The sequence below is a fragment of the Callorhinus ursinus genome, unplaced genomic scaffold (assembly GCF_003265705.2).
Source record: "Callorhinus ursinus isolate GAN/ISIS: 27379988/994484 unplaced genomic scaffold, GSC_fseal_2.0 scaffold18, whole genome shotgun sequence".
Lineage (NCBI taxonomy): Eukaryota > Metazoa > Chordata > Mammalia > Carnivora > Otariidae > Callorhinus > Callorhinus ursinus.
Window position 1 is genome coordinate 19141527 of NW_027397080.1, and position 141407 is coordinate 19282933.

The 141407-nt window shown below is 50.3% G+C and overlaps 3 protein-coding genes, 1 long non-coding RNA gene and 1 pseudogene across 6 annotated transcripts; all 5 read left to right on the forward strand.

Annotated features, from left to right (window-relative positions):
- Nucleotides 1-6298, forward strand: part of LOC112811721 (cytochrome c pseudogene) — a 47509-nt pseudogene extending 41211 nt beyond the window's left edge.
- Nucleotides 6299-7629: 1331 nt separating this feature from the next.
- IFNLR1 (interferon lambda receptor 1) lies at nt 7630-23405 on the forward strand. The gene is made up of 6 exons (XM_025855971.2): nt 7630-7775; nt 13208-13400; nt 15873-16007; nt 17449-17608; nt 18143-18276; nt 19376-23405. Exons 1-6 carry the CDS (start codon nt 7630-7632, stop codon nt 20138-20140), a joined length of 1533 nt encoding a protein of 510 aa, XP_025711756.2. The 3' UTR covers nt 20141-23405.
- Nucleotides 23406-30795: 7390 nt separating this feature from the next.
- On the forward strand, nt 30796-49731 carry IL22RA1 (interleukin 22 receptor subunit alpha 1). Of its 2 annotated transcripts, none has more exons than XM_025857160.2 (7): nt 30796-30914; nt 35089-35221; nt 36180-36358; nt 37935-38110; nt 43481-43619; nt 47465-47586; nt 48652-49731. In XM_025857160.2, exons 1-7 carry the CDS (start codon nt 30872-30874, stop codon nt 49600-49602), a joined length of 1743 nt encoding a protein of 580 aa, XP_025712945.1. In that variant the 5' UTR covers nt 30796-30871; the 3' UTR covers nt 49603-49731. The 2 variants fall into 2 exon arrangements, with proteins under 2 accessions (XP_025712945.1, XP_073759710.1); XM_073903609.1 differs by having other exon boundaries at nt 47492-47586.
- Nucleotides 49732-49771: 40 nt separating this feature from the next.
- LOC141374494 (uncharacterized) lies at nt 49772-54844 on the forward strand. Its single transcript, XR_012381426.1, has 3 exons — nt 49772-51724; nt 53493-53572; nt 54624-54844. It is a non-coding gene; the product is annotated as an uncharacterized lncRNA (long non-coding RNA).
- Nucleotides 54845-55538: 694 nt separating this feature from the next.
- On the forward strand, nt 55539-101477 carry MYOM3 (myomesin 3). Of its 2 annotated transcripts, none has more exons than XM_025856485.2 (37): nt 55539-55661; nt 58740-58918; nt 59285-59365; nt 59921-60080; nt 60814-60971; nt 65080-65175; nt 66987-67075; nt 69107-69151; nt 69608-69748; nt 70954-71115; nt 71762-71903; nt 72747-72946; nt 73705-73758; nt 74128-74255; nt 76964-77147; nt 78606-78780; nt 81626-81747; nt 82146-82333; nt 82590-82716; nt 83757-83935; nt 86631-86745; nt 87762-87918; nt 88596-88705; nt 90137-90181; nt 90650-90786; nt 92716-92860; nt 93007-93066; nt 93450-93517; nt 94591-94701; nt 96581-96668; nt 97206-97244; nt 97457-97565; nt 98712-98875; nt 99091-99127; nt 99318-99340; nt 100079-100134; nt 101128-101477. In XM_025856485.2, the coding sequence occupies exons 2-37, from the start codon at nt 58758-58760 to the stop codon at nt 101419-101421; spliced, it is 4350 nt and encodes a 1449-aa protein (XP_025712270.1). In that variant the 5' UTR covers nt 55539-55661; nt 58740-58757; the 3' UTR covers nt 101422-101477. The 2 variants fall into 2 exon arrangements, with proteins under 2 accessions (XP_025712270.1, XP_073759279.1); XM_073903178.1 differs by having other exon boundaries at nt 96581-96662.
- The last annotated feature ends 39930 nt before the right edge of the window (nt 101478-141407 follow it).

Here is a 141407-nt window from a genome sequence, read left to right on the forward strand (position 1 = left end):
TCAGAGATCTTGGAGGATAGGAGGTTTATTTAACTCCGGTGGGCTCAGAGGAGAGTGATCTCCAAAGGTCTGAGCGCCGAGCACAAACAAAGGGGGCAATTTATACACTTCTACTTCCGCGTACTGGCACTTTTAGCGCATGCACGAAGCGGGGCAGGGAGAAGAACCCGGAAGAGCCCTGGGTCGAGGACTGGGACTCTCTCACTGGCTTGGTCGGCCATCTTAGGACACAGATTTTCCTTATCAAAATGAGGTAACTTGCTCGAGGACATAAAGTGAAAAGAACAGAAACTTTGGAATGATGTGGTCCGGGATGCAAATTCCACCTTCCCCATTTCTGCTGTGTGACCTTGGGCATGTCTCTTAACCTCCCTTTACTACAGTATCTGTCTTCGTGGGGGCTGCTGTAGTAGAATACCATAGACTGGGTGGCTTAAACATTTATTTCCCACAGTTCTGGAAGCTGGGAAGGCCAATATCAAGGTGTCAGCCGATTCTGTTCCAGCTGAGAGCACTCTTCCTGGTTTAGAGATGGCAGATGTCTTTTCCTTGTATCCCATGTCAGAGAAAAAAATAATCCCTTATGTCTCTTCTTATAAAGGCACTAATCCCATTCATGTGGGCCCCACCCTCATGACCTTATTGCCTCCCAAAGGCTCCACCCTAGAATACTATCTTTTGGGGGGTTAGGATTTCAACATTTGAATTTGCGGGGCTACAGTAGCCTCATCTGTAAAATGGGAACCGTGTATAATTACTCCCAGGGTGGCCTACTCTGCATTAAAGGCAGAATGAGGGCTGGAGCTCAAGCCTCCTGATTTCCAGGCTGGTCTTTTATCCCCAGGAAACTGGTGGTCACCCCTACACCACCTGGTCAGAAGAATCCAGAAAACTTAACATCTGGAAGGGTCACATGGAGAGGAGGGTTTTGTATTATTCTGTGAGGCCCCAAAATGAAGGGCTGGGTTATTGTGGGATGTTACAAGGGAGTAGGTCAATTGAAGGGAGATGTTCCTGACTAAAATGGTTCAGAAACAGCATTCACAGCTCCAAAGGATAGTGAGAGCTCATCGGTGGAAGATCCCAAGCAGCACCTAGATGCCCATCTTTCCAGCATGTTGGACAGGAGAGACTCTCAGGGTAGGAAGTTGGCAGGGGTGATCTCTAAGGTCTCCTGGTATGTAACCGGCTGTAGTAGACACGAGCTGTTTGTCTCTGCGGCATCCACTTTTGGAGAGCCACCCTCCTGTGGAATTGGTAAGAGGAGCTGTCAATCAGGATGCTCTATTCATCCCTCCCACCCCAGGGGAGGGCATATTACCCAGACTGGCCAACTAGAGCATCTCATCCTCCCTGAACACACTGATTGGTTCAGGGAGGGCATGTGATCCAAACCAGGTCAATCAGAATCTTTTTTTTTTTTTTTTTTTTTTTTTGCTAGAGCCTCCCATAGCCACATCCACCCTTGAATTTCCCAGTCTGGTGAGCTTGTAGAATTGCTTTTCTGCTTAGGTCATTTTGGGGTCTCTGTCCTTGCCACTGATAGAAGTCTTAAATATACCATATAGAAAGGGGCCCTCTGGTGTTGGAGCATGCCTTCCTCCAGCATTGCATTAAAACAATAATAAGAAAAACAACACTCAAGGGCACCTGGGTGGCTCAGTGGGTTAAGCGTCTGCCTTTGGCTCAAGTTTTGATCCTGGGGTCCTGGGATGGAGTTCCACCTGGCTCCCTGTTCCAGGGTGAGCCTGCTTCTCCCTCTGCCTCCGCCACTCTCTCACCATCTCTCATGAATAAATAGATAAAATCTTGGAGGGAGGGAGGGAGGGAAAGAGAGAGAGAGAAAGAGAAGGAGAAGGAAAGAAAAGAACAGAAAAGAAAAGAAATAACACTCAAAACAAGCCAGCCAGGCGACCCCTATTGTTTTGAGGGTTATTTCTTTTCTTTTCACTCTTGATCTCAGGTCCCCAGTTTGAGCCCCACGTTGGGGTTAGAGATTAAGACAAACTAACAAAAAAATCCCAGTAGTTTAAAGACATTTATAATCTTTATTCTTTTGGGGGGGGGGGAAATGCCACAAGGGATTCCAGTCCTAACACAGAGCAAAAAGTTCCAAAATCCATTTTCTCCACCTCTCCCTTCATACCTCTCATATTCTCAGCAGCTGGCCCCGAAACTTGCTCCTTTCTTCTCCAAATGTCCAAGCCCCAGTTGGTTCTTAATGAGAGATTTTTCCTGTCCTGCCTTTTTCAGCATTTATTGATTCAGTCTTGCTGGACCCCTTGCTGGCCCAGACAGGAGAGGGAGAGGTTGTGAATCCTCATCAATGTGGTTTTATACACTTTATTCTCAGAGTCAGTGGAAGAGGTGTGATTATAAAATCTCACCTATGAAGGGAGGCATGACTGTGAAGTCATACTTTCAGAAGAGATACTGAGGTCTTTTAAGTCTGAGTCAATGTCAAGTTCAGCTTAGTAAACATTTAGTGAGTGGCTACCGAGTGCCAGCTAAGAGCCAGGAGTGAGGCTGAGTTGTCTGGGGCATACAGAGTTTGTTTGAGCCCTAGATGCTGAAGGTCTGTTGCTCTTACCTATCACGTGCCCGGCTCTGAGGATGAGGATTCAGGAAGAGAGAGATTAAAGGCGCAAAGATGATTTCTATGAAATGGTGATTAAATACTACAAAGGAGACATATATGGGGATTGAGAACAAATCAAAGTCAGGAAGTAAGGAAAGCTCCCTGAGAAAGTGACATAGGAGCTGAGACTGGAAGCAGGATTAGGAGTTGGCTGGAAGAGTAGGGGGGGAGAAAAACCTGGGAAGGGCAAAGGCTGGGAGATGTGAGAGAGAGGGAGGGAGGGAAGGAGAGAGAGAAAGAGAAAAGGGGGGGGTAGGGAGGGAGGGAGAAAAGGAGAGAGAAAAAGAGAGAGAAAAAAACCAGCAGGACTGTCTGTGAGGCTGGAGTCTAGGGATTTTGGAACTTTTTGCTCTGTGTTAGGACTGGAATCCCTTGTGGAGAACTAGAGGAGAGGTTCAAAGCGGACATGGAGGCCATGTTGTAAACTTAGACTTTGTGTAAGAGATCTTGAGCCCCCAGCTGTGGACCATAAGCCCCACATTGCCACTTAGGGTTTGGGATATGCTTTGTTCTAAACGTGGAGAAGCTCTGTGAGAGTTCTTCCACCCTGAGGAAAAGCCGGCTTACATAGTCCCAGAAGAACCAATTGGGAGCATTTCTTCACAACTCTGTTCAGTGACCTCACACTGAAATGGACTATGGCAGAGGTATTCATGCCTCCACAAAAGCTACCAAGCAGGGCTTCCTCCCACCTGCCAAGCCCCGTTGTGAAACATTTCCCAACCTCCACCTTGCCACCACCCCTTCTACCTGATAATCTAATCCAAGGAGGAAGCCGACATCCCAGCGCTCATGAGAGTTTAATGCTGTGATCTTTGCAAATCAGAAAGTGATCAAGCTTGGGGAATTTTATTTTTGTCTGCCCTTAACCATCTGGAGGAGGAATAGCAGAAGTTCAAACCCACAGGCTTTGAGGACAGCCAGACCAAGGTCCAAATTCCAGCCCTGTGACTAATTAGCTGTGTGACCTTGGGTAAGCAATGGAACCTCCCAGAGTTTCATCCGTTCAAAGGGTTACTAACACCCACCTCATGGGGTTGTTGTGAGGATCAAATACTAAAATATACTTAAACTGTGGTACCTGCTGTGTAACAAGGATTCAAATAAATTTTAATGCTATCAAATGCTGTTTTTTTTTAAAGATTTTATTTATTTATTTGACAGAGAGAGACACAGCGAGAGAGGTAACACAAGCAGAGGCAGAGGGAGAGGGCGAAGCAGGCTTCTTGCCAAGCAGGGAGCCCGATGCGGGGCTTGATCCCAGGACCCTGGGACCATGACCTGAGCCGAAGGCAGACGCTTAATGACTGAGCCACCCAGGCGCCCCTCAAATGCTGTTTTTGATAAAGAGATCTCAATAGAAATATGCTCATTTTATTCCAGAATGGCCTCATTTTCAGTATTTGAGAGAGTGGAAAGAAACTGAAGCAGCACTTTGAGGACCTGTGTAGAGGCTAGGTTGTGGTCACTGGCTGAGATTTTCTGGCCCACAACCAAGATGACTTCTTTGAAGGTCAACGAGCCTGACCTTTGTGGTCTCAAAATGTCCTTTCACGTTGATACAGCAAGGCAACCAGACACACGATTTCCTAACCTGAGATTGGGGTGGGGGGTGTTACAGAACCTGGACTGGCTCCCCCAACGGAAGATCCAAGGGGCACTAGGAGATCTTGGAGGACAGGAGGTTTATTTAACTCTGCTGGGCTCAGAGGAAAGTGGTCTCCAAAGGTCTGAGCACGGAGCACAAACAAAGGGGGCAATTTATACACTTCTACTTCCACATACTTGGCACTTTTGGCACGTGCACGAAGCAGGGCAGGGAGAAGAGCCCGGACTGGTGCGCGCGGGAAGCAGAGCAGGGAGAAGAACCTGGAAGAGCCCCGGAGCAAGGACTGGGACTCTCCCGCTGGCTCGGCTGGCCATCTTAGGACACAGATTTTCCTTATCAGAGGGAACAGCGGAGAACAAGCATGTGGCAGATTTCGTCAAAAAGAACAGGTGCCAGATTCAGACAAGCCAAGTGGGGGGAACAGGTGGCAGATGAAAACATTTCCCCACCACCCTGTCCCCACTGCCAAGGTACTCCCAGTTCAGTGGGATTCTGGGCCTGAAAGAGCTGCAGTGGGTTGGATGAAGACAGAATCTCTGACTCAAAAGGAGATTCAAAGATACGTAGGGATCCTTTCATCTTCCTTGCCTTTGAGGTCCAAATATGGTCCCTGTGAGACCCTGTTAAGACGTGCCAATTGAGCCGAAGTCATGAGGCAAATCTCAGAACCATCCAGAAATTTCTGAATGTTTTCACCCAGGACCAAACTCAAGGCAACTTTTAGATCTACCAAGTTCTGTGAAAACGCATTCTCTCGACCAAGAACTGCTGGGCTACAAGTTGAGAGCCAGCATCTGCCACAGAGATGAGCCCAGGATTCTCTCTGCTCTGGGTCTACTCCTAGTTCGTGGGCATGGTCACAGCTGACCAACGGTTACCCCATCTGTCACTGATACCCAGAGAGTGGACAAAGCAGTTACCCAGAGTTGCTGTGGTCATGGAGTCTGGCCTGGGCCTGAACCCAGAATCCAGCACCTGCATCAGCTTTCTGGGCCTCAGAATGGCAGCATCCTCATCTGTAAAGAGGAGGCCATACCTCCTTGGAGAGTGGTGGAAAGAGAAAAAATAACATTTAATAAAGGAGAGCAATGATTGCTTTTAGAATCTTGTTGGAAAAGCAATACATATAAATTATTGAAAAACTTAGGAATCAAACATGAGCAGAAAGAAGAAATTTAAATATATATATATCTATATCTCATATATATGATATGTATCTCCTCACCACCCAGAAATTAACAACCACAAACATACTGGTATAGATCCTCGATCTGTTATCCATGCCTACGGACATACAGATTTTTTTTAATGGGGCCATATTTTGCTACTTGCTTTTCTCCTACTGAGTATGTTGCAAACATCCCCGAGTCATTACATATCCCTGGGCAACGTCCTTTTTAATGAGAGTAGACTATTCCGCGGTGAGGCTGTTTCCATTGCTTGGAAGTGATTACTCTTCAGGTGCCTGGTAACGCACCAAGGCTTTGGTGTCGGAGGCACCAACTTTCCCCAGAACGAGTCCGTTAGCTCTGGAGGCTGCCACTCCCCGGGTGAAGAATGTACAGAATAACAGGACGGACGCACCAGATTTTCAGAGAGATTAAAGTAGATAATGTGTGGGAAGTGCTTGGCTTAGTGTCTGGTACATAGACCACGCTCAAACACCGCCGATGCTGTCTGAGGCTGTGTTGTTAAACTGGCTCCGAACACTTCCCTTAGTCCTGTTTGAAAGTCCCATATTGGAATTCCAAACTGCGGTTATTGGTAATAAGCAGTTTTCCTTCCCTTCCCTCCCCCCATATACGGATTTACTGATTCCCGGCTCCACCCCCCTCCCACCCCCCCAGCGCCCGGGGTCGGGCCGGACAAAGCGCAGCGCAGGCCCTGAGGAGCCACCAGCGGTCTCGGAGCGGGGGTGGCGCGGGGAGCCGGCGGCCAGGCTCGCTCGCAGCCGGGGGAATGCCCCAGGGATAGCCCCCGCCGGGCCCCGCCCCGGGCCCGCGACTCGGCCTCCCATTGGCTGCCAGCCGCCGCAACCTGCGGGCCGCTGAGCCCGGAGGCTCGCGGAGGTGGCACCTGGCAGCGCGCGGCGGGCCGCGCTGGAGCCGGCCTGGCGGGGGTCGGGCGGTGGGTCTCCCTGCTGCTGTGCCTGCTGCAGTCCACTCGAGGTAAGCGCGGGGCTCGCGGGGCGGCCGGGAGCCGCGGGGGCGCCTACCCCGGGTAGCGGAGCTCCTGGAAGGAGGGCGGTGACCGCAACCTGCGCGCAGCCAGCCAAGCAGGTGCGATCGTCCCTGCCCAGCCACCACCGGTTGTCTTTTAAACTGGGACTTGGGACGAAAGAGACGAGAGTCTTTGAAATTCCTTTCCCGGACGAAACTGATCCAGTTTCCTAGGGCCAATGCAACTCCCGGTGAACAGGGAAAGACAGTGGCAGTTTAAAAAGCCCCTGCGCTGATTTATAAAGTCCTGCTTAAGGTTTCCTAAAGGCACTGTCCCCTGCATTAATATGACACTGGATCCTCGCTGTTAGGGGAAGTCCACTGAGACAGTGACGTCTGAGCAGAGATGTGAAGGAAGCAAAGGCGTGAGTCTGATAGAGATCCAGAGAAGGGGACCAGTCTAGGCAGAGGGAACAGCTCCTGAAAAGGGGTGGAAGTGGAGCGTGCCTGGCATGCTCTAGAAACAGCAGAAGGACCAGTGTGGCTGGAGAGCAGGGACCCCGGGGGAGAGCAGTGAGTGGGATTAGGTAGGTCTTGGTGGGGGGGGGGCAGATTATAAAGATTTTGGATTTAACCTTGAATGAAGTGAAAGCCATTAGAGGGTTTAAAGCAGAAGAGTGACTTGATCTGACTTCATTTTAGCCCTTGCTGCTATGTGGAGGATGGACTGAAGGGACAAGGTTGGAAGCAGGGAGACCAGTTGGGAGGCCTTTGGAATAATCCAAATTATCACAATATTCATTCATTCAACAAGTATTGTGCATCTACTCTGTGCCAGGGACCATGGCAGGCAAGCTCCGGGGACATGGCTAAGAAAAGAACTGAGCACCTGCTCCTGAGACCCTCAGGGCTGTTCCCTCCTGGAGTCCGGCAAATCCAGTAGATGGTAGATGGTTCCTGTTCGGAGGTGTTCCACGGAAACCCTCAGCTGTCAGATGGACCGCAGAGGCCTGGGGAGGGGAAGGGGCTGCGGTGCAGGCTATCGGTGGCCCAGCTGTGACTGGACTCCTGACTCTGGGTGCCCAGCCTACATCATGTCGCCTTTGCTTTAGCTACCCCAGATGACTCCTGGTTCTCAAACTCACCGGGCACCTGACAGCCCACCACACCGCTCTTCAGCTCCAAATGGCCCATGTCAAGACCAGCCAGGAGCTCCAGGCTTCATGACCTCTTTCTCTCCCACAGGGAAGCCCCATCTGGCCCCTCCCCAGAACGTGACGCTGCTCTCCCGGAACTTCAGCGTGTACCTGACGTGGCTCCCAGGGCCTGGCTACTCCCAGAATGTGACCTATTTTGTGGCCTATCAAAGGTAGAGGGGAGCCTCCGGTCTGGTGTTTGGGAGCCTGAGGAGGATGGCAGAGGCTGGAGGGGCTTGTCTGGGAGGGTGTGTGGTCAGCTTCCTGGTTCTCTGTGTCCCATGGGAGACAGCATGTGGCAGGTGTTTGGAGAGAGCGTTGTTAAAGATCCGGAGGTGGGAGTGGTGTTGATTAGGGGACAGTGCACAGGTGTTGGGTCTGCCGGGGCTCGGGAGGATCTTTGAGAAGAGTCAAACAGGGCTCGATTAGAGCTACAAGGGCCCAAGGGTGGAATTCTCCAGGGCCTGGATGAGGTGCTTGGAGTTGTTCCAGCTGACAAGGGAGGGCAGATGTATCTCCTGCAGGGCCTGTGGTAGGCGTCGCTAGAGGATCACCCTTTTCCCTCCGGAGCCTTGAGATCCTTCTCAACCCCGCAGTCCAGTCAGGACAGCCGTGACTAATCCAGAGAAATCTGAAAGTGGAAGCAGATTTGCCGATCTTTGCACCTAAATAGGAAGCACTTGAAGTTCTTTAGCAGGAGAGTAAGATGATAAAAGCAGATAGTCAAGAGGACTCATCTAGGATGGGTGAGGAGGAGGAAGCAGGAAGGGGAGGTAAGTGCCGAGTACGCAGGACCCACCTGTCCCAGGCTGAGTGCTAACGTCTTGCATGAATGTTTCACTTCTTCCTCCCTGTATACCCAGGCTGGCACTGCACTTCCCCCACTTATATTTATTTTTTATTTTTATTTTATTTGTTTATTTATTTGAGGGAGAGAGGGTGTGAGTAGGGGGAGGAGCAGAGGGAGCATGGAGCCCGACCCGGGACTCAACCCCATGACCCTGAGATCAGGACCTGAACCGAAATCAAGACTCGAACACTTAATGGACTGAGCCCTGCACTTCCCCCATTTTAGAGACAAGGAACCTGAGCTCAGAGAGGTGCTATGATTTGCCCAAGGAAACCAGGGATGGAGCCAGAAGAAAAACCCCAGTCTGTCTGACCCTGAAGCTTATGTGCTTCCTGTTCTTTCATGGTCCCTCCTTCTGTAGCATCCAGATGTGAGTGAGGGGGGCCTACCTTGGAAAAGGGCAGATTGCCAGAGAGCTTTCAAAAGAAAGAACTGTACAGAAATGTATCAGGAGGCAGGAAACACCTAACATGTACTGTGTGCTTGCTGTGTGTCAGGCACTGTGTCCACACATTAACTGTCCTTATTCTCACACAGCCCCGGGAGGAGGGGCGTGGTACCTGCCCCCTGCAGGGCAGAAGATGGAGGCACCCAGAGTATATTTTGCTCAAAGTCACATAGCTGGGAATAGTGGGGCGGGCTAGTGATTAGAGTTGAAAGTCCATCCTCCAGACCTTTATGATATTATATGTCTTTCTCTTTTATACTTTTTCAATATCTGTGAGGATTCTAAAATGATGATATTCTAATTGTATTATTTTTTTCACTTATTAGGTGGAATTATTTTACAAAGAGATGCTTCCTCTCTTGTGGTATTTGATATTCAGTGTACTATTCAGATAGGCAAAACAGGACAAATGCTTGATTTTTTTGTGCAAGTTTTCAAGATCATGAATTGGTTCCCTGTCATCTCCCAAAGGCAATTGATTTGATTTTTTTTTATTATCCTTATGAACTCAAGTACTTAAACACATCTGATGGTTTCAATCCATTGCAACTTGTCTACTCATTAAAGCTTGAATTGTCCCATCTTTGGCCAGCGAAAATCCTTTCAAGTTAGCTCCTGAGTCCTTTTAATTTGATGCTAGTAGTTTTGATTATTTTACTGCTGTTATACCAAGATGTTTCAGGCTCATTTGTACAATCCCTGACCTAAAACCTGAATCAGCCATTTCTCCATTTAGTAGAAAATGGTTTTAAAGAACACAGTGTGGCCAGCTGTGCTGATCACTACTTAGCTATTACTTTGATCTTTTCAGTTAAACAGGGTGAGACAGGTAGGTAGGTAGGTAGGTAGGTAGGGTAGGTAGGTAGGTAGGTAGAAAGATAATTCTAATCCCACCTCTGTTCCTGGCTTCTACTGAGATGGCTAATTAAGTCCATGAGTCCCATCCATGATCTCCTTATCAAATGATTTCCCAGCCACACCCTGACCCTTGGTGTTCCTTCTAGAACTTACTTTCTCCCTTTTTTGCCATAGGCATAGGCTGAGAATTTTCCAGTTCTGGTTCCTTTTTGCCTAACAGTGCTTTCTACATGCCTCTCTCCTCTCTCCTTTTACCGTAAGCAGTAAGGAGAAACCAGGTCACATCTTCAACATTTTGCCTAGACATCTCCTCAGCTACATATCCAAGTTCATCACTTTTAACTTCTAGTCCCCACAAAACACCAAAACACAATTCAGCCAAGTTCTTTGCCACTTTATAACAAGGATCACCTTTCCCCCAGTTTCCAGTAAGATATTCTTCCTTTGCATCCAAGCTCTTCCCAGAACCACCTTTGACTCCATATTCCTATCAACAGTCTCTTCAGGGCACTCTGGGTATTTCTAGCATGCACCCAAAAACTCTTCCCGCCTCTAGCCATTCCCCAGTTGCAAAGCCACTTTCACATCTTTAGCTATTTCTTACATTAGCACCCCATTTATGGTACCAAAATCTGTCTTAATCAGCCAGGGCCACCATGACAAAATACCGTAGCCTGGGGGCCTTAAACAACAGACATGTACTTCTCACACTTTCAGAGGCTGGAAGTCCAAGATCAAGGCATCAGCAGGTTTGCTTTCTCCTGAGGCCTCTCTCCTTGGCTTGCAGATGGTCACCTTCTCTCTCTGTCCTCACATGGCCTTTTCTCTGTGTGAGAGCATGCCTGGTATCCCTTTCTCTTCCTTAAAGAATGTAAGTCCCATTGGTTTAGGGCCCCACTCTTATGACCACATTTAATCCTCATTACCTATTGAAAGGCCCTATCTCCAAGGACCTATACAGTCATATGGGGGGTTAGGGCCTCAGCATTTGATTTTGGGGGGGGGGAAATTTAGTCCATAGTACCTAATAAACTGGATTTCATCACATTTAAAACTTTTACTCTTAAAAAAAAAAAAAAGTCTGAAGAAAATGAAAAAGCCAGCTACTGAGAAAAAAAATTCACAATATATACACTAGAAAAGGACTAGTATCCAAAACAGATAAAGAACTCCTGCATCTTAATAATAAGAGAACAGATCACCCGAAAAGACTTGAATAGTCACTTCACAAAGGAAGATATTTGAATGGCCAAAAAACACATAAAAAGATGTTCAATAGCCTTAGTCATCAGGGAAATGCAAATCAAAGCTACAGTGAAACACTACCACACACCAACTGGAATGGTTAAAATTAAAGGGACTGACAATACTAAGTGTTGTCAAACATGTGGAGTAACTAGAACTCTTGTGCATTGTTGGTGGGAATGTACGGTCACTCTGGAAATCAACTTGACAGTTTCTTGTCAAGTTTCACCTTCAGTTACCAAATCTCCCAGATTCTACTCCTAAAGCTTTTTAAGAGAAATGAAAATAAATGTCCATACAAAGACTTGTACATGAACATTCATACCGGTTTAATTCATAATAGCCCTGATACGGACTGAAACATACACCGGCATATTCATATGCTGAAATCCTAACCGCCCCCCCTCCACAAGAGTGTATTTGGAGATGGGGCCTTTCACGAGGTAATTAAGATTAAATATGGTCATAAGGGTGGGGCCCTAAACCAATAGGACTATGTGCTAGTATTTTTGTTAATATTTTGTTGATGGTTCATGTGTGGCTCAACTAGTTCAGTTCTGTTTATGTTCATTAGACCAACTTTGATAATTATGTTTTTCTTTTTTTCTATGTTTTCTATATTTGCTAATTATTTTTCTTTGTTCAATCATCAATTACTAAGTGAGGTGTATTAAAAATTTCTCGTTATGACTGTGGATTTTCTGTTTCTTCCTGTAGTTTTATTGTTAATGTTAACATACCGTACCTCTACCAAAAAACAAAACAGAGGAGTTCTTTCCAAAAATCTGTTCTCTCCCTATGCCCATCTCAGCCTCCTCCATTCACGTATCGCTTGGTCCCAAACCCAGGAGTAACCGTGGATTGTTTCCCTCTCCTCATGTTTCACATCCAGTCCTTGAGCAGGTCCTATCTGCTTTTACCTCCAAAATATATCCCCAGTCCCGCCCCTTCACGTCATCCTCACCTCTGTTCTCCCTTAGACGACTGCTGCAGCCTCCCAGCTGGTTTATCTGAGTGATCCTTTATTTTTTTCTGGAAGATTTATTTATTTATTTGAGAGAGAGAGAGAGAGAGAACACATGTGTGCAAGAGCCAGTGGGGGAGGGGCAGAGGGGGAGGGAGAGGAAGAGAATCTCAGGCAGACTCCCCACTAAGCACAGAGCCCAACATGGGGCTTGATCTCACGACCCTGAGATTGTGACCTGAGCCAAAACCAAGAGCCGGATGTTCAACCAACTGAGCTACCCAGGCACCCCGCGAGTGATCTTTTAAAAACAGAAATTAGGTCACCTCAGTCCCCCTATTCAGAACCTTCCAGGGGCTTCCTAGCACACTTGGAATAAAATCCAAGCTCCTTACCAGGATGCGGAGGCCCCACCTACTGTGCCCACCCACTCCTCTGCCCACCTCTCCAGACTGTCCACACCTCTCCCTCCCTTGTCCACTAGTCTGCCGCCAAGCTGGCCATCTTGCTCTCTTCTGGACAGGTCAAGCTCCTTCCCACTGCAGGCTTCTGCTTTTGCCATCCCTTCCCCCAAGCCTACGTCTGGCTCCCTTGCCATCGAGGCCTCAATACTACCTTCCCGGCCTTTCCGGAGCCACCTTTGGCAAGCAGTCCTCCCACATTCCTCATTACCGCTGCCCTTACCCACTCCCAGGTTTACCTCACTGTTGGGACGATTGGCTTTCTCCCCCTCCCACCAGAACGTAAGTTCCCGAGGGCAGGACCTGTCAGGCGCTGCCAGGTCCCCAGGGATACTGCCCAGTGTGCAAGTCCCTTCTTTGGACCCCGGTGTTGTCCGAAGGTTGGCATCACAGACCTGCGTCTCCCCTCTGACAGCCACACAGCATCCAGCATGATGCCTGGCATTCAGCAGGGGGCCTGAAAGGCCTGAATGAAGAATGTGGGAACTGGTTGCTAGCACTCACAATAGCAGCCACCACGTGGCCCTGGGGAGGCAGGAAGATGAGGAGGCTGACTTCCTGAGGCCCCAGAGCTAGTGAAGGACAGAGCCAGGATCCCACCACCTGCTTCTCTCCAGAGTCTGAGCTCCTAACTAGACTCTCCAGAGTCTGAGCTACGGTAGGACAGACGGATGAGCGGACATTCGGGCAGATGGAGGGACAAGGGAGGATGTGTCTGCTAAGCTCCCTTGCCCCAGAGGCAGAGTCCACAGCCCAGGCTCCCCTGTCTCCTCCCTCAGTGCTGCGACCCCCAGACGGTGGCGAAAAGTGAAGAAGTGTGCAGGAACCAAAGAGCTGGCATGTTCTTTGATGTGCCTGGAGAAACAAGACCTGTACAACAAGTTCAAGGGGCGTGTATGGGCGGTTTCTCCCAGTGCCAGGTCCCCCTCGGTGGAGTCCAAGTACCTGGATTACCTTTTTGAAGGTAAGTCTGTGGCTAAGGGACCTGGTGGGAGACTCCCTGTCCAGGAACTTGGCTAAGTGGCACTGCTGTCCCGGCCACACTGCTGTCTTCCACCTCCCCAAAGCGGAGGACAGCCGCATGTAGCCTGGCTCCGTGGCAGGGGGTTAGGGGACTTCTGCCAGCACCAGCAATTCCGTTTGCACTCCTCCTAATGATGTTCTTTATCTTCTAGCGAACACAACCTTAGTCGTGAACTACACGAGGCATTTTATGTACTTACTCCTATTTTTATGTTCAAATTCTCTTTAAGAAACAATTTTGGGGGGCACCTGGGTGGCTCAGTCAGTTAAGCGTTAGGCTCGGGTCATGATCTCAGGGTCCTGGGATCAAGCCCCACGTCAGGCTTCCTGCTCAGTGGGGAGCCTCCTTCTCCCTCTCCCTCTGCCCCTTGTCACCTCCCCCCAACTTGTGCTCTCTCTCTCAAATGAATAAACAAAATCTTTAAAAAAAAAAAAAGAATTTTTTTAAATTCCAGTTTCAAAAGTAACTTCTGTACACTGTAGAAATTGGGGCAGGGGAGAGAAGGAGAGAAAAATAGAGAGGAAAGCATCCGCCATGTGTCCCACATTCAGAAATCACCAGTGTTAACACTGAGCCAGGAGAGCACTCTTCTTTTCCCACTATAGTTTATTTCTTTTTTTTTTTTAAAGATTTTTTATTTATTTATTTGAGAGAGAGAGAGAATGAGAGATAGAGAGCATGAGAGGGAAGAGGGTCAGAGGGAGAAGCAGACTCCCTGCTGAGCAGGGATCCCGATGCGGGACTCGATCCTGGGACTCCAGGATCATGACCTGAGCCGAAGGCAGTCGCTTAACGACCTGAGCCACCCAGGCGCCCCCCACTATATTTTATTTCTAATCCTAACGACACACCTGTGGGGTTCATTTTCATTAACCCATTTTTTTTTTTAATGAAGTGGGATTCACAAAAGTTAAGGAACTTGCCAGGATACACAGCTAATAAGGGGTGGAAATGGAAGGAGAATCTGGATCTTTCTAACCTTGGTCATGGTACTAGACCAGACCAGGAGTGAGGTGGGGTGGTAAGAAGGAAAAGATAAATACTCCAACAACAGCCTCGCGGAGCTGAGATCTGTAACTTGCTACCCAGTCTTCTCAAAATATGTGAGAGCAGAATAAGGCTTGGAGAGAGAGGTGGAAGGGCCTGAATGAAATTGTCCAGGGAGGATAGTAGGAAGGAAGGAGAGCTGACCTGGGTAGGAGAAGCTGGCTGGGTGGATAAGAAAGGGAGAAAGATGGATGGGTAAAAAGAAAGGCAGTACGGAGGGGGTGCAGGAGGTTACGGTGGAGGAGGGAATGGAAGAAGGCTATGTGGAAAGACACGTGTGTTGCTGGGAAGATGGAGGACAGGAAGCAAAGGCAGATGGGTGGATCCATGGGTAGATAGAAGGCAGGGAGGAGGGAAGAGATGGAAGGACAGGAGGAAAGGGGAGGGAAAGGAGGAAGGAAGAGAGGAAGCGAGGACAAGAAGATACGATGTATGGAGCGTAAAGAAGAATGGATGGGTGAGGAGGAAGGGGGGTAGGGAAGTAGGGGGTTGGCTAGCCTAAAGACAAGAAGACAGTCTAAAGGAACAGGAAGAAAGGAAGGAGTGTTGGTTGGAAAGAAAGGAAGGATGGGCAGGCAGGCAGCCAGGCAGGCAAGCTGGAAGAGCGAAGGATGAACCAATAGTTGGGGGAACAGGGGGAAGAGATTAGGATAGAAGGAAAGTTGCAGCCAGGAGGTTACTTTGTCATTACTATTAATTTTGTGTTTGCCTCCTCCTCCCTGAAGCTCTCCTCGCTCTCCCGCAGCACACCCCAAGCCAGAATGAGCCTTCCTGCCTTTTGCCACCCTCGGCTGGGGCCCTGCTCATTTGCTTTCTTGAGTTTTGGTAGTTTGCATATTTCATTGCCCCTTAATTTCCTCCAGCTCCCGGAGGTCAAGATCCCCGTTCCCTCCAGCTGCCTGCTCAGGGCTTAATATGTTATCAGTGGCCCCTGGACTCTGTCCTACAGAACTGGGAAATAATGCGTGCGTGTTGTTTTAAGCCACCCTGTTTGTGGGGCTACGTCAGCAGCCGTAGGAGGCTGATACAAGTGGGCAGGATTCTGACAGTGGTACGTGAGGGCACCCAGGTGCAAGGGGCAGCAGGAGGAAAGACAGGTGAGCTGTGAGCCTGGCCTGTTCATTTCACCTCTCTAAGCCTCAGTTTGCCCTTCTGGATGATGAGAATAGTGGTATCTCTCCCCCAGGGTCACTGCAGAGCTGAAATAAAATGGCTTTAAGGCTCTTGATGCATAGTAGGTGCTTTACAAACACTAGAGCCACTTTCCCCTTCCAGGAGTGTTCTCTGGGCTGCGGGGGTGGGGGGTGGTGTGTAGCAGGGGGCAGGGGGATGGAGGCTGACAGGTCCTGTTCTGGTTCTGCCAGTGGAGCCAGCCCCCCCCCGTCCTGGTAGTCACTTGGACAGAGGAGATCCTGAGCATCAATGCCACCTACCAGCTGCCTCACTGCATGCCCCCACCGGATCTGAAGTATGAGGTGGATTTCTGGAAGGAAGGAATCGGGAACAAGGTAAGAAGCCCCTTTCCTGCCCCCAGGCTGGACCTCCCTCCCCATTGCCCCACCAAACCCCCCCACCGCCTCCTTCCTGCACACCTCCTCCAGGAAGCCCACCCCACATACCTCTCACTCCTGGCAGTCACCCCCTGACTCTGTACAGTACAATTGGCCTGTGGCCCACGCCTGCCCTTCTCCACCTAAGAAGCCAGTATGGGACGTCCTGCCCCTGCACATTATAAGTGGTAACAGCACACCTGTTTTCTACCCAATATATATTTTTTAAATTATGAAACCCTTTTGGTCCAATGAAATCTGATTGAAGTATGATAGGCTGTAGGAGGCTCGCTTGCCAAGCCACTGGATTCATTACCAAAAAAATCAGAAAGCACAGATACGTTCTAGGAAGGAAACTAAAAGTGCGCAGAGACTACCACAAATATGCAGTTTCGGACTTGTTTCTCGTGTCTGCACGCGTGTGTGTCTGTACACATTGATCGACGGCGGGGCTTGGCAGACGTTTTCTGGAAAGGGTCAGATAGCAGATATTTTCTTACTTCGAGGGTCAGGCGGCCTGTCCAGCTAGCGGACTCTGCCGCTAACCCACAAAAGCGGCTACAGACAATGGGGCGATACACAGGCATGGCCGTGTTCCAGGGAATTTTTTTTGCTGTGTGCAAAAAAAAAAGGCAGCAGGCCAGATTTGACCCATGGGCTGTAGTTTACTGACCCCTGTTCTTATTCCCTCTTTCTTTCACTGAACCCACCAACATCCACACTCCTGACCACCTGCATACGTACTCTGGACCCTAGATCTTCTTCTGACATAGTCCCTGCCTCCCAGAGCATCACAAACATCCTAGACCAGTGCTGTGCCACACGTGTAATTTTAAGTGTTCCTCACCAAATTACGTAAAAGAAACAAGTTCATTTCATTTTAATAATCTATTTTATTTCATCCAATAAAACGTTATCATTTCAACATGTAAATAATATAAAAGTTCCTGGCATGTTTGGCATTCTTTTTTCACGTCGTCTTTGGAAGCCAGTGTGCATTTTGTACTCAGAACCCATCTCAGTTTGGACCAGTGGCTGCTGCACTGGGCGGACCAGCCCTAGAGTTTTCTGGGTCCATAAGGACTGAATGATGCTCTCTACTCCCAGATACATTGGGAGGCCCTGAGGGCAGAAAGCCTGAGGAATCTGCCCTTCAAAATGGGGACCCGCAGGCCCTGGGGGGTGCACACGAGGGTGACCCTGGGTGGCAGGGCTGCTCTTGAGTGTGCACCGTCTCTACTTCAAGACTCAGCGGGGAAGACACCAGCTGATGGTGCTCCCCAATGCTGAAACTGTAACGCGGGCAAAGAAGACGCGGGGGTCACTGGAGTATCCTCCCAGCCCCACCCTGTCCTGTCCCCACAGCGGGTCTGCCCCCCTCTGCTGTCTCTCCAAACAGACGCGATTTCCGGTCACTCCCCGCGGCCAGCCAGTCCACATCCCCCTGCAGCCAGCCACCAGCGGACACCATTGCCTCAGTGCCAGAACCATCTATACCTTTGGTGATCCTAAATACAGCGACTTCTCCAAGCCTACCTGCTTCTTCCTGGAGGCCCCAGGTGAGTGCCAAGTGATACAGAGGTGAGGACATTCCCCCACCCCCACCCGGCACATATTTTCTCCATCCTATGACGGTTAAGGGCATGAGTCTAGAGATAGACTCCCCTCGATTAAAATCACACTCACTGTGTGTCTTTGGGTAGCTTACATCACCTCTCTGAATCTTGGTTTCCATAGTCTGTAGGATGGGTTTACTCTTAGGAGCATTACATGGGATAATGCATGTGAAACCTGCAGCACATATACAGTTATAGGTGGGAGCCATGGTCATTGTTTCTGTTCTTCTTCTTCCTTTTTTTTTTTTTTTTGATTTTTTTTTTTTTTTTTAGAGAGAGAGAGAGTGCACACAAGCTCGGGGGGGGGGAAGGGAGGGAGGACAGACGGAGGGAATCTTTTAAGCAGACTCCCCGCTGAGCACAATCCCATGACCCTGAAATGATCATGACCTGAGCCAAAACCAAGAGTCAGACACTCAACCAACCAAGCCACCCAGGCACCCCATGTTTCTGTAGTTCTTATTTTTCATTACTTAGGAGCCAGCTGGGCATTCCTGGTGCTGCTACCACTTCTGCTTCCCCTGCTGTTGGTCATTACCATAGGCTATGTGATCTGGAAGCGCTTCAGAGAGAACCCCTGGTTTCAGCGAGCAAAGATGCCGTGGGCCCTGGTATGGCAAGTCTGGGTGTGTGCAACAGAGGGGGAAGGTTGTTGAAGAATAAGGAAATGGGGCTGAACTTAAAGACATGAGTCAGATAGAGTGCCAACATAGTCCAGACTGCAAACATCTCCTATCTTCATGTCTAAATTTCCACCATTAGTAATTCATTCCTTTGGCACCAAATTCAAATGGCAAATATACCTGGGAGGGAGAAGTGCTATAAGTCCCCATAGTGAAATAACTTCATCTCTGCTATGGATTTGTCAGGTGCCAAGAGCAGAGACCCCAGCCTTGGGACTCAGGAGGGGTACCCAGAAAGGGGAGGGGGAGAGGGTGGTGCCAAAAGGGGAAATCTTAGAAGGATCCCAACACTTAGTTCACAGTTTAACCGAGGGTGAGTCTTGCCCAGGCTGACCCCAGAATCTCCTCACTTGTCTGCTGGCTCACTCCCTTAGAAGCTGGGACAGGGGGAAGTCTAGAGAGATCAGATGGGTCCGACTTCTTCGAATGAGGGCCTGGCGAGGGTGGCTAGGCCATAGGTGCGGCTCAGTGGGCCCTCGGCTCAGAGGATGGATTCTGAGTGTCTGCCATGCAGGAGTGTTTTTAACGTCTCTCGCTCTGGGACCCGCAAGGAAATCCCAGCTGAACTACAAGCTCTGTGTTAGACATTTCTGTGCTCTGCCGCACCCCTCCACCTGCTCTTTACATGGAGAGTCACCACTCAACTTCCAGCAGCCAACACCTGCTGCGGGGTGGGGGGGGGGCGGTCGGGGGGACTTCCTCTGGCCTCTGGTGTCCACTGCGCCTGTGCATGTGGCCGGCCAGGGAACTGGCCTTGCTCTCACCCTTGCCAGCCCTCACCTGACGGTGCCCTGAGGTGCGTAGTCTGCACTGGCTCCCAGCTGCTCTACGGGTAACTTGCCCGATGACAGCCTCTCTTGGTGGCTCTCCCCAGCCCCACTAAATTTTCCCTTACTGGAGTTTCCTGGGATCACTTCCCCTACAGAACTACTTACACTTGACTCCTTGTCTTGGGGTCTGTTGTCAGGGGAACCCATCCTTCAGGAAAGCCTGAATTTTCTGTTCTTTTCTCCCCTTCCCAAATCAGGACTTTTCTGGGTACAGATACCCCATGGCAACCTTTCAGCCCAGTGGCCCTGAGTCCCTGGATACCTTGACCCTCTGTCCCCAAAAGGAACTGACCAGAAGGGTCAGGCCGAGCCCTGGAGTCAGGACCCCAGCCACCGTCCAGGCAAGATCAGAGAAGAACAGTGCTGAGGAGGAGGAAGACACAGACGACAATGTCAGCTTTCAGCCCTACCTTGAGCCACCCCTCTTCCCAGGGCAGGAGCACCAGATCCCGGGGTGCTCTGAGGCAGGTGGCACCTGGAGTCCTCCTGTCCAGGTCGAAGACTCCTCTGCTGCAGATGCTTCGGACAGAAGCTGGGCCAGCACGGGAGGCTCCTCCTCCTGGGATGAGCCTGGGTCCTCTTGCTATTTGGCCAAGAAGAAGCCAGGCCAAGGGCCAGTGGGGGACAGGTGTCAGGAGCCTCTCCCACTGCTCGAATTCTCCAAGGACTTGAGTTTCCTGGACAATCCCCTGAAAGATGACCTCTCCTCCTGGGCCAGCTGGGGCTCCTCATCACCAAGGCTGAATCTGGTCCCTGGGGAGCCCCCAGTTTCTCTTCACACACTGACCTTTTGCTGGGACAGCAGCCCTGAAGAAGAAGAAGAGGAGGAGGAAGAAGAAAGTGAAGGGGAAGGAGGGAGGGAATCAGAAATTGAGGATGATAGTCCTGGCAATTGGGGGGCTGGGAGCCCATGGAAGACTGAGGTCAGAGGTGGGACACTGGGGCATTACATGGCCAGGTGAGCTGTTCCCCAGCTTCTCTCCAAGTCTGGTGCCACTGAGCTTGCCTAGGACCCGAGATGCCACCGAGACTTGAGAGCCTGGGAGCATCACCACTGAGGCCATGGAGGGTTCTTGCAGCATTTCGGAAACCCCAGGGTTGGTGTCAATTAGCTTGAGCAGTAAGAAGCCACCCCATCCTTTTTGACTCACCGACTTTGGGCTGAGCTCCAAGAGAAGTGGAGACAAGAATGGGCCGAGGTCAGAGGTTGATTGGGTGTCGCATCACCTCACCGGCTTTGGGGTGACAGGCCAGTTAGAAAAATCATCCCTGAACAACCTGAAACAGGTGAAGTCAGGTCACAGTGGACACCAAGGGCTAACACCACAAGGGGCCATCTGGATCTGGAGGGAGGGAATTTGGAGCACATCTTTATCAGTGTCATGCCTTTCTCTGGCACCTCCTGAGCGCCCCCACCCCCAGGTCTCAGCCTCCTGGTTCATGAGTCCTCTACGGTGGGCCCCAGTGAAGAAAAATCTAGTAAGCCAGGGATGTTGGAGAGGAAGGGAAAGGGTAGTCATTATTCAAATTCCAGCCTCTGACTCAGGGAATTATGCAGCTTTTATGATCAGATGACCCGGGTTCAATTCCCAGCTCTGCCACTTACCAGTCATGTGACTTTGGGTAAGCCACCTTCCTTCACTGTACCCAGGCTTTCTTACCTGCAGCTGACAGTCCCAAGAGAGGGACGTGTAGTATGGTGGCTGTCACATCACCGGTACCCTCTGCACGGTGGCTGGTAGGATTCTCCATCCTCCCAGGCTCTGAGAGAACTGCCGGGCGTCTCCCACCTGTGACCCCTAAACTCTGAGCCACTAGCGTTCACCTTTCAGCTGGTCTCACTTCTCATCTACCTCCCGCCTTCTACCTTCACTTCCTCCCTCCTCCTGGTCAGGAAACTGCACTCTCGGAAAGCCAGAGCCCAGCCAAGAGGGACCCTGACCCCTCTCCCCTCTCCCAGAAAAGAAGGAACCAAATGATCCACCTTCTAGGGGTCTGATTTGTTGGGGTTGGGGTCACAACCCGGCAGAGAACTAGACCCGTGCGCCTGTGATCCCTGTTTTAGACAGCACTTTAGACTCTGGTTATAAAGAAGTCCCATTTTCCCTTCTAGTTGTGAGAATCCAGCACCTTCTGGCAGCGGGTTATGTTAAAAGGTGTGGGAGAAGCAGTAAAGTGTCCCCCAAACTGAGAGGGCACTTTGAAGCCGGGAAATGAAGCAGGCCACTGCATACAGTTTTCACAGAGTTTTATTCAGGGTAACTCACCGACGGGGCGCTTGGGCAGAGGGTGTTCTGTGCAGAGGCATAGTTACTCTCTGGGAAATCCAGGCCTCAGTCCACAGCCGTGATAGAGCGAGGGGACGCTCAGAAGGGCATTGTGGAGAGATCAGAGGGTTCGCACACACTTCAGAGGGCTGGAGTGCTCCTCTTTGACCGCTAACCTTTCATCAGACCCTGTGGTACCACCTGTGCATCAGGAAGGGGAAAGACTATGTTGTCTCTAACAGGTTCATGGGAGGCCAAAACAAGCCTCCCCCGCCATCCCAGCCCTGGTGGGCATTTCTAAGGTATGTATATGAATCTCCAAGGGCCTAGAACACATAGCCTCAAGAGAGGTCATGGAGAGATCATGAACAAGATGGAGGGCCAAAGATGGAGTCAAGTATGGTCAGCACTCCTACGAGGTGACGATCCTTACCTGGGGGCTGGTGATGGGTGTTCTCAAACCACTGTCTTATTAACCCGTACCCACTGGCATATGGACGAGCAGAGCTGAGTTTTTACCCACAGGGACCCAGATTTTTGCCATTTTGTGACTGGGATCTGAACCATCGTGGTTCTGTGACCTAGGCCCTGCCATTTAACTGCCAGGACTTAGATGTCTCCATTTGTGAAGAAAGCATCTTTGTAACCACTTTACCCACAGAGCTGTGCTGGTTTAAAGGCAACATGAAGGTTTACCATTAAATGAAAGATCTGGAAAAGGGCATCTGCTCCAGGGGTTCTCAAGCCATGTTGAGACCGTTCTCAAGTGGTCTTGGGTTTCATGGGAGGAGTTTCAATTGCAGGGGGACCCATGGTCCACAGGACCTCCAACTTCCACCAGAGCGGCCTCCCTGCGCCCTGGCGCACCCCCATGGCCTTCCGTGTGAGGCTGTGCTTAGGGAGCTCCACTGCTCAAGAAGTTAGCAAACCACTTTTTTTTTTTTTTTTAGATTTTATTTATTTATTTGAGAGATCGAGAGAGAGAGCACAAGTGAGGTGAAGGGCACAGAGGGAGAAGCAGACTCCCCGCTGAGCAGGGAGCCCGATGTGGGACTCGATGCCGGGATCCTGAGACCATGACCTGAGCTGAAGTCAGATGAATACCTGTCTTCTGTTTCAAACAAAGAAATGTCAATCCACTATGTATGTCCCTACCGGTGAGATATTTGATCTCTGGCCAGCTGGGCCAACCGCTGTGCCCTTGGCCTTGTCAACAAAGTGCCAGGATCTCAGCAAGTATTTCCAGGAGCACAAAGCTGGCAAGACGCCTTCACCACTGCTGGGACTCAAACGTCCATGCACACACACACACACACACGCGCGCGCGTGCGTGTGAATGTGCAGGAGCTGAGGCTTGTCCGCATCCCTAAGCATGCTGAGGTTCTTCCTGGAACCCAGCTGAGCTGCTTCGTGGAAGTAATTTCGAAAAACTAAAAGCTGTCATCACTATTGTCTTAGGCCTCTGTGAAGGAACCACATTATCTCTTTTCTTAAACCTTGTTATTTAAGAAAAAACAAAACAACTTTTTTTAAGCATTTCTTTCAAAGTTTCATTTCTGAGAGAGGCTGAGCTTTTTAGTAATTCTCAGTGCCAGCTCTTTTATCCTTAAGTCATTAACAAAAAGCCATGGGCAGCATTGGGAAAGAACGTGATATTCAGTATCATAATTTGTCAGGTGTGCTCAGCACTCAACTGTTTGCAGAGCCCTCTCCTGCGCACAGTGGCCAGCTGGGAGGTGCATAGCCTGAGCTCGGGGGCCACCTGGAAGGATGGATGGGTGATGCCCTAAGCGAAAGCAACATTATGATTCTTTAGCACACTGAGATTATGCATTGTTCTTAGGTATTTGTATTCGTGTCTAATTTTGTTCTATGTTGACAACCTATTTAAATAATTTCCTAATGGTCTTAGATATTTACCCTAAATTGTTCTAAATAAAAAGCTCTATTTTTAGAGAAAACAGCAGGATTATATGATGTGTGTGCTCTTGTTTCTCAAAAGCTCCTCCCCATTCATCTAGCTCTTAGACCACAAGGGTCTTGGGTTGGGTCCCCAGCAGCAGACCCAAAGACTGGGATTTTTGGGGGTATAAAGCAGCGCTGTGTTTCCAGAAAGCACCAATAGGGGAGTGGGAAGCCAGGCAGGGAGGGAAGGCAAACTGTCCAGGTACAGAATCAAACATATCACTGCTCTGGGCAACTGGGGCTCAGTCCCCCTGGAGGGCTTTGGGGGTTCAGTGTGGGACTCTCCAGATTTGTTCAGCCAGGAGCAGGAGCTAGGGAACGTATCCACAAACCCTGTCAGTCCTGTGCAGAGGGCCCCCACTCCCACCCCCGTGCGAGTCCTCCGTCTGTGCTGTTGGAATCCATCAAGCTGAGTGCATGAGAAAGGTGAGTGCCATGGGGGTGGGGGAAGAACACCCAGGTCACCAGCTGCAGTGAGGCCCAAGCTGTACCCACGACCCTGGCATCTCACCCTATTGCAACAACGGTCCTGGGAAGGATACAGAACATCCTCCATGGCTGGCCTTGCAAACCCGATCTCATTCCAGAAGATCTCTGCTGAGAAGAAGCTCCCAGCTTCCAGTGACTCTCCCAGGACCACCTAGTAACTGACCAGCACGGTGCCTGCTGATCGTCATCATTTACCGGCGCCAGGGCAGGTGCTAGACCCAACCTGAGCTGATCCAACAAGTCCCTCTCTGTGGAATTCAGAAGTCTTGGCTGCCTGGATCTAGAACAGGTAAGTTCCAACCTGCTGTGGCCCCATTTCCCTCTCCAAGGAGCAGGAAAGCAGTGTGCAGAAAAAACAGGAATGTGGCAGCCAGGTGAGCTGCAGAGATGAGAATAGATGAACCTTGGCTCCTGTCCGTTCCTGGGGCCCAGCCGTAGCCCTGTCCCTGGTTTCTCAGCAACATAGTTTTTTTTTTTTTTTTTTTGACAGAGAGAGACCCAGCGAGAGAGGGAACACAAGCAGGGAGAGTGGGAGAGGGAGAAGCAGGCTTTCCGCTGAGCAGGGAGCCCGATGCGGGGCTCGATCCCAGGACCCCGGGATCACGACCTAAGCCAAAGGCAGACGCTTAATGACTGAGCCACCCAGGCGCCCCCAGCAACGTAGTTTTAAATCAGCTCCCTGGGCTGCCTGTTTCTTGTAACCAAATATCCTTGCCAACTCACAAAGAGACCATCCATATTGTAGCTTGTGGTCAGGTTGGAGCATCTGACTCTTGAATGGATGTGCAGTAGGTCCTTCCCAGAAAACAGGGTGGAAGTTCCTCTCCAAGTGACCTCAATCACCTCCCACCCCGCCCTCCAATGCGAGGTCACCTTTGGAGGGTCTCTTGGGCTGTTTGCTACCCACCTTCCGGCCAGTGGTGGGTTTACAGGGCTGCTGGATCGCACGGGTTCCTGGAGCTGGGAGAGGGGAGGGTTAGGGTAGTGGGCATTACATCCTGAGAACTCCTTTTAGGGAAGGGACAGTTTTCCTCCTGGCACCAGCACCTGGCATAGGGTGGAAGCTTGGTATTGAATAAATTAATGAAGGAATGAACGAGTGAATTGATCTATGAACTGGAGTCAGTAAGGGGCTGGCTATGGCTGAGTTATATATGAGACAGCCCAAGATCTTGCATATTAGATGACACCATCCCAAATTCCTGTCGCATGTGAATCAGTGCCACTCAGTGAGTGAAATGGTGAGGAAGGGAGCAGATGTGGAAGACAAAACAGTACCTTCACGCCCTAACTGTAACTTCTTATTTCCCATTGTTTAGGACTTGATCGATGGCTATTTGCTTACAGCTTCCTTGAACTCATTCACTGTGTGCACCAAATGGGGCTAACGTGATGAGAGTTTGGGGGGTTAAAAAAAAGAAAAGACCAGAAATTATATCTAAATGAGTGAGTCAGTTCCATGAGTCCATTACTCAAGAGATACTGGTTGGCCCCAAGACCCATTCTAGCCCAGGCAGCCCCACCCCTTGGCACATGATGATACAGAATGCAGAGGTTTGACAGCTTTTTATAAATTATCAAGAGGTTTTTTTTTTTTCCCCCTTCCCTGCCTCTCTAAGTAGGTAAGGAGGAGGAGGCAGGGACCTCAAGGTAAGAACATCTCGGAGTACCATGCCTTGGAGGGAAAAACCATGAGCAGGTGGTGGGAGGCCCCTCTCCAGGTGTCGATGCCTCCAGGGAGAGTCCCATCCATTCTGGCAAAGCATAGTCCACCCCACCGTAAGCCTTGGCTTCTCTGGGCACTACGTAGACATCTCAGCAGCCAGATCCCAATAGGGGCTCAGACTCCCCGCACCCCAGCTCCTATCTCTGAGCTCCAGGCCCTGTCATGGAATGTCCTCCCCCACTCCAGCCACAAAGCTTAATCTCTAGGATGCAATGCCCTTGCTTCTCTCAGCCTTTGGAATTTGGCCTCAGAAACTACAGGCAACTCAGGGCGCCTGGGTGGCTCAGTCGTTAAGCATCTACCTTTGGCTCAGATCATGATCCCAGGGTCCTGGGATCAAGCCCCGCATCAGGCTCCCTGCTTGGTGGGAAGCCTGCTCCCTCTCCCACCTACCCCTGCTTGTGTTCCTGCTCTTGCTCTCTCTCTCTTTGTCAAATAAATAAATAAAATCTTTTTAAGAAAGAAAGAAAGGAAGGAAGGAAGGAAGGAAGGAAGGAAGGAAGGAAGGAAGAAAGAAAGAAAGAAAGAAAGAAAGAAAGAAAGAAAGAAAGAAAGAAAGAAAGAAAGAAAGAAGGAAAGAAGGAAAGAAGGAAAGAAGGAAAGAAGGAAAGAAAAAGAAAGAAAGAAAGAAAGAAGAAACTACAGGCAACTCAGATTTCTAAGAGAAATATCACTCCCGCCATCCCCACACCCAGACACCCAGGAGTCCGGGTTTTTGCAAAGGTTTTTAAAGGCCCTCCCTTGGTCTTTGGTTCCTCATTTTGCAACAGGAGGTTCCTGTGAGAGCTTGTCCTCAGAAACCGTCTAGAGACATAGGCATGTTTAATCCTCCCAACAACACTGAGGAATAGAGATTCTCACTTCCCTTTTGCAGATGAGAAAGCTAGGGGTCAGAGATTAAGCCACCTGCACACCTCAGATTCAGTGGCAAAGCTGGGATTTGAACCCGGGTCTGTCTGCCCAAAGCCCACATTCTTTTCACTTCCTGGTTCCCGGGGCACATATGAAACTGGACCGCCAGTTCTAGCATGAGACACAGATCTCCTTAATGTTTTGATAAAGAAGCATGGTCTTCTAAGCATGTAATAAGCTTCAGGAATTCCTTACCCTGAGAGAGAGCTGAAATTATAAGCAGAATCAATAAACGCTGAGCTAAATTTGTGTTTGTGTCACTGACAGTAGCCATGAAGGGAATTCTGGAATGTCAGGGGAGCTTTCCAACCCCAAAATGACTGCTCGAACTCCAAGGACCCTTAGAGGACTTCTAGACCAAGCCTCCTTTACAAACAAAGAAATTGAGGCCCAGAGAGGACACAAGACCCCTCAACGTCACCTGGAGTCAGGTGCAGGTTTGGGAGCAGAACCAGGCTCCCGACCTGGAACACTAAGTCAATGTCCCTGATTGACACAACCCCAGCTTAGAACCAGGGACTCCAGGGTGAGTCTGATTCTCAGGCTCTTCTCTAAGAAGAGGCTTAAGGGTGGGCTGCCGGGGCTTAGTTCCTTGCTCTCACCACCCGTGAGCGATCAGGGACCCCTTTCAGGCTCTCTCACTGCTGAGTTATCAACCAGGGGTGCTCTCCCCTCCCCCGGCGCACACCCCACCGCCCTCTGGTGTTCTTGCTTCTGCAAAACAGGTTCTGACATCCCTGGGTATTGAAAGAAGGGACAGAAGCAGGTCACATTCTTGAGTATTTGTTATTTTAGGATGTGCTTTTTCTTTTCTTTTCTTTTTTTTAAAGATTTTATTTATTTATTTGACAGAGAGACACAGCAAGAGAGGGAACACAAGCAGGGGGAGTGGGAGAGGGAGAAGCAGGCTTCCTGCTGAGCAAGGAGCCCGATGCGGGGCTCGATCCCAGGACCCTGGGATCATGACCTGAGCCGAAGGCAGACGCTTAATGACTGAGCCACCCAGGCATCCTAGGATATACTTTTTCTACAGCTTAGGGTGGCCACCGCCAGCACTGGCCAGCTCCCCCCAGCATAGTCATCCATCCAGCAAGCATGACCGGGCACTTGCTTTCTGCCAGCTCTTGGTAGATGCTGCGACATCAAGGAGAACAAGTTACACCTTTTGTCCCCATAGTCGGCAACGGGGAGAACAAACCCAGTGTGTGACACCCATGAGGTTGGGTGAGATTCAGGAGGCCAGGGGAGCACAGAGCTGGGGCTCCTAACCCAACCTAGTGAGAGGCCCACACCAGGAAGGCTTCCTGGGGGAAGTGAGTTTGAGAAGAGGTCTGGAGAATGAACAGGAATTAGATAGGAAAAGGGGGGTGGAAAAGGGATTCCAGGCAGCGATACAGCTTGGACAAGGCTCACAGTCAAAGTGATGCAAGGTGCGTTGGAGAAATTTATCAGAAAGAAAACAAATGAATTTTTCTGGCAATCTGAGCCAGAGCGAATCAGCAGGGTGAATCTGCTGCTATACACGTCAATTCAGTATTGGATAGTTGCTTTATATTCAGCCATGTGCAGGGTACAGAGAAATACAAGGGGTGCTCTTTGCACTCAAAATATTTTCTCCCTCCCTGGGGAGACAAGAACCATTGCATTTTAAAGACCGGAGAATGGGGGGCGCCTGGGTGGCTCCGTCAGTTAAGCCTCTGCCTTTGGCTCAGGTCATGATCCCAGGGTCCTGGGATGGAGCCCCGCATCGGGCTCCCTGCTCCACGGGAAGACTGCTTCTCCCTCTGACTCTCCCTCTCTCTATCTCTGTCTCTCATGAATAAATAAATAAAATCTTAAAAAAAAAAAAAAGACCAGAGAACGGAGTTATTATGGAACTTCTCAGAGTGATCACAACCATTCACTGAATACCCCCAGCAACCAAGAGCAGCTCATCCTAAAGTCAACTACACTATCATACTGAGAGCTATTTCCTTAAATCAAAAGAATTTGCCTCCTTAATATGTGCTTCCACTGCCCCCCTTGGTTTTCTTGTTTGGAGGTAGTTACATAAAAGGGGGCTAGACTCTTCTTCATGCAACCGGTTGGGGTTAGGGTTAAGGGTTAGGATTAGGGGTTAGGGTTAGAGGTTGGGGTAAGGGCTAAGGGTTAGGGTTTTTCAAAGATGGTGCTGATGTCTCACCTTGCCCTGACTTGAGTCTGTCCTTTCCTGTCCTAAACAGGGCAATAATACCGGATATTGCCAATGTGCAGTACCAGAGCCCTTTAAGTTGAAACTGTGGTGAGCTGAAATCGTCTTAAACAGCTCCCAGGAGAGGATACCCTCCCACCGGTGTTTGAAGAAGAGGAAGTCTTTCAAAGGGAGAGCAAATGAAACTGCAGGAGGTGGGTACAGTCTAGACAAAGGCAGTTCATTATGCCTTTTTGTTTTGCTCAGTAACCTTGCTTTTTTTAAATATAAAGTAATATATTGCTTATAAGTACTTTAGAAAATGCAGCTGAGCAAAAGAAAATAAAAACCAGCTATAATTCTACTATCCTCCAGAGATAATTCCACTGATATTCATGTTATAATCATATCATTTAAGACTTTTTCTCTATGTGTATATGTGGGTATTTTTTTAAGATTTTATTTATTTATTTATTTATTTATTTATTTATTTATTTATTTATGAGAGAGACAGTGAGCGAGAGAGAGAACATGTGGGGTTGGGGGAGGAGCAGAGGGAGAGGGAGAAGCAGACTCCCCGCTGAGCAGGGAGTCCCATGCTGGTCTCGATCCCAGGACCCTGGGATCATGGCCTGACACCTAAACGGACTGAGCCACCCAGGCGCCCGTATATGTATGTGTGTTTTAACCAGGCTTGTACCCTACATAGTATATGCCATACTTCCTCTCATTTGACAAAATCTAGGGAATCTTTGGCCACCAAACATTTTCTCCAGCACTATTCAATTGCAAGGTTGTGCTCATCTTGCATTGGGTGGCCAAACCATTATTCATTTAGCCAACCCTCTATTGTTAGACATAGAGGCTCTTCCTTTTTTTTTTTTCTATTTACTATTAAAAATGAAGTCTGAATGTTCCCCATTCTTATCGTTTTCTGAAATTACAGGAAATGACTGGCACAAGCCATACCTTCATTCCCCCAAAGCACAGCTCAAATTTGGCTCTTTGGTCAAACAAACTTTACCAAAGACTCAAAGCTGATAGAAAGAAAATATTTACAACACAGAAAATAAAAACTTAAATGCAGATTGCAGGATATTACATCCTACTACATCCAAAAACCATAGGCTTCTGGATGCCTTCCAGAGGCTGTTTAGGATCCAGTTCTCCTGCATGGTCCTCAGCCTCCTGCTGTGTGGCCGGGGCCAGACAAACCCTTCCCAGGGACACAGATCTCTGATTATGTCCACCTTAACCAGAGCCCAGGCCCCTTCAACCTCCCTGAGGCCCAGCAAGGAGAAAATCATTTCCTAAATACCCATCCCAATGAATTTCACGTTAATCCCTACAGATACAGCTCTAGATGGCAGACTAGCCACTCGGGTGAGCAGTGTGAATTATCATTGTCCCAAACCAAAAACCCATTCGTGAATTTTGCCCCCCATTGCTAGCACAGCAGAATCACTGAAGTTTGAGATCTGTTTTCTTTTCCGAGCCTTTTGGAGGACCCGGGCCCCAGAGGCTCAAGTTCCAGCAGCCTCTCTAGAAGGAAAGCTATCCCCAAGGTTGTCATCCCACATGGGGAACCTGCTTTGCTATGAGGCAGAAGGAGGAGCAGCAAACATCCTATATATTCTGCCAGAACAAAGCCAGGGAGTCACAGCTTTTCCTTTGCTAACAAGGAACATTCTGGAACGTATTTTCTGTGCCCCTGTCTGTTCCAGATGTGTTCTCAGGATAAATTCCTGACAATAAAATCACAGGGACAAAAGTCACAGGCATCTTGCAGGTTTTTGAAACACAATGTCAAATTTTTGCACCCCCCCCTCTTTTTTTTTGCCTCTCAGCTTCCTGATAAAGCACTGAAGAAGCCTTCGGTTGAATCAGCCACCAGACCAGATAAACAAGCTGGCCTGTCACTGTTACTGTTTTCAGCAACTGGGGAGGGAACTCCCTTGGATCCTGCCCAGGGCTTGGAATTCCCAAGCACACATAGACCAGACACCTTTGCACCTGGCTCCCCCTGCTCAGGCCCCACCCTCCCCTCCTTTCCCCGCCCCTGTGGCCTGGCGGAGCCAGTGCTGCGGAGGCGGCAAAGCTGCCCCTGGCTCCATCTGTGCTCAGCCCAGAGCCGAAGCCAGAAGAGGGCTCTGAGCCCGGCCCCATGAGGACGCTACTGACCATCCTGGCCGCGGGATCTCTGGCAGGTGAGTGCCCATTGCCCTGTGGTCACGCTCCCCGCCCCCCCCCCCCCCCCCCCCCGGCCCAGGAGGGTTGATCAGGGTTCCACAGGCATGCGCACAGGCATACATACACACACATGGCCCCAGGACGGCCAGTTTCCGTTTCTCCTCCACCAGGGCTGCCCTGGGTGACAAGTTTCCCTGGAGAATTGGGGAATACTTCAGGGTATTGGGGAGGATGAAAGGGTCCCTCAGACCTGGCTTCGTCCGGAGACTCAGCTAACCTCAAGACTCGGGGATGCAGCCAGCTGTCTGAACTGGGGTACCAGATGCCCTCACCTCAGTGGGTGGAGAATTGGCTTGAGGGAGGCAGACATCCTTGGACCCCTCGAATAATTCTGATAGTTGTACCATCCCTTCCTCTGCTTCTGGCTGGCACTGGCCCAACAAGGGGAGGGGGGAGAAGGACAGTCGGACAAACCTTGAGTGCGGCCATTGTTTCTCTCCACCACCTGAGGGGGGCCTCTTCTGACCCCTCACACTAGATCTAAAAGAGCATTAATTGGGGTGCCTGGGTGGCTCTGTCGGTTAAGTGTCTGCCTTCGGCTCAGGTCATGATCCCAGGGTCCTGGGATGGAGCCCCGCGTCGGGCACACTGCTCGGCGGGAAGCCTGCTTCTCCCATTCCTTCTGCCGCTCCCCCTGCTTGTGTCGCTCTCACTCTCTCTCTCTCAAATACATAAATAAAATCTTTAAAAATAATTAAATAAATGAGCATTAACTCTAGGAAACAAACTGAGGGTTGCTGGCGGGTAAGTGGGTGGGGGATGGGGTGATGGGCATTAAGGAGAGCACTTGAAGTAATGAGCACTGGGTGTTATATGCAACGACTGAATCACTAAATTCTGCCTCTGAAATTAATAATATAGTGTATGTTAATTAAATCTAATTGAAATAAAAAATTTAAAAAAATGAAAGAGCGTTTTCTCCCAGAAGGGCCAGGTCTGCTGCATTAAAAGATCTTAAAACATCAGGGCCCTTTTGAAAACAGGACTAAAGGGCATAGCTTCCAAATCCAATAAAGTGGATTTCTTGATTTATCATTATAGAGAACTTTCAGGCAGATATGTGAGATCCCAGATTGGTTCTCTGCTCCCGAGATGTTTCATAAAATTCAGGGAACTTTCTCAGGAACTGAAAGCATAGTCCAGACTGAAGAGAGGGGAGGGATGGCCTCTGCAAGGCCCCTTCTAGCTCAAGTGCAGGATGAAGCCAATAAAGGGCCGAGGCTTCCCAGCCCCCTCTGCTGCTGTCCCCTGTGTCAGCAGGTGGGATCCACAGTGTTTCCAGCTGCCTCCTGGGCCCTTCCGGTCTGTTCAACTCTGGTATCAAGCTGGGCATTCCCAACGCACTGGGCCCTTGTTGAGTGAGGAGGACTTGCTGCATCCCCCAAAGACTCCATTCTGGTTGGAAGTCTTAGAGGCTCTTGACCCTCGCAGATGGGGACAAAGGGGAAACAACCTTAGGAGTTGTTAAGAGCCAAGAAGGTTTTCTGGGCCCCAGGTCTCCTCTGCCCCAGCATTCTTAGGCTGATTCTAGAATATTTTGGATTATTTTTGTTTGTTTCCCAACTTGTTGACATAAAATTGTTTTTTTCAAGTAAATATGAAAACTTCCTTTCATAGAGGCTACCAGTCGGTCAGTTTCTAGACAACACATGTGTCCCCAGGATTTCACAATGTAGACTTTCACCCAGGAAGTGCAGAAACGAAGCAGGCTGAGGAATACATGATAGCTTTAAGGAGGGGAAGGAATGATCAGGGCAGGAGAGGGAGAGATTTTTTTTATTATAGAGAGAGAGCTCAAGCGCGGGGGGTGAGGGGCAGAGGGAGAAAGAGAATCCCAAGCGGATTCTGTACTGAGCACAGAGCCCGATGCAGGGCTTGATCCCAGGACCCTGAGATCATGAACTGAGCCAAAATCAAGAGTCAGATGCTTAACCGACAGAGCTACCCAGGAGTCCTAAGGGAGAGATCTTGTTAGCCCTCAGTGCCCCCTAAAAGAAGAGCCCAGCCAAGGTCCACCCACTTCATTTCTGGAAGCCAACTGCAGTTCCCTCCTGGAAAATGGTGCCAACCTCCTCCCAGCCTGGGCTCCTTACCTCCCGAGCATGTCTCAGCCCCAGCCACCAGGCTATCCCACCACAACAAGCCCACCAGGATACTGACTCCAACCAGCAACCTTCCCAATGCCGCCCCTAACCCACCACTTAGCGGTAGTTAAGCCCAGCCCCAGATAGACCCTGGCCTTCTCTCAAATCCCACCCGCCCTCTCTCCTGCCCTAAATTTATCAACCCACCAGAAGCTACCGTTCGGTTCTGACCTCAGGTGTCCTCCCTCCCTCATCTTAAGACCCAGCCCTGAATCCAGGACCACTCCCTCCAGATCAGACCCCAATTCTGCCCAGACTCAAATCAAGATGCGGGCCACACCTCAGGGCTCAGTAGCATAGCCATCACATTGTAGAGGCAGTAAGCCATGTCCTCCCCAACCCCCAAGTCCCCTAGGTCCTGTTCTGGGAGCTCCAGGAAGCCCAGAACACCAACATTTCTATAGCTGTTGGGACTGACCAACTCAGATTCAAAGAGGAACGTGGCCTTAGGATGGATGGTGGATGCACAGCAGGGTTGGGCTACCCAGATACTCTTCCCCATCCCCACAGGTGCCTCCTAAGCCCATGGACCCCTCTTGCAGAAATATTGTATGTGGACTTGGAGTGGGGAATAAATAACTGTCCACTTCCTTACACCATGGGCCTGTTGGTGGTCATGGCCATGTCCGGGGTGGAGCGAGGCACACACACGTCAAAGACATATGCACACAAGGCCCCAAGGCCTTGATGCAAATGGGTCCACACCTGCTTATTTCCAACCCCAGCAAACCAGGCCCTTCTGAGCATGCTCAGAACCAGCTGCCAGCTCTGGCCGCCATTTTCCTGCAACCCGTCTTCCTTTCCACAGACCAAGTCGGAGGGCTGAGAGAAGAGTTTTGTAACTAAAGGCTCCATTTGTAGTTCAAGATTGCTTCGGAGGGAGTGGCCCCTCCCCGGTGCTCTTCTTGGGGCTTTGGTCTTCGCTGCCCCCTCCCTGCCCTATGATATTCCCCCACGACCAGTCTGGCACCGCGATGAGTACTGCAGGCTCTGTCCCATACTAACCGAGACACTGGGCAGGTAAACCTCTCTGAGCCTCTGCTTCTCTTATCCCTAAAACGGGGGTAATGATAGTAACTGCCTCCTCAGGTTGTCAGAAGGGTTTAGTGAAGAGACTTAGCCTAGTGCCTGGCACTTGAAACACATATCACAGGTGTCAGCAGCCGCTCTTGTCATTAGTCTTTGCCTTTAGGTAAGTCAAATCATCCCCACCTTAGAGATGAAAACAGGTTTCCCAGGGTCGCCCTACCCGTAGGTGGCATCCGTCAGCCCCCACCCCCTGCCCTGGGCAAGTCTGTGCTCTGCCTTCCTCCCCGTGCCAGGCGGGCAGGGACTGGTTCAGCCAACAAAGAGGCGGGAGCTCACAAACATCCTCTCCAGCCCTGTCTGGAATTATTGACTCCGGGAAAGTTATTCTTTGATGTTTTAGTTGAACAGCCAACGTGTAGTTGAGCATCTTTCCAATATCCCGTGGGTGAGGACGCCCACTTCAGGTATGTCCAGAAGTGAAGGAGAGACAGTCACAAGTGTCGTCAGGGGCGTGGAATAAAGGCAGCACTAACACGCTGCCGTGGGGACGCAGGATGTATTTACATGAAAAGTCCAGAATAGGAAGATCCATAGAGCCAGAAAGCAGTTTAGTGGTTGCTTTCAGGCTGGGGGAAGGAAGGAAGGGAGAGGGACTCTTAACAGGCACAGGGTTCCTTTTTGGTGTGATGACAATGCTCTGGAATTAGAGAGTGGTAATGGTTTCACAACTTTGTGAATATACTCAGAAACCCCTGATTTGCATGCTTTAAAATGGTGAATTTTACAGGCTGCAAATTATAGCTCAATAACAAATTTAAAAAGAAGCGAAGGAGGACAGTGATAGTTGCAGTGTCTGGTGAGTGGGTGCTGGTACTGCCCTCTTCATCGGACGGCTCGTTGGTGGGCTGGGGGCAGGATCCTCGTGCCCATCTGCTCACCCTGCTCCCACTTCCCACAGCTCACATTGCTGAGGACACCTCGGATCTTCTTCAGCACGTAAAATTCCAGTCCAGCAACTTCGAAAACATCCTGACGTGGGACAGCGGGCCGGACAGCGCCTCAGACGTGGTCTACAGCGTCGAGTATAAAAGGTAGGCTTCCCCCTCCACATGACCTTTTCAGACTCTGCTCTGAAACCAGCCCTTCCAAGAAAACCCCCCGTCTATCATATGTCCCCACGTCCCACCCCACACCCCGCCCCCCGTCTGATGTGCCACAGCCTACACCACCCCCTGCCAGGCAGAGCTTTGTTCCTTTGTGGTTTCTTTTGCAAAGGGAGGATAAAATAATGGTTAAAAGTGCAGGCTCTGGAGTCAGACTGCCCAGGCTTACCTGCCATCTCTGGCCTTTATAACCTGGGGCAATGGGGTAATCTCGCCAAGCCTCAGTGCCCCCACCCATAAAGTAAGGACAGCAAGAGTACCTCCATCATAGGATTGTTAGGTAGATTAAACAAGATAGTCATGAGTGCTTGTGCCTGGCAGATAATAAAATCATTTTATTATTATTGGGGAGACTAGGTCAACAAAGAGTCGTGCCCACCCCCTCAAGCCCGTGCCCCTGTTCCTGCCCGTCTCTCTTCCTGCACAGAGGAAGAAGTTGGCATGGGCTCAGGGGTCTGCAAACCTGGGTTCCATTGCTGGTCCTGCCACTTCATCCCGTGGCAAGTCACTTTCCCTCTCTGAGCCTCAGTTCCCTCATCTGTAAAATGGGTATAACAGTGCCTGCCTCAAAGCCTTATGGTAACGATGGGCCCAGAATGTGAACTCAGACTGGCTGGGTTCAAATCCTGGCTCCCCAAATGCATGCTCCAAACACCTGCCCAAATTTTACCTCTTTAAGCCTCAGCTTCCTTATTCGAAAAGGAAGGAGAACCATGTCTGAACCTCACGGGATCATTGTGAGGACTAACAGATCAGCCACATAAGGGGCTTGGGACACAGAATGTGCTAAGTAAATATTAGATATCATTATCACTATTAATAAACCACAGGCCCGGTGCCAGGCCCAACCATTCAAGGTGTGCTCTGGCCCCTCCCATGCCTACAGGTACGGAGAGAGAGAATGGCTGGCGAAGGAGGGCTGCCAGCGGATCACCTGGAAATCCTGCAACCTGACCACGGAGACGGGCAACCTCACGGAGCTCTATTACGCCCGTGTAACTGCCCTCAGTGCGGGAGGCCAGTCAGCCACCAAGATGACCGACCGGTTCAGCTCACTGCAACACAGTGAGTGGGCGCCCCTCGCTGCAGGGGAGGGGCGGGGGGAGGCCCGGAAGGGCAGGGGGCAGTTCGAGATGAGGCTTTCAGGGAAGGTCGCCCCAACTAGAGAGCATCCCGTGCGCAGCTGGTCGTCTTTCTCCAGCTCCAGCCCAGCCTCCCGAGGTCAGTTCACCTTCCTCTGGCCTCTCGACTCCAGCCAAGGGCTCCTAACTCAGTGCCCTACTCCAGCCCTGACTCTTTCCCAATCCCCAGTCTTGGTCTGGGCTTCCACATCACCTCCTAAGGGGGCGTCCCCACTCTCGGCCCTAACGACCTCATTTCATGATGTCACCATCTGCTACTCTCTGTCACAGTCAACTGTTCATTGTCTTTGTGGACTCCCGCGTTCTCGGTCCCTCACGTAGGGTCTGGCATGGAGGAGATGCCCACTGCGTAATTGTTGAGTGAATGAATATGAGTTGCCAGACTCCCCACACAAGCTGAGCAGGTGGTGACGTTCACTAATGGACTTCACAGCCACGTGGTTTTCCAAGAAAAGAAAAAATAAAATTAAATGAGTTATTTTTTTCTTGGCTTATTCAATTAATACATATTTATCCTAGAAAACTTGGAAAATATAGAAATGCACAAAGAAAAATAAAAGAAGTCCAAAATAACCTGAACACTTAAACATAACCATGGTTACTAGCAACTGTCTCTACTCTTTTGTGACCTGGTTGGCTGGTTGCTTTTCATATAATGCCCTCAGGAACATTTGCCCACACCATTAAGTACTTTTGCACAGCATGACATTTCATGGCTGCAAAATGATCTGTTCTATGGAGGTAGTCTTAATTTACTTCCCCAATTCCCTTTTTGAGGACTTTTAACTCAGTTTTTCAATTTTATAAACAAAACCGAAGTGAACATTCTTCTAGCTCCAGTGTTTTCAATCTCGGAGGTCAATGGACCCTTGAGGGATTTTTATAAATTTGCTTCAGGGGGAGTAGGGCTCATGAATCCCCGAAATTGAGTGCAGAATTTTTGTATATGTACATTTTGGGGGAGAGAAGATCCGTAGCATTCCTCAAATTCCTAAAAGGGTCCTTAAACCAGTAAAGGTTATTTGGTTATTCGGAAAGTCACATCTGGAGACAGACTGAAGTCTCAGACCTGGCCTTTGAGGCCAAATCAATAATTTGGGGCACTGCGAACATTACTTAGTTTATATAGCTGAACCCTCAGTCCCCAAAGCTGTCATTGCCAATAGACCAGGAAAAAGGGAGCTCTGGGTGGACTCAAGGTGGGGATTGTGGAGGCAGGGACAAGGGCACCGTTTATCTAGGAGGCCAGTGCCCCTCTCCCTGGGTTCTGCCCACTCTCCCTTGGGCACCCCTTTGCCGGCCTTAAACCCAAACACCAGTTGCTTGAAGCACTTTTCTCTTTTCACCTGTTTGTTTAGCTACTGTTTTCAGAAGCATAGTTGGGGTTGGGGTGGGACGAGAGGGGAGGCAGTCAGTCATATCCCCTGGTCTGGGGCAACCTCAGACACTGCTGGCTGATTCCGGTCTCTTCTTTTTGCTTTTCTCTCTCCCTTTTCCAGCTACCATCAAACCACCCGATGTGACCTGTATCCCCAAGGTGAGATCCATCCAGATGATCGTCCATCCCACCTCCACGCCTGTCCGTGCAGGGGATGGCCACCGGCTTACCCTGGAGGATGTCTTCCCTGACCTATTCTACCGCTTAGAGCTCCAGGTCAACCACACCTACCAAATGGTAAATATATGTGCCTCTCTGGTCCTTCCCTGCCTGGGAAACTCATTTCCCCATCGATTATATCTGCATTGCTTCAAGCAGAAAGGAGATGTTTTATGTAAATTAGCATTTTCCAAAACACAGCCCTCCCTCTTGTAGATCACACAGACAAGAGCCTGTTTGCCTAATACCTTATAATATCCTGGAGAGCAACCTCTACTAACATCTTCAGATGTCCACTTGGGAAAAGGCTGAAATCTATTTCTGCTGCTACAGTTCTTTTTGCTGGTTCTTCACCATTTGCAGGAACTGGATACAGGCACTGTCTTAAGGTCACTAACCATGAAAGGTAGAAGGCAAGGGCATAAATGGTCAAATGTTATACAAGGTATTTCTTTTGTATCCAGGAAATATGTGTTTTCTCCCCAGCATATGCCTCGGGTCCGTAATTACATTGAATGACTATTCCCACACCCAAGATGTTTATAATCTAGTGGATGGGGAAGGAGCTAAAACAAGAATTCAAATAGCTATAGATAGAGGAAAATAAGGGTATTGTGTGGGGTGGAGTAGGGGCAGGGAGGTGGGAGGGGAGATGGCAGCTCAAAGAGTTCTGGAAAAACTTCCAGATCAGAAAACGGTCTGGTGTCAATACCAACTTCTAAGGCATGTCAAGTAATACACGCCTATTATATCATTTATGCCTTACCATAACCCTGTGAGGTGGGGGCTACCATCTCCGTCTTCTGAATGAGAAAACAGAGGCTCAGAGAGGTTAAGGCACTAACTCAAGATTGTTCAGCAAATGACAGCATAGTCAAGATTCAGATCCAGCTCTGTTCACAGCCCACATTTTTCCCTCCCTGGCCTAGACTGCCCCACCATGATCAGAGAGAAAAGCAGGAAAACTTAAAACCTTCCTGGAAAGCACAAAATCGCCCAGTTTGGCTGGAGCATGGAGACATGCAGACCAGTTTCTCATGCAGAGCAGTTTCTCAAAACATGGCCCCAAACCAATGGCATCAAAATCTCCTGCAGTATTTATTTAAAATGCAGGTGCCTGGGCCTTCTTCTGATCTACTCAATGCAATTCTGCAGTGGCACCTCTAGGGTCTGAGTGTTTAGTCAGCAACTGGAGTGCCTCTTACCCACCCTGACGTTTGAGACCCGCTGATGTAGGGGAGGCAAGGGAGGAAGCCTGGGCAGACAGGCTGGGAGGTAGAGGTCTGGGGTGGTGGACAGAGGAAGGTCTATTTATCTCTGTAGTCAGGGGAGCAATTAGAAATTACTGAGCAGGGCAAGTCCTTTTCACACTATCTATTAGTAAATATTTGGGCTTTAGTGAATATCTTATTTACAAGTTATATCAGTTTGTGGTCAGAGAACACACTCTGCACGATTGCAGTTCTTCTACATTTATGGCGCAGCATATGGCCGGTCTTGGTGAGTGTTCCACGTGCACTGAAAAGAATGTGTGTCTTACAGTTGTTTGGCAGAGCGCTCTATAAATACCCATTCGATAAAGGTGGCTAATCATGTGACTCAGATCTTCAGTGTCTTTCCTGATTTGGGGAAGAATTATCATTCTTTTCATTGCTGAGAGTATTAAAATCTCCAACTAGGACTGTGGATTTGTCTCTTTTCCCCTCTAATTCTGTGCAGATTTGCTTCTGTTCTCAAACACATACACATTTCTGACTGTTACAGCCTCCTGATAAATTGACCCTTTCATCGTTATGAAATGATTTTTTTTCCTCTAGTATTATTCTTTGTATTGAAGTCTACTTCACCTGTTATTCATAGAGCCACTCCAGCCTTCTCACACTTACAGTCTGCCTGGTATGTCTTTTTTTTTTTTTTTAAGACTATATTTATTTATTTATTTATTTATTTATTTGCGAGAGAGTGCACGCACATGAGAGGGAGAGAGAGCACAAGCGGGGGTGCGGGGCAGAGGGAGAGGGAGAAGCAGACTTCCCGCTGAGCAGGGCACCGACGGACATGGGACTTGATCCCAGGACCCTGGGATCATGACCTGAGCCGAAGGCAGACGCTTAACCACCTGAGCCACCCAGGCGTCCCTTCCTGGCATATCGTCTTACCTGCATTTATTGTCACTCTAATTGTGTCTTATATTTAAAGGGCATCTCTTGAAGACAGCCTTCTGACATCTCTGCCCTTTTTCTGAGATATAATTCACATACCATAAAATCCTCCCTTTTAAAGTGTAGAGCTCCACGGTTTTTAGTACGTGCAAAAAGTTGTGTGGCCATCACCACTATTCTCCTTATGCTATTAATCTGTTTTCAAGTTCTCTGACTCTTCCCTCAACTCCAATCTGCTACTAAGCCCATTCAAGTAGGATTTTTATTTCAGATAATATATTTTTCAGTTCTAAAGTTTCCAGTTTTCATGGTTTCTACATCCCAGTGAGATCTCCTAGTCATTCGTTATGAGCACATTTTCTTTTGCTTCCTTGAGCATATTTATACTAGCTGCTTGAAAATCGTTGTCTGGGGGTGCCCGAGTGGCTCAGTCAGTTAAGCAGTTAAGCCTCTGCCTTTAGGCAGGTCATGATCTCAGGGTCCCGGGATCAAGCGCCTCATCGGGCTCCCTGCTGAGCTCCCTGCTTCTCCCTCCCCCTCTGCCACTCCCCCTGCTTGTGCTCTCTCAATTTCACTCTCTCTCAAATAAATAAATAAATAAAACCTTAAAAAAGAGGGAGAGCGAGAGAAATCATTGTCTGCTAATTCCAGTACTTTGGTCATCTTAGAGTAGGCCGCCATTGATTGTCTTCTCTCCTGAATCTGGATCACGCTTCCTCTTACTTTGCACGTCTAACAATTTTGGAATGTATCCTAGATGTTGCGAATGGTATCGTGGAGGGAATCTGGATTCTGTTCTATTCCTCCAAAGAGTTTTGTTTTGTTTTGTTTTAGCAGACAGGTAATTTGGCTGAACTTCAAACTCCAAAATCTTAGTCCCATTCTTTCACCTTTACCTGGGCTGCTTGGAGTTTGCCCTACTCACTTTAGGGGCCAGGCAGGGATTTGTGCCAAGTTTATACTCAGAACTCGGGCCTCCCTCTCTGTGGCTCTCTCCTATCGGCCGTCTCTCCCCCTCACTTTCTAGCTGTTAGGATTGCCCGGAGCTCTGTCTTCTTATTATTCAAACCAGTAAGATGACAAGGTTTCTATTTAGGTTTAAACCATCCCACAAGGTGAAAGCCTGCTTTTAAGCTAACAACATTTTAAAAGATGAGAAATTCACCCAGTGACTTTCCCTGTTTCCTTTCTCCAGTATCTGCCTGTTTTTGCTTGCTCTCCAATGCCAACAGGTGGTTTGGCCAGAATTTATAGTTGTTGCTTCAGGGAGGATTGGTCCAAAGAAGCTATAAATTACTGGGAGCAAAAAGAAGAGAGACCAAATGTGAAAATGAAAGAGAGATCAGGGTAGAACGTTAGGGCCTACTGCAATGGTAGGGGCTGGAAATCACTGGGCCTGAAACAGGCCGGAGGCAGTAAAACATCTGGGGAAAGAGGAATCTTGGGACATGGCAACTCTGCTAGGCTTGTGTCACACGATCTTTAATGTGTGCACCTTCAACCGTATGAGTTACACAAAACAATAAGTTGCAAAATCTGTTTATGTACTTCTTCACCCACTTACACCCCCCCTCGAAAAATAAAAATAACCCTAAACTCTGGCTTCCATGTACCTGGAAAGGGAAGACGTAGCTGAAATGCAAAGAACTAAAGAAGAAAATTCTTAGTTTTTGAACACCCAAGAACACAGCTTCTGGCCCTTTAAAGGAAGGTTTATGGGTCCTTAAGGCCAATTAGAAACAAGGGATATGAGAGGGGCTTTGTCAAAAATGGCTTCAAGCTCTGGGTCTTGAATCCTAGAACAAGAAAGACACTATGAGGGGCACCTGGGTGGCTCAGTCGTTAAGCGTCTGCCTTCGGCTCAGGTCATGATCCCAGGGTCCTGAGATCAGGCCCCGCACTGGGCTCCCCGCTCAGCGGGAAGCCTGCTTGTCCCTCTCCCACTCCCCCTGCTTGTGTTCCCTCTCTCGCTGTGTCTCTGTCAAATAAATAAATAAAATCTTAAAAAAAAGAAAGAAAGAAAGACACTATGAACAGAGCTAGGGAATCACACACATGTGCAGGTTTGGGGCTTGGGAGGGGGCGGGACCCAGACTTGTAGAAGAGATCAGCACGTTTGGACATGCTGAGTCAGACATGCCCACGAGGTGCCGTCCAACAGCGAGCTGGAAGTGCACATCCAACTTGACAGCTCTTGCTAAGGTTTTTTTTTTTTTTTTAAAGGTTTTATTTATTTATCTGACAGAGACACAGCGAGAGAGGGAACACAAGCAGGGGGAGTGGGAGAGGGAGAAGCAGGCTTCCCGCCGAGCAGGGCGCCCGATGCGGGGCTCGATCCCAGGACCCCGGGACCATGACCCGAGCCGAAGGCAGACGCTTAACGACTGAGCCACCCAGGCGCCCCAGACAGCTCTTGCTAAGTTTGGGAGTTTCCTACACATTGGTGATCTCAGGAGCCGTGGGTCCAGATAAGATCACTTAGTGAGAGAGTAAGGAGGTTAGAGACACACCAGAAGCAAGAGTTTAAAAAGGAGCTCCAGCAGAAGGATCAGCAACTGCAAAGGAACAAGGTCTTGCTGTGGTAGGAGGAGCCCGTGTTCGGCACTGGGGGAGCCCAAAGCGCCAGGTGGTCTGTAGAGAGAGGTAAGTGGACAGGGAGGCAGGGACCGGGGTTTTATCCCGTGATATGGGCCGAGCCAGCAAAAGATTTAAATAGGGGAGCATTGGAATTATACTGATCTTTTAGAAATATCACTTGGGCACCAGGATGAATATGGAGGTGGACAGGGACAAAACCAGAGACAAGTGACCAATAAGGAAGCCACTTCAAGGGTCCATGCTCAAGGTGTTGAGGCCTAGTTAAGGCAGAAGTGATGAGGAAGGCCAGAGAGCGATGGATAGTCAAGGGTTTTTGATGTTGGATAAAGAAGGAGGAGGAGAAAAACCAGAAGGAGGGCTAATGATGATGGTGGTGGTGATGATGGTGGTGCTGGTGGTGCCGGGGGGAAGGTGTTGGAGGTGGGAGTGATATGGCGGTGATGGTGGGGAAGGTGCTAGTGTGGTAGTGATGGTGATGGTGCTGGAGGTGATGGTGGTGAGGGCGCAGAGGGTAGGGGAACAGGAACAGAGCATTATGGACTGACCCACCAATTTTTTGATTTGGGTAGCTGGGGGTACCATTGTACTGAGTGTTGCCACCCAGGCAGAGGCGTGCCCAGGCTTGCTTGGGCTCCATGTGGCGACTGGTGCCTAAGAGGAGTCACTCTGGGTTCTCTGTCAAATTCAGCACCTTGGAGGGAAGCAGAGAGACTACGAGTTCATTGGCCTGACCCCTGACACAGAGTTCCTTGGGACCATCATGATTTTTGTTCCAACCTGGTCCAAAGAGAGCGCCCCCTACGTGTGCCGAGTGAAGACGCTGCCAGGTAAGTTCAGCGGAAACCCGAGGGAGGCGGGACTCCTGAATTCAAATTTCGGCTCTGTGCTCTCTTCCCTGTAACCGAGGTGAGGTTTGGTGTTGCTCACACAACTGCAGGATTCTTAGTGTGTTACCAAAGTCGCCTTAGTTAATCCATCATTGAGTTAGCTGATGGGTTATCATTAAACACGTTTAATACCCCCACTCCAGCCTGCTGGGTTTCCTCTCCCTGGCCAGCTTCCTGCCTACCCTAGCAAAGCAAATTCGCTTTATTAACCCAGGGGAGATATCCTGGGAAATAATCTGCAGAAGGGAAAGCAGAGAAGATAAAAGTTTCCCTCAGTATCTTCCAAAGTCAAAGAATAGTAGCAGTGATGAGAACTAGCATTTCTTTTTGGTGGTTTTTTTTTTTTTTAAGATTTTATTTATTTATTTGAGAGAGAGACAGAGAGAGCACAGAGGGAGAGGGAGAAGCAGACTTGCCACCTAACAGAGAGCCCGATGTGGGGCTCGATCCCAGGAACCTGAGATCATGACCCAAGCCTAAGGCAGGCGCTTAACTGACAGAGCCCCCCCAGGTGCCCCGAGAACTAGCATTTCTGCAGTCCTAACCAGCGACCAGGCACCACTAAGCACAATCCTCATGAGCCATCTACAAGACAGGTGCGATTATCGCTTTGTTTTACTGAGGGAACCGAGATTCAGGGTGGTTAAGTAACTTGCACAAGGGCACGCAGGTGGCGAAGGATAGAACTAGGCTGAATTCAGGAGCCCGTGTTCTCAACGTGGCGCTATTATAGAAATCGTTTTGAGTCAGCGGCCCAGGGAGATGGTGCCTCATGCTCCCTTCCTCTAGCACACTGAAACTCGACTCTCATGTTAAGCATCATATTTTTATTAGTGTTCATGTTCACAGAGATAGAAATGTTGTAATGCTCAGAGCTGCAAGTTTAGAAGATGAAAGTGATAGTAGTGGGTCGGAAAAAAGAGTCTCCTCCTTAGTCATCAGCTTCAGGGTAATGATGTCAGTGGGTGATTTCTGTTTTGATGAACAGAGGCGAGGTGGCCCCTAGAGGCTGGGCCTGAGGGTAAACTGCACCTTGGTAGAATCATCATCGCATAGGTTCTGGTCCTCGGTGTTGTTCAGAAACTCAACTCACCAGTCGCCCCAAGAACCCACAAGAGACTGATTTCTCCAGCCGAGTCCCAGTGCATTCATTTTCAGGGGAAGAGGTGCCTGGTAGAGCAGCATGCCCTTCCTGGGGACAGCGCCCCTAGGGAGACCAGAATAGAACCTGGCGAGAGCAGAACTGGAAAAGGAATCCGCCTTAATGGCACCACACTGGGAGCGTGTATATGATTTGTGACCCTCTCCCCTGGACGGGCTGGACAGATCTCGCCCATTGCCGGCCCCCCTGCCCCCCATCCCCGCTTTCTGACAACATGCAGACCACTCTAGCCTTATCCTTTTGTTGGCTTGTCCTTACGTGATCTAGCTCACGATGTGATACCTTTCTTTTCCCCGAAGACTGTAGCTGCTTTTACATAATCACACTTCTTATTGGCTAGTTCTTGCTGACATATAGAAGGCACCTCATCCTTAAAAATAAAGTATATGAATAACAATTCCTACCGTTTATTAAGTACTCCATTGCCACGCACTGTGTTAAATGCTCTACGTATATTATCCCACTGAATTTTTATAACAACCTTGCAGGTTGGGTAGTTTCATCCACATCTGACAGAGGAAGAACTCTGAACTCTGGCTCAGAGAGGCTAAAGAGCTCGCCAGTAACCACACAGCTGGTCCGTGAACCTAGTTCGTTCATCTGGTCTTGAAGCCAGCACCTTGCAATTTTGTTTACAGCTAGGCCTCTCTATTGCACATTTATTCCTCTTATTTCCATTTCAGAGTGATAGATCCTGCCCTTGACCGCATATCCTGTGGTCTCTTCTTATCCCTGGAGTCCAGAATTCCCACTTTACCTCTCGGGATGTCTGGGAGGGTCACAGAGCAACATCCCAGTATCTTGATATTGGAAAGGACTCTCACCCCATTTCCAATTTTTACAGATAAGGAAGCAAAGGCATCTTTGTGCAGTGCCTGTGAGGAGAGCTTTGTAGGTGTCCATGACAAGCCTGTTTCCCACTGAGTAGCTGTGTGACCTTGGTCAAGGCACTTAGCCTCTCTGACACCCAGCTTCATTATTCCTGAGAAGGAAGCATCTCTGGCCCTCTCTGTTTGGTGCAATATCAGAGGTAAATCACGCCACACAGGGCAAACAGTAGGAGCTTAATAACTGCTGGCCACTGTTCTCAGTACGGAGTAGCCCAGAGACAGTCGTGCAGCAGAGAGAAGGCTTCTCAGCGTGCTGGCGGCCGAGCCAGACCCCTAACAGCCCACATTCCGGGGTGCTTTCCATTACTTCCTCCTGCCTTCCCATGCGTGAAATGGCACATGGGAATGTTCCAAGTCCCCGTCCTACCCTGCCAGAGGAGCGGTGGTGTTCCCCCACCAGTAGGCCTTCTGGTCCTGTCTTCTCCCTGAAGCAGCAACGGGACTATCACGTGATGGGGGACAGGGCATCACTGAAGTGGGAAGCTGACCCAGGGAGGCCCAAGACTCACGGACCGGAAGTGGAGGCTCTAGAGATTCCCGGGGTTCACAGCGATTGCCAAGGTCCCTGGCAGCCGGTGATCAGCACCCCACGCTGAAGGCACCTGGGGGAACGGAAGGAGGGTGGCCTGGAGAGTCAAAACCCCTGGAGAACACAAATCGCCCGTTTTAGCAAAAAATTCCAACTACGGCTTCCTTAACCTGCCCCCCTGCCCCCAGTCCCTCTGGGGCTGGTGACAGGAAGTATGTCATGCCAAGAACTGGCTGCGCCCATCCCGAGGGTGCGGGACCACAGGGAGAGGGCTCCACACTAAAGCCTTTAGTCGTCCTTCTGCTTCCCCTTTAGCAAGGGTGGTGCCGCACAGGCTCCATCCCAAGCAAGGTCTTCCTAACACCCAGCTTGTTACCTTTGTAGGGGGGCAGGCCCCTCCCATTGCCACCTCCCTCCCTCTGCCTCCAGCCAGAGCCCCCTGCCAGGGAGGGCAAGAGAGGCCTGTTTAGAAGGCTCTGCTCTGGCCTTGCTCTGGCCACGGCCTTCCCCACAAGATGAAGAAGAGTCTGTAGGTCCAAATGTACAGGTCCCCCTAGAGCCTGTGACCTCCCTTCTAGCCCACACTCTGTGTACCTGGGACCCTGAAATGCCCTGTACAAATGCCCTGAGCCTGTGTCCAGTCTAACGGATCTGTCCCTTGCATCCTTTCTCCAGAGAGGAGATCCTCTGTTGATGTGCAGAGCCTCAGCCCAAAGGGTGGCCAGTAGGAAGCTATGTGTTGAGGGGCATGGATGAGCTTGGCCATGTGGGCTGGGGAGTCCACATCCATGTGCATGGTGGGCAGAGAGGGATGGAGCTGCGGTGGGCCAGGGCACCGTGGCAGGCTCTCCCTGCCCCTCCACATGTCAGCATGGGACCCCAAGGAGTCCCAAGAATTCAAAACTCAAACCTGGCCTTCCAGGTTGTGATGAAAAGTATATTTGTCAGGGCAGGAACATACAACGTATGTTACTGAGTGTAGGAATATGATTTGTAAATTCTGGAAATTTAGCCATCTAGTATGCGACCCTCTACTTGTGCTCCTGACCCAGTCCCTCACATGCTGGGGGCAGGAGAGGCCTTCCCAAGCCCGGCCCGAGAGGGCCAGGAGGAAAAGCACCCAGCCCACAGCATCCACATGGGATCGGGCCCAGACCAGATCCCAGCCTCAGAGATCCCTGCTCTGGCCCCTGTGCTCCCCTAGATCGGACGTGGACATACTCCTTCTCAGGTGCCTTCCTGTTCTCCATGGGCTTCCTCGTCGCCGGGCTCTGCTACCTCAGCTACAGATACGTCACCAAGCCGCCGCCGCCTCCCAACTCCCTGGTGAGCAGTTGCACGTGGGGCAGGAGAGAGAGGTCCAGGGGTGATGGGGGAAGAACCCCAAAGCAGCAGGGGATATGGGCCCAGGGATCCCTGGCTCTCCCTGAAGGGCAGGGATAAGCACACAGTGCAGAAAATTAGGCCTCGTTTCTGCTCTCCAACCTGAAGTCTTACAAAGACAGGGCCCAGCAGGGTGTATCGGAGAAGGGTAGGTGACTGGGAATAGTGGGCTTGGAATAGAAACCCACGCAACTTGAAAGCATCCATGTCCAGGCAGGTAACATAGGACCTGAGAGCACAGGCCTTTGCGAGGGGCCGAGGAGGGGTGGGCACTGTGGGGAGCCCTGGGGCTCACACCCTGTCAATATGGGCAGCCAAGTACTGCCGCCTGGGAACGCGGGCCAGTGTTGCCAGGTCCTCTAAGCCCCGTATAAACCTCCCAAGTCCCACTGGCAGCCCTAATATGGCGGCCAGCCCTGGCTCTGTGCTAAAGTAGCAGGGTCTGCTGCTGCAGGGGCCTGATCTGACCAGTCTGGGGCTCTAGGAGCTGGCTCTTGTTTACTATGTGAGGGACAGGGGGGGTCTGAGGGCATTTCGCTCAACGTCAAAGCCCGCATGAACCATTTCCTATAAAACTCTCCCGGCTTCCCCTTATCCCCTCTCCTTTCACACCTGGCTCCCTCCGTCAGGCTCTTAAGTGAGTGAGGAGCAGTGTGGGCCACCACCTCGAGAATGTACCCCAAGGCAACCTCCAATCTGAGTTATCTACTTCCTGGATTATCTACCTTCTAGAGAAGCCACAGGCTACATCTCTCTCCTGGGGATAACCCAGATTTTAGAAGTGGCTCTCACCTAAAGGGCTGGGAGCCCTGTCCCTTCAGGGAGGCCCAGCACTTAGAGGAATCTCTGGGAAAGCCAAGGGGATGTGCGGCATGTGCATTTTGAAAAGTCCCCTAAGTGGTCTACCCCATCCCGTGCACCTCCCCATGGAGGACCCCAACCATCCACGGCCCCCTCAGGGGGCTTAGAACATGCTCTAACGGGTGGACTGTTGCTGTCCCTGCACAGAATGTCCAGCGAGTACTGACCTTCCAGCCTCTGAGGTTCATCCAGGAGCACGTGCTGATCCCCGTCTTTGACCTGAGCAGCCCCAGCAGTCTGGCCCAGCCCGTCCAGTACTCCCAAGTCAAGGTCTCCGGGCCCAGGGAGCCCCCGGAAGCCCCACCACTGCACAGCCTATCTGAGATCGCCTATCTCGGGCAGCCAGACATCTCCATCCTCCGGCCCTCTGGAGTGCCACCTCACCAGACACTCTCTCCACTGTCCTACACACCCCAGGCTGCCCCCGAAGTCAGGCCCCCCTCCTATCCACCTCAGGTAACCCCCGAAGCTAAACCTCCATTCTACACTGCACAGGCCATGTCTGAGGTCCAGCCTTCCTCCTATGCCCCTCAGACCACTCCAGACTGCTGGCCTTCCTATGGGACCTGTGGGGAAGGCTCTGGCAAAGACTCCCCACCTGTGACACTCTCCAGTCCCAAACACCTCAGGACTAAAGGTCAGCTCCAGAAAAAGGCACCAGCTGGAACCTGTATCCCAGATGGCCTTTCTCTGCAAGGGGTGACATCCTTGAATATGGAGGACCCCCAAGAAGCACATTTCTTCCAGCAGCATCTGGGAGTTCACACGGACAGAGTACCTGACCCCAGTGTGCTACACAGAGGGGAAGCAGGGACACCATCGTACCTAAAGGGTCAGCTCCCCCTCCTCTCTTCTGTCCAGATCAAGGGCCACCCGGTATCCCTCCCTTTGCACACTCCTTCCCTCTCATGTTCCCCCACAGACCAAGAACCAAATCCCTGGGGCCTCTTGGAGTCCCTCGTGTGTCCCAGGGATGAGGGTTCCATGTCTGAGATGGAGGCCCTGAGCCCAGCCTCTCAGGCCTCAGACCTGGAGCAGCCCACAGAACTTGACTCTCTGTTCAGAGGCCTGGCCCTGATCGTGCAGTGGGAGGCCTGAGCAGAGAACAGGGCAAGCCTGGGGCTTCCTCCTCGTCCCCACCCAAGCTCACATCATTGGCCATCGCTCCCACACCCAACCTTGCTGCATGCTCTGCAGCCCCGCCTCAGGGAAGTTCCCTTGAAAGAACCAAAGGAAAGAGGGACTGGGGCGGGGTGGGGGGGGGCCTGCCACGGCTGAGCTGTGGTTGGAGCAAAACAGCATGATGAGGACTCCAGCCAGAGGAGTTCCAGGTATGCATCATGTGCAAATGAGCTCTGCGGGGCGGGAGGGGACAGCCAAAGTCCCCTCCCTTTAAAGCCGGGCATTAATGCAAGGAGACTTCACAGAGATCCAGCTCCCCCAGCTCCTGAGATGCTGGACACAAAGTTCTCCACCCCACTCCTGGCCAGTTTCATGATCTAGTTCGACAGAGAGTGAGGTCTCTACCTCCTCTGTGGTTCCCGTATCCTGAAAAATGGAGCCTGGAAAGGATGCCTCACAGCAGCCTGGGCCAAACCGGAACAACCTGCACTTCTGCCAAGGTCAGAGGTAGCACGAAGGCAAGACTCCAGAGAGGGATGCGGCCTGGGGCTCAGGTCCACCCAAGCCACTGTCGGAAATCACACCATCTCAACGTCTCTCCTCTGCTAGAGGCTTGGCCGCAGGTGAAACGCAGGTCCTCCCATGAGGGAGAACACACAAGCCTTTTCTGCCCGCAGAAGCTGCAGACCCTCTCCTGAGAGCGGGGTTCCTAAGGAATGGGGATCCATGCGGCCCACAAGAAAGAGCACGCACTTCACAACTTTGAAAACTCAGCCTTGGGCTCAGCTCATCTGGGTTCAAATTTCTGCCTTACTGCTTACCAGCTGTATGACTTCAAGCAAATGAATCACCGCTCAGAACCTCAGTTTCTTCATCTGTAAAATGGGGATCGTAACACGGACTCCACAGGGTTGTGGTGAGGATGACATTAATAATGTCCATAAAGTACTTAATAGTGCCTGGCATATGGGCAGTGCCCAATCAATGGTAGCTACGTCCTGTTGTGATTTTTTTGTAATCGGGCTGCACAGTGAGTGACCCACTCCCCCAGTTCAGGGTGGCTTCACGCGGGGCATTTTCTCATGGGCTCGAATTATCCTGATTTTCTCAGAACTGCTCTGGGCCAGGCCAGAGGGGCTGGAACTACCTGGGGGAGGTGGAGGGATGGCAGGGCCTTCTGGAAACAGGGTCCAAAGACAAATGGAGCCTTGTCCCTGAGGTTGCAGAGGGAAGTTGTTTGGGAGTGCAGTTGCATTCCCAGAAGATCTCCTCCCCCACGCCTCAGCAGAACCAGTGCGGAGCTCGGTGCTCGGTGCTCACGGTGCTGGTGCTTGGTGCTCGCTCGCTTGCCCTTCTGCCCCTGGGGCCGCTCCTCCGTAAGGAAATGGCTCCTTGCTCGTGCTTGTAGCTTGCTGGCCCATCCTTTGTATCATTCGCCTCTCAGGTGACCCTAGGATGAGATAACCAAGGTCCAGAGAGGAGAAGGCACCCAGCTTGGGGCCCCCCACTGAAGCCGGGACACAGCTGGAGCTCAAACCCAGCATCTCTGTCCTCATCACGAGGAGGAGATTCCCACACTGGTGTGGATTCTCAGAGATGAGACAGAGGGGGCTTAAGGAAGGGGGCCCCCTATGGGGTCCTTAAGGTGCCAGGTCCTGTTATCACCCTGCTGTCCCCAAAGCCTGTTCTGAACATTTCTGAGAAACAGGATCAAAGTCTTGCCTCAGCATGACCTTCCCGAGTATACAATGTCCTCCGTTCCCTGCACCCAGATGTGTCTCCCTCCCCTTCCTCACTGCCCCCTCCCCCCACAACACAGCACCAGCTGGTGGTGTTCTTATCTGTCATTAATATTTAACATGTCTTCAGGGTCACTGGTCTAGACCCAATCTCTCCATAAGAGAGGGATGGGCCACCCTCCTGACCTCCTCGGCCCACTCTCAGCAGCCGCAAAGGTGGCCTCCAGGATTACTCCCCTCCCCCCCACACTGAAAACAAGTCTGCTTCCTGTCACTTGGGGTGAACTTGGCCAAAGGTTGACTATCTTCACCTTGTTCAATAATGAGAAACAACTTAACAGCCGGACTGTTCTCACCAGGTAAGTGGGACAGGGAGTCACAGACATATGTTTTTTTAAGGCCATAAAAGGGCTGTGAAGCTCCCTAAGCTCCTCGGGTGACAGACAGATGTCCCAACTACTCCATGACCCTCCGAGGGTGGAGTCTGAGTGCCTGAGGAGAGAGAGGAATGGCTCTGAGCCCTGTGAGCCTCCACAGGTGGCCCGGGCCCCACTGAGGGGCAGGCTCCGGGTCTCCGGCCTCCCAAGCAGGCAGCCCAGGCCTGCAGATAGGGCTGGAAGCAGCTGGAAGGCAAAGGGTCTGAGGCCCCCTGGAGCTGGGCTGAGGCACTGGCATCCCTGAGTGTCCTAGGCCCTGACCCCGTTACCAGGAATCTGCATAGCCTGCCCCACCTTGCACAGCCCAGGGAGTCTTCACAGCAGAGCCCAGCCCTGGAGTAAACAAACAGGTGTGTGTGTGGGGGGGGGGAGTGGGGCGCCTGGGTGGCTCAGTTGTTAAGCGTCTGCCTTCGGCTCAGGTCATGATCCCGGGGTCCTGGGATCGAGCCCCGCATCGGGCTCCCTGCTCTGGAGCCCTGCTCTGCGGGAGGCCTGCTTCTCCCTCTGCCACTCCCCCTGCTTGTGTTCCCTCTCTCGCTGTGTCTCTCTCTGTCAAATAAATAAATAAAATCTTAAAAAAAAAACAAACAGGTGTGGGGGCAGGGAGCCTTACGAGGAGCAATAAGGAGGAACTCAGCCATGTTGCTTGGCGGTTTACTTACTTGACCACTCAACCTCCTGGTAAACTGCCATGATATTTCGTATTATTGATATTTTGCAAGGGAGGAAAATGTGGCTCAGAGAGGTTACTTGCCCAAGTTGGTTTCCTAAACTTGCATCATCGTGAGAATCCCCTGGGAACGTATTAAAAATGCAGCTTCCCCAGCCCTACCAAGGCCTGCTAAATCCACGGCTCCTGGGGAATCTGTGTATCTAATAAACACCTTTGGGGTTGCCTCTCAGGCAGGGGAGGGAAAAAGGTCCTCATACCAACAGTTTCCCTGCACATAGCTTCAAATCAACCTCCCAGGAGTCACCCTTATTCCAGCCCCTGGATTGGGGTGTGGGGCAAGGATACTCAGGTGGTATTTCCACCTGCGAAGTCCGCAGACCTCTGGCCTCCCACCTCCCCAGTCCCAGGAACATACAGGGGTTGCCTGAGTTCCCACCCAGAGGATAGGGCCCATGGGACTGGAGCTCCTGCGGGGTCCCTCCCAGAGGCTGGATCCTTCTGTGCCCCTCCCAGGTCTGAGCGTCAACCTGAACAAGGAGGCTAGGACCACGTGTCACTGCCAAGGCTGGTGCCCCATTGCTGTCCCCACCCTCCATTCCAGAAAGTGAGACAGAAACTATCAGTGGGAGCAGGAATGGCCTCGGGTGCTGTGGCTGGAGGGTCATATAGCCCTGAGACCCTAGCCTCCACACTCAGCCCCTGGGCTGCTCAAGCCCATTGTCCTTTCCCACTCTCAGGAGGAAGCGGCATAGAGAAGACACATTTTGGCCTGTAAGTCTGAGAAGAACAGTCAGCGGAATTAACTGAGCGGGGAGAGGGAAAGAGGGAGGGAGGAGAGAGAAGCAGGGAGGAAGGAGGTGTTGGGAGAAAGCACCGGGCCAGACAGCGCTCCCCTTGGCCACCAGGTGAAGCCCATCAGCCAAACACAATTCAGCTGCTGCCTGAAAAAGTGGCGTGGAAGTTCAGGGTATTGGGTACGTGAATTTAAACAACTGTCCTTAATGTTCATGCATCCAGGGAAGGCAATAAAAGGGAGAAGAAGAGAAAGAAAGGAGAAAAAGAAGGAAATATGGAGGGTATTTGCCATGATGAGCCAGGTACTGTACCAGGCATTTTATACATTTTAACCTCATTTGAATCTCGCAACCACTCTGCAGGATAGGTATTCATTCATTCATTCATTCATTCATTCTTCAACAAGCATATATCAAGGGGCTGGTCGTATGCTGGGCACAGCTCTCGGGGCTAGGGGTACAGTGGACAAGACAGGCAGGCGAGCTTCCTGTTGTTTCAGAACTTACCTCCAACTCACCAGTAAAGAAACTAAATTAGCCCAGAGAGGAGGCCAGGGTCCTTCCATTAGTGAGCGCCCGGGGCCAGAGGTTGAGATTTAAGCCGAGGTTTGTGTAATTCCAAGTCTCACCTCTGCTCAGCCTCACGACCTGCAGGGTCGGCTGTGTGCACTTTAAGGCACATCCAGATCTCCCCGAGGCGATGCCCCAGTGAGGAGAGAGGGCATCACTGGGGTGAATGGGAATCCCACACACAGAGGGAGGGTAGGCTCTCAGCATTTCTAGTGCTGCCGAGTTATCACTGGAGTTCCCGTCTAGCAGGTGTCTGCGGGGAGCCAGGCACTTTGCTCAGGCTTCACATTCCCTAATCGAATCTTCTCAATCTCACTGCAAGGCCAGCATCGTTGAGCCCACTGTACAGATAACAGAGGCGGAATGGTGACATGACTTACCCCAGGTCCTACAGCTAGTAAGTGGTGGCCCCTCCACCAGGCCGCCTTGAATGGGGTTACAGGACCAGTTTTAAGTGTCTCTCTCCTGCTGGTTTGGAAGCCCACACCACCCTGCTGTATGTACAAATTCACACTCACATCTCACAGAGAATGTATACATGTGGGTCTTGGAAAGCCCTTCTGAGGTTGGCTCCATACGAGATGGAAGAGGGACACCAAATGTTCTCCCCCAAAAGATGCTTTTAACACTGCCACCAGGGAGGAAGGGGGAGAAGCAGGAAAGTTTAGAAAGGGGGTTTCAAATATGGCAAGAGACTAAGATTTTAGCCGAAGAGCTCACTTATGTTCTCCCTCTCCCCTTCCCCCTCCCTCCCTCCCTCTCTCTTTCTCTTTCTTGAGAATAGGCCCTGAGCTGCTAGGAAGAGTGACAGGCCTGGTGTTGCTGGCCCCCCTGAGGCCCCAGGAGGAGGCGAGGGAGGGGAGCTGTGCTCTCTGGACCAGAGCTTGCACCCCCTTTCCTCACCTGCTCAACCCCTGAGACCTGACTCAGGTGTACCTTCCTGATCACTGCCCCACCCCACCCCCCACGGTAACTGCCCGTCTCCCCACCTAAATTAAAACTTCCTCCACACCATGGGTGTTATTCCCTTCTGCCTGCAAAGGGTGCATGTGAATGAACGTGGGGGAAGAACTGAGGTACAGGAGGGGCTGTGGCAAAGGCTGGGAAGACGGAGCGGCCACCCAGGAACCCCGAGAAATGCCGCCAGTGAAGGAAGAGGTAGCCCCCCCTCTCCTGCCCGGGCCACGCCCCATACATATACAGGGCCTGGCAGGAGAAGCAAGCTGCTTCCATTTTCGCCAGTGATATGGGACAAGCACCAAACACTTGTTTTAGGTCACATTCCTTCCGCTGTCCTCACAAAGAGTGTCCAGCCTCACAGTTCCACGGTTCACAGGGGGATCGGATCAGAGACGCTGGGTGTCTGCCCCAAGGTGCCAGTCAGAACCCCAGCAGCAGGGAGAGCCACCCCGTATCTGCTTTCCCTCCAACCAGGCCTGAGCTGTCACCTTTCTACTTCAGTTGGCGGTGGGGGCGTGGGGTCTAGAATTGGGCAGAAGGGCTCACGCTGAGGGAAGGAGCAGAGGGAAGGAGCCGGGTGCGGAGGCTGGGGTGGGGGTGGGGACGGCTCCACCTGTTGCTGCCGCCTGAGCCTGAGCGAGGCTGGCCTGACGGACAGCCCCTCCTCTCTGCCCCCGCTGCCCCATAGTTCCCATCCATTGTCATCAACTGTCTCAGTGCTGCTATATTTAAGGCCCATGCAAGCTCCAGGATCACATTCTTCTCCCAGTGCCTGCTGAGCCCAGGGCAAGAAGCAGCCAAGGTCCCTCTCATCCTCTAGGATCTTCTCCCCAGAGACGCCTAAGTGGGTACAGCTGCTTCTGTGAGTCACCTACAGGGATCAGGGGTGGGGAGGGACACCTTCAGAAAGCGAGACCCTCAGCTTTCCATTAGGAAGTGGGGTGTGTGTGTGTGTGTGTGTGTGTGTGTGTGTGTGTGTGTGTTGGGAAAGGAGCCTGGGGCATTTGGAAACAGAAAGTACACACGTGCTTAGGTAGCACCCCGAGTGACAATGGGAGGGCACTCTGGCAACCCTTGCCCCCCTCACTGTTCTGTGTGGCCCTCGGTCATCTGTGCCGAGCCCTCTGGGATATGAAAGCTGCTTGAGAGACGGTCAGGGACACCCGCAAAGTGGAAGGGCCCGGAGTGAACTGGCAGGCCCGGCAGAGCGAGAGCAGTGCTGGCTGAGCCTACTTGGCCCACCGGGCAGCCAGGGAAACGGAGAAAGCCCTCAAGGCCTGAAGCTCAGGGCCAGGAGGGCATGCATCCAGCCCGGGCTCACTGGCAGGAAACCGAGCCCCGGAGAGGGAAGGGGAGGCCTCAGCCGCTCCGCGGCAGGGTCAGAATTCTGGACTCAGAAGCTGGTGGAGCACGGCCGGCCCCTGGGACCCAGCTTGCTGCCATCAGGCTCTGCCAGTCACCCAGCCGCTGTGCCCTTCTCTTTCCCTCCTGAGGAAGGGGCGAGGCCTCCTGGCCCCTGGTCTCTGGGGGTGCCCGTCAGAGGGCCTGGTGGGAAAGCAGACCGGGACTTGGGAGAAAAGGGGAGGCCATGCCATGGGACCCATGGCCCAGGCCTTGTACCCCCCGGGAGAGGGCAGGGGGGCAGGTCCCCCTGCGGCCCACACCCCGCTGACCCCTCCCCACCGGGCACACGTGGCGCTGTGTTCCCATGGCTGCTTAATCCTGAGCCTCAGTCAGTGCTTTAAAAAGACCTGATGGCTCATCTGCTAAAGCTGGGGGGGTCTGGTTGCGGGAGGCCCAAGAGGTCAGGGATGGGTGCCAGTCACCGCCCGCCCCCCCCCCGCCCCGCCACGGTGCTAATCAGGAACAGAGCATCCGGGGAAGGAAGCCAGCAGCTGACGCCAGGAACGTTCCTCAGCTGCTGGGGCCAGGGCCACAGTGTCCCAGGAGAGATGGGGGGAGGGGGCTTCCCCACCTAGGTTGGTACCCAGAGCTCTCTTCTAGGGCTCTGAGGAAGGAGGCACAGAATGAGCATGGGCCAGTCATTCTCTGGGTGCAAGCAGACCCTGTTCCTTAGGAGGAGCCTGATGGGAAGCCCAAAGGGTAACTTTCCCGTTACATTCGGCTCAGGTCATCTGGAGGAGGCCAAGGAGGTTTGGGGGCAGCCTTTGGTCCTAACACTGCAGTAATCCAGATCACTGAAAGGGAACACACTTTCAGGAACTAGAAGGGGTAAATGCCCACTGAGATTGCCCCTCAGTAGCCTGAGCCCCCTGACACCCCAGAACAGGCCCACCAGGCCAGGGTGCTCTGATGAGGTCAGCGGGCCCATCTGCCATGGTATGGACTTAGAGAAGCGGTCCTTCAGGTGCCCTGTGCACACCCAGCTCAGAAGACGACACACATACATTCCACCATTGCCAGGAGGACCTTCAGGGAGGCTGGGGCCAGGGACGACCTCAGGTCTAAGCCCGGCAAGGACCCTTCCGGGTCAGAGACCTGCCCCCCCAGAACACCCACCTGAAGGAAGTGTGGAAGCCACTCGAGGGATTCCGCCAAGCATCCTGAAGCCTCAGCATCAGAGGGGCCCTCAGAGACCAGTGGTGACACACCAAGGCCCAGATCAGGGAAAGAACTTCATGCGAGAATCCAAACCAGCTGGATCCTGGGCCTCCCACTCTCCCCGCCTCTCCATATCCAGGGATTCACTCCCCAAACCCTGAGGCTCCTCCACACCAACTGAATCCAACCCTGACTGGGCACCACCTGTGGCCCAGACCTGAGCCTCGGGAATACAAAGGGGGATCACTCCGTTGTGATCCCCTTATGAGAAGAAAGGCCCACTGTGTGCCCAGCCATAGCCAAGGCCTGGCCTTGAGTAGACATGTGTCATAGACATCAAGAGAGCTCAGAGTCGGGGACCACTCATGGTCCCACCCCCCCAACCAGCTGGGTGACCTCGGGCAAGCACGTTCCCTCCTCATCTGTAAAATAGGATGATAATGGGCTGGCACACAGTAAACACTCACTGTTGTTACTTTTAATTCACTTATAGTCTTGTTGGAGAGGGAAGATGTCCAAATATGAAATAATTACATAGGAGGAGGTGTTTTCTGAATCAGAGCTAGACTTCGGAGTGCAGACAGAAAAGCATAAAAAGGATTAAAGGAGGGAAAATTCTAGGTGGCTGGTAGTTTTTCGGCCGGGTTACTTAGAAAAATCATGCTGATGTCTAACACTTCCATGGCACTTCCTATGCTCCAAGCACTCTTCCAACCTTGACAACCACCCCAGAAAGCCAGTTGGACCCATTTTACAGATGAAGAAACTAAGTCACAGAGTCTCGCCCAAGGGCACACCCTTATAAGCTGGAATGAGAAGCGGGACCATGCCCAGAGTCTCTGCGCCCGACCATTGCGCTGACTGAGGCAGTCTCGGCTTGGGCTGTGGAGCCTGAGTGGGGCTAAGCAGGCCGGAAGGAGGGAAAGGTTTCCCCCAGAGTAGCAACCAGTGCAGGCAAAGGCTCAGAGGTAGGGCTGGGTGGGCATGCACAGGAGGAGTGAGGACATCTGCCCATTTGAGTCATAAAGCTGCCCTCGGACACCACAGTGTTGGATCGCTCATCACCTGAGAAGCAAAGGCCCAGAGAAGGGAGGGCTTCGCCCAGGTCACGGGCAAGGTGAGGGCAGAGCTGCTCCCGATGCGGGGCTGCGCTCACGCAGCTGCAGGGTGCAAGGAGTGGTGCGTTAGCCAGGCTCAGAGTGCGAAGCCTGCCTCTGTCCCGTCGGCCGGGTCCCTGCCATCCCTGGCCTCCATGCTCCTGTCTGCCCCCTGGAGAGAGAACCCGCACCCCACAAACCTCCCAGGGATGCCGGGAGGACCACATGGGGAAGGGATGGCCAGATGCCTGGTAGAATGACCATGCACCTCGGCTTGGCAGGTTGTTGCTCTCGCAGCCATGACTCTGCCCCACAGCCCTGGAAATGTGGGGGAGCCCCGGCCCCCCCAGGCCGTGGAGGTCCACCGGTTGGAACACCGCCAGGAGGAGGAGCACAAGGAGGAGCGGCAGCACAGCCTGCACATGGGGTCCTCAGTGCGGAGGCGGACCTTCCGCAGCAGGTGGGATCATCAGGGACCCCACCCCGGCCACTGCCCTACCCCCTAGGGGTCCCCAATCTGAGGGGGGGAGGCATAGCCTGCTTTCTGGACAAGCCAGTCTGAGGTAAGAAGTACAGCACTGTCCTCTGGAGACCCTTCTTTCTGGAGAACCCGGCCTGAGGGGGGAGGCACAGCCCTGCTTTGTGGAGATCCCAGTCTGAGGGGGGAGGCACAACCCTGCTTTGTGGAGATCCCAGTCTGAGGGGGGAGGCACAGCCCTGCCCCTAGTGTCCTAAGGTAGGTAGTTGCTGCCTTAAGCTCAGGGACACTGGGGCCAGATCCCCAGGCAATCCTGCACGAGCCATTAACTCCCTTTTCCCGGGACAGCGAGGAAGAGTATCAGTTCAGCGCCGCAGACTATGCCCTCGCAGCAGCCCTGGCCCTGACGGCCTCCTCCGAGAAGTCTTGGTAAGTCAGGTGACCTTTCCAGAGAACAATGGGCTGAGAAAGGGCCATCCTGTCCAGTCCCTTGCCTCTACTAGGCTCCCACACTGGACTTACAGAATCTGCCCAAAGTTACACATCTAGCACAAGGGCCCAGACCACTCTCTGGATGGGTCGCCAGGCAGTAGTGAGGGGCCATCCCCAAGGGAGAGGGTGGGGGTCCACCCTTCACTGAGGGGCTTCGCGGGACAGCAGGGGGAACCCGCTTCCCGGGTTAGAAGGCCTGGGTCCTGGCCAGTTTGAAGCAAGTCCCTACCCTGTAAAATAGGGGGACTGTTCCTGCCCACTTGGTCGTCATGAAGACAAGACGGACAAAGACTTTGTGAAAGGGCCTTGGGAACTATATCCGTAGTACTTATTATGCACCTACTGTAAGCAGGCCCCATTCAGGTATTTCGGAGGCAAGAGAGGATTAAAAGCTGCTCTGGCCCTCAAGAACCTTAAAGTGCAGCCAGCAATGCACGTGGTGGGGGCAGGCGGCCCTGGCCGGGGCGCCCCCCAACCCCCTCTGCCGCGCAGGGAGTCCCAGCTGAGGCGCCGGACCTCCGCCGTGGAGCTGGAGGAGCGGGGGCAGAAGCGAGTGGGCTTCGGCAACGACTTCGAGAGGACCGAGATCGCCTTCCTGCGGACCCAGTGGCTACTGCGCCAGAGACGCGACCGGAAGGCGCTGAGGCGGCGGGTGAGGGCATTTGGGGACCTGCCACCCGTCACGGGCCGCCCACCTCAGCTGCCATCTCCTCAAGAGGCAGCCGGACATCCGGGCCAGAGTCCAGGCCCTGGGCTGGGACGGGGTCCGCCTGCTGGCGTCCCCGCGCTCCTGCTGTGTGACCTTGGGCAAGCAGCTTACCCTTCCTGAGCCTCGGTTTTCTCACCTGTAAAACAGATGTGTGTGGCGTACCGACTCTCGGGGCTGAGGTGGGGATTAGACCAGATGGGGCTTGTGAAGTGACCTTCCCAGAAGAGCCTCAGGAAACCCTATTCCTGACAAACGTCAGGGGTCTGAAGCCGCCCTCTGGGCCCCCCCTCCCCGGGGCAGGAGGGCATAGCTAACACTCACGTGGGCTTTCTCAGTGCCCATGATTCTTCACGTACTAACTCATTTAATCCTCACCGCAGGAAGGTGGGGGAATAGAATTATCATCCCCATTTTACAGATAAGGAAACTGAGGGCTTGCCAATGGTCTCACAGGTAGGAAGTGGCAGAATCTGGCCTTGACCCCCGAGCCAGTTGCTCCAAAGCCCATGTGCTGCCCTCTGTGCCACCTTGCCCCTCACTTAGGGGAAGCGGGAGGGGGCTCCAGCCCATGGGGGTCTGACTCCAGAGCCTGAGGGTTGGGGGGACGCTGACAGCAAAGATGGGGAGATGTGATTCCCCTGGCTCATGGGAGTCACAGATCCCCTCCCACCTCCAGATGGAGGAGAAGGTTCGGGAGGCCAAGGAGCTGAGGGAGCTGTGTTCCGGCCGGGGGCCCTGGTTCTGGATCCCACTGCGCTCCCACGCCGTGTGGGAGCACACCACAGTCCTGCTGACGTGTACTGTCCAGGCCTCACCTCCACCCCAGGTCACCTGGTAAGCCGCTGGGGCAGGAGAGGAGGGGTCCCCACCCTGCCTCCAGGCTCTGAGCCTCCAGGGTTAAATGAGTGTGAGTTCTTTATGGCCCAGCCCCTCCCTTCTAGGAGCCTGCTTCCTCCCCCAGAAGTTCTTGCTGCCTTAGAAAAGCTGCAACCACACAGACTCTGAGCTCTGCCCACCCCCAGAGAGCAGCAGCTGCTGCGAGGCTCGAGGCGGAGTTATTCTTAGCCTCCTCCCTGCCAGCCTGGGGCAGGAAGACGGGGCCACTGGGGAGCCAGCACTTGTAAAAATCCGATTCTGGGGGCAGAAGGCAGCTGCTGTGAGCTGGGCGTTGGAAGATGATGGTGCGAGGCAGGGCAGAGGGCTGAGGAGCAGGACCGGAGGCGGGGAGGGCGGGAGGCCCCCAGTGAGGAACTCAGACCTGGAGTGGGAGCCCTGGGTCCAGACCTAGCTCTCTCTACTAACGCACACCTCAGCCTCTGGTCCTGCTTCCAATTTCCCGTTCCGTAAAACGGGTTGAAGGCCTCCTGCCCAGCCTGCATGTGGTGAGGATTTAATGCCCCAACTGCGTGGAAGCCTCAGAGCTTGAAAGGTGCCGGGAAAGTAGAAGACACCATTCCTGGGAGCATAACCATAGCAGAAGTCTAGGCCTTGCTGGCCGAGGGGAAAGGAAGGGAGGGGAGGGGAGGTGGCAGGGGTCTCCTGTATGGGCTGGAGGTGGGGGCGGGCATGGCAGCCACCGGGCTCTGAGTCCTACCAGAGGGAGGCCTGTCGTTCATGCAGCTGAGCCGCTGTTCACGGAGCTCCCTCTGGGTCTTAGACCCGGGGTCAGACAGGATGGGGGACAAGGAAAGGATTTCAACAAATAGTTACCAGGAGTGTAGTCTGCCCCAGGCCCAGACTCAGGCACTGAGGCAGACACAATCTCCCCTCAGAGAACCCTCAGCCCAGAAGAGAAATGTCAACATACAGAGAAGTATATTCATGGGTGCAATTTGAAATACAAGAGTAAAGAGGAAGACAGTGAGGTGGCTGCCTTCCCCCAGGAGGATCCAGGAAGGTTCTCAGAGCAGGCGACACATAAGCCAGATCTTGAGGGTGAACAAGGCCATGGTCTAGTAGGGGAGACAGGATAAGCACACAAGTGACCGAGATCACAAAGGAAAAAGCAACATCTTATCCTTGAACTCACTTTTCCTGACCCCAGTTTCTTCTCATTTGAGCCGTGGGGCCACCCATGGCTCAGAGAGGTAGTGTGACTTGTCTAAGGTCACACAGCCAGTTTGAATCGGAATGCAAACTTGGGTCTCTTGCCTCCCAGCCATAGGTGTTCCTACCGGGCTAGAAAGTGGGAAAGTGATCATTGGGGTTGTCGTTCTTCCTTGAGGCACAAGGAACGCCTCAGAAGTCAGAGACAGAGAAAGCACTTAGGCCAGGAGCAATCAGGAGAGGCATGGAGGGAGCTGGCAACAGGGCTGGTCATTGCCAGATGACATTCATTCACAAAAGTGTGCCAGGACCTGGAATTCATGCTGGGCGCTGGATTCCTGTGGGCACCGAGGCAGTCCCTGCCTGCAAGCGGCTGCTCAGGTAGGAGGACTGCTCCTGCCTGCTGCCCTGGTCTGAGGGGGGGGTCAGTACCTCAGCTGTCCTGCCTGGCGGCCAAGCCCTGCCCCGCCCTGCCCCGCCCTGGCACGGAGGCCAACAGCTAGGGCATTCCGGGGAGCCTCTCAGGGAAGACGCTCCTATCCACCCTGCCAGCAATATTATCAAAACAGGGAGCTGAGCATGGCAAGTGGTAGAACAAGGCCAGGCCCACCTCCAGCAGGTGTGACACAGGTGGCCCCCCCGTGCTCCTGGTTTTGGGGATCCGGTTTTCCGCCATCAGTCGCTTTGGGCAGGGCCATGCACTGTCCTGGGGTTGGCCTCCAGGGCTCTGTCCAGGTCCTGGCAGGCACCCTCCCCCAGGTCAAGAGGAAGATCCCGGCGCACCCAGGCTTGTCAGGTGAGTACGTTCATTCAGCAATTATTGAGCACTTCCTGAATGCAGGGGGCAACAACAGGACAAGCTCGGCAAGGCCCAATCTGGCCACTTTTATGCTGCAGAAGTGGGCCCTGGCCATGATTCTATCTGATACCGGAATCAGTCTCCCAGGCACAGCAGTCTTCAAAAGTAAAATCCCGTATGGAAACAGTGAAGGAAAAACATTTAGATAAATCATAAAAATCTCACTCTTTTATGAGGGCCTCTCTGAGCCAGGCTCTGGGCTGGGCGCCTCGCTTCTGTTGCCTGACTTAATGTTGTTTTATGACTGGCTGTCACGTAGGGTCACCTGCACAGCCTGTGTTTTCGAGGGGCTGCCGTTGAGGCAGGGGACCAGGCCCAGAGAGGGGGCAAGATGAACTCTGAGGTCTCTGCCTGTCCAGGGCCTTGCCCAGAGCTGCTGCTTTCTTCTTGGAAAGTTGGAAGCTGGCCAGGCTGAGGTGTCTGGAATGTTCCTGATAGGTGGGGGTGGGGGGACCTGACTTTGGCCCCGAGGCCCAGGAGAGGTAGAAAGATTGGGTGCCAAGATTAGGCACCGCCCTCCCCGAAGGAGACTTAGTTGGGCTTCTTTCAGAAGAGGGTGCAGCCTGGGCGGGATGGGGGGGTGGTGCCTGGGGTGTGGGTGTGGCACTGTTTGGTTGCCATGGACATAAACAGGGTGTGGGGGGAGCCGAGTCCCAGGAAGGAGATGCACTGAGCCTGGGGCGCCCTCTCTCGGCTGTGGCCTCCTCTTCGACCTCAAACACCTGGGGCTGACTGTCCATGCCAACAGCCTCATGGACACAAGAGATCCAGAGAGGGGGACTGACTTGCCCAAGGTCACACAGCAAGGTGCATCAAGAACCCAGGCCTCCCAGGCTTCACAGACTTTCCCTCGCCAGCCGTAACTCCTTAGGCCTCCAAACCCCGGCAAGGGGCTGTAGACAGAGCCCCACCCCCAGAAATTCTGACTCCAAAATGATCTGGGACGCAGCCCGTGTATGGAGATTTTCTTAATGGCTTTAATAAGACAGAAGCTTATTTTTCTTCCGTCTGCATGCCTGAGGTAGACAGGGTGGGGCAGCTTCGGTGACTCTGCTCACAGACTCCTCACGGACTCAGGCCTGCTCCCCTCACTGCTGGAGGGCACAGCCCCGGGGTTCCTGGTGCGAGACGGCAGCTGTCTGGGCCACGTTCTTGCCATAGCATGGAGGGAACCATGACATAAAAGGGGGCAAAGGATCATCAACAGCAGCCACATGGCACTTGTACTTACACTCTGTTGACAAGTCTTAGTCACATGGCCACACCTAGTAGAAAGAGAGGGCAGGAAACCGGTTACACACGGGGTGGCTCAGTAATGAGTCCTGCTCCTTTAGAATAAGAGGGAGGGGCACCTGGGCTTAGGCGGTTAAGCGTCAGACTCTTGATCTCCGCTCAGGTCTTGATCTCAGGGTCGTGAGTTCAAGCCCTGCGTTGGACTCCACACCCAACGTGGAGCCAACTTAAAAAAAAAAAAAAAGAAAAGAAAAAGAATAAGAGCGAATGGCTATTGGAGACCAATGAACAGCTTCTGATACAAATTTCCAGTCTTCTGTTCAAAATCCCGGCATGGAGACTTTGAAAGCTTTCTCCAGGGACTCTAGTGAGAGCCAAGATAAGGAACTGCCCTCCTGAGAGGTTGACAAGGGAGTAAGAATGGGGTACCTTCCGTGGCAACCCCCTCAGAGAGGAGGGCCCTGGGGGCAGCTACCCCTCATTACAGTCTCCATCTTCCCTGCCCCCACCAACAGCCGGGAAGGAGAATGAACCTTTGAGCACCGACAGTGTTTGGGCCACCAGAGGAAAGCTTTGCATATCTTATCCCGTTTGACTGTCAAAGCAACCTTATGAGGTCAGCGCTCTCACTACTCCCATTTCACAGATGAGGACAACTGAGGTTCAGAACAGTGAAAGTGCTGCCTTGTGTCACATAGGCAAGTGAACAGCACGAAGCTGAGGTTGGAATCCAGGTCTCAGCGCCTCCGGGGCCTTCCCCCTCAGAGCCACACTGCCTGCCACAGATACACTGTGTCCCCACAGGTACAAAAACGACATGCGAATCGATCCCCGCCTCTTTCCCGCCGGAAAGTACCGAATCACCAACAACTATGGGCTGCTGACGCTGGAGATTAGGAGGTGAGACTGTGGCCCCTAGGGAGACCCATGACCCCCGGGCTCCAACACCCCCGAAGCCAGAGCAGGATTTCAAATCCTTATTAACTGAGTCGGCCTTATCTTCAGAAGAACCTGGGGTGCTTATTAAAACACTGATTCATGAGATGGGCCCTCCGCGTGCCTCCAGAGAGTCAGATTAAGTGGATCTTATTCTAAAATGGGGCCTGGAAATCGGTATTTAACAGACACTCCCATGTCATTCCAATGCCTTGGAATACACGAGAGGAAATTTGGAGTCAGAGGCCAGATGGATGGACTAGAAATGCTGGGAGTGCTCCTTGCAGGGGAGAGAAAAACACATGTACACGTGCGCGCGTGCACGCGCACACACACACACACACACACACACACACACACACACGGGCATGAGTGCAAGGGGAGGTGGTTGGAGGGGAGAGAGTTAGATGGGCCCGTCAGGAGATGGTGGGTCTTAAGCATGGTTTGAAGGGAGAAGCAGTGGGGCTCCTGGGTGGCTCAAGCAGCTGAGCATCTGACTCTCGATATGGGCTCAGGTCTTGATCTCAGGGTCGTGAGTTCAAGCCCCACATTGGGTGTGGAGCCTGCTTAAGAAAAAAAAAATGAAGGGAGAAGCAGCATGCGTGGAGGGCGGGCACCAGGGGATCTGAGCACAATCCCCCCCAGAACACACCTTACAGCTCACATGAGCCGCCACGTGCTGAATTCCTGCCAGTGCCAAGCCCTGTGTGAGGAGCGACACACACATGATTGATGATGCCCACCACCGTTCTTGCAGGGAAGCCTTGTCCATGGTACAGAAGAGGAAACCCAGGCTCCAAAAGATGAAGGGTCTTGCACGGCTTGCGCAGGGCAGGGCCTGGGTTTGAGGCTGTGCTCTCCACCTGGGTTCTTTCCAGTATGGCAATCCCTCCATCTCAACCAACTTGGGCTTCAGAGACACAAACATGGGCAGGACGTTGATCCTACCCTCCAGAAGCAAAGTGGGGAGACATGGACATAAACATCTGACCACACAATGCCACAAAGGGCGGTGCGCGTGGGCTGGACAGTCAGGGAAGGCATGCAGGGTCAAGGTTGCTTGGAAGGGCCGGTGGGACTGGTGCTTGAAGCAAGAGGGATTCCTACCCTGAGCAGCCAGGGTAAGAGCAGGGATACCAAGGAGCCTCTCTGCTTGCTGATGGGGCCAGATGTGCCACATCCCTCCAACAACTCTCGTGGTCCCCAGCATGGCCCTGGAATGGAGCCACTCCAGGCCCTGGGAATGAGACAGGGTTGTCCTGACTAGTGATGAGACCCAGCACTGAGATTGAGAACACCTGGGCATCTGGCCCAGTTCGGGCACAGACTGGCAGTGGTGCTCCCCTCCTGCTCCAGGATTCTGATTTGGAGGTGTTGACAGGGCAGGAGGCTATGCCTGTGAGAGAGCTTGTCACCTTGAAGCTGGGCTGAATTCTGGGTGCTGTGTGACTCTGGGCAAATCGCTTCACCTGTCTGATCCTACCGAGTCGTACTAACGATCATATTTTCACAGTACTTTCACCTGAGTTGGGTCAGGCTGGTGTTGTGTCCCTAGTTCAGAGAAGGACATCGAGGCGCAGCAAAGGGCAGTGGCCGGCCCAAAGGCACACAGCTTTTTCAGAGGTGGGGCCTGAACTAAAGCCTAAAGTCTCCCCACCCACCGAAGCCTTCATGGGAACGCCTGCCTCTGCGTGCCCCCCCACCCGACACGTGGGGACTGGAGTTTCCCATGGAGCCCAGCAGTCTTGGGGGGGCACTTCCTCTCTCCTTTTCAGATGCACCATTGAGGACGCAGCCACCTACACGGTGATGGTGAAGAATGCCTATGGCCAGGCCTCCTCCTTCGCCAAAGTCCTTGTCCGAAGTAAGTGCTCCCATTCCCACCAGCCAGCCCGCAGCACGCCCAGGGTGAGCCGATGAGGACATGCGTCTGGCTCAGACGTGAGGGAGGCCCCTTGATGCAGGGGTCTTTGGCCTGGGATCGGGTGACCAAGACAGCCAGAGAGACGCACTTCCCTGGGGCCTGCGGAGCAAAGGAGAGTGGCCTCCCTCAGACGGCACAACCTATACAACTATCTCCAAAGAGCGTGCTCATCTCGTTGGGTTGGGCTTGGGGTCTGGATCCAGCTCAGGGCCCCCGGGACAGTGGCCTGGCCCTGCCAGCCCTGCTGAGGGGTCCTCAGGGGGAAAGGCTGAGCCCTACCAACTCCCCTCTGGGCCTCACTGCCCCATTTGGGTTCTGGTGTTTATTTGCCGTTGGTGCAATTCCCAACTGGTGTGATTCCCAACCCTGGAGTTTCCCCCAGGGGCATCTGAGATGACAGCATAAGGCAGGGAAGACACTCGGGAGTCAGCCAGACCCGTGTCCACATGCTAGCTCTGCCTCTGACCGGCTGTGGGTGCCTGGGCCACCTCACTTCACTTCTCTGAGCCTCCTCATCTGTAAAGGGGGACTCCTCCCACCTCGCTCAGGTGCTCCGGTTGATTAAATGAGACGGTAGAGGTAAAGCTTGGCGTGTAGTAGACTTAGGGAAGCCATAGCTCTCTGTCCCCCCGCACCATGACCAGGGTGGAGCCTAGCCAGGAGGCCATACCTCTGGGCCCAGGAGAATGCTGCCTCGTCCTCAGGGCCCCTGAGAGAGTGGTTGCATATGCGCGCGCGCACACACACACACACGCGCGCACACACACACACACACACACGCACATACACGCACACACACGCACTCACACACACTCCCTGGTCAACAGACAGGCTGGCATCCAGCCCGCTCCCTGCCTCTCATCAGACCTTGTTAAACTGTCCTTCACACTCCTCTCCACCCCCCTGCCCTGTTCCCCAAATAGCTCTTGGGAGGCAGCTGTCCCCTCTGCCAGTCCGGCTCCCTGTGTGGAATTTGAGCTGTCCTTATAGGCTGTGCCTAGATTCAAGCCCAAGGTCAAGCATCAGGGACCTGCCTCCCTCTGTCCACCCACCCTTACCATCCCTTCTTCCAGACCCCCATCCCTCTTTCCACCAAGGCCAGCAACTCTGGGATCCGCTCGGCTTCTTGGCCCCCAGACTCCAGCCAGACTCCCACTGAGAGCATCCACTCACGGTCATTACCATCCCTCCCCTGCTCTCACCTCCATAGCAGCTGATAGAAGGCCCTGGGTTGGGAGGCAGGGGGTCTGGGTTCTAATCCTGAGTCTTTCACTGACTTTGTGTGACTCTGGGCAGCCTCCCAGCCCCCTCCGGGCCTCACTCAGGAAGGGCCTTACCAGGGACCAGTCACATCATGGCTTCAGGCTGCTGGGGTATTAGCTGGGTGATTATACCTCAGTTTCTTCGTCTGTATGAGAGGATGATAACGGCACCAACAGACAGGGTACTGTGAGGATTATATGTGAGTTAATATGCGGCACGTGGTATGTCCCATGTGAACGAGAGCTGTTGTTATGCTCTGGTGGTCTGTGTCAACATCACCCTGGATGTCACCCTTAAGCCCCCATCTTAATCTCAGTGCTGCCCTTCTCCTGCTGGCTTTCCCTGACCCCACCAGAAGTCCCATTCCAACCAGACTTGGCATCTATGAAGACTATGTGATCCTGGCAGTGCGTCTGGGCAGAGGATAGAAACCACCATTTATTGAGCACCAGCTGTGTGCCAGGCTCTGTCCAAGGGCTTAGTTCATGTGAACTCAATTATTCAGAACCCCATCATCAGGAGCAAGGAGCCACTGTCCCCATGTTACCGAGAAAGGAAGAGAGGCCCAGGGGGTGAAGGAAATTCCAGCAGCCGGAGGGGGACCGACCAACAGACCAGGACTCAAACCCACAGCCAAGCCGCCACCTCTAATCTATTAGGGATGTGAGATCTGAACCTTCTCAAACTCCATTTGCCTTGGGCTTTCAGCTTACGTGGGGAAGGATGCTGGCTTCGATTCGGAGATCTTTAAAAGTAAGGAGGCTCAGGGAGGGACAGTCTTCGGGGAGGAGGGTGTCTGGGTCCCTCGTTCTACCTTCCATAGCCCCCTTTAGAATATCATCCATCCATTGCCCACAAAGGCATGTCATTGCCTGTGAGCTGTTCATACTTGCAGACTGACTTGTGGGGGTCCCCTGGCACCCCAGAGCTGCCCCCAGCTGCCAAGCTAGCCAGGGGCCAAAACTGAGTGAGAAAGGCAAAACCAACAGACAAAGGACATGGCCTTTGGTAGCTGCTATTCTGGCTCATCTGATCCCACTTAGATAAATCTTGGCCCCGCCTCCACCGCCCCCCCAGGACCGGGCCCCTACTTCCTGGTTAAGACCACCCCCGGGGAACTATGAATCCTGGCTCAGAGGAGTGGGGATGTCCCAGGCTAGGCTGGTGGCCTCCAAAGACTGCTGCCCTAACTTCTCCTCCCTCCCCGAGGACTGATGTTTGGCCCCAGCGTGGAATTCACATCGGTGCTGAAGCCAGTCTTTGCCCGAGAGAAGGAGCCCTTCTCTCTGTCCTGCTTATTCTCAGAAGACGTGTTAGATGCTGAGCAGAACATCCAGTGGCGCCGAGATGGTGAGGCCCCCCTGTCCTGGTCCCCAGTCTTCAGGGGCAGAGATGGAAGCCAGAGAGGGACCAGAGCACTGGCTCCACCCCAGCCCTGGGTCCCTGGGTCAATGGAGAAAGAAACTCGGCTATGCCCCTCCCCAGGTATAAGCTGAGTAATGAGTGCCGAAGAAAACAGGAGCCCAGCCAGGTTCATTCAGACCAGGTCACCCTACAAAGGTCACCGAGCACCTGTGGGGGCCAGGCCCTGTGCTGGGTGCCAGGGCAGGGGTAGGCAGATGTGCATGAACACAAGGGGCTCTTCATCTGGGGTGCGGGAGGAAGCCAAGGCACAGTCGCAGCCACTGCCCATTGACAGTCAGGGAGGAGACGGATGCCTGAACCTCCTTCCGCACCTGTGACCAGGCCTGCGGCCGAAGGACAAGGAGCACGGCGGCCAGCAAGCACCCCTAGGGAGGCCACACCTGCTGGGGGCGGGGGGCAGGGCAGAAGAGTGGGGGAAGCCACAAGGAGAGACAGTTGCCATAAGGCTGAGGTGTCTTCCCAAACCTGTAGATCTTCCAGAATGGCGGTCCGGGCAGGAGGGAGGGACACAGAGCGGGTTGGCCCCGCAGTGTGGCCTCAGGGCAGGAGCCACTCCCTGAGCCCCAGAGCCCGTTCACTGAGTCCCCATCCCTCTCACTAAGGTCACACTGCTGAGTCCCCACTCTCCTCACCGGCCCCCCCCCCCCTCAATGAGCCCTTTACCCTCCTCACGGACACCCCAACTCCCTCAGCGAGCCCCCAGCCCCTTTCCTGAGCCTCCATGCCTTCAGCAAGCCCCCACTCCCTTCATTGGCTCACAATCCCCATCCATGGAGCCCCCAACACCCACAGCGAGCCCCCAGCCCCCACGCAGAGACACTGACCCTCACAAAGGGGCCCACCTCTCTTTTTCCCACTTTCTCACAGCACCTCCAACTCCTCACTGGGCCACTGACCACTTGCTTAGATGCTCATTCCCATGTTGAGCCACCAACCCCTTCCCTGGACCTTGCCCCACTCCCCAAGCCTTCAGCAGAGGAGAGTTCAGGGCCACCGCCCCCCAACTCCCCAGCTGAGCCCCAGGCTATAGCCACACCACCCACACCAGCCACGCCTCTGCCTAAACCCCCAGACCATCTAAAGGTTCCCAGGTGAGGCCAGAGCTCACACTGGACCCCACCGCTCCTCAGGGAGACTCCTGAGACCCTCAGGACGCCGGCAGATCCTCTACGCAGACCGCCAGGCATCCCTGAAGGTGTCCTGCGCCTACAAGGAGGATGAGGGGCTCTACACTATCCAGGTGCCTTCCCCCTTTGGGCTCCAGGAGCAGAGCACCTATGTGTTCGTGAGAGGTGAGTAGGGGGTTGGAGGGTAGGAGGTGTAGCTGGAGCCCAGCAACCAGATTGGCTGTCGGACCTTTTGCAAGTTTCCCCGCCCTCTTGGGGGCCTCAGTTTCCCTGTTATACATAAGGGTGTTGAGTGAAGAGTCTCTAAGAATCCCTGTGGCATCCTATGACCCTCCAGCAGGACACCGCTTGAGTTTCAGACTTAGTAGGAGCTGGGGAGGGAGGCTGAGAGTGGGCTGGGATGATTCTAGTACCTGGTGAGTTCTGCCTCTTGGTCTCTGAACTGATCTGGGTTCAAATCCTAGCTTTGCCACTTTACTAGCTGGTGACTTTGGGCAAGTCACTTTTCCTCTGAGACTCAGTTTTCCCATCCACTAAATGGAGGCGTGCTACAGGGCTCAGAGATTAATTACACTGATCATTCAGGGGCGTAGAGTAGAATGGGCCCCTAATGATTGATACTCTCAAACCCCCCCCCCCAGATGCTATGGTTAAAAGGGATGAGGCTATTGTTCAGGTCCTGGCCCTCAAGATCACGACTGAGCCCTGGAGGGTTGGGAGGGAGTGCGAGGGGTCAGTGGCCAAATGGACCCCAACTGGAAGAAACTTCCCCTCCCCCCCTCCCTTCCTCAAACACCACCCTGGGTCTCAGATGCAGCAGCCGAGAAGCCAGGGGCCCCAGGCTCCCCTCTGAATGTCCAATGCCTGAATGTGAACAGAGACTGCCTCATCCTGACCTGGACCCCACCCAGCGACACCCGGGGCAACCCCATCACTGGCTACTCCATCGAGCGGTGAGTCAGCCTCTCGAGTGGCAGAGCCCCCAGGGGAGAGCTCTACCTGGTTGTGAGAATGAGAGTGGGGGGCCACAGGAAAGAGGGGGCCCCATGCCTAGCCTCAGACTGGGCATGAGGTAGACCAGGTCATATAATTTAGGGGCAAGAGAAAGGAATGCATGCCTCCAAATCTGTCACCTCCGATACCTGGAATTCCACCCCTGGAGTCAGCCCTCTGGACCCTGGGAGGGGCAAACATTAAGTGCTTGAAAGTGAGCACTAGTGGATATGTCCCTGAGTGACAGACAGAGACAGGACAGCACTGACCGGAGGTACGGGGTGGGTGGGGGCCGGGACATCCCACCTCTTGCACAAGCTGCCAGCTCTCAGGCCCTAGCATGAGGTGACACCTGATCCTGCCCCTGAAGGGGCTCACAGCAGGTCCTGGAGCTGCACGCCTAACCTCACCGAGTCCAGGGCAGCAGGGGACTCTTTAGTAACCCATTCTACAGATGAGGGAACTGAGGTACATGGGGTGATGACTTTGCCCAGAGTCACATTGCTCTTCAGTGGTATGGCCAGGAGTCAGACCCCATGTGCCCACTGCCCCATCGAGCGGGCAGCGCGGGCCGGCGTACCGCCTGAGGACAGTGGTACCCGGATGGCCCAGAGAGCCCCAACTCCGAGGGAGTGGACAGCCCTGGGGCGAAATCCGAACTCTACCATTCACGAGCTTTTGAGTGGAGAACAGGACCCGACCCTAACTGGCAGCCTGGGGTGGAGGACTGGACTTGGTAGGGGCTCAGACCCAGAAGGTGTGCGTCGGGGGCAGGGGCCGAAGCTGGGGCCTCTCTCCCGCAGGTGCCAGGGCGAGTCTGGGCAGTGGGTGCCCTGCCATGAGGCCCCCAGCGGGATCTGTCGGTGCCCTATCCAAGGCCTCCTCGAAGGCCAGAGCTATCGGTTCCGGGTGCGAGCCGTCAGCAGGGCAGGCAGGAGCCTCCCCTCCAAGGCGTCAGAACTGGTTGTCATGGGCGACCCTGATGAAGCCCGGAAAAAGACAGGTGGGTACAGAGGCCCTGAGGAACATTCTAGAGCATCAATCAAGGCCCACTGAGGACCGCCTCATGCAGGACACAGGTGGCACAGCCCCCATTCCAAGCCCTTTCCCAAGGGGGATGGGGGGAGACGCGGCACAGCCCTCGGGAACTGCTAGTCGGATGAGGGAGACACAGTCTCAGGAGCCCCTAGACTGTTGCAGGAAGCACAGTGCTATCCTTAGGAGCCCCTAGCCTGAGGGGGAAGGTACAACTAGTCTGACAGAAGAAACAAATCTGTCCACAGGAGATGCTAATCCGAGGGAGAACCTCAACACCTTCTTCAGATGCCCTTAATCTGAAGGAGGAAAACAGCCCTGCCTCAGGAGCCCCGAGCCTGGGGGCACATGGGGGGCACCGCCCTTTCAGCCTTGAGGGGTCAGCCTGACGTGGGTTTGCCTCCCAGCTCCACCTTGCCCTAGGTGTCCGACCCCAGGCACATCACTTCTCCTCCGTCCCCATTTGTCCCAAGAAGACAGAGCCTCTCCCGGGGTCTAGAACAGCAGTGTTCCTTCCACTTTGGACCCCAGAGAATATGGGGGCTCAGAGAACACCTGCCTGAGGCCACACAGTGCGGGGCCCAAAGGCCAGGGCTGGGAAGAGGGTGAGGAACCAGTACCCAGAGTGGGCAGGTCCTGCCCTGCCCCCTCCTGACCCAGCCGCCCCCCACACACACATCCTGCACCCCCTACTTCTCCCCCAACATGCTCCATTCTCCACCCTAGAGATCTCCTTTGATCTGGGAAACAAGATCACAGTCAGCACAGATGATTTTGAAGGTACGTGTGAACCTCCTGACACTTTGCCTCCAGATTCCAGCCTCCTTTATGTCTCTGGAAACTTGGGGACACAAAGTGGCAGAGAGGCAGAAGGTGTCTGTGTGCGGGGTATGGGGAGATGAGGGCGGGTGAGGTCCATTTGGAGGCCAGGGTTCTCAGGTGACTGCCGCCTGTCTTACCGCGCCCCTTGTGGAGGAGGGAGCATGCTGGGGAAAGTTCTGGAGAAGACCTGGCTTCTGGCCTTGACTCTGCCTGGCTTTGCTGGGTGACTGGAGCAAGTCCCTGCCCCTCTCTGGGCCCATTTCCCCTTTATGAAATGAGGGGTCTCTGAGGGCTCACCCATCTCTGCTCCTCAATGACTGATTCCAGACTTTGTGACCATCCCCTCGCCCCCCACCAACGTCCACGCCAGCGAGATCCGTGATGCCTATGTGGTTCTGAGCTGGGAGGAGCCAAGGCCTCGGGGCAAAGCCCCCCTGACATACACCCTGGAGAAGGTACAGAGACCCCGAGGGCCCCAGCCCCAGGCTAGGCTGAAAAGCAGACATGCGGGCACACAGGACGCGTGGGGGGCACGGGGGCAGGGGGCAGCACCAAGAGAGACAGAGACGAGAGAGAGAGAGAGAGAGAGAGAGAAAGAGAGAAAGGGAGAGAGACACATGGCAGGCAGCGTCCCTGGGGAGGCCTTCAGAGACTAGAAGAGAATCCGTGCCTGGAAGGGCTGAGAATAGCCCTCCACAGGGGGCAGACCTTTTGAGGTGACCTCAGCCCCGTGAGGCCAGTGCCTGGTGGCAGCTCCTGGGCTATTCATGAAAATGCACAAAATTAAGACACACAGACAACAGTGACAACAGTGTGATCCACCATTTCCTGGGTGGCATGGGGTCACGCATCGGGTCCAGCACCTCTTCCTGGCCACGGCCACGTTGGGAGGGTACCCACGAGCCAGGGTCACGGGCAGCAGCCGTCACCAGGCATGGGGGGCGGGAGCGGGCAGCCCTGGAGGCAGTTCCCACCCCGATGCGGGGCGGGGGGGTGGGCAGGTGTCTGGAGATGCGGGCAGCTCATGCATTCGGGGTGGATTTCACAGCAGGGGGGAGGCAGCTGGCTGGGTGAAAAACAGCATGGTGTTAAGATCAACTCAAATCCTGATTTCTGCTGTGTGAGCCAGTTTCCCAAGCTCCCTGAGCCTCAGTTTCCTCCTTCAAATGGAGGATGAAATAAGATGCAGCACAGAGCCGGGCCAGCAGCTCTGGGCCTGTAAACGCGTCCCAAGGACACATTCTCGACTCCAACCCCCCTAAAGGAAGAGGCCAGGTTTGCCTTCTCATTACTCGCTGCACCCAGCACGGGGCCTGGCACATAGTAGGCGGACGGTACAGGGCTAGTGAAAGTTCCAGGGAGGAGTCTCTGCCTCTGGTTGTTCAAACGGGCCTCTCTTTGCGCACTCACAGGTGATCCTATTTTCCCCACATAGGAAAGCCATAGATCGTGGAGGATTTGTTTTACGAGGCTGTAGCATGTCGTGGTTAAAATGTTGGAGTCCGACTGCCTGGGTTCCAATCGTGTCTCTGTTACATATTAGCTGTGTGACCTTGGGCAAGTTATTGAGCCTCTCTGTGCCTCGGTTTCTTCTTCTGGAAATAGAGATAATAACCGTACACACCTCATAGAGTCACTATGAGGATCAACTAAAGCACCTAGGGACTTAGAATAGACCCTGGCACACAGTAGGTGCTCAGCAATGTTCACTGGTTTTTATTGCAAATTTTTTGGCCTAGCTGGGTTCTGGGCTCCTAACAGGCGGGTGCCTTGGGAGGGGAAAGCACGGGGAGGGCAGGGTCAGCGAGTTCCCCCAGTGCTTCTGGATCTTACCTGGCATACCCAAACTCAGCAGAGGTGGCCTCTGGCTGCATCACTCACCTGCATCACCCTCAGCTCTTCACCCTCTATCTGCCCAGGGATGCAGGATTCATGGCTGCCTTTTGGGTCCCTTATGCTGTGGAGAGTGAGTAGGTTTGGGGGCACCCACACCTGAGCTTAAATACCAAACACACCAGTTATTCGATACGTGACTTTCAGCCAAGTGACCCAAACTCCCTGAACACAAGTTTTCTCATTGGTGGGGAAATTTAACACCCACCTTCAGGGTTATTGTGAGAATTCATTCATTTTCTCATTTATTGGCCCCCCCCAAACATAGACTGAGCACCTCTCACATTGCCAGTGCTGTTCCTGGCCCTAGGGACGTGGCAGCAGATAAAACAGACAAACCCCTGCCTCATGGAGCTGAGCTTTGAGTCAGGGGTGCGGGGACTGACGGTAAAGAAGATAAATCAGGGAAATACTTAGCACGTTAGCTAGTGGTAGGCATTAAGGAGAAAGACTAAAAGCAGGGAAGCGGTTTGAAGTGTTGGGGGAAGAGGCGGCTGACATTTTAGATGGGGGGCTGGGAGTCCTCCCCGGGAAGGTGAGTTTTGAATAAAAGCATAAAGGAAACGAGGAGCCCACCAGAGATTTCTGCGGGGAAGAACATCCCAGGCAAAGGGATGAGCAAGTGCAAAGGCCCAGAGGCAGGAGTTGGGCCTGGTGCCATCAGGAACAGCAGGGAGGCACAGGGCAAAGGGGAAGTGGATGTGGCCAGACAGGTAACAGGGGTCAGGCCGTGGAGAAGCTTTGGCTCTGAGGGAGATGTGGTTGTGGGCAGCCGGGGACGTGATCTGACTTGTGTTGTGAAGGGATCCTTCCAACCATCGTTTGGAGAAAAGAGTGATATAGCTCTGGTAAAAGATGATGGTGGCTTGGATCAAGGCTATAGCAGGGGCATTAGGGTGGGAGGCCAGGGTTGGATTCTGGATAAATTCTCAAGGTGGAGCCAACTGGATTTGTTGTTGGAGCCTATTTGGGATGATGTGAGGGACAGAGGGAAGGAGTCCAAGATGGTTTCAAGGCTTTTGGCCTGAGCCACCGGAAGGATAGGTCCCATCAACCGAATGTGGGTGGGTTTGGGGGAAGATCCAGAGTGGAGTTCCGGACATGGCGAATGTGAGATGCTCAGCAGGCGTCCAGGTAGAGATGTGGAGGAGGCAGGTGGGTGCAGAGCTCCATGTTCAGGGGCAGCCTGGGCCAGGGGTCAGAGCGCCTGGCCCAGAGCCCCGGCCCAGGCAACCGCTTCATCAATGCGTCTTTCTCTCCTTTGTCACAGTCAATCATAGGTAGCGGCACCTGGGAGGCCATCAGCTCGGAAACTCCTGTGAAATCCCCAAGATTCGCCCTTTTGGATCTGGAGAAAGGGAAGTCATATGTCTTCAAAGTGAGAGCAATAAACCAGTATGGCATGAGCGATCCCTCAGAGCCCAGCGAGCCCATCGCCTTGAGGGGGAAGCCAGGTACCGGTGTGATGCAGGAGGTGGGGGCAGGCCAGGCTGTCGGCATCCAGGGCCGGGGCCCCATCGCTGTGGGGACAAAGCCATGCTCACTTCCCTGTCCCTGACCCCTTCTTCCCACCATGAAGCTGAAAAGCAACATGATCTCAGGCCTGTCAGGTTTCAGAACACCAGGAACTGTCTCTCTCTGAGTAAGGAGCTCGTATGAGTATGGGAATTTTTTTCCAGCTCAACAATTCACAGGTTCCAGAATCCAGCTGGTCCAGCGCAGGAGCCGAGTGTGAGCAAGTGGTCCCCCAGTCCTAAAGCTGTCCCACCCCAAGCCCTGGCTCACCAGGCAGGACACCTCTTGGCAGCAGCACAGCGTGGGCCTGGGCAAATCATGTCCTAGCTGCAAACCTTGGTGTCCTCAGCTGCCAGATGTGTCGTTCTGAAGGCCTGGTTGTTGTTCCCTCCTCCACCCCTTCCTGAGTCTCCTAGGTGCAGATCCATCCTGGCCCCAACCTCCCGGGGCCCCTCCTTCTTCCGAGGCCTCCGGATTCTGGGGTTCTTGGAGTTTTAATAAGATCAGATCAGAAGGTTCCCTGTAGCTGTCTTGACTGACTGGCCCTTTAGGGAGCCCAGCTGCAGCACTACTGAACCCAGAGGAGCCTGATGTGCTGCAGGGCCCATTTGGGGGAGAGAGCAAAGTCCTAGATTTGCTCTGTTCCAATAATATAGGAAATACATACATGCATATACACACACACACACACACACACACACACCTATATGCATATGTATTATATGTGTGCATATATTATATAATATGTGTATATATGCACACATATATCTGTATATATAATATTTGTGCGTGTGTATATATATTCATAGCAAATATGAATGGGTTGGAGGGGCCCTGATGGATCACACTGTCCCGTTTCTTCGTCTTACAGGTGGGGAGGGCCTCCCCCAGGAGGAAAGAGGCAAGCCAAGAACCCACAGATTTAGACATGATTCAGGGTCTGGCCACTGAGCTGTTTATGATCAGATGTGGGGGCAGTCTCTGAACCACAAGGAAGTTTTAGGGAAAAGTTCTAGTACAGTTCAATAAAAGAAAGGAAAGAAAAAGGGGCGAGAGGAAGGGAGGGAAGGGAGGAAAAAAGAAAAGCATTCACTTGTATGAGAAATGTAAAATTATTGTACAAAAGAGAGCAGTGGGGGAGGGGATGGAGACTAAGGATGAATGAATGGAGGCCGCTGTGAGGAAGCAGAGATGTTTGGAGGTGAGAGGGGAGAGGACTTGAGACTCATAGGGCCTGGGAAGGGGACACCTGAAGCCCCAGGGCAGGTCTGACACCCCCCCTGCCACCCTGGATTGCAGCGGGGGCTCCTCCCAGCCTCTCCCCACACCCCTCCCCTCCCCAGTCTGTAAGGCAGGTCGCTCAGCATCCTCACACAGCCCACATTTCTGTTTTGTAGCTACTCTCCCTCCTCCAGCTCAAGTTCAAGCGTTCCGAGACACGCAGACCTCTGTGTCCCTGACCTGGGAGCCCGTGAAAGACGCCCCAGAACTCCTGGGTTATTACATCTACTCCCGGGAGGCAGGATCATCTGAGTGGCAAACAGTTAACAACAAACCCATCCAAGGCCACAAGTGAGTCGCCCCCCCCTCCCGCCCCTTCCTGCTAGGACGGGCCCTAAGGATCCTGGCGCCTGCCATTTCACAATGTGCCGCTCGGCACTGTTCTGAGCTCTTCTCCTGTATTAGGTCAGTTACTTCTAACTGAATCCTCTGAGTTTAGAACTGTGATTATTATCACCATACAGATGAAGAAACAGAGGCATAGAGCACTGAAGTAACTTGCCCAAACTCCCTTAGCTAGTCGTGGAGAAACTGGGACTTGGCCCGGATGACCTTGTCTTCAGCGCACACTGCCCGAGGGCACGCTGTCGGCAGAGGTGACGGACCGAGTGTCGTCCATCCAGGAGCTTAGAGACAGAGGCAGAGGATGCAGCCGCGGAGGCGTGGGTTCAGGCGCTGCATGCACCCCCTCACTCGCCTGGTGCTCCTGCACTGACACTCGCCCTCCCCAAGCCGGCGGGAGCCCAGAGCCTCCACCGTCCGCTGGGCTGGTAGAACCAGACTCTCCTCCCTGCTGAGGCTCCCTCCTCACTCACAAGGCCCGGATCCTTGCAGGCACAGTGAACCTCGAGGCTCCTGGGCTCATGACTTCTGTCAGTTTTGAGGCTCTGTGGGGTCAGGATGGTGACACCCCTCCCCTCATTTCCATCAGATGGCTGGCTGGGCCCTGAGAACAGCTGGCTGGGCTCACCTTGACCATGATCCCCTGGATCATCTGACCCAGAAAAAGGGACAGGACCTTGTACCCCACAAGTCACTGGTGTCTCATGGTCAGCTGTGAGGGGTCACTCACAACTTGTTATTGCTAAAGTTCCCAAGTTGGAGAATCATCCGATTTTTTACAAATTCTGACAGATTTGACCAGTTGTCTCTAGAAGAACACCTCTCCCCCAGCTTGCATTCAGTGTGCTTCCCTGAAGGAGTCACCAGGAGGGAGTGGCACATCTGGGACACATATCACACACGCAGTGGGGCGGGGGGCGGGGGGCGCGCGGCAGGCTCCTCTGGAATGTCCAGAGAACTCGCCACGTGCGTGCATGCGGTCAGTGATACGTGTCATGGCTGGAAAGAACAACCACCACTGCCCAGGAGTGCTGCCTATGTGAAGGCATCAAAGGAGCCCAGAGGGGCTGTGGGGGTCTGGTTCCCTGCAGTATCACCAGCCTCACAGCACCTGGCTCTCACTGGAGGTGCTCCAACAGCATCTGAATGTCTGAACAGATGACTAACACAAGGGCAGGCTCTGCGCTGGGGTTCAGGAGGCCTGGGCGGCAGTCCAGACTCTGCTCCTAGCGGACTGTGGGCTCTTGGCTTGCCTGTTTCCTTCTGGGGGAGGCCCTCCCCATCTGTAAGACGAAGAAACGGGACAGTGTGATCCATCAGGGCCCCTCCAACCTTCCAACATTCAACTTCATCCTCATCTCCAAAACAGGGGTGAGTAACCGTACCTTCCTCAGAGGGTGTGGTGACGAGGGCCCGAGTTGACGCAGACGGTAGGGAAAGCCACGCTAGACGTGTGCGCATGGCTACTATCCCTGCTGGCCTCACCGTCGTCTGTTGTCGGCAGGGGCTGGTCCAGGGAGCTGCCCCCGGCCTCACCCATTCAGGTCCTCCCTGAGCTTCGTCCCCTCGGGGCTTCATCCCTCGGACTGAGGCACGTTCCCCATTCGAGTGCGCGTCCCTGAGCCGGGAACTAGCCAGGAATGTCAGCCATCAACACTTGATTTCAGTCCTCGAGTCTCGTTGGGATCACCTGGCCGAGAGAGGCTCCCTGTAGAGCAAGATTTGCTGCAGGACACTGTTGATAAGGGAAAAGAGAGAAAGGGATCTGCAATTTGGGTTTCATCAAGAAGGGACAGGACATTTTTCTCTAAACCAGAGCGTCTCTGGATGTATGTCTCTGGACGACAGTGCTCTTTGGGGGTCTTAAAAAGGACTCCATGCTTTAAAATCACAGCACTCATAATAAGAGCTGCTGTTGTGTTTGAAGGATGAGGCTCAAAGTCCCAGAGATGCACCAGGTGGCACAGGTCTGGGGTTGGCTACCTGGGCCTTCAACGGGTAGCTTTCCCAGCAAAGTTGCAATTTAATGGTGGGCTCGAAAAGAGCCACGTCTTTTAACATCTTTTTTTTCCCCAATTACACCGAGAAATAATCGATATACATGACTGTGAGTTCAAGGTGGACAGTATGATAGTCTGATTTACATATATTATGACATAATGACCACCATAGGCCTAGTTAACATCTTTCATCTCATATAGATATGATAAAAAGAAATAGGGGTCCCTGGGTGGCTCAGTCAGTTAGGCATCTTTCTTCGGTTCAGGTCATGACCTTGGGGTCCTGAGATCGAGCCCACCACATTGGGCTCCTTGCTTGGCAGGAAGTCTGCTTCTCCCTCTTCCTCTGTCCCTCCTCACCCCCGATTTGTGCTCTCTGTCTCTCTCTCTCTCTCTCTCAAATAAATAAAATCTTTTTTAAAAAGAGAGAGAGATGATTTCTCTTTGTGATGAGGACTTTTTGGATCTACTCTCAACAGCTTTCTTGTATATCACACAGTGGTGTTAAGTATGATCACCATGGTGTATATTACATCCTCAGTATTGATTTGTCTTAGAACTGAAAGTTTATGCCTTTTGACCACCTTCTTCCAACCTTTCAAATCTTAATAACGTCACCCTCCAGGGTGAGGGCATCACTTTGGGGGCAGGAGCAATATCTTTACGTAAGAACCGGCCCCAAACCCTCAAATCCTATTGCTGGTGGCTACTTACCCACAAGGTTGTTCTAAAAAGTTCAGTGATGTCTGCAAGCTGTTTGGCCCTCCCTGAAAGCTTGCACATTTCTCTTCCAGGTTCACAGTTCCTGGGCTAAGGACGGGGAAGGAGTATGAGTTTTGTGTCAGATCAGTCAGCGAGGCTGGGGTAGGCGAGAGCTCAACTGTCACCGAACCCATCAGGGTCAAGCAGGCTCTGGGTAAGTCCAAAGGGCAGTTGCAGCCTGCACGTCTCTCCGGGGCAGCTCTGGGCTGAGAGAAAGCAGGGGCTTATAGACCACATCTTGGAGGGTCCAACCCCAGAGGCCAAGGGAGCGTAAGTCTTCTGAGGGGATCTAGAGCAGATCCCATCCCCCACCCCTTTCCTTTGGGGAGGAAATGACAATGGCCTGAGGCCATAGGGTGATGTCTGACCAGCTCTGAGGCCCAGGTGCCCTGCAGGTAGCAGAGTCAGGGTTACCAGCAAATGCTGCTGGGTTGAGTACCCCCAGAGCAGGGTGGGCATCCACTGGGGGAGGCTTGTTGGCTCCCTTGGGCCCCCCGGCCCAATCTGGCCACCCCCAGGAAGCAGCAGTCCTCACCTCCTTCCTCCCCACAGCCACGCCATCTGCCCCGTATGATTTCGTGCTCCTGAACTGTGGGAAGAATGATATGGTCATTGGGTGGAAGCCCCCCAAGCGTCATGGAGGTGGCAAGATCCTGGGCTACTTCCTGGACCAGCACGACTCAGAGGAGCTGGACTGGCACCCGGTCAACCAGCAGCCCATCCCCACCCGGGTCTGCAAGGTAAGCCTGGAATGGGGCCACTGGCCTGGTGTCCTGGCCAGGGCAGGTGGAGACCCGAGGTCACTATTGGAGGTCCTAAAGCCAAGCGAGGCCTCAGGTTCCCTGGACTTGATAATCTGGCTAATTTTCAAGTGCAGATTCACTCGGGCGATCTCATTTAAGGCCCCCTGGACTTCCTGCTCTGACCCCCCTGCCGCCGTACCTCTTTCCCTTTGGCCCCAGCCCTGGCTTTCACCATCTGTCTCTGCTCTTCAAGGTCAGTAACCTTTGTGAAGGCCACTTCTATGAGTTCCGTGCCCGGGCAGCAAACTGGGCAGGGGTTGGCGAGCTGTCAGCACCCAGCAGCCTGTTTGAGTGCAAAAAGTGGACGATGCCCCAACCAGGTGAGAGGTCTGAGGACACTGAAGTCCAGCACCTGCCCCCACCCCACCCCCTCCCCAAATCCAACCAGTGAGCTGAGCACCACCAAGCTGTCTGTGCATCCAAGCTTGCTCTGTTGGTCCCAGACCTCAGACCACTGGCCCTTTCCACCAAGAGACCCTATAATCTCTGACACAGATAGTCTTAACCTTGCTTTAGAGGACCCCTGACCTTGGCCATCAACTGGCTCTGTAGCCTCAGCATAAATTATCCCTTAGCTCAGCACACCATCTGAGCCCTGATTCTGGCCACAGACCAATGTCAAACCCCAAGGACACACTGCTAGGGTGACCAACACCCTGCACACCACTCCCACAACCCCGTTAGCTTTCCCCCATATGAGCCCTCACCTCCTCCCTAGGAAGCAAGGATCACAACCTTCCATCATTCTGTTCAGCTCAGTGCTGGTTTTTTCAAGCGAATGGCAGATAATGAGTATGTGTGATGCTTGAGACAATAATTATAAATAACTGGTATTTATTGGGTACTTACCATGTACCGACAGATTCCACAGATTATGCCATTAATGCTCATAACAGCACTAGATTATAAGAACTATTATTATCCCTACTTTGCAGATGAGGAGACAGGAACGTAGGGGCTGAATAACTTACCCAGAGTCCCCATAGCCCGAGAAGGTGAAGCTGGGGCATGAACCCCGGTGAGCTGGCTCTGAAGGTCACGCCTTAGCCCCTACACTGATCACTGAAAGAACAAAGAGGTTAGAAGGGTTACTGCTGCCTGGGATAGGGAAGGAGAAGATCACGGATGCTTCTGGAAAAAGTAATGTTGAGCACATTTTGAAGAGTTAACCCTATTTCAGGCCCAGGCCAAAACCAAGCTTTGTCACGAAGCCAAGGCCTGCCAGGTCCCCACTGTGCCCAGAGCAGGCGCTCCCAGGTCCGGTTGTAACTGGCAGACTGACAAGGGTTGATGCCTGGCCCCCCGGCTCGCTGCCCACCTCTCTGGCCGGCCAACTCCTCCTCTCCCCCACCTCCCACAGGCCCCCCGTATGATGTGCAGGCGTTCGAGGTGCAGGCCACCTCCTTGGTGCTGAAGTGGGAGCCCCCACTGTACACAGGAGCTGGGCCCGTCACGGGCTACCGCATCAGTGTCCAAGAGGAAGGCTCTGAACAATGGAAGCCTGTCACCCCAGACCTCATCACTGGCACCCACCTGAGGGTGAGTCCCTGCCCCTTCACCTCCTGTCCCACCCTGAGCCTTCCCTGCCACTGGACATGGCAGGATTACAGAACATCAGGGCTGGAATGACCCTCAGAGATCGCTGCCCTCACTTAATGTCAGTAGAGGACCAGAGAGGGGAAGGGGCACACCCAGGGTCACACAGTAAAGCTGATTGTCGGGCTGGCTGTCTTAACCTGCTCCAAGCTGGGCAGACTCCTCCCTAAACCTTCACTTACCATCAGCATGCGTCTCCCTTGAGCACCGAGTTCTGCTTCTGGGATCGGATGGTGGGGAAATGATTAAGCCAGTGTTCAAAGATCTGAGGGCAAAGGTGCTCACTGCAGTATGGTTTATCAAGGCAAAAGTTGGAAACAATTTAAATTTCCATCCATAGGGGCTTTGCTTAAATAAATCAGTGTATCCTTCAAGCGGAATCCTGTGCCAGGTAGGTATAAGGACTATGGTAGTTTAAGGACAATGGGGTGGGCCTACATGTATGTACTGACATGAAAATATATCCATCATACGTGGCTAAGAAAAAAATCAGAATACAAAGTAGGCTATTTATGTTAGATAACATACTACATATATATATATATATATATGTAGTATGTTATGTAGGTATATATATCTACATATAGATATAGATATAGATCTCCTACATTAACAAACATCTACGCAGATAGATATTTCTTAATTTAAATGAGAAACAAACTCTAAACTCTTTCGATAAATAAGAAATCTAACAGAATCATTGGTTTTATTCACCTGGGGTGGTGGTTTTAACTTCCACCACCTCACAGAAATTGTCCGTGCCGGAAAACAAAGTGTCTCTTGCAGCGTTCTCAGTGGACACAAATCGTTACCTTAGCCCATCAGTCAGAGTCCCAGACCTCCAGGTGCTGGGGCTGCCTCTGCACACCCAGCGCCCAGCTCTGCAGCCAGCCTGGCTCACGGGCCGCCCATGTTTGAGGAACAGGGTGAGGACAGTTCCATGATATGGATTAGATTTTGTTTTCTGGAGCTCTAGGGAAAGGGGGAATGTCTTCTCCAGCTCACTTTGCTGAGGTGTCTTTCACCGGCGGGCAGGAGAGTGAACAGTTCTCAGGACCACACGTGGGCACCCCATCAGTTAGCACCAAGAGAAAAGAAGGCAAGTTCGAGACGCCCAAAACAATGTGGAAAGAGTAAGATGCTAACAAACATGATGCCCGCCACGTTTCTCATGGCTTATGTGCATTTCAAAGTCTAAACAGATTTTTACAAAATTGTTATTTCTGGCCATCTCTGGTGGGGGAGCAGCTGCCAGGGGGACTGTAACCCTTCCTTTATATTCTTTACTATTACTTTAATATTTTTCCAACAAGTGTGTATGTCTTTTATACTCGGGGAAAAAAAAAACTTTAATTTCGAGAAAATAACAGCAAAGCCACCTAAAACAGAAGCAGGGAGGACAAGCCTTGGCCAGGGGCATGCTCCGAGACTCTGTGGTTTCTGCTCCATGGGGCCAGGCTCCCTGTGGTCAAATCAGCCAGCGATGGGCAGCCGGCCTGAGAGAGCCCCGAGAGATGGACGGTCCCTCTGCCTCCCCACATAGGTTGGCCCAGGCCAAGACTGGGCGGGCCTCGGTGACTTGGCACCATTTCTGCATTGTGGGTCATTGGCTGGCACTCAGTCATTTATTAAATGCCTTTTGACACCAACTTAGTACCAGGTCTGGAACCAGGTCCTAGACATGAAGAGTTAAATAAGTCTTGGTCTTTAGGGTAACAGGCAATTACCAGACTGTGCACTGTACCATTGAGGGGGGGGTCCAAAGGGAGTCTGGGAGTTCTAAGGAGGAAGGTAAGAGACCCTTCCTGGAATCCTTGGATCTGCCCAAGCTGAGCGGTCCAGGACGAGTTGGTATTGGCTAGGCCAAGAAAGAAGAGAGGGCATTCCAGGTAGAGGGCTCAGCAAAGACAAAGGCGTGGAGCCATGAAAGGGGAAACAGATGAGGTGAACGTGGGCACGTGGAGGGGGCCCCCAGAGGGGTATGAGCGCAGAAGGCAAAAGCCAGATTAGGAAGACTTCAGGAACTAAACCTCAAAATCTGCACTTTACCCTGAAGGCCACTGAAAGATTTAAACACAATCAGACTGGCATCTTGAAGAAATTGGCGGACGGAAAGGTAGACTGGGAAGGGCCTAGAGTCAGGGACACCATTTAGGAAACTGTTGTACTAATCCAGGTGAGGGGAAATGAAACCTCGATCGGGGCTGTGGCTGGGACCCAGAGAGGAGAAGCCATGTTCGAGAAATCTTAGGGAAATAAAATACGAACTCGGTGATTAGATGGGTAGGGCCCCAGAAAACGATGTCAGAGATGGTCCCCAGGCTTCTCTCTGGGGTGGTGGTTGGAGAGATGGGACACAGGAAAGGAGAGTGTCTTCTTGTTGAGAGGCAGGTGATGAGTTGAGCGGGCGGAATTCCAGGGGCCATGGGGGTGGGAGGTAATCCCTGTGCAGGGACCAACTACAAACTGGGACTGGGGAGAGCAGTGCGCTCCTAGCTTGGCCCCCACCCCGAGGCAGCCTGCGCCCCATGGAGCTCCACGAGAGAGGGGCTCCCTGCCGTCCATGGCCGGGACCATAGGGAGGGCCGGTCTTCGCCGTCCTCATGCTCACTCCTGCCTACCCCTCCACGTCCCCCAGATCTCTGACTTGCAGCCGGGGAAGAGTTATGTGTTCCAGGTTCAGGCCGTGAATGCGGCAGGTCCGGGACAACCGTCCATGCCCACCGACCCCATACTCCTGGAAGACAAGCCAGGTAGGGGCGGGCCGAGGTGCCAGCACCACATGGCGGGGCTGCGCCACCAAGGACAGGCGGGGGCCAGAGGACGGTCGGGAGGAGCATGTGGACCTGTAGCAGGAAGGGACCCCTTCCCGCTGCCCCCTCCACGTCATCCAGCTCTGCCTTTCCTTCTTGCCTGTTTCTCCCCCACACCCCACTCCCGTTTCTTTCTGTGAGACCCCAAGATATGAGCGTTTCTTTCTATTTGATGGGGTCTTCCCTTCTTTCATATGCCGTATTCATAAATTCGCACAACTCTTCATGGATGTTTAAAGTAATACGCGACAGCATTCCAGCTGCCACGTGAGGCTTTGTCTGTCTTGCAGTCACAACTCCTGAGGTCCCCTCCTACCACACACGCCAGGTGCTGAGCTAGATCCTCACACGGCCCTGGCGCTCCCCACAAGCCCCTGAGCGAGGAATCATTGCCCCCACCTTAGAACTGATTTTGTTGTAGCTCCGAGGTTAAGCGATCTGGTCGCACAGCTAGTCCATGATGGAATCACTCAGCTCTGCGAACTATAAAGCACGTTCTCGTTGCATTCTTTTACTTATTCATTCATTACTTATTATTCTTTTACCAACACATCTTTGGTGATGCCCACATTGCACTGGGGACACAGCAGTGACGAGAAAGCAAGGCCCCTGCTCAAACATGGGGGAGGGGCAGGATGGACAGGAAACAAGGAAATGATGATAAGGTGCTGATTTAGGAGGGTAGTAAGTGCTATAAAGGAAATGAGCAGGGTGGTATGGTGAGGTGGGGCTTACTTTAGCCAGAGCAGTCAGGGAGGGCCTCCCTGAGGAGGTTATGACATTTGAGTTGAGAAGGAGCTGATCACAAGTCCTTGGAGGCCACAGCAAGGAGACAGGGGGTTATTATTTTATTCAAGCACAATGGGCAGCCATGGGAAAGTTTAGCAGGGAGGTATACGCTCTGGTTTATTACTTCTAAACGTTCCACGCCCCCTGCCCTTGGATCCTGCCCTCAGATGCCCGAGAGATCGAGGTTGGTGTGGATGAAGAAGGCTTTATCTACTTGGCTTTCGAAGCTCCTGAGGCCCCTGACTCGGCGGAGTTTCAATGGTCCAAGGACTACAAGGGCCCGCCAGACCCCCAGAGGGTCGAGATCGAGGAGAAAGCTAACAAGTAAGTGAGGGGAGAGGGGGCGGCCTAACCATCCACAGGTCCCAAATGTTGGCAGGTGAGCTCATGGGTGAGACCACCTGGCGGGACTCACAGATAACCGACCTGACAGGGGCTGCCTGATCCCTCTCCGAGGACGCTGCCACCACCTCAGGGAGCAATGAGGGGCCAGTGCATTTAAGGGCAGAAAGGGCAACATTCATTAGCAGTTCTTCTTCTGAAAGGAATGGCATGTGCCTTTGCACGTGTGCTTCCAGGGAGACGCGAAGCCCTTGGTCTCTAGCCTGGGCGCTTGCAAACGGTGACTTGCTCTTGAAAGTTGTCTGGGCTCAACATCCTCATCTGTAAAAAGAGGGGTTGGGACCAGATGTCAAATGTCCCCACGTCTCCCTCCCCCAGCCCCAGCAGCTCTGGCTTCAGCCCGGTCCAGACGATGACTTAAGCCCTGGGGGGAGAGACTGGGCAGTACGGCCAATGAGAAGAGAGCCTGGCTGACGGGGGCCGTTGAAGGGGCCCGGCCAGAGCTGCGCTGGGTAGGGCTCCCCATGGCGGGGCGAGGAGGCAACCACCCCTGCTGCCTCGCGGGGGCCGAGGCTGTGGCGCGGGTGCGGGGCCTCCAGCTCCCAGGCCTCCAGTGCACAAGGCACCTCCCTGAGTCCCTGCTCTCCTCTGTCCGCCAGGTCCAAGGTCATCCTGAAAGAGCCTGGCCTTGAAGACTTGGGCACCTACTCCGTGGTGGTCACCGACGCTGATGAAGACATCTCGGCCAGCCACACGCTGACGGAGGAAGGTAAAGCCCCCACCCCACTGCCGCCTCCCCAGAGAGACGGGCCCAGAGGGAGTCCCAAACACAAATGTCCCCAGAGGCCGGCGAGAAGAAACAAAAATTAATAAAGCAACAATTTCCAGAGAGGGAGGCCCATTCAGCCAGCCAGGCAATTTTAATCAGGATTTATTGAGCACCTGCTCCGTGGGCGCAACAGTCAAAAATCCCTGCTTGGTGGAGTTCACATGCTTCTTGTCTCTCTTTCCTTTTTCTACTTTCGATAAAAGCAGAGGTGCCAGAATCCTTTCACCTTCTTCTGTAGCCCCAGAAATACAGCAGTGCAGTGTGAGGATAAATTGCAAATGGCAGCTGGTCTGAGGAATGAAGGTGACAATAGGGAGCAGCGGGGACTGGGGCAAACCAGAGAGTAGATGCCGCGTCTCAAGGGGCATCCATGTTTGATGATTTAAGCAGAAGTGGAGCTGGTGCGGATGATGACAAGATTCACTCTCTGCTGTCTCCAGAGTAACTGAGGGACAGCGCATTGCCTCCCCTGCCGGTTGCTCAGAAGACCCTCTGATTTTTTTAAGAAGCAGAAGCCAGACGGGCTCAGGTTCCAATTCCAGCTTCACAGTTTCCTGGCTGTTTGATGTTGAGCAAGTCATGTCACCCCTCTGGACATCAGCTTGCTCATCTGTAAAGGGAGATTATAATCCCCCCTGGCTGCCCCAACTGAAACAATATTACACACACACAATTCTAGGCACACTCAAGCCATCCACAAACAGGATATGTTTGGATTTTGTTTTATTTTGCTTTTACTTGCCATGAGTCCAGACTCATCATACTAAGGACTCTGGGGCTTATACGGGAAAATGAAGTATGGGCTCTACCCCTGCCAATTCTTCCATCCACACATATTTATTGAGCACCTACTGTGTGCCAGACCCTCATGTAGGTCCAGAGCTCAGCTTAGCAGAAAAGACAAATCTACAAACCTAACACACAGAAGCAGTAAGCAAAGAGACAGCGCCCCACCAAGCTGCCCTAGCGACTCGTAGACTGAAGTGCTCAGGAGAGGGGCCAGACCCTCCAAGGTGGGACAGCATATGACAGTGGGGGAACACTGGGGCTCAGGGACCAGTGAGCCTGGGGTGGTGGGAGGTGGGCAACAATGCTCGCCCCACAGCGTTGTGTGGGACTAGTGACGTAACGTGGAGCCTGGCACCTGGTGGGCACTTCTTGGAGGAGGTGACACTTGATCTCAGGGTGGTCCGCAGCAGCCCCCCTCCCCCCTCGGTGCCCCAGGGCCAAGGCCCACAGTGCTCATCATCACCTCCTGTGTAGCACGTGACTCCGGGTTGAGGGGGAGTCTCTTGGGATGGCTGCCGTGGCCCCCACTGCCCAGGCATTTCATTCTCTTTGGTTTTTTCCCCTTGTTCCTTCCTGTCCCAGAGTTGGACAAGCTGAAGAAGTTGAGCCATGAGATCAGGAACCCAAGTAAGCTGGGCCCACTGGGGTGTCCTGAGCAGAGCTGAATGGGGCAGAGGGGCAGAGGACGGGAGCATCATGGGGCTGGAGAGTCAGGGGCCCACGGAGTCAGCGGTCCATGAGAAGGAAAGGGGCGGCCAGCAGGGAGGAGAGGGGTTACAAAGGAAAGCAGAGCAGATGATTTCGTCTCCTTATAATCATTATCATTGGCTCTTTAGTAGTTTGGATTTTGGATCATCCAAACCTCTACTTCCCTGTTCTCTTATAAAATAGCTCTTGATCTTCTTGCTTTACTTCTCTTAAATTCAAACCAGTTCATTACAAATCAGTGCAACATGAGTGAGGGGCATGGCCTTCAGACGCTTCGAGCACTTTGCCCGTTAAATGCCCAGGGTGTGCTCAAGGTGGGGCTGGTCGGGAGGGAGAAGGGGAGAAGGGCGCCCCGCCCACCCCCCTTCCGTGTCCTCTGGCTCGCAGCCATCAAGCGGATCTCCGGCTGGAACGTTGACATCCTCGAGCAAGGAGAGGTGCGCCTGTGGCTGGAAGTAGAAAAGTTATCTCCAGCCGCTGAGCTGCATCTAATCTTCAACGAGAAGGAGATCTTCAGCTCACCGGTAACTGGGGTCTCAGACTGCTTAGGGGAGGTACCCCTGCCCGGGATGTGGCCTCTCAAGGCAGGGGCTCTCCGCAGCCCAGCACCGCCCCCTAGTGGACATTTTAGAAATAGCCACATACTTTGGCTGTCCCGGGGATAGGGTGAGGGTGGGACACCTGGCTTTTAGTGGCGGTGGAGGGCTCAGGGCTAGCTGCCCGCCAATGCAAGGATTCTCCCACAGATAAAGAATACCCATGCCCCCCCCCACTACTTTTGAATGTCTTACCAGACATTCTTAAGATTAAAAACCTACATTCATGCTCATAATTATCCAAGCCTAGACCCTAATTCTGTAATATAAATACAACGGATTTTTGCACAGTTTGGGGGTTCTTTTAAAGATTTTATTTTTATTCACTTGAGAGAGAGAGAGAGAGCACAACCAGTGGGAAGGGGCAGAAGGAGAGGGAGAAGAAGACTCCCCGCTGAGCAGGGGGCCTGATGTGGGGCTTGATTTCAGGACCCTGAGATCGTGACCTGAGCCCAAGGCAGACGCTCAACTGACCGAGCCACCCAGGTGCCCCTGCACAGTTTTAATGTACACCAAATAGAGACTTATTCTACAAGCCACTTTACCTACGCTCTTCCATTCATTTTCCTGTTCTCGTACGAAATAGCTTTTGATCTTCTTGCTTTACTTAATTTCCCTTAAATTCAAACCAGTTCATTATAAATCAGGGCAACATGAGTGAGATTATGTCTGAGCATCTACTATTGAAACACATATGGCTTTTATTTCTTCTTCATATTACAGTGGTGGTATTACATTGCTTTTCTGGGGAAAAAAATCATGTGTGTAGGTTGTATTAGATGGAGCCACGAGTCGCCCATAATCAACTGTTTTTACAAACATGGCAATTTTGATCTCAGGAGAGATCCAATCATGACATCATGTTATTTACACGTTCCATCTCTGGGTGGCAAAGTGGCCATCAGTAGATATGTGTTACAGAAAGGGGCACCAGTTCCAACAGAGGAGAAAGAGCTCAGGGCTGGATGTCAGAAGACTCGTACCCACCTCCTGAGGGCTGTGTGCCCTCGGGCAGTTCTCTTCACCTCTCTGTGCCACAGTTTTTGTACCTGTACAATGACAGTTGGTTGTCCCAGAATCAGAAGAAGCAAATGAGAAAACTGATGTGAAAGTTCTGGATAAAGATTAATCATGACCTTGGTACATGGTAGAGGATGTGTGACCAAGTCTGCACTCTGCCGCGCACAGCATTGGGACTATTGGTTTTCCCTACAGAAAAATAAAACTAGATGGCTCCCTCAAACCACACATACAAATAAATCCAGAGGGAATACAATCCTAAATGTGGAAAATAAAACTTTTAAAAACTGTTAGAACACGACAAAATGTAAATGAGTGTTAATTCTGGGTAGCAGGGCACCTGGGTGGCTCAGTCGTTAAGCAGCTGCCTTTGGCTCAGGTCATGATCCCAGGGTCCTGGGATGGAGCCCCGCATCGGGAGACCTGCTTCTCCCTCTCCCACTCCCCCTGCTTGTGTTCCCTCTCTCACTGTATCTCTGTCAAATAAATAAATAAAATCTTTAAAAAAAGAAAAATTCTGGGTCGCAAGTACACAGGCATTCTTTATATTATTCTTTATACTTTTATGGGGATTTGTAGAAAGAAGTAGAAAATGTGGCACCATAGGGGTTGGGGGCTTATTATCAATTGCAATTAATTCAAGCACCCAAGACTCTCCTGTGCCTGCTGGGCCCCATGGGTGTTCCCAGGACCCCCGCCCCGGTCTCCAAAGGCTTCTCACTCCGCACATATCACCCACCACCCAAGTCCAAGTACGCCCTGATTTGTGCCCCACAGCACAAATCCCCTGGGCTAGGCAAAGGGCAAAAAAAGATTCTCCGGGTTTATTCTCCCCAGAACCGCAAAATCAATTTTGTCCGAGAGAAGGGCCTGGTGGAAGTGATCATCCAGAACCTGTCGGAGGATGACAAAGGGTCCTACACCGCTCAGCTCCAGGATGGAAAAGCCAAAAACCAGATCACCCTGGCACTGGTGGATGACGGTCAGCCACGCCCAACCCCCCACCCCTGCCCCAAGCCCGACCTCAGCTCTCCGCTCTCCGCTCTGGGGCTTTCTGTGCATCCTGCTGCCCCTCTCCGGACCTGCGCTCCTCCCGGCTCAGGCCAGTTCCTCCCTCTGTGTTCACAGATTTTGACAAACTTTTGAGGAAAGCAGAAGCTAAGAGAAGAGACTGGAAGAGAAAACAGGGTAAGAACGGCTGGGTGAAGTTCAAAAGCGGCCAGTGGTCAGTGCTGAGGACCTGCTGGGGACCTGCTGGATCCCTCAGCCCCGCTGGGTCCCAGAGGGAGGGCCACTGCAATGCAATCCAGTTCTGTCCCCGTGCAAGAGCGACACTGAGAGTCAATCCAGCCCTGAGAGTGACACCTCCTTACATTTCTCTCCCTAGCACCCAGCTTGCCTCGCCGCAGTCCCTGCCTTGGAGGGGGCCACTCTGGCGGGCCTGCGGTCACTAGGTGCCCCCCTTCCCCGCTGACTGCCCGCCCCCCGTTGGTTGCCCCCTCTCGCCACCAGGTGGCGCCCTGGCGGAGCCTGGCGCCCTGACGGTGGACGTGTTTGTTTTACGCTCTCAGGTCCGTATTTCGAGGAGCCCTTGCAGTGGAAGATCACGGAAGACTGCCAAGTGCTGCTGACCTGCAAGGCAAATCCCTGCCCCTGCCTCCAGCCCTGCCCCCTGGCCCAGTGCGGGGAGTGTGTGGCTCGTCCCCAAGCCTGGTGGCTGTCCTTGCCCTCTTCCCCGAATTCCTGTGCTTGGCTGACCCCAAGGAGCAGTAGCCCCAGGGAGACTACATTTAACTGGAAAACAAAACTATCCCCCCCACCCCCACCCCGCAAGAGCCCACAGAGCCGAATTAGTGTGGTTTGGATCAGCCTTCAGCCAGATCTCCCTGCTGTTCTGGCAAGGGGTTCTGCGGGGCCTGGGCATCTGGGAGCAGCAAGTGAGGGGTCTATATTATTGAGGGGGATTCCCTGGTGTTCATTAGTAGTCTTGCCAGACTCTGTGCTGTGTTGTGAGATAAGCATGGATCAGAAAACAAGTAGAGAAAGAGCTCTAGACCACACCTAAGAGGTAGAGTCTAGAGCACGGTTTTAACCGAGTCTGTCTGACTCCAAAGCTGGGGCTCCTTCTCAGCACCCGGCAGCCTCTTTAGTTGACTGGGGAAGGGCAGGAAGGGCAGGGGAGAGTGCCCTCCCAGAATCATATCCATTCAGCGAACTCAAAGTACCTACTATGCACCAGATACTCTGCATGGCACTGGACATACAAAGATGAAAAAGTGGGGTCTCCTTAGACGTCTAGGAGCCCAGGGGTCTGAGGCAGGATCCTTGGAAAACAGCATGCCTCCTGCTGTGATCCAGACACGTGCCAGAAATTGGTTAATCATGACTGGGGCACTCTGGGGTGCTTCAAGGAAGGCCTCATGGAGGAGGTGACATCTAACTTGCATCTGTAAGAGGCATAGGCACTTACAAGGAAAAATGGAGGAGGGAAGAGATCAAAAGGCAGAGGGAACACCATTAGTGAAAATCCAGAATGCATAACCAGCGGAGGAGATATGGTGTGAGGAATAGCTGAGACCCAGGAAGGAATTAGCTAAGAGTGGGGATGGGGATGGGGGAGAGTCAGGTTTGTGGGGGGAAAAAAAAGATCTGATGAGTTGAGTTTTTACTTAGAAAGTGTGAGGGAGTCTCTTCATTCCCCACCTCCCTCAGGCGACCAACACCAGGAAGGAAACCCACTTCCAGTGGTTCTTCCAGAAGAGAGAGACACCGGACGGTCAGTACGACCCAGAGACTGGAGTAGGAACTCTGTGCATCGAAGAGGTAAGCGCAGCTCCAGCTTCAGGTCTCAAACCCCCCAGGCAGCACCCAGAGCACTGGGCATGGAGTCCGGAGCAGGGCCAGGACCAGGGTGAAGCAAGTGAGGCACTCGCTTCTAGCACAAAATGTAAGGGGGCACTGAAAACTCAGTAATCAAGATAAATAACATTTCATGCAGTATTTTTTAATCAAAATTAATGCAAAAAAATAAAAGCCCATGGAGGGGGAAATAGCAAGATTTGAAATAAAGACAGAAACAGTAATACTGATTTTTTTATTATTTTTTAAGATTTTTATTTATTTGACAGAGAGAGACACCGTGAGAGAAGGAACACAAGCAGGGGGAGTGGGGGAGTGCGAGAGGGAGAAGCAGGCTTCCCGCAGAGCAGGGAGCCCGATGCGGGACTCGATCCCAGGACCCTGGGATCATGACCTGCGCCGGAGGCAGACGCTTAACGACTGAGCCACCCAGGCGCCCCAGTAATACTGATTTTTCCTTTTGTTTGGATTCCATTTCTGGCCCTGCCACCGTGTGGCCTGGGGCTAGTCACTGTCCTTCTGTAACCTTGGTTTTCATCTGTAGCATGAACGGGTCAGAAGGGAGGCTGTCTCTCAAAGGTTCTTTCCCGCCTCAGCCAACAGTCTGGGATTCGGGACAGGAAGGCTCTCTCTGTGTGGGGCAGGGCTGGGCAGAGCAAAGCAGGGCTGGAGCTCCCTGCTCCAGCCCACGACCCCCTCCTGGCCTCCAGAGGAGGGTGGCCTGGTTACAATCGAAACACAAGGCTTGTTCTCAAACATTCAGTGCTTTTCTGCCCTGCTGCTGGTTTCTGTGGCCTCATGAGGCGCCCAGGAGGACTGGAGAAATGCCAGTTTGCTGACTAGGAAGGAAATAATGATTTCAGGGTCTTCCCCCAGATCCTGGCCAGGAGTTGGCCTTTGTCACCAGAGTGCAAGCTCCTCCTCACACAGAGCGTAGCATCAAGTAGGTGCTTACTAGCTACGGAGGCTTCTTACAACAGTCCGTCTAACTGGCACAGAATTTTCTGGCTTCTAAAGCGTTACCTCCCTTGATCCTCACAGCAACTACAGCACATAGCCAGGCAAGGATGATGCCACCATTTTCCAGATGAGTAAATGGAGGCTCAGAGGGTTTACATACCAAGACACAAGGCTAGAGAGTGGACTTTGGAGCCTTCACTAGGGAGGGGGGGGACATAAGAGAGGACTATTGGGGTTCAGCCCTTCGATCCCCAGGTTACAAGCTGTCTCTGCCTTGGATTCTGCCTCAAAACACACTCTGTAGAGATGGCCAGGGTGGGAGGGCCCCTTGGAGGGGACAGGGAAGCAGAGAGTACTTCCCAGGGCCTGAAGGAGATGCTTCAAAAGCACAATCCAAGTTCTTGCATTGCTGAGTGTTAGTTCAGACTTCATTTGGGGTTGATGAGCATGTGCCAGAAAGGAGCCCCTTGTCCTGGGCCAAAGATAACACACTTCCTTCTGGAGAAGTGCAGAGGGGTCCCTGGGTCCCATCCGGGGACCTCCAGGGAGAATGAAAGCTCAGATGATTCTGCAAGGAGAGTTCCTCATGCTCTGCTTGGCGCAGCTGCCTGTGAATCCAAATGTGGGGTGTCTGCTTCTGCCCTCAACTCCCCCTCACCCCCACCCCTAGGCCCAGACAAGCCCTGAACTTGGAATCAAAGAGCTCTGGAGCTAGAAGGAGCCTTAGCAATCACCCATTCCAGATGGGTAAACTGAGGCCCAGAGAGGAGCAGAGTTTTGCCTGAGATCATGCAGAGAGTTAGGGACAGGTCTGGAGTCCAGGCTGATTTGCACTCCTTCCAGAACCCGTTCTGACACCGTCATCTCTCATTTTTCTTTCCAGCTGTCCAAAGAGGACAAGGGAATTTATAGAGCAACGGTTTCTGACAATCGAGGGGAGGATGACACCATACTGGACCTCACAGGTGAAGGTAGGAACTGGCGATGTTAGAGATGGGCCAGGAGGACCCAGGGGATCACACAGAATCAAAAGATGTGGTATGACCTGTGGGGTAAAATTTATGGGATCCCCATATCACTTGGGGGCAACCGAGAGGCTAAGGGACCTGCCCAGGGCGGCACAGCTGGTCAGTAGCAGGGGCCTGGTCTGTGACACCAACACCCATGTTCTCTTCAACATACCAGTGAGCCTAGGCTTCAAGACCCAAAGCCAGAGTTCACTCCTCCAGCCTACACTGGGCCCCAGACTCCTTATCAGGCTGGTTGGCCCAGCCTCAAGAAAATTGTCAGGCTGGCCCATTTGCCCTCCATCCATGGTGCTCCCCTGCCCCATCAATCAGCGAGTGCCCCAGACCCACTCACCCCAAGCCATGGGAGTCATCCTGCAGAGTTCCCTGTGCCCTGAGCTGCTCATGAGTTCCACCAGCCTTTTCCAGGGACGTGCTCACCTCTGGCATGTCCCTGGGAGGGCCCTACATCAGCTGACCATTCTCTCTGTCTTCCTCTAGCCCTGGATGCCATCTTCACTGAGCTGGGCAGGATTGGTGGTAAGCACGCCCCCCTCCCCACTTTGCTCAGCTCTGTCCTGATGCAAACAGCCTCCAGGGCACCTCCAACCATTTCCAACTTCAAAGATGGAGGGAGAAGTTCCTGACTCCTCGCAATGTCACGTTCCCCCCCACCACACCGCCAGAGCAGGGTGAGCTGGCTGGCCCCAAAATGTGCCGCCCAAAGACCTTGGCCTTCTTTGCCTCCCCAGCCCTCTCGGCAACCCCACTGAAAATCCAGGGGACTGAGGAGGGGATCCGGATCTTCAGCAAGGTCAAGTACTTTGACATCCAGTACATGAAAACCACCTGGTTCCACAAGTAAGTTGGCCTTCCCCTGGAGCCCTAGCCAGGCTGGGGGGGTAGAGGGTGGGGGAGGACAGGCAGCATCCGCCCCAGAGCCCAGTCCCAAGGGGTTGGCAGAGAAAGATCTCCCACCAGTTGCACTGTCCACAGAGGGAGTCAGGGATAGGGAACAGCAATTAAAGGCACAGAAGGGCGGTTCCCCAAGGAAGGTCAGAACCCTGGTGATAAAACCATTTGTCCAGAATATCCGTGGCCACAGAAGGATCATTGTCTTAGAGCAGCATCTGGGAACTGGGGGAGGGAAGGAAAACCAGATGGTCAGGTAGGTCAAGGTTGCCCTTTTGGGTCTTTGCAGACCTAGCAAACTCAGGCAGCCAGGCTGAGGGAAGAGGTGCAGGCAGAGGGACCAGTGGGGCTGACAACTGACTGACTGCCAGGGCTTAAAGGCAGGATGGATAGGTTACCCACAGAGACTGGCTGACAGCCAGGAGCTAAGTGACCACAGACAGTTTGAGAGCATTCTTTTCCCAGGACTGCTTATCATTTGCATGCCTCAGCCTCACAGAGCAGACATTACTGCACCTGCCCTATGGAGAAGGCTAGACTGACTTGGTCAAGTTTGTCAAATGTGTGAGAGCCCAAACCAAGGACTCCTTTCCCAGCTAGAGTTACTGAGCCCAAGGATCCAGTCCAGAGGTGTCACCTCTGTGACCCAACACTGAAGACATGGACCAGGTGTCTCCAGGAATGACGTTTAAGTAAAGAAAGGAAGGAGTTTCTATGGTTTTTAAGGGCTAGGAAAGGGTGATTATTCGAAGAAACACTAGAAGGGTTTGAGCTGAGGAGAGTGACAAGGTGAGGAAGTGACCCTGAGGGTGGAGGAGGTGGTGGGCACTGACCTGGGAGCGCCATTTCCTTGGGTCCCTAGCCTACAGGACGCGTCACAAGTACAGACTCAGCATTGGAACACAGCTGATGTGCCACAGATTTGCTGAACGAACGAACGAATGAATGAATGAATGATACATGGATGGATGGCCAATCCAACCCTGGAAACAAAACGCCAGGAGAGGAGTTTGGCGTAGGGGGTGTCTGTAACCCCACAGCCAGCCAGCACGATGAGCTGAGCCAAATCAAATGCTTCTTTGTCCTCGTATCCAGAGAAAAGCGCCTGGAGAGTGGTGACCGCATAAGGGCTGGCACCACCCTGGATGAGATCTGGCTCCACATCCTGGACCCCAAAGACTCAGACAAGGGCAAATACACCCTGGAGGTAGCCGCGGGGAAGGAAACCCGGCAGCTCTCAACTGATCTCTCGGGACAAGGTGAGCTGGCCACAGAGAAACCTGTTTAGAAAATCCCATGGTCTTTGCGGGGGAAGGGGACTCCTCTATCTCCCCACCCAAACCGGGCACTGCCCCGAGAGAACACAGGGTGGGGAGGACGGTGGAGGAACAGTGGGCGCAAAGCCCTGTACCTGCAGGTCACAGGGGCTGAGGGGCTGACGCTCCCCTTCCCTCCCCCTCTTTCCTTCCGGCAGCTTTTGACGATGCTTTGGCTGAGCACCAGAGACTGAAGTAAGTGCCCTTTGCCTTTCTTGTGTGAATCAGAGGCCCCTGGGGGTATGGCACGAGCTGGGTACAGGACCCCTTCCCGGGAGGCTTGGCCAGCTCCCCCTTTCCCTCGTCACCCCCCTCACCCCTAACCAGGGCAGGCTCGATCTTTAACAAATGAAACTCAAGCCTTTTTCCCATTTCTGTTTTTCAGAGCCTTGGCCATCATTGAGAAGAGTAAGTTCCCTCGTATTTCTGTTGTTCTTGCGTCTGGGTTTGGGGCAGCTTCCCATGAGTTTATGCCTCCCAGCAGGGATCTGAAGTCCCGGTTCCCCCGTGGGCTCTGTGTGGCTGTGGGCGGCGGCAGCACAAAGGCAGATGGATGGATAAGGGGTCCAAGGATAGCGGAGATGGTGGGTGTGGACCGAGCAGGCTCACAGACAAGGTCAGGGGCAGCATCCAGGCCCTGAAAGGTCGGGACTGACAGGAATGAGGCTGGGCGGGCTCTCTCATGAGGCCTGGGGAAGGGACGACCTCCGGAGCTGAAGCCAGTCTGGCTGGTGGGGCACTGGGGCCTCACCTGGTCCGGAACACAGGCCCAACCCCAGAGGGATGTGGTTTGGCTGCTGAGCAGCAGGGATGCCACCGCCAAGTCCACATACTTTAGCTTCATCACCTGTCCCCAGTCAGTTCCTCCTTCTCTGCTCTTGAGGGCAGGGGCACCTCACTGTCCCCTCCAGGTACCACCCATTATAAGGATCACTTCAAGGCAATAACAGAAGCACAGTATGTCCCCCATCTTCTGTTTGGGAAGGCAAGGAAACATGTAACACACATTTAGAGATTTCCACCCAAAATGTTGAAAAGAGAGAAAAGAAAACATGACTTAAAAAGAACCCCAACTCTGTGGGACCTGATTCTGGGAAGCAATGGCAGGAATTCATTCATCACTGGAGTCTCTCTATTCCCTTCCAGATCGTGCCAAAGTGGTGAGGGGCCTGCCAGATGTAGCCACCATCATGGAAGATAAGGTAGCAAGCAACCCCAGCCTGTGGCGAGCAGTCCCCCCTCTGCACTCCCTCTGTACCCATCAGAGATCATGATACAGAGTAGCACCGTGGATTCAAGAGCCAAAGGAGCTGGCTCCATCAGAGCCTGGCCGAGTGGCCACAACTCGTTTGTTGCGTGTCGTATAAAGGAAACGCTGAGCCTGGTGTCAGGCCCCTGGGGCTGCTCACCCCACCTCTCGAGGTGGCCCTGGGCGTCACAGACTTCTGCCTATGAACTTCCATTTCCATTTCCATAGGAGTTCTACTAGATGATCCCTAAAAGCCCCTCCAGACCTGAAAGTATGCAAGCCTAGTGTTCTAGAAAATGATCATTCATGTTTGTATTGTGCTTACTTTGTGCCAAGCACTGTTCCATATATGTGTACATACTTTCATTTGTTTAACCATCAAGGCAACCACGGGAAATAGAGTATTATTACCACTCTTAGTCACTCTTTATAGCTGAGCAAACTGAGACCCAGAGAGGTCAAGAGACTTTCCTAGGGTCACACAGCTTGAAGGGACAGAGCTGAGATTCAGAGTCTGCATGTGCTCAGCTCCGGACAGTGTTTGATCATTACACTATAGTGCTCTGTGTTAGAGCTTGTTCACGAGTTTTCATACCCGATTCATAAACCTTCGTATTAAAGCAATATAGTCTTATTTGCATGGTAAAATCATAATGGCAACAAAAAGCAATAAAGCAAAATTCAGGCCAATGTGGGGCAGATGATTGCTAGGGTAATGATGGTCTGAAATTCTAACTGGTAAGTATTTCTGTCGAAACTTGAGGATGGAGGATGTGGGATTAAAATAAAATGTCTCTCCCTTTAATGTTGTCCTTTTATGGGTTACAATAGAAGACAGGTAATAAATTTATCACCAGGAACAACCTCTCTGGGGGAGTGAAGGTGAACGCCAAGTGTGATTATAAGGGGGCAAGACTGAGCATTCCCTTCCTGTCCTTTCCTACAGACCCTGTGCCTGACCTGTGTCATCTCGGGAGACCCCAGCCCTGAAATCTCTTGGCTGAAGAATGACCAGCCTGTCACCTTCCTTGACCGCTACCGCATGGAAGTGAGGGGTTCGGAGGTCACCATCACCATCGAAAGGGTCAACAGTGAGGACAGTGGGCGCTACGGCGTCTTCGTCAAGAATAAGTATGGCTCTGAGACGGGCCAGGTCACCATCAGCGTGTTTAAGCACGGGGAGGAGGCCAAGGTGCTAGAGAAGACGAGAGGGCATGCGGAGGCACGACCTGTGGTCTAGTCTGCATGGACCAGTGGGGTCAAGCAGTACGTCACAGCCTGGCACAGGCCATGGGGGCAGGCGGGGGGCGGGGAGGGGAAGGGGACAGGGTGGGACCGCGGATGGGGGGGAAGTGGGGAGGAGAGTGGAGCGAGCACACCAAAGCACAGAAGCAAAGGCCTCGCTGGGGTCCTGAACGGTCTCGGGGCGCTGGGATCGGCAAGACTCCGCTCCCAGTCCAAACTCTGCGTGGCAGAGTTTCTCATCTGCTAAATGGCAATTCCTACTCCAAGGGATTGTTTCTGAAAAACCCTTTATCAACCATATTCCAGGGGTTCTCAACAAGAGGCACTTTGCCTTCCGGGGGCACATTTGGCCATGTCCAGACTTCTGGTTGTCACAATCAGAGGCGTCTTCTGGCATCTGGTAGGTAGAGGCCAAGGACGTTACTAAACCATAGCTCCCCACCACATAGAATTATCGGCCCCCAAAGGGCAGTGGTGCCGAGGTTGAGGCGCCCTGCCGTAAACGGTTGGATGGCCATATCCCTCCTTTAGGGGTCTGTATTTTCAGTTCCCTTCAGTTCAACAGACATTCATCCGAGCTCCAGCTGTGCCAGGCTGAGGAGATCACTGGAAGCTCAAAGATAAACGATATGCAGGCCCCACCCTCGAGGCTTCAGCCCAGAAGGAGAGACAGACCTGGATACAAAAGACTCCAGGCCAGGCAGATAAGGATGACAAAACGGATCCAAAGAAAGTGCCACTAGTGGTCAGAGGAGGGAGACAGATGTTCGTCCCAGTGGGGGAAGGTGGGCTTTAAAACACCTTCACGGACCTAGCGGAATTGGTGTTGGACCCTGAAAAACGAGTCCGATTTGGCAACGGTATTGGGAGGACATTTCCGGAGGTGGGGAGATGCTGCTTAGCTGGCCTTGGGTGCCAGGCTGGAGAGGACGACGACCTCAGGACCCCTCCCAGCTCGGGGCCTCTGCCTGGTGCGAGAGATACTGGTTGGCCCTGCCCAATGGACCTCAATCCAGAGCGGGGCATGTCTCAGCCCTCCTGTTTCCGTCTTTTTTTTTTTTTTTAAATAAGATTTGGAGGGAGTGGGGTTTATAAAATTACAGATGTTTGTTGTAATAGTTTGGAAAACCACAAAAATTATAAAGGATAAAATAAAAATTATCAGTACTCCCACCACCAGGAGATAACCCCTGCCTCTGATTTCTGAAATGGCTCCCAAACTTGGGGATGAAATGAATCCCTCCTCCATTTGCCACCTATACACACAGGCAGACGTGGTGGGTTAAGGTACACCCCCTGAGGCTCCCGCTCCAGGCTATCTGGCACAGCCAGACCTGGTATCAGCGAGGGGGGGTGGGGGGAATGTGACTGTCTCTGGCTGGGAGCAAGCATGAGAATTGTGTAGATCTTGGAGACACCCATACCTAGGGTTGAAGCCACACGCTCGCTGTGTGCTCTTGCGCAATTCTTTCCCTTTCTCTGGGCCTCGCTCCGTTTCCCATCTATAAAACCAGAAGCCTGAAAGATCATTTCTGAGGGCCCTTCCAGCTGACTCTAAGAGTTTTATTACCTCTCTGAACCTCTGTTTTGCTTTGCTCTTCTCATACCTGGTGAAAAAGAAGGCTCTATCCTAGCCCCTGCTCCCACTCCTGTACTTGGGATCTCAGAGGAGACTTGGCTTCTTTCCTGAGTCACTGCAAAATGTCACACATTTCAAAGAGATCAGAAAGCATGGTATCCATGCCCTTCCTGCTTAGAATCATACCAGCCTCACATTTGCTCATGTATGTACTTCGTCTTAACGCAAGGCACTTTAGCATCTCCTCCACAAGATCATCCCCACATAGGGAGGAGGCAGGCGGAGGTCACGGTGGTCACAGGCATACACCTCAAAGGTTATGCAGCGTTCTCCTATCTCATTGCTCATCAGATCAAATGCAACAGCATCATTGGCTCCATTTCCCCAGATAGGGCAGCTGAGAGCCCAAATGGTAAGTGGCAGAGTCAGGACAAGAACAAGAATCCCTGGGTCCTGGTTCAGAGGATGCTTGGCTCCACCTGCCACCCCTGAGCAATGTCCAAACCACTGGTCTTCATCTTCTCCCCTCCCCAGCCCTGTTCCCCATGGCCTCCACTCCTACCCCCGGCCTAGGCTGCTGGACCCCTGTGGTTCCTCCTTAGCTACAATTCCCACTCGCTCTTTATATTAATCTTGTAATGGTTCATCCTGGGAAACATCTCAGACTAGCCTAATCCCTGGTACCCTGCGTGCGACTCAGAGAGTTGGAACTTTGCGTCTCTTACCTGGTGGAGCCCATCAGTGAACACATGATCCCAGTGTTCCCCAGGACTCGTCTGTGGGTCTCCCAACATGCTGGACTTACAGGGAGCTAGGCAGGGTTAGAGGAAGGATGGCCAGTGGTTTCCCCCGTTATCCCACCCCCAGCCTCTCATCACCTACAGGTACCTGTTCTGCCACCTTCCAAGTACCAGCCTTGGGTGCAATCCTCGACCTAAAGCATTAAGACCTAAAAGTAAACAGGAAGAGCACAGGGAGCAAGAATCCTAATGGGAAATGACTGGCCGGTGTAATAACTAACCTCTACCCACTCGGCCTCAGCCACCATGCTCGTCAGATGCTTTCAATACCTTAAAATTTCCAAATCACTTCCAGCAACTTGGGTGACGTTTTCATGCCAAAAATACTTTCAGAAGTAACACTCCCCAGATTTCTCTAGCTAGAGGAAGCCAGATATTTTATTTTCAGCATTTGGGAAAAAAAAAAAAAAAGTATAACTCTTAAGGCCAGAGGAGCTTCAGCAAAGGAGGGCCCTGGGTTGAGAGCAAAACAAATTGCACAGCGTGGAAGGAATGTGCCCCTCCGCTCTTGGGCTTCTTGCATGCCATGGAGCTGGCCCGACTTGCATGTCATTTCTTCCTATGTAAGCAGATCTAAAGAAAGAAACACAAGGCCACTCAAAAGCCTTTTTGTTCCAATTATAGAAATGTTCATGGCGAAATGAGTCTTTGGGTTTGCTTTAAAATACTCCAGTTGTGTTTTTTTTTTTTTTTTTAGGTAGAAGGAGGGAGATAAATGAAAGAGTTAGCAAAATCTTGATGATTCATTAAGCTGGGTGGGTACAAGCCGTTCTACTACCATTCTCTCTACTTTTGTATATGTTTGAAATTTTTCATAATTAAAGATTTTAAAGACTCCATGAGAAACAAATCCTCAGCTGTCTTTTCATCTGGAGTCATATTAAGTTTTTTTTTTAATCCGGGTATTAGTCAAGGATATTAGACACAGGCCAGAGAGAAGAGTTCTTCTCTTGCAGGCAATCTAGAACAGTCTGCTATTTTTCGATTGCACTAATTAAAATTAGTGGTAACGCAATACACGACAAGAAATCATTACCAAGTAATAGCTGTAGTTAAAAAAATCAATGTATTTTGCAGTGTGTGGCTTGGATATTCATTTATTTAGTGGTATCTTTTGAGGAGCATAATTTTTAGAGATTTTTATGAAATCCATTACATAAAAAAAAATTTGCACATCCAAATGATTCATCTACTCTGCACTCATTCAACACAATCTTTACTGAGCTTGCTATGTGGCAGGAATATACAAAATTAAAGCTTGGTGCCATCACCTGGGACTTGGCTTTACTTTATTCTGTGTGTGACTTAATTATGTAAACTTCCTGCATCTCTTCTGGAAAAGGTGGCTGTTGTGAGAACTGGGTGAAGGGATGTTGGCCGAGTAACTAGCACAGTGCCTAACTGGGGGCAGGAGCAGGGGGGACGGCAGATGGGTCAGTCCAGCTCCCACTGAATTCAGCAGTTGCTTCTGCACACTTGTGACTGATGACAATACAGGTGCTTCCAGAGACGGAAGCCCACAACTTCACAAGGAATTTCTAAAGTAGCATCTGTTGTAGTATTTTTTTCAATTATAGAAATTATGAAGGTGGGTTGCAGATAAATTAGACAAAACAGAAAAGAACCAAGAAGAAAAGTAAAAATGTCCATAAGCCCACCAACCAGAAATAAGCAGAGTAAAAGACACTGTTTATTAATTAACATAGCAGATATTCCTACCTCTTCCCCACTGTAGCCTCCACTCTGGAGACTAGGAAGCTAAATAGTCACTTCTCCAGGCTCCCTTGTAGATGGAGACAGCCACAGGACCCAATTCTGGTCAAAGAGACCTAAGCAAAAATCTGCTGGGGCACCTTGGTAGGCTCTAGATGTACCTGATAAAAGGGACAGACGCTTCAGGCACTGTGCTACTCCCCTTCCTCCTTCCTGCCTCGAATGTGGACACGATGCCTGGAGTTGGGGCAGGCATTTTGTGACCATAAAGAAAACAGAATTGTGAGATGCCATACCTAACATCCCCAAGTTGCCACTCTGAGCACTCCCTCAAACCTCTAGACAACTTATGAGAGAAAAATAAACCCCTCTGTATTTATGGCACCATAAGTCAGATTTTCAGTTCCTTAGAGCCGAGAGCATTCCCAATTCACACACCACTTATTAATATTTTTTGTTATATTTGCTGCTAATCTTAACAGAGTTGGGGAATCTTATAATTTTACATTCTGGACTTTTCATATGCCATTAAATCATAAGAATTTTTTCACATTACCAAAAAGCATTCTAAAAACCCATATTTGTGTTTGTCTATTATGTAATTATGTATCATTTCCATATTCCTAGAAATAGTTTCCAACTTTTCCCTATTATAAATAAAACTCGGATGGACATCGTTATATATAGACCTTTGCCTACATCTCTGAAAAAGTTCAGATAGATTCAAGAAGAGGAATTGCTTGGTAAAAGAGCATGAATTATTAAATCAAAAACAGACCAGCTACATGGCAAGAATGGAAACCAGCAAACGGTGATGGTACCTTGGGCCTTCCCCTCAGGGGCACAGGTTGGAAGTTAGTTGATCAGCCAACACATATTTTTATTGAGTAGCTATTTCACTCCAGGCAATATGCTAGGTGCTGGCAATATGAAGATGAACAAACCAGACATGGACCCTGCCCACGTGGGAAATGCCATTTAATAGATGGCTACCCAGAGAGATGGTAGCTGATTTTTTTAAAGATTTATTTATTTATGGGCACCTGGGTGGCTCAGCTGGTTAAGCGACTGCCTTCGGCTCAGGTCATGATCCTGGAGTCCCGGGATCGAGTCCCACATCGGGCTCCCTGCTCAGCAGGGAGTCTGCTTCTCCCTCTGACCCTCTTCCCTCTCGTGCTCTCTATCTCTCATTCTCTCTCTCCTCAAATAAATAAATAAAATCTTTCAAAAATATATATTTATGTATTTATTATTTGAGAGAGAGAGAGCACAAGTGAGAGGGGCAGCAAGAATCTCAAGCAGACTCTACACTGAGCACAGAGCCCAACTTGGGGCTCGATCTCACAACCCTGAAAACACTGCCTGAGCCGAAACCAAGAGTCCAATGCTTAACCAACTGTGTCACCCAGTAGCTTATTTTTATTGGACTATTGCCAACTGAGGAAAGCACAGGCACATCATAACTTGCATAAAAATTTGATTTTTTTTGACTAAAAAAATTTTAATCAAATCAAAAATTTTGATTTTTTTTTATTTTTATTGGACTATTGCCAACTGAGGAAAGCATAGGCACACCATAACTTGTATAAAAAGCAAAACCAACTGAGAAAATTATTTGTAACCAATATGGAAAATGTAACACTAATATACTTAACATGTAATTACAATCCAGTCATATCATCAAAAATGATGTTGCAAAAAAAATTTAGAGGCATGGAAAGATATTCAGGATATTCAGGATAAGTTTTAACATCAAAAGGCAGATTTCAAATAATATATAGAATGTGAAATTATTTGATTAAAATAAAGGTGATGTATCTTAGAATACTAGAAGAATAAACATCAAAATGTTAACGGTGAATTATCTGAGTGGTGGATTATAATAGATACTTGTTTTCTTCTCTTATCTGTATTTTCAAAATCTCTACAATGAATTTGCATTATATTTTAAACAGAAAAAGAAATAAGACTTTTGAATGTTTTAAAAGCTACCACAGACATCTATCTGCCGCATCTCTGCCAAACTAGCCTCTCCTTATTCTCTATGTTCCTTGACCCGGGACCATTTATTTTGCTTATTTACTTCATTCATCAGTGGTAACTGGCACCCTCACTTCATGATCTTTTGAAATTTAGGTGACTTTTTACATTTCAGATATTGTGCTTTATACTTTTGGAATTTCCATTTGGTTCTTTCTTCTAGTTCTATTTCTTTATTAAGGTTTCTTATCTTTTCCTTCACTATGAACATATTTCACTTTATAGCAAAGAGAATAACTATAATAGCTCCTTTAAAATCATTATCTGGGGGTGCCTGGGTGGCTCAGTAGTTAAGCGTCTGCCTTCGGCTCAGGTCATGGTCCCGGGGCCCTGGGATCGAGCCCTGCATCAGGCTCCCTGCTTGGCGGGAAGCCTGCTTCTCCCTCTCCCACTCCCCCTGCTTGTGTTCCCTCTCTCTCTGTCTCTCTCTCTGTGTCAAATAAATAAATAGAATCTTTTAAAAAAATCATTATCTGTTCAGTTCAGGGTCGATCTTGGTTGATTATCTTTTCTCTTGAAAATGGATCACATTTCCTCTTCTTTGCATGTCAAATAATTTTGGATTGCCCTGTGAATGTTATGCAACGGACACTCTGGATTCTGTTATATTCCTCTAAAGAGAGCTGATTTTTGTGATTGTTGTTTTGCCAGGTAGTTAACTTGGTTGGGTTCAAAGCACATTGTCTTTGGAAAAGCAGATCAAATATCAGTTTCCTTCTTGTATCCTTAGCTGATCTGCTTGTAGTCTCTCCTATATATGTGCGATTTACTGGTCAGCCAGAGATTTGGAAAGAGTTTATAAAGAACTTGTGGCTCCTCTTCTCTCTGACTCTTACCTTTCCAGGATTTCTCCCTCACTTTCCAGTGGCTGTGGATGCCCTCAACTCTGCCGTCTGGGTTTCAGGCTGGAAATACTGTGGATTTTCTATTGGGATGTTAGACACCCTCAAATGGTACTGACTGCAGTGTGCTAAAAGCCATAAAATATTAGAAACTCATCCTGTGCCATTCTTTTCTTCCAAGTATTAACTTCTTTCCAGGATCTGCCTGTTTTTTGTTTATTCTCCAGTGCTTCAGGTACAATTCTGGGGGTGGGGGGTGCAGAGCAGAGGTTAATAGCTGCAGTCTGCAAGAGGATCAGTCTAGTTAGAGCCTACTTGGGCATACCATAGGTGCAACTCCTCATTGTGATTTAGTGTCCTTGCTTCAATCTTCAATAGCCCCTCCTAGGTAAGGAGCCCACATGGCCAAGAGGACATGCCTTTCAGAGCAGCCCTTCCTTCTGGGAAATGCCCCAGGGATTTCTGGCACCTGCCTTTAGCTCTATAACACGGATTTTGGATAGGGTTGGGCACCCTTTGCCTTGGCACTGCAGAGATTGCCTAGCAGGTCTGACCCTTAAGTGGCTACCCACAACTGTACAGTCAGAACTCAAGGTACATTCTTCTGAATCATTTCAGTGGAGTGGCAGCAAATCACTGAGCTTTGAGGATGGGTTTATTTTCAAAAACTGTTTAGAACCTCTTGGAGAAAACACAGCATTGGCCTTAGACCCAGGGAAGAGGGTCTTCCTCCCTGGCCCCCAAGCTTTTAGTGGATACTCTGACCATCTGCTGACCACACCCGCCTCGATGGGTCAAAGAGTCCATGGAGCCAAGGGAACATGGCCACACAGAGTCTACGACATCCCCCCTTTATAAACTACGCACCCAGTACCCAGAAATCAAAATTCCCTGACCAAAATCTCCAAACTCACTTCCAGGATCTATCTGAACTTCTCCCATGGGTGCAGAAAGCAGAATAATGGACTCCCAAAGATGTCCATTTTAAAATAAATTATAGGGGCGCCTGGGTGCCTCAGTCGTTAGGCATCTGCCTTTGGCTCAGGTCATGGTCCCAGGGTCCTGGGATGGAGCCCGGCACTGGGCTCCCTGCTCAGCGAGAGGCCTGCTTCTCCCTCTCCCACTCCCCCCTGCTTGTGTTCCTTCTCTCGCTGTGTCTCTCTCTGTCAAATAAGTAAATAAAATCTTTAAAAAAAATAAATAAATTAAATTAAATTATAATCGTTGGACAAGTAAGACATGGTCTAAATGCAAAGAAACCAATCTAAATTAGAACAAGGAAGCAAAACACAGAATGAGTAGGGATAAGAATGAATTGGGGATATGGTGACAATGGCACATGTCCCCTGGGAAGAGCACAGTGGTTAGGCAAATAAAGCCAAGCCATCTGCCTTAAATCGCAGCTCCACCACTTAACCTCTTTGTGGTTCAATTTCCTCATCTGTAAAATGGGGATACTCTTGTACCTTCCTCTTTAGGTACCTGCAAGGATTAAATTATTATGTGTAGAGCACTTAGTAACGTACCCAGCATGTGGCAGTTGCTCAGAAAAGATTAGCAATTTTTATTAGCTACTCCCAACAAGAAAACAGAGACTCAGAAATGCCAGGGGGAAGGGATTGTATGGGATAGACATAATCCAAAAATAAAACATGTCATGATTTTAAACAATTGGTGATGGGTATGAAAGAAGAATCCAACCGAAATTGACTCTGGGGGCATTCTCCTCTAGTGGCATTAAATGAGTAGAGAAGGAAATGCCACGTCAGCCCATTACTTGGTTCTACTTACATGAAGCTCATATGTAAATTATGTTCATTGGAAGCCAAAGATAACTGCAGAAAGCTGAGGGGAAAGGGAAGAGATTTATGCAGCTTGAATGCATGTAACATCAAAACAAGAAGAAAGGAAAGGAGGTTGTATAACCCATGACAAGAAGTCACGGCAACATCTAAAAGTAATACATTGAGAAATAACCACACAAACCTATCTTTAGAGATGTAGAGGTAGCCCCTAGAAGAACTAAAAACAGAACCATTTAAAGTGCTGCCTCCAGACTGCCTTCTAAGGAAGGGAAGCAACTCACTGCATTCAGTTTATTGAGTATGTCTCTAATACTCAGTCTCTGGGTACTCAATGCTCAATTCTCTAATCTCTGGTCCCTAAAGCAGCCTGAGGGTCAGGCTACCTGGGTTCAACTCTCAGCTCATTTATTTTGGCCTAATCACTGAACCTTTCCAGAACTCAGTATTTTCATTGGCCAGGTGGTGATAAAAACATGCCTACGTACCTGGATAACTAGTGCTCTCCATTATCAGAGGATTGCTTGCAGCTGGGCTTTGAGGCAGCTCAGCTCCCAGCAGAGCTTTCCCCATCTAACTCTGAATCCTAAATTTAAGGGAGTGTGTTCACATAGCAGATTACAAAAGCATGCAGCTTGCTGGCCCTGGAGCTCAGATCTCCCTGACAGTGGTAATTCCGCAGGCTGTTAGCTGGGGTTGGGCCCAGTAGGCAAACAGACTGGGGGACTCAGAGAGATTTGTACCTCCCAACTTTGACCAGATGAACTGGTCAGAGCTGACCAGATGAGCTCAACATCCTGGGACATCCTTAGTTGCTCCCCACTTGCTTTTGTACTGATCTCGCAGGATACTAAAGATGCTTGATAAAGTTGTTCATTATCCATCTGGTGCTCACCACAGGACAACCTTCCAAAATCGTTTGTATTGTAGGGAAAGGAAAATAACACTCTGAGCACCAGATGCTCTACTAGCAAATCATGTTCCTGCAGACACATGGACTTACATATACGTGCATACACACATGTATATTTCATATAAGCTGCTCAACAGATCTTTACAGTTGCCCTTTGATGCATATAAACCAATTAGGGAAAGGGAGATCAAGGAGGGTCAGTGATCTGCCAGTCTACACAGCTACTAAACGGTTGAATCAAGATCCAAACCCCAGGTTGCCAGCTTTAAGACTCTTTGTCAATGTACCATGATGTCTATATAACACCTTTCACATTCTTCAGTATTTCCCCAGAAAATTTGATACATCAATCATTAAATTCAAATAGCTAGGTGGGGCTGGCCAGTACAACAGCCACTAATATGTGGCTATAGTTCACTGGACATGTGGCCCGTCCAAATGAAGATGTGCTGAAGGATAAAGCATACACCAACCTCTCAGACTTAGTACAATGAAAAGATTATAAAATAGCTCATTTAATAATTTTACATTGATTACATGAGGAAATGAAAAGATTTTAAATACATTGGGTTAAATAAAATGTTATTAAAATCAATTTCACCTGTTTCTTTGTATTTTTTTTAACATGGCTCCTAGAAATTTTTGAATTCTTCATATGACTCATGTTACAGAACCTGGACAGAGCCATGCTAGACTGTTCAATTAACAGAGATACCTGTGGTTTAACAGAAAAAACTGTGGTAGAGAAGTTGGGGGACCGAGTTCTGAGGCTTATCTTTGACCGCATCTGGCTGTGTGGCCTGAAGCAAACCACTTATCCTCTCTGAGCCTCAGGCTCTCCCCCCGCCCCGGCTCTGAAATGAGGGACTAGCTCCTATTTCAATGAGCCCTTCCATCTTGGCAGTGTAAGTTTGTACCAGCGACCCCCTGATCTCTCAGCACTTACTTACATCTCTGTCTTGTGGGGGTTTCTCAGCCAGGAGTTCCGTCTGCCCCTTCCTGATCATAAACTCTGTGAGGATAAAACGACAGTACATTCACTCCCCTCTGCCCCCACCCCTATTCTCACTGAGCCATAAGAAGCACACAGTTGGCACTTAATAAGAACTCGCTGGTGGTTTAATGATAACTGGTTTGGAGTCTATTACTAAAAGCTCCTGCTTCTTTTTCGTCCATCTTTCCCCAGGATTTCCCCCAAAGATTCACGTATTACAGTTCCAAGAAGCATGAAAGGAGAATATAGGTTGGCAAAAGTTGAGGCATCTTCTTGCCACCTGATATGCAACAGGTGAAGCAAAAAGCTGAAAGGTGGGCGCCACCTTCTAGCCCAGGACTTGGTGTACTCCTTGGATCATCGGAAGTGGCAGAAGCATACAAACTAGGGGGAGACTTTTCATGATCCTTAAGGTACATGTAGCTGCTGATGTTATCCAACTTATATCTCCCCATTTGTAAATCAAATTTGCATGCACCATAGATCATACTCAGGACCAAACACTACTATTTCAAATGGTGATTCTCTTCACCCACTTTGAATAGGACTCCCAAGCCACACTGTCAATTATGAAATGAATTTGACTCAAATTAAAACATAAGCTAACTCCCTCCATGAACTGTTCTTCTAGTCTCTGCTTTTAGGACAATGTTCTGAATTTAATTTGATTATGAGCTGCTTGAGGACAGGTGCGGGGTCTTGATCATTTTGATGTCTGGTGCCTTCATGGCGTTGGGCAAACTGGAGAACGTCAAAAAATCTATGCTGGCAACAGAAAGGTAAACAGAAGCCAAGATAGCAGTTATGAAGTTCAGGAACCTGGGCTGTGAAGTGTTCATCGAGAGCCACCATAAACAGAACTGTGATGAAAAGCCGGGGCCCCATGCTAGGACGTGAGCGGCTGCATTTCATCCTCTTAACAGCCCTACAAGGTAGGTGATGAGTATGACGCCCTGTTCAGTTTACCTGAGAAATGTGTTCCCTTTGAAAATATGTATTGCGCTCCTACCGTGGATCAGGCACTGTTGTAGCCACTGGAGTCTGTATTCTAGTGGAAGGGAGATAATAACCATATGAATAAATAAACAATTATACCCTCAGTTCCATTCCTAAGTATGTACCCAAGACAGCAGAAACCAAGGACTCAAAGAGATCCTTTTTAAAAAAAATTTTATTAATCTGAGAGAGCGTGAGCAAGAGAGAGAGAGAGTGTGCACGAGCACAGAGGGAGAGGGAAAAGCAGACTCCCTGCTGAGTCCCCCTCCCCCGCCCCACCCCTCCCACCCCCCGCCGCCGCGACACAGGGCTTGATCCCAGGACCCTGAGAACATGACCTGAGCTGAAGGCAGACGTTTAACCAACTGAGCCACCCAGGCGCCCTCAGACAGATCCTGGTACACCTCATGGCAGCATTCTTCACAATAGCCAAAAGGTAGAATCAACCTGAGTGCCCATCAACAGGTGAATGGTTAAGCAAAACGTGGTATATCCATACAATGGAATATTATCCAGCCTTTGGAAGGAATGAAAGTCTGACACCTGCTATAACACAGATGAATCTTGCAAGCCAGACTCAGAAGGACAAGTATTGTATGATTCCACTTACAGCAGGAACCCAGAATAGGCAAATTCATAAAGCCAAAAAGTAGGATAGAGAATGGGAGGAGAAAGGAATGGGAAGCTATTGTTTATGGGGGTAGAGTTTCTGTTTGGGATGATGAAAAAGTTCCAGAAATAGTGGCAATGGTTATATATAACATCGTGAATGTACAATGCTACTGAACTACACACTTCAAAGTGGTGGAAGTGGTAAATTTTATGTTGTGTAGATTTCACCACAATAAAAAAAATCAATTAAAAACCCAGCCATTTCAGATAGCAGCATGTGAACAGGGTGAGGCCATAAGAGACCAGGACAGAGAAGGGAGCTATTTTAGGTTGCATATCAAGGCAAGTCTCCAGAGGGTGACATTTGAACTGAGACTTGAAACATGAGAGGGGCCAGCCGTGTAGAGAATGTCCCAGGGGAAGGATCCTGCAGGCAGAGGCAACAGCAGAGACAGGTGCTCTGGCAATTGAACAAGCCAAGGGTAGCAGGGACACTGGCAAACAAGGGGTGAGTACTAGGAGCTGTGGAGAGGTCAAGGGCCCTGAGGCCAGGAGACCAGGTAGGAGGCTACTCCACTGTCCAAAATCTCCTCTTTCCTATCCATGCCCTCAGCCCAGATTATTCTCCCAAGTTCCATGGCCTTAAGGTACATTTAGCTGCTGATGTTATCCAACTTATATCTCCCCATTTGTAAATCAAATTTGCATGCATCATAGATCATACTCAGGACCAAACACTACTATTTCAAAGGATACAGCAACTGAAAGACATAGGCAAAACATTCCTTCCTTAGAGAAGTCTGAGACCATCAGTGTAGCTCCCCATAAACACTTCCTTTCCCACATAGGCTACATGGTGATTTGGATTTAGCATGTAAGTCTTAAGCAATTATATGTGCCGTCCCTTACATGAGGTAGTCATATTAATTAGGGAGCAGCTCCTTTTTATGCCCCATTAAGCACACAGTATGTGTCACGTTTTCCAACAAGCAATGCCCCATAAATCCATAAACTCTGAGTTTATTTATAATAAACAATCTAGGCAGATCAAATATATACTGATAAATGCATTTTACAGGTAAAGCCTATTATCTTTCTACTAGTAAATACCATATATTTGCTTACGAGAAGCTCTGGTTACTAGAATATTTGCAAGGGGATCTGAATGGAGATCCTTTTTTGTCTCCCCAAATGTCCTTGGTAAAAAGGAATAGGTTACAGTCCTGCTGCTATAACTGTAAATGGAAAGTAACTATGTTCTCACTGTAAAAAAAAAAAAATGTGAACAGAACAAAAATACCTAAAGTAAAAAGCAGAAGTCTCCCCTTCCATCCCCCTCTCCAGTATCACACACTCAAGACCTCCCCTCCCAGAGGTAACTACTGTTAGCAGTTTGGAGTGTATCCTTCCAGTCCTTTTTCATACATTTGTATACATATATGTATATATAAAAATATACCCACCTGTACACTTCCATTTATATAAATAGAATCATACTATGCATATTCTTCTACTTGCTTTTTGAACATAAGCGTTGAAGATTTTTAATGACCATTCCTCATCTTTTTTAACTGATGTATATAGTATTTTATTTTATGCCCTGAACTAAACAGTGTTTAGCCCTTCTTCTATCAATAGACATTTAGGCAGTTTCCTATTTTTTCATCGTTATAAACAATGACAGTAGACATTGTATGTGACCCTTACTCACACACCATTGGACTTATGTGCCATATTTCTAAGGAATAGAGTATGTCTGCAGGATGAAGTATTTCTGTGGGATAAGTAACTAGAAGTGGAACTACTATGTTGAATGGTAGGCATATTTAAATTTTTGATAGACATTGCCACATCGCCTCCAAGAAAGACTATGCTAATTTATGTCCCCGCCACAGGGCAAACCGTACCTATATCCCAACACCAATAAACAATCCTTGTTATTACCAAACTCTATTAATAGTTTAGTAGTCTAATGCATTTAAAATGACATCTCAATCATTAATGCATTTGTCCTACAAATATTTTTCATATCTACTATGTGCTAGTCTCTGGGGAGCTGTGTCCAGCAGGACAGAGAAGAGAGCCATTGGCAGGTGATTAAAAGGCATCCCTAAGGGGATAAGAGAAAGCTCTGGCACAGAGATGGCATATGCACAGCATGGGTAGGGATCAGTGGCTGAACTAAAGAAAGGGGTGGGGGAGAGTCGGGAGCAACATTAGGTGGCCAAGTACAAATGGTATCCAACACCAAGGAGCAGAGTTTGGACTCCACTCAGTAGATAGCAAGGAGCCAATGCAGCTTCTTGAGTGGCAGAATGAAAAGACCAAAACGGTGTTTGTCTTAGTTTGAGTTCCCCCAAAGGCAGTCCCCAAGACTAGGATTTGAGGATGAGTGGTTTATTTGAGAGGTGATCACAGGAAGCACCAGTAGGGGAGTGGACAAGCGAGACAGGGAAGGGAGGAAGACAAGAAAGGGCGTGTTAATGAGCAGGCTAGAGCTGTGACTAGGTGGGCCCCAATCCCACTGGGGATCCTCTGAGAGACTGGGTGGGACAGAGAGTTGTTCACCCAAAGGGTGAGGAAGCTTGGGTATTTATCCCCAACTCCATCCCTTATTAACTGGGGCATCCATCATCTCGGGCACTAACTCCCCAACATTTCTAGTATTCCTGTGTACAAGCCAAGCAAATTCCTGCGGCCTGAGGACACCTTCAGGCAGGGAGAAACAGGACGCCATTGGTCATACAGTGACGGTCTACAAGTCATCTCCAGGGTGGGCCTAGGGAATATAAGCTGGGCACCCGTGGTATCTACGACCGAGTTCTAGGACAACTGATTGGCCCTAGTACCATGAGCACAGAAGAGCCTTGAGTGAGAGCATGTCTTGTGCTAAAGGAAATATGCTGAGAATGTGTTGTAACTTAACCTACCAGCACCTTTACATCCAAAGTCTAACCTAATAATCATAAACTGCAGTAGTGAAGACACAAATGGAAAAGTAACTCAGATGATCTTTCCAAAAAACACAATGAACTACAAATAATTAGCCATTTCCAAAAATTCACTTACCAATTGTCCCTTAATTAATAATTTTCCATGTGCCTCATGAGATCCCACACTATGTAAATAACTTCAGATTCTCTATGAAGACAAAGTTTCTTCCTGACTTCACCAACTGCCATCTACCAACCACCAACTACCTTCTAGTTCCAAAGTGGATTTCAATGAAATATAGAAAGCATATAGGCAAGAAAACCTTGACAATCATCCACAGGTTCATGATAAGCTTAGTATCATTGTTCCTAAGGCTAGACTGGTTTTTGAGTAGAGTATTAAGACCATGTTAGAAAGTCATCTGGCCGGGGTGCCTGGGTGACTCAGTCAGTTAAGGGTGGGCCTTTGGCTCAGGTCAGGATCTCAGCAAGGAGTCTACCTCTCCCTCTCCCTCTGCCCCCCCCCGCCCCCAAGGCTTGTGCTCCCGTACTCAGAGCTCGCTCTCTCTCTTCCTCTCTCTCTCCCTCTCAAATAAATAAAATCTTTAAAAAGAAAAGAAAAAGAAAGTCACCCGGCCTTTGCAGTTTCCTGGAAAATTTTCCCCAGCTAGGAGGTTGATATGAGGGCCTCAGGACAAATCATGGCGACAGGGGTAAGGGCTGTAAAAACTATATTGGGATTAAAAGTCCGAAGCCCTAGATCTTAAGGCTCCATTACTTACTTGTTGCAAGTCCCCCAATTTATTTAGCTATATTTAATTACTTCATTCAAAAATCATTTTTCTGAGCATCCATTCTGTGCCAGGCCCTCTACTAGGCACTAAAAATACAAAAAGTAACAAGTTTGGGGGGGAATCATATGATCATTGCAACAGATGCAGGAAATGCATTTGGTAAAAGTCAATACCCTTTCACAGTAAAAATTCTTAGCACACTATGATAGAAGACAAATTATTTAATCTGATCATGGATATCTATTTTAATATAAAACCCACAGCATACATCATATGCAATGGTGAAATGTTTGAGATCAGGAGTAAGACCAAGATGCCCAGGATCACCGTTTCCTCTCAACATTGAACTGAAGGTCCTCGTTAATGGAAAATGCCAATTGGGCAAAACAGAGAAATAAGAGTTATAAGGACTGGAAATTGTCAACTCTGTCATATATTCAAGGGCCATAGAAGTTTAGGTCTGTTTCTGGGATCTCTCATCTGTTCCGTTGGTCTATTCGTCTACATATTGTATACATAGAAAATTCAAAATGACTTCTAAAAAACCATTAAAGTTAATCAGAAAGTTTAGCAAGGCTTCTGGATATAAAATACATATACAAAAATCCATTTCATTCCTTTGTACAGTTACAAATAGAAAATGAAAATTTGGGGCACCTGGCAGGCTCAGTCAGTAGAGCATGGGACTCTCAATCTTGGGGTTGTGAGTTCAAGCCCCATGTAGGGGGTAGAGCATACTTTAAAAACAAAAAAAGATAAGAAAATGAAAATTTTAAAAAGATGCCACGTGAATAAACAAACAGACCACCAGAACAGATTATAGAGCCTGGAAACATACTTGAACTTCTATATAGCGTTAATAGATGACAGAGTGACAATTACCCATCAGTCAGAGGACAGTATTTCAGTAAATGGTGCTAGACACTTGGCTATCCATTCAACATTCATCAAAAACCTAAATATGAAAAACAAAAAGTATAAAGATTTTAGAAAGAGGGTGCCTGACTGGCTCAGTCAGTACAGCACAGGGCTCTTGATCTCAGGGTCGTGAGTTCAAGCCCCACATTGGGTGTAGAGGTTGCTTTAAAAAAAAAAAAAAGATTTTAGAAAGAACATCTTCATGACCTCAGGGTAGGGAAGGATTTTTTCAAACAACACACAAAGAACAATAATCAGAAAGAAAAAGATTGATAAATTGATAACACTAAAATTTAAAGCTTCTGTTTGTCAAATGGTATAATACAGAGAGTGAAAAAATAAGGCACAGAGTGAAAAAGGTATTTGAAATACAAAAAACCCACCAAAGACAACTAGGACATAGAATAGATGAAGGCCTCCTATAAATCAATGTGAAAATGACAGACAACCTCAGTAGAAAAGTAGGTAAGAGATTTTAATATAATGTCACCAAAAAAAGGCAATACCAATGGTCAATAAACATATTAATATGTTTATTTTAAATGCCAGTTAAAATCATGAGATACCATCTTCCAAATTGGCCAAGAATATAATAATAATAATAGTAATAAATTTTAATCTGATAATAACAAGTATTGGTGTGATTGTAGAGCAAGAGGAATGCCATCACTTTTTGGGTAGAAATGTAAATTGGTGCAAACTACTGTGGAAAACAGTTAGGAATTATCTTGTGAGGTTGAAGATATATAAATCCTTTGACCTAGCAATTCCACTTCTAAGTATGCACTGTAGATAATCTTTCCCAATCATACCTGGAGACCTGTTCAAAACTATTCATAGCTGCATGGTTCCTAATAGCCAAAAATTGTGGACAACCCTATTGTCCACCACCAGTAAAATGGAAACACTCTGTGTTATGTATGAAATGAAATACTATACAACAATCTAACAAATCAGATAGAGCTATACACAATGACGTGGATGACTCTCACAAACGTGTTATAAAAGAAAACATCCAGTAAGATTGTGTTCATATGGAATTAAAAATAGACATAATTACATTGTTTGAGGGTGTAAGCATATGTACTAAAATTATTTAAAAAAAGAAAGAAAGAAAGAAAAGCAAGGGTAGTATCATTATAAAAGCCAGGCTAGGGACGCCTGGGTGGCTCAGTCGGTTAAGCATCTGCCTTCGGTTCAGGTCATGATCCCAGGGGTCTGGGATCGAGTCCCACATCGGGCTCCTTGCTTGGCAGAGAGCCTGCTTCTCCCTCTACCTGCTCTGCCTGCCGCTCCCCCTGCTTGTGCTCTCTCTCTCTGACAAAAAAATAAATAAAATCTTAAAAAAAAAAAAAAAGCCAGGCTAGTAGTTATCTGGAGTGGGAAGAAGGGAACTCAAGATAGAATTGTCAATGGAGTGGGGGTATGCTGAGGAATTTCAGGATGCTTGAAATACTGTACTTCTTGACTTAGGGTGGAAAGATATGTAAATGTTGTCTTTATCATTAAAAATTAGGGGCATCTAGGTGGCTCAGTTGGTTAAACATCTGCCTTTGGCTAAAGTCATGATCTCAGGGTCTTGGGATAGAGCCCCACATCCTGGCTCCCTGCTCAGAGGGGAGCCTGCTTCTCCCTCTCCCTCTGCCCCTCCCCCTGCTTGTTCTCTATCTGTCTCTCTCTCTCTCTCTGTCAAATAAATAAATAAAATCTTTTTAAAAAATTACACGTGTGTACTTTTTATATAAGTGAGAGTCTGGGGAAAGATATGTGACAAATACATAACGTATTTGTATTAAGATTTTAGTACATTAGTATTAAGTATTAAGATTCAGAATTAAATATTAAGATTCAGTATTAAGTATTAAGATTCAGAACATATGAAAAATTACTAAAAATCAATAGGAAAAAGACAAATGTATTAGTCAGGGTCTAGTCAGGAGACAAAAACCGCACGGTAATTTGAACAGGGAAAGCTCATGAACTACGAACAGGTGGCTAACTAGTGAGTGGTGAAGAAAACGTGAAACAATGGAGCAATAGATGGCCTTGGGCCCCGGCGTTTCCCAGAGCATGGAGGGAGAGCACCCGTGGAAAGAACAAATTTGAGAGCGTCAGACCTCATTGCAGAAGGTGTGTCTTGGCCCACTAGATGGCAGAGAAGTTCGCTGAGATGACACAGCCCAGGGCTGGCAAGCAGAAAACTGCCCCCTTGAGCACCAACCAAACTCACTAGGAGACTACTTGTCAGAGAGGAGCAGCTGGGAAGCCACCCACTAGGTGCCAGGAGAACTCATTTAAGAAGATGCGCACAGGATGCCCCTAAAACTCACCGGGAAGCCCATGGGGGTGACTCTAAAACTCACTAGGCATAAGCAGCACTGGTTGTCCCACATGCTAGTGGCCACTAGGCATCACAGGAGCAAGAAAAGAAGAACACGGGAATCAGGCAGAGAAGTGCCCCCCTTCTTCCAGCCAGTGTCCCTCCAGTGTGCTCTACACACAAGGCTTAACATCATGGCCGCCGCACAGGAGAAGTATTTGCAGGGTTCCGGCTTTGATAGCACAAAGCAGGGCATTAAAGGGTGGCTTTAGTGCTGAGATGCAAGGAATTGTTAACTGGCATGACAAATAGTAACACAGACTGTCCTTAGAGGGATAGAAAAGAAGCTGGTAAAGTATTTATCTCCAGGGAGAGAAATTTAACCTACAACAGGGCAAAGGCGTGTGCTTTCCATGGGCAGACCCCAAGGGAACTGCCCAGTGTGAGAGGCCCAAGAGGCAATCTGACAGAGAATGTTTTCCTGCCAGAAGCCAGGTGCCATCAGCAGAAAGAGCCTGGATACTGGACCATCAAACCCAGAAGCTAAGCTGGGGCGACCAGCTGGAAGAGGCATGCTCCTCTCCATGGAACTGTAAGTGGAGGTCCTCAAAAAAAATGTGAAAGAACCTCAAAAAGAATCGACAAAATCACTTCACAACACAGTCATCCTTGGACTTCCACCCAGAGGCACCAACACCAGGTTACTACTGAAACCACTGAGAAAAACCTTTCCCTCCCCCTATTCCCAACCTCAAGGGACCCAAATCAGCAGCTGGTGAGTGGGGAGGAAGTGGAAGAAGAAAAGAGAAGATGCCTACCAGACATTCTGACCACTCTGCAACATTCCAAGCCTGGGGAAAGAGAAACTTTCTTTTTCCCCCAGAGAGAAAGAGAGAGCAAGCGTGCTCACATGTGCACACGAGCGAGAAGGTGCATGAGCAGGCTGGGGGGTGAGGGGCAGAGGGAGAGGGAAAGAGAATCTCAAGCAGGCTCCACACCCAGCACAAAGCCTGACTCAGGGGTTGATCTCACAACCTTGAGACCATGACCTGAGCTGAAATCAAGAGTCGGACACTTAACCGACTGAGCCACCCAGGTGCCCTGGGATGAGAAACTTTAAACTGGACAAGAGTCTGCAGTTTTTACACCAGATTGGACTGGACTTTTTATTACCCCATCTGCCAAACCCACAATGAGGGTAAGCCCATAGAGATGGTGCCTCTTAGTCCCTTCCTGCACTTCCAAATGACATTTATTCAGTTTCCTAAGGTTGATTCCTATCAATCTCTTTCATAATTAAATGAGGTAGGTCTTCCCCCCCCCATACACAAATATTGTCTCTTTCTTTGTTGCTAAGAAACTTTTTTATGATATTAATCCCCACTGGAGACCCAACCCTCTCCATTTCAAGCAATAGAGGTGCTCATTTCACTTGAGAGATCATTTTTAAAAATCTGAAAATTCTTTCTGATTCAACATAGTATATATTGTCCCTGTGCTCCTCAGAGTTCAGAAGAAATTGAAAACTTTTTCCCAAAACACCAGTTGAGCTAAAACATGTGCCATGACAAATATTAAGTGGCCTAAGTCATTCCGCTTTGGCTAATAAACATTGCAGAAACTCCAACATGTAAATTAATCTGAGTTCGTGCCATCTTGTCAGAAGACATGTAAAAAAGAATCCTGGTTTACCCCTATTATTCTGAGAGAAAGAAAGAACACAAACAAAAAAAGAGCTTCAAAAGCACTCCTAAAGTTGTAAGCTCCTGCCAAGCTCTTATGGGTTTTGTGAAATATTATTCACAGCACCACAAAACATTTCCACATACCCTTCCCTACTTCTGCCATCAGTTTATACCCTGGTTGATAGATCCATTTTCAAGACTACCAAAGGAAAACTTCAGGTTCATGCCAGAAAAGACCATACCTTGTTCTCCTGAGCCCATAAACTGCAGTCAGGTACCAGGGCTTTGTGGCATGGCTATATGAGTCACTCTATAAAAAGATACCTACCCCATGCAAAAACCCAGCAGACCAGACTCTTTTCTTAAAGCATTTAATGGACATACTAACACTAATAATAACAGACAGTGCACCCAACATGTATCTATGCGATCTCCCTATAAGTCAAAACTTCACCCCCCCCAAAAAAAACCCTGACCCAAATTTACTTAATCCCAATTTTCCCTGGGAAGCCAAAACTTAAGGAAATAACTCTGTGATCTGTGCTGCTAAGTAATGTATTTTCAGACTAAACTGTCCCTGAGGCCTGTGACAGTGTTTACCACGCTGTAAAAGTAGACAATAAAATCATATAAAGAATTTTTGGAGGTCCAAACCAAGGCTCAGACTCTGTCTGAGACTAGCGAAAAGACGAGTGAAAAAAGTATTTCGATAAACAGTGACTTTCTAAGTGTCCCTTCAGGATACTGTTGGATCCCAACCACTCACTTGTTCTCTGATCCCAAGGAAGACCACAGCAATCATTCTGTTGAGTGGACTAAGTGCCACCATGACTTCATGCGGTCTTGGTTATTTCTCGCTGGAGAGATTCTTCTCTATTCCTGTGCCCTGTCCCTGAGGCTTTCAACAGTGCTCTTGCCCTGACTGTAAAACGCTAGTTTACCCAAAGTTTGCCTCAAATATATTTTGTTAAATGTACTGATGTCCTGAGCGGACCACTGACCGGAGTAATAGTCTGGGTCCCTGTTGTTAGCAGGCTTATCCTTTTCTTTCTCCCAATCCAGGGGGGCTCCGCAAAACTTCATTAGATGAAATGTAGGTCGAAATACCCGGGTTCTGGGGGCTGCTTCTATCTCCAAAAAGAACATTCCACTCTGTCCCATTTAAACCTCATTTGACAGTTAATATTGGCTCAGCCCTAACAAAAACCTAAAGAGAAAACCCCGTCGAACAAATGATTCAAATAAAATTGTAAACCAACAACCATTCATGCAGCCCATGAACAGTGATTGAGCTCTTACAAAGTATCAGACAGTTTATTAGGGGCTTAGAATAGCTCAGTGAACACAAAGGCAAAATCCCTGCCCTTATGAAGCCACCCTTACAGTGGAGGGGGAGGAGGAGGAGGGACAGACTAAACAATATACTGAATTGTTTCACAGAAACCACACCAGAGATGTGAAGAGAGAACTTAATATAAAGAATTGTTAACTAGGTACAAAGCTGTTTGCCAGATAAGTAAAGGGTTAAAATGCTAAGATAATCTCAAGATATCCCTGAGGTTACCCCTGCAAGAAGTAGCTCCCACCGCTAGGGCAGGGGGGTGGGGGTGCAGGGGGAGGAGGTTGGGACCATCACACTTGAGAGGCTCACAGGAGGCCCCGCAGAACTAAAACTCAGACCTCTAAGGAGGAGGTGCTGCCTGGCTGGGGCTGGGGTCTCAGAGGGGGTGCAGTGAAGCTGCTTCTGGAAGGGTTACAAACACTACAAAGCCTGCCCCATGAAGGACCTGCCACGCTGGGGTGATGATCTGTTGCTGGGGAGAAGCTCAGGGGAGCAGGAAGCAAACCAGAGGCAGCAAGTCCCTCCTCCTTGGCTGCCCCCTCCCTCCAGCTTCCGCAGAGTCTAACTGAGACCAGCTGGCAAAGCTGAAAGGTCCTAATTCAGGGTCCCAGCACCAGCTGTGGAAAGAATACGGGAAGGTGGGTTAGGCACAATAATATATAGATAAATTATGTTACAAGATGATAAGGGCTATGGGGGAAAATAGAGTAAAGTAAAAAGGTTCAGGAATGGCAGGGAGGGGGAGGAGGTCACATTTTAAACAGGGTAATCAGGGTGGGCCTCATTGAGAAGGTGATGTTTGAAGTATAATTTAGAGTAATGAGATTTACGACTAACAATGATGCCCTCAAGGTGGCTGCTGCACTGTCAGTAACTGTCCAGGCCCAGTGAAATTCACTCCTTCAGGTTTTTCTTACCTAGATTTATATTTGAATCAGAGCTGCTCCAATTTCTCACTTGTCCCTTCTCCATCCTATCTAACAGGCTCTGGACTGAGTGTGGGATGTGAGCTTACAAAGTCCTTTCCTGAAACTGAAAAGATACTGATCTGAGGAGTTTATTACAGGTGAAATCACCTGGCATGACTCCAGCTGCCAAGAACATTCTAGAGAAAGCTTGTCCTCAGAAACAGAGACCTATGAGGTATAAACACACACACACACACACACACACACACACACACATTCTTCAGGCTATGAGAATACTGATGTCAAGGCTGGGAATAATCAAATTGGTGAAAGGAGTCTAATCATCTCAGAAACCATCTTAAACAACTGGCATATTCCACTATACAAAATGTAAGGGCTTTTCGGATAAAAAGTAAAACCCTGAGTAGAGTGACCCACAGAATCAAATAGCCTTGAACAACAGATGAAAACCACAAGGATATACCACAACATACCCATCAGAATGGATACATTAAAAAGACTGACAATGACAAGTGTCAGCAAGGACCTAGAGCAACCAGAATGCTCATATCTTACTGATAGGAATATAAAATGCTACAACCTCTTTGGGAACCTGTTTAGCAGATTTTTCTAAAGCTAAATACGTGCCTACCTTCACATTCCACAATTATAACCCTAAGTGTACACCCAAGGGATGTGACTGCACAGAAAGACACACAAAAGCATATTCCTAGCAGCCTGAATGGTAATAGCCAATGGCCAGAAACAATTCAAATGCGTCAAGAGATAAATGGATAACAAACTGGTGTAGCCACATGGTGGATACTACTCAACAGCAACAAACAGCCATGTGCACACTCAACAACATGGATGAATCTCAAAAACATAGACTTATAAGCAAAAAGGAGCCACACACAAGAGCACGTACTGATATATGCAAGAACAGGCAAAACAGGACAGAAGTCAGAATTGTAGTTACCTCCAGGAGGGGGCTGGCATAGACGGGGAGAGAACACAGGAAGCTGAATGGGTTGCTGGAAACCTTCTCCATCTTCATGTGGGTGGTGGTCACATGGATGTGTCCACATGTCAAAATCCACTAAGCACTTAGGGTTGGGACAGGCTATGAACTTTGTCATCTGTATGCTATTCCTCAACAGCAAACAGAGAGGAAAGGAGGGAGGCCGGCATCCTTCTTAGGAGGCATGATAAGAAATCAAATTGTCTATAATCATCTGCTGACTACTTAAAGAGGGGTACGTGCTTAAATCTATCAAATACGATGTGGCTTCATAAATCCAGATGGATACATGATAACCACATGAAAACCAATGATAAAGAGAAATTTCAAGCTGCTATAAAACCTCTAAAGGTTATTCGAGGCAGTGCACAAACTGGACAGTTGCCACTGAGGAACACTAAGAAAAATCCTTAGAGTACTAAAAAGGGTCCAATTAGTTTTATGTCTGTTTCCTCTTTTATGACAAATAGTGACGCCCTGAATCTTCCTATGGACAAATAAAACTGCTCCTAATCAAAAAGGCAGTTGGCCAAACATATACATAAATCCCAGAAAACGGGGGTGGAAATGGTTCTGATATAATGCTTATCCAACTATAATTTGATAATTATTCTTTGGAATAATGGAGGAGAATGTGGAGGTCTGGCTGCCACTTGGTGTTTGGGCAAATATTTCAAAAATTATGCTTCCCTGTCTCCCCAATAAAATATAAATATCTGAAGCCACCTGACCAAGTTGATGACCAAAGCCAGTTCATTAACTCAAGACATTTTTCAGATGGCTGGTCAGCTACACAAGTTTCCCCACGTTCAGATAGTCCATATAGTTCAGCATTTGATTTTAAAAGAAACAATGCGATGTCCCACATTAGGGGTAACCCAGATAGGTCGTGATATAGCCATACCTTGTAATATTATAGAGTACTTAAAAATCATGAAGTCTTCAGTCAAAAAAAAAAAATCATGAAGTACAGGTCTATTTAAAAAGATGCTCAGTTTCATTGAAAATCAAAGAAATGTACATTTAAACCTAAAGATATGTATTTTACAGAATTGTCTGTAGAAAAAATACCTAGGAACAACCTAAATATCCATCAATAGGGGAATGATTACGTTATGGTGTACAAATACCACAGAGTACTACGTAGTCACAAAAAGAATGAAGTAGATCTACAGCACTGACAAGGAAAGGTGTCTGTCATACATAATGAATTGTTTTTAAAGCCACAGAATAATATGTATAGAGAAGCTTTTCAACTTAAACTTCAATGTCTACAGTTTCACGGAAGTAAAAACCCCAGAAAAAAAAAAAGCATGTTGCTCTTACCCTCCACCAACAGGTGGCATTGGCTATAGGGAAAGGTCGTTTTAGATTTGCCACCGTGAACAACACAGTTGGTGTTGCTGTCCTTGTGCCCGAGTAATTTTTCACACGTCATTGACCCCATGATAACCAATAAGCATAAAGCCATTGTGTCTTCAAAGTACTAAGATGAGCAATTACAAAAGAAACATGTAAAAATAGTATGTACATCAAAAGTGGTGAGAAAGTGAGGAACGTAATGGTACATGTGCTTATGGAAGGAATTGTCAAAGTAAGAACAGTTTTTATCTATTTTATTTTCTTTTTCTTAAAGTAGGCTGCACACCCAATGTGGGGCTTGAACTCACGACGCTGAGATCAAGAGTTGCATGCTCTACCGACTGAGCCAGCCAGGTGCCCAGGGGTCGGTTTTACATGCAATATAGGGAAGGAGCTGTGTCCATTCCATCAAAGATGAGCCAGACAAAAAGGAAAAGTAAAACTCATGGACAGAAAAGAGTTTCCGTCTGTGGCTAAATCATCAGGATCCAATCTGATAGCTCTGCACTAATTTGTCTGGAAGTAAGCAGTGGGAAGGGTGGAAGTTACAGCCCCAATTTAAGTCAGCCCTGATGAATTTAAGGAGAGGGAAGGGGCCAGGAGCCGCAGGTAACTGTGGATCCTCCGGTTGCCCACCAGCTCACCAAGCTCTTCCACTGCTCGAGGTTTCGACACGCTTCTACTCCTTAGAGAGAAACAGTGGGAAGGGGGTTGATTCCCCAGCCCTGGGGGTTGGAGGAAGAGGGAAGAGTAAATGATGCTTCTGCTTGCATGCTAACCCTGGCAGGGTTTTTGCATTGCCAACATCACCTCACACGTACCTGTGCGGGAGGAACGTGAAGATTTGTCCCAAGAGGCTCAAGGTACAGGCAAGGCAGACCCATAAACCACACCAAACAAGTCTTGGTCGCAAAGGCAGTCATCCAAATAAATCCCCAAAAAGGAAGCAAAATCGTTTTCCTCCAGGACCCCCCCAACTGCCCCCCCACCTCCCCCTGCCACAGCAGGCCTCCCTCCCCTACCCCACCCCCACCACTGGCTGCAGTACCTCCCTCCCACATTCAAGTTCAAGGCAGCCTCCCTCCAGGGCTGGCAGCCTCTGTCCAGGGCTGGCCGAGGGGGAGGGCGGCCTCATTATTTTCCATTGGTTCTGGAATCTATGTTTCCCTTTGGCTTTCATAGTTTCTCCAGGGCTGATTTTAAGGAAGAGAGCTAATGAAACTAGTCACCAAGGAGTGACCAGAGCAGAGAAGCGAAATTAGCTTTTTCCCATTTCTGCCTCTTCTCGGAATGCCATCTGCCACCATACCCCTATAAGATAACATTCTTGGGGCGCCTGGGTGGCTCAGTCGTTAAGCATATGCCTTCAGCTCAGGTCATGATCCCAGGGTCCTGGGATTGAGCCCTGCATCAGGCTCCCTGCTCAGTGGGAAGCCTGCTCCTCGCTCTCTCCCTGCTTGTGTTCCCTCTCTCGCTGTGTCTCTCTCTGTCAAACAAATCTTTTTAAAAAAAAGATAATATTCTTGCCTGATGCCATGATAACCAAAAGTTAATTTAATTGTTTTGCAGGAAATCAAGATTTCATCAAGAAGCCACACTACGGGCCACCTGGCTGGCTTAGTCGGTAGAGCATGCGTCTCTTGATTTCAGGGTTGTGAGTTCCAAGCCCCATCTTGCGGGTAGAGCATACTTAAAAAAAAAAGAAGAAGAAGAAAGAAAAAGCCAGGCTGAATTGAACCAGTCAGGACCAGTGACCTCCTCTTTGAGCTCAACAAAAGGAGATCAACCCTCCTTTACTTAGTGACTTCTTCTATCTGATTTTGAATCAACTAGCTCCTCTCCCAGACCCTTTTCCACTTGCCCTTAAAAACATCTCTGACTCTACCCTTTGGAGAGGTGGATTTGAGGCTTGTGCCGCCCTCCCCCATCTCCTCTCCTTTTTCGGCTTTTCAAATGAATTTTTCTTTGCTGCACCCTCAACATCTCTGCAGTGGGCTTTGCTGCACCCTCAAGATCTCTGCAGTGGGCTTTGCTGCATGTCCGGCACCCATGAACGTGGACTAGCAACCCAAACTAGTCTTATCATTTAGAATTTGGGAGCTCACAGTGTCTTTTAAGGTTTTTTAAAAATTATTGTTTAGGTATAATTTGCACACAGAAAAATGCACAGGTCTTAATTAAGGTGTACAGTTTGATGAGTTTTGATGAATATATAAAACACTAATACCAACACCTAAAACAAGTAGAAAGAGTTAGGAGTCCCCGGAAAAAGAAAGATGAGACATAGTTTTCTTGCCATAAGAAAAGTCACGCTAGGCCCCCAGACATCTTGCATGATCTACGCCTAACCCGCACTACTTGCCCAAAGCACATTTCTTGCCGACATTCCTGGGATATGTTGAGATTGCAAAAGAATCGACCCCGGGAGTCAGTGATTTTAAGGGAACAAAAGAATATAAGAACAGTCACTGTCGGGCCAGGAGATAACCTAATCATATCAAGGACAATAAGTCAGTGGTAAAACTCCCAGTGCTGATTCAAAAGTAAAGATTGACCTGATACACATTCTTGAGTTATCTTTGCAGGACTTAAACCCCTTTGAACACTCAGATACCAGACCAACGAAAGCCAGGGAATTGGTGCTGACCCTCGCTGGCTTCGTGACTTCGATCCACGAGGACCTTGACTCTGTCACGTGAAGATGACTTTTGCCCCAACCCCACACTGCATTCCCCATCGTCCCACCCGCTTCATGAATCTGTGTGCACCCTTGGCTTCCAACTTCCCCAGCTTTGTTGTTGGAGGAGACACCACTTTGGGAAATATCGCCCGTGTTCTCCTTTACTCATTGCAAGTGAAACTCCTCCTTTTTCTATTCTTTTGGCTCAGTTGCGTCTTTGGCTCAACATCCACCAAGAGGCAAACCCAGGTTTGGGTAACAGTAGGAACTTTTTATCAACCATGAACCTTCGTGAACCTTTGCCGGTCGAGCCCCTTCAGAGGTGATCCCTGTTCTGACTTTTACAGCCATATATTAGTTTCTACCTGCTCTTGAACTTCATATCAAGTGCAGTATTATGTATATCTCAGTCAACCCTGAATACATTTTTAAATCTAAGAAAAAAAAAAGTTTAGTTTTGAGTATAGGTTGGGAGGGTGGCTAAATTCATCTGGCAGAAGCCCTTGTGTCAGCTAAGTACCATTTACTTTGGGGTACCCCACTTCACTTAGCATGTGCCTGGCTCCACTTGTCTGGGGAAAAAAATCTGGAACAACAAATCGTCTTAACCCAAAAATACAGAAGGAAACATAGTTGACTGCAAATAATATCACAAACATTAAGTCCACATATAAATATTGAACATTACTCGAAATCCAGGTTTGAAATTATTACTCTTGGGGCGACTGGGTGTCTCAGTCAGTTAAGCTTCTGACTCTTGATTTCGGCTCAGGTCATGATATCAGGATTGTGAGATCAAGCCCCGCATTGGGCTCTGCGCTCAGCAGAGAGTCTGCTTGATCCTCTCTCTCCCTCTCCCACTGCCCCTCCCCAAGATAAATTTTTTTTTTTAGATTTTATTTATTTATTTGACAGAGAAAGAGACGGCGAGAGAGGGAACACAAGCAGGGGGAGTGGGAGAGGGAGAAGCAAGCAAGCTTCCTGCTGAGCAGGGAGCCCAATGCAGGGCTCAATCCCAGGACCCTGAGATCATGACCCAAGCCGAAGGCAGTTGCTTAATTGAGGCACCAAGGCGCCCCGATAAATAAATCTTAATAAAAAAAAAGAAAAGAAAAAGAAATTATCACTCTTGGTCCCCATGAGGCAGGCAGGAACCTCTCCTGTCTGTAGAGCAAGGCAAAAGGGCCCACAGTGACCACAGAGCTGACTGCAAACAGGTTCATTAAGTGATCCACTTTGAAATAGCCATAGGCCCTAACTGACCAATTACAACCAAGAACAGGCCCTAAGATTACCAAAAAAGGGAAAATTCCAGACATCCTCATACTCCCTCACTGCACCCTATTAACTGTGGCTCCTCACCACCGCCTTGGGGCAGACAGTCTCTCCTGTGGTTCTACCTGCCACTCACTCCCTGATGGTGTTTTCAGTAAACTTCCATATCTTTTATTCTGCCTGGGGTGAATTCTTTCATTGCCCGTGGAGCCAGCTCCACCTGACCCAAGCGCCCCACATTTGGTGGACCCCATCCCAGACGAGCCCCCACATTGTCCTGGGTTCTCAGCTTCATACCCTGTTTCCAGCTCTCTTCCCCTGACCCCCATGGTGCTTCCTAAATTTCCCATAAGTCTGACCTCACCCTGAGAGCCCCCTTATATTTGCCAAGTGCAGGCAAAGCCTTCCAACTCATTTCCCATTTATTAGAATTTTCTTCTCACTATATTTTTTTCTCCACAAAAGGAAGTTTTCTCTCCTGCTGGAAAAAAGAAAAAAAAAAATTCTTTCAGTCAGGTTTAGTGATCGTGACCCTCAGAAATGATACCCAACAAAGAGATTCACAGGTGAACAGGAATGTCCCAGAACTGCCACAGTGACACGCGGCGGCGGGGGGGGGGGGGGTTGCTTCTGTGGTTTGTGTGCACAGATGAAGTCCTATCAACAGAAAGTTTGCGGGTTTCACCAGCTAACACGTGTGGAAGGGCAGGATGCCGGCTGCCTCCTCTCTGGGGCTCCTGGCCCCCTACTGGATCTCTCCAAGGGCTGCCAGGGGGCATCTCCCATGTCTTCTGCCCACGCCAACCTGCTCCAACTACACATCTTTCGGCCCCTCTTGGACCAAAGCCCCCGCGTACCGTTGGAATGACCTCTAATGTAACTGCCAACACTGCCCAAACCACTCCTGCCCCATGGCCACCTCTCTGGTGCTACCACCGTCACACTGACTTGGCCACCCAGCTCAGCTCTGATTGCCCTGCATCTGGTCTGCTGCTCTGAGTTCCCAGAAGCCGTTGCCACCTCCTTAGCAACTGTCAAACAAAGCTGGACATGAGTGAGAGCGGCAAAAACAGATTCTATTCCGTAACTACTGACAGTTGGGAAAATTGCAGGGCTCTGTTCCAATTTGTGCAGAGGTGACTGGGTGTTTTAAAGGAAAGATGAGGGAGGAGGGAGGGGAGAGACTGGGAGATTATCCTTCCCGACAATTACTCTTCAAAGGAATGGCTCTTAGGACCTTGGGAAAGCCACTCCTGACTTGTAGGAGATACTTACTACATCTCAAAAGGACAGAAGAAGGAATTCCAAGCCCCTTTTAGTAAATGGCCTAAGAAAGAGAGGTCAGAGTCTATGCCAGGTTGTGGCTAGAACACAGTGAGTTCTTTTGACAGCCCTGAGTTTTTCCAGACAGGACCTCAAAAGGGGGCTGGGTCAACCCAGAGACTCCTCCGTAGGCTTCTAGAAGCCCTGCTAGGGTTGGTCAGGTTCCTTAGTGTGGGGGTTGGGACAGAGTCATCATATCCAAAACTTCTTGCAATTCTCACTACCCATCACCCTGATCCTTCACCTTAAGCTAGTGACTAATGGGCTTGCCTTTGCTACTTGCCTACCTGCCTCCAACCTCTGTTCCTGCCCACAAGCTGCCAACACCACCACCGATGGCCACTTATCTGTCTCTGCTATTGCCTGTCCGCTGCTGGCAGGGGAAGAACTCCACTTTCTCTGTGGCTTGGTCTCCTGTTGCTACAACCCTCTCAGCTTTTCCACCCAGAGCACTCTCCTTGCCCAGTGTAACCAGGAGCCACCACCAACGGGTTCCAGCCACAGCCTCACCCTGGGCAGAAAGCCACGGCTCACATCCCACCCAAGGCCCCATGCCTGATCTCAGAGGGGGCCGGATTCCTTCTTCCCCATTGTCGCCTCTCTCCCTGGACCATAATCCACCTACAGCTGGGATTAAGAGGATCCATCCACCCCACTACCACTCCACCCCACCCCACCCCCACCAAATATGCTCAAATAAATTCTATCCCAAGTAAAAGCAAAGTTCAAATTATTTCCCCCCAGGCTTATATAGATAAACAGCTCTAACCACACAGCAGGTACTATTTTTTTTTCTATTTTACCATGTAATCCGATGTGGATTTTATCTTTTAATCCTTCCCCTCATCAAGACGAAGCTAGGGCATCTGAAACTCTCCCTCTGGGAAGTGATGGAGGGTGTAGCAGAACAAAGAATCCATTCTTAGCTTTTGAGTTTCAAAATAGACCTTGAAATTCATGGCCAAGGCCATATTTGAGGGGGGAAAAAAAACAGGGGGAGGAGGACAAGAGAAGGAGGATGCTGAATTTTAAGATCTAAGTCATGAAAGATTCAGCCCATAAAATTTATGTCTTAATAAATTGCGAAGAACATACAATAAAGTGAGAGCAGTTTTTCCAGTCCTAGGATTGCGAGGAGAGCAGGGAAGCTTAGTGTTGATATGGCACTGAGAAGGGGCCCTTCTCCCTGCCACCCTCAGTCCCTGGTCCCTTCCCAAGAACGGGAATAACAATGGAATCCCATAAAGGCTCACTGAGGGCGCAAAAGCAGAGAAGACCAGAAGTGGATGCCCTAGGGGGCTCACGAAACTCAAGCTCTGGGCCCCTGACTTCCAAGGCCCTACACCTGATTTTATAGTAGTAATATTTTATTTTCTTGAGAGGGCCCCCAGAACTGCATAAGCTCCAGGATCTGCCCCTGAAGGGCCTTGAGCTCCCTTCTGAGCAGAGCCAGGGAAAGGAGCAGGCCTCAGAGGACCCAAGCCTACCATCCTAAGAAACCCAGGCAGCCTATTTGAGGATAAAACCACAAGGAGCAGTGACTCATCCTCACTGAGGCCCCAAGCAACCCACCAGCTGACTGCAGTTGTAGAGCGATCCTAGCCAAGACCAGCAGGAGAAGCACCCCACCCTGGCCCACATAGCTGACCCACAGAAGCCTGAGCCAATAAAATGATGGTTGTTATAAGACACAAAGCTTGAGAGTGGTTCATTACACAGCAATAGGTAGCTGATAAAGTTCATTTGGACAAAACATTTATTGGTAAAAAGAAATAAAAAACACAATCATTTCTATAGCATGAGCCTTCTATTTTTAAAGATGTATATACCTATGTATTCTGAGTATATGCAGAGAAAATGTCTGGAAGATCACACAAGAGACTGTGGTTGGAGAAAGGGGCTGTTGGAGAAGAAAAGACACCTTCCATAGGTTTGGGTGTTTACAAATGTGCATTACATTTAAATAAAAGGAAATTCACTGAGTACAACTTGTCTATGTACCAGGTACTGTGCTAGGCATTAGGGTCCAAAAATTAGCTAGACATTGTCCCTGCCCTCAGGAAGTTCCCACCTTGAGTGTGACAACATGCAAGCAGACCAGTGGAGCCATGCAGACACTATGATAGTGATTTGGGGGGTGGGGGGGCAGGCAAAAGAAGCCATGGGACAGGGAAGGAAATGAGCACACCAAGACATACTGAAAAAGTTCACAGGGGAGACTAAAAAATGGGTAAATTCTAGCTGAGCAAGACTCAGAGAGGGCCTGAGAGTCGGGGCAGAGGGCGGGGGTGGCACTTCCCTCTCTGGGCTTCAGATCTTCATTCCAAAATGAGGGAATCAGGCTAAATTATCTCAGGGCCACTTCTAGTTCTGAAGCTCTAGATCTTCACCTTCTTTCTGCTCGAATGGCATTCTCCTGATACAGTGCAAATTACAAAACTAGTACCATTTTTAGCGGGGGCTCAACATGTGGACAGAGCGAGCAATCAGGCCTCAGGGATGTGAGCTTCTTAAACAGACTTCTGCAGGCAAATACTATTTTGTGCTTCTGTGATTCAGATGCCACATGTGTGGATTTCAGATTTCAGGTATAGTCCAGAAAACATTTTTCCTCTGCCATCTCAAGTTCTCAGCTAGGACTCTGGAACAAAAGACAGATTAACAAGAGAAAAACAAACAGAACTTTATGAACATGCGTATCTCAGGCGTACATGGGAGAAACTCAAGGCTCAGTAACTCGAAGAGTTTGCTTAGAACTCAGGCTTATGTAGCATCTTCAACAAAGAACAAAGGATTTCTAGAGAAATGGCAGGACACAGAAAAGTGGTTTCAGGCTTCCAAGGGTAGCAAACTGTGTGAAGATAAATAAATGAGGGAAATTAATGGAGTAAGGTTTGTTTGCAGATTCCTCTGGTGCCAGCTCTGGGCTGGTAAGAGTCTAAAGTAAAGGAAAACTTATATTCTGTCTTTAGGCAGAAAGGGGGAAGGTATAGAGACCTTTTCCTGCATTTCCATTTTCTTAATTGCCTTCAGCTCAAAATAATTCTTATGTTAAAGAGGCATATTTTAGGATTACATATTCTGGTGTCCATCACAAGTTATGTGGACCAGGCATCCATCTGCAGATGGAATCGTTGAAAAAGTTGGAATTTACAAAACAAAAGGTGATGTCTTATCCTGGCACCCAAGGCAAGTTCCTAGAACTTCAGTAGGACTGAGCAATGAAAACACACTGAACTCAGAAAACTGAGTTCAAATCTGGATCCAGGGGCATCTGGTCAGCTCAGTCAGTAGAACATGTGACTCTTGATCTCAGGGTCATAAGTTTGAACCCCACATTGGGCATAAAATTTACTTATAAAAACTGTTTAAAATAAAATTTTTTTAAAAAATAATCTCAGGGCACCTGGGTAGCTCACTCAGCCAAGTGTCCAATTCTTGAATTTGGCTCAGGTCATGGTCTCAGGGTTATGAGATCAAGCTCTGTGTTGGGCTCTGTGCCCAGCAGGAAGTCTGCTTGAGTTTCTCTCCCTCTTCCACCTCCCACCCTGCTCTCATTCACTCTCTCTCTTAAAAAACAGATAAATAAAAAATCAATTAAAAATTTTAAAAATCTGGATCCAGATTGTGGGATCTTGGGCAAATTATTCTCTCTCAAATCAATTATTCACTGTTTCTCCATTTACATGTAACTCAAATGTAACTAAGCTTCCTTGGACCTACCCAAGACTTAAAGTCAATCTCACACATAATCACATTAAAATATGAGCGCATGTACACACACACACACACACACACACACACACACACACATCTAACTGCAAAGGCAAAGATGAATAATGTGTGTTTTTCCTTAAAGTTTGGAGGAGGAAATCACAGTGCATATCACATAGAAAACTTCCCAAAAATCTTGGCTTTGTAGGGGAGGAAAAATAATTTTCCCTTTACACTTCTGAGCTCTTGGCTGAGATCCCTGAATGAAAGATTAACAAGAGAAAAAAGCCACCAAAGAGTTAGCTTTAGACTTCAGGATTAAATACCATCTTAATAGGGAAAGGGGAGAGGGGATGTAGGCCTCTTAGAGGAGAGTGAGTGATTTTCAGGAAAGCTGAATGGGCCCTTAGAGGGATACAGGGAGATGTCATAGCTTTCCAAGTGTGGTGTCACTTCTAGTCTCCTCTCCTGTGATAAGAGTCCAGTTCATCTTCTCTGGCTGATGAAGCTTCCAGGGAAGGGATCTATGACAATTGAGTTCCTTTTGGAAGACTTATATTTTGGCAGATAAGGGAAGTTCAGAGAAAGCCTTTCCCTGCATTTGCTGTTTTTCAAGTGCCTATAGTTCAAAATAATCACTATGCCAAAGCAGCATATTTGGGGGTGCCAGGTCCTGAACTCCCACAGTCATATATTGGGGTAGCATGTTATGCTGGCCTTCAGCTCTTTCCTCAAATTTCTCCCCTTTGGCAGTGGCCACAGTTTTTCCTCTCTCCGCTCTGTCTTTCTCTGTCTCTATCTCTGTCACTCTCTCTCTCTCTCTCTCTCTCTCTCTCTCTCTCTCTCTGTCTCTATCTCTGTCTCTATCTCTATCTCTCTCTCTATCTCTCTGTCTCATCTCCCAGCCTCTCTCCATCCTCTCAGCTACTGATACCCCCAAGCCTTACCCCCAGATCCAGCTATCCCTTTGCTCTGAATAACAGTGACTCCACCTGGCACCCTCCTTGGAGGATTCTCTATAACCAATTATTGAAATACTTCTGGTCTCAAAAACTAGAGGAAGAACACAGATCCTACCAAGTCATTGAGAGGATTAAATGAGATAAGTATGTCAAGCACCCAGCACAGAGTGGCAAATGCATGGGGTTGTGCTTTTCGCCTTCCTTTCTCCTGGACAGTAACTGATAGATCAAAGTGGAAAATGGGACAGTAAAGCAAGCTGCCGTAAAGAGAACTGTTGATCACTGAAAACCAGACTTGGTGCTGAGATTTTGGTGTATGTGACCTTGAGCCCTCCTCCCTCTACCACATATTTCTAAAGTCCCCACCATCCCCCTTCACCCAGTCATCCCACTGTCTTCAGACATTACTTCTTGGCCACTTTCCTACCTGACTCTTACCCTGTTCTCAGCTACCTACCAGTAGGTGTTCATGGACTTCCCTAAACAAGCAGGTAGGGTAAAGGACCCACTCTCCCTTCTTGCTGCCTTGGAAACCCTTCTACACTCTATTCAGAAGCCACAGATTGTTCCAGTCCCTGGCAGCAAAACCCAACTGCCCCCAGGTCTACCTCCAAACATGTGGTTTGGCAACTTTTTAAAAAATGAAGCATGCATCTACCACCATGTGACCCAGCCATTCCACTCGGAGTATTACCCAAGAGAAATGAGAGGATATGTTCACACAAAGACTTATATACAAATGTACATAGCAAATTGATTTGTGGTAACCAAAATCTGAGAACAACCTGAATGCCTATCAACAAGAGAAGGGACAAACTACAGTCACTCCACACAATGGAACTAGCAATGGAAAGGAATGAAGGGCCAGTCCGAGAAGCCACTCAGATGAATCTTTTTTTTTTAAAGATTTTATTTATTTATTATTTATTTGACAGAGAGAGACAGCGAGAGCAGGAACACAAGCAGGGGGAGTGGGAGAGGGAGAAGCAGGCTTCCCGCTGAGCAGGGAGCCCGATGTGGGACTCGATCCCAGGACCCCGGGATCATGACCTGAGCAGAAGGCAGACGCTTAATGACTGAGCCACCCAGGCGCCCGCCACTCAGATGAATCTTAAAAACATCATGCAGAAGACTGTTGAATCACAGATCTGTACCTCTGAAACAAATAATGCAATATATGTTAAGAAAAAAAAAAAGAAGATAGCAGGAGGGGAAGAATGAAGGGGAGTAAATCGGAGGGGGAGACGAACCATGAGAGACAATGGACTCTGAAAAACAAACTGAGGGTTCTAGAGGGGAGGGGGATGGGGGGGTGGGTTAGCCTGGTGATGGGTATTAAAGAGGGCACATTCTGCGTGGAGCACTGTGTTTTATGCACAAACAATGAATCATTGAACACTACATCAAAAACTAATGATGTAATGTATGGTGATTAACATAACAATAAAAAAGAAAGAAAAACATCATGCAGAGAAAAGAAGGCCACCATCAAAGTGTACATGCTAGATGAGTTCATTTATATGAACTTCTAGAAAAGGCAAAACCAATCTGAGGTGACAGACAAGGGATCAGCAGCGGCCGGGGACCAGAGGTGGGGGAGGGGGTCTGGGGGAGGGAGAGTAACTGCAAGTCAGCAGGAAGAGACTTTGGAGGTTGATGGAAAAGTTTCATAACTTGATCGTAGTGGCTATTCCCCACGTATAAACATTATTAAAACCCATCAAACTGTACACTTGAAATGGGTGCATTGTGTCACGTGTAAACCATACTCAGTGAGGTTGAGCTCTTAAAAAAGGTTGTTTCAGCAGGGCTCTCAGTGGCAGGCTCTGAATGTAATAACTGGAATGTAACCGCAGGAAGAAGGAGCCGTCCCAGTAACCTAAGGAAAGCCTTCCTTGATTCTAAATCTGGGAGGCCCTGCAGCACACTCCCCAGAAGGCTTTGTCACCTAGGGTCCAGTTTCCTAATTCAGTTCACCATGCCAAAGTTCATCATGCTGTGGGCTGAGAGCAGGCCCGAACTATTTCAGGCCCAAGGGCAACATCCTTGAGAAGTCCTATCTGGAAAGAGTGGGAGATTGCCATGGCAACCTGTCCCAGGCCCAGCCCTGGCAGGACTCCAAGGCACACAAATAAAGCCATAGGAATGTGGTGCAGGGCTGGGGCAGGGCAACTAGGCAGTTGCCAAGTTTCCATGAAAATCAACTTTGGGAGGCCTCAGCCTCTAGAAGGTGTCAGTAGGGAATACTGGGTCCCAATTGGATCAGCCCAGGGAAATGTAACACATTCATACATACATGCGCGCGTGTGCACACGCAGACACACACACACACACACACACACACACACACACACGCTGATTGCAGGACAGCAGTACTGTTTCTTGAGAAAGAGACCTGATAAATAAGAGCACTGGCTTCTGAGCCTGACAACGGTGATTCTGGTGCTCTAGGTCATGATCACAGCAAGTTTCTGAACTAGTTAACCACATGGCCTACTCCCTCCCCGACTCCTCCTCAGCTCACCTTCTCCATGAGACCTTCCCTGATCTCCTTAAATCAAATTGCAGCCTCCCCTCCACCCCGAACTCCTGCTCTGCTTTATTTTTCTCCAGGGCACTAAGCACCACCTGACATACCATGGTTTACTTATTTATCTGGTTTGTTTCCTTGTTAATGTCAGCTCCATGAGGGTGGGGAATTTTTGTCTGTGGCATCTCCATTGCCTAGAACAGTGCCTGGCACATGGGAGGTGCACAAGGAATATTACAGGGTGAATGTGTGGACTTCTCTGAAGATGCATTTTCTCCTCAGCAAAATGGGGATAATTCTACCCCCATGGGGTTCTTGTGAAGGTTAAAGGGTTTAAGACTGTAGGTCAAGAACCCAGCCCTTAGTGGGTGATTCACAGTTATAGCTTTCTTTTGGTGAGATATAATCATGAAGAGGCTTCTCATTATTACCCCTTAGCACTTTGGTCCTTATTTAAAAACACCTTTCACTGGATCTTACCTTGCCTCCCCAAACCCTGAGCCCAAGAGCGTACCTGTGTCCTAGTTCTGCAAAACCACTCATTGGTAAAGACAATGGAACCAGAGATTGGGTCCTGCCTCCAAGTATTTGTTAGGAAACTGAGTGAATGAACTAATCCATTCTTAGGAAAGCAAGCTCTTAAAAACATAAAGACGATTTGAACAGGCAGACAATGTTTCACCTGTAAAAAAAGAGAATAGGTATTTCTCGTATCCATAACACGTGCCAGATGGCGAGTTAGGCACCTGACGTGTCTTATGTTGTTTTACCCTTGTGTCAACCTTACCAGGAAGGTATCTAAGAAGGAAGAAATTGAGGCCGAGAGGCTATGACACCAGCCTGACACCTCACAGCACTAGGCAGTGGGGCAGGAATTGAAGCCAGAGTTGCTTAAGCCCCAAAGCCTGTGTTCTTCCTACAACCTACCCCACCTTCTTTGAAACTTCACTTGGTAAAAGGTCTCTCTGCCAAGCTAGGGAGTTTGGATATATTTTGTAGACAATTCTAAAAATAAAAAAGCTACTGAGTAGAGATATACAGGAACTCCTAGGAAGGAAGAATTATTTTTGCCTACGATAAGTCAGAAAAGAGACAGAGAGGAGCTGCAAGGGACTTGTATTTCTGGTTCATTAACTCCTCTTTGGGGAGGTTATCACTGGCTTTGGGTTCCAACACATGACAATGAACAGCACTCTCTCTTCATACGACTTTTCCATCTTGTCATATTTCAGCAGGTCATTCCTTTGGGATCCTTTATTTTTATTTATAGCCTTGTGCATCATTTCATTGCCAGCATTTAGCGTGTTCTGGCAACAGCTAATTTCTGAGGGGCTGGAGCCTCCCTCACTACAAACCTGTAAGAAAAAGCAGAAAGCATGGAATTTGAAGCCTGCTGGAACCAACTTTTCATGTTCCACAACTTCACGAAGGTAGCTTGAAATTAGCCAAGGTGAAAGTCTTTACACCCCAGAAACTGACAAATGCTACAAATCAAGGTTTTTTCCCCCCTTCTAGAGAGCCAGTTGTGAAACATGGCACCAACACGCAGCTGACTCAGCTATTGTAAAAGGAGTCTGAAAACTTGAGTTTTAGCTTCGGGTCATTACTAACTCCCTGTAAGCCTTACAAAGTCATTTCATTTCTCTTGACCTCAATTTCTTTATCAGTTAAATGTAGGGAGATTGAGTAGATTAAAAAACCAGGACAGCGTGGCAATTCATCAAGCAATTTTCAGTAATTTTAAAAAAAGCGGGGGGACAACTGGGTGGCTCAATCGGTTAGGCATCTGCCTTCGTCTCAGGTCATGATCCCGGGGTCCTGGGATGGAGCCCTGTGTTGGGCTCCCTGCTCAGTGGGGAGCCTGCTTCTCCCTCTGCCTCTGCCCCTCCCCCCTGCTCATGTGCACACCCTCAGTGTCTCTCA

Coding starts and splice junctions, on each gene's coding strand:
- IFNLR1 (XM_025855971.2), top strand. CDS start 7,630: ATGACCTCTTTCTCTCCCACAGGGAAGCCCCATCTGGCCCCTCCCCAG. Junction 7,776..13,207: donor TATTTTGTGGCCTATCAAAG/GTAGAGGGGAGC, acceptor CTCCTCCCTCAG/TGCTGCGACCCCCAGACGGT. Junction 18,277..19,375: donor CAAAGATGCCGTGGGCCCTG/GTATGGCAAGTC, acceptor TTCCCAAATCAG/GACTTTTCTGGGTACAGATA.
- IL22RA1 (XM_025857160.2), top strand. CDS start 30,872: ATGAGGACGCTACTGACCATCCTGGCCGCGGGATCTCTGGCAG. Junction 35,222..36,179: donor TACAGCGTCGAGTATAAAAG/GTAGGCTTCCCC, acceptor CCATGCCTACAG/GTACGGAGAGAGAGAATGGC. Junction 36,359..37,934: donor GTTCAGCTCACTGCAACACA/GTGAGTGGGCGC, acceptor TCCCTTTTCCAG/CTACCATCAAACCACCCGAT.
- MYOM3 (XM_025856485.2), top strand. CDS start 58,758: ATGACTCTGCCCCACAGCCCTGGAAATGTGGGGGAGCCCCGGCCCCCC. Junction 69,152..69,607: donor CGATTCGGAGATCTTTAAAA/GTAAGGAGGCTC, acceptor TCCCTCCCCGAG/GACTGATGTTTGGCCCCAGC. Junction 97,245..97,456: donor TGAGCTGGGCAGGATTGGTG/GTAAGCACGCCC, acceptor TTGCCTCCCCAG/CCCTCTCGGCAACCCCACTG.